The 144,179-nt window shown below is 46.9% G+C and overlaps 3 protein-coding genes across 4 annotated transcripts in view; 2 read left to right on the top strand and 1 right to left on the bottom strand.

Moving 5' to 3' along the window:
- HNF4A (hepatocyte nuclear factor 4 alpha) overlaps positions 1-26,472 on the top strand; it is a 133,924-nt gene extending 107,452 nt beyond the window's left edge. For both annotated transcript variants that reach the window (XM_040331853.1, XM_040331852.1), the window contains exons 3-10: positions 2,929-3,023; positions 6,252-6,358; positions 7,249-7,404; positions 12,175-12,262; positions 18,247-18,399; positions 19,794-20,030; positions 21,031-21,156; positions 25,477-26,472. In XM_040331853.1, the coding sequence (XP_040187787.1) occupies positions 2,929-3,023; positions 6,252-6,358; positions 7,249-7,404; positions 12,175-12,262; positions 18,247-18,399; positions 19,794-20,030; positions 21,031-21,156; positions 25,477-25,619 (1,105 nt within the window). In that variant the 3' untranslated portion in view covers positions 25,620-26,472. The remainder of the gene's footprint in view (positions 1-2,928; positions 3,024-6,251; positions 6,359-7,248; positions 7,405-12,174; positions 12,263-18,246; positions 18,400-19,793; positions 20,031-21,030; positions 21,157-25,476) is intronic.
- Positions 26,473-52,413: 25,941 nt separating this feature from the next.
- Positions 52,414-73,767, top strand: TTPAL (alpha tocopherol transfer protein like). Its single transcript, XM_040330131.1, has 5 exons — positions 52,414-52,590; positions 66,890-67,339; positions 68,039-68,232; positions 70,664-70,774; positions 73,310-73,767. Exons 2-5 carry the CDS (start codon positions 66,904-66,906, stop codon positions 73,583-73,585), a joined length of 1,017 nt encoding a protein of 338 aa, XP_040186065.1. The 5' UTR covers positions 52,414-52,590; positions 66,890-66,903; the 3' UTR covers positions 73,586-73,767.
- A 17,465-nt stretch (positions 73,768-91,232) lies between these two features.
- On the bottom strand, positions 91,233-120,280 carry SERINC3 (serine incorporator 3). Its single transcript, XM_040331181.1, has 10 exons — positions 120,146-120,280; positions 111,963-112,124; positions 105,834-106,027; positions 103,317-103,396; positions 101,865-102,002; positions 100,987-101,156; positions 96,790-96,880; positions 94,612-94,792; positions 93,944-94,168; positions 91,233-91,977 (listed from the first exon to the last, which is right to left on the bottom strand). Exons 1-10 carry the CDS (start codon positions 120,182-120,184, stop codon positions 91,839-91,841), a joined length of 1,419 nt encoding a protein of 472 aa, XP_040187115.1. The 5' UTR covers positions 120,185-120,280; the 3' UTR covers positions 91,233-91,838.
- Between the last annotated feature and the right edge of the window lie 23,899 nt (positions 120,281-144,179).

Here is a 144,179-nt window from a genome sequence, read left to right as displayed (position 1 = left end):
GTATTAGTTTTATGCCAGATGTAACAGGATGCACACCTTCCAAAAAGTAAAATTTTATATTTGCCTAAAAGTCTTGGGGATACTCAAGATGTTTTTTGGTAAATGTGAGATGAGCTTTTGTGTTCTTTTTGGTCAGCAGTGGCTTTGGCCTTGGAATTCTCCCATGGATGCCATTTTTTCCCCAGTCTCTTTCTTATTGTTGAATCATGAACACTGATCTTACCTGAGGCCTGTTGTTCTGGGTTCTTTTATGACCATCTGGGTAAGTCATCGACGTCATGCTCTTGGAGTAATTTTTGTAGGCCGGCCACTCCTGGGAAGGTTCACCACTGTTCCAAGTTATCTCCATTTGTGGATAATGTCTCCCCCTGTGGTTCACTGGAGTTCCAAAGCCTGAAGCCTCGTACACACGACCGATGAACTCGACGGGCGAAACACATCGTTTTCCTCGTCGAGTTGCTTGTTAGGCTGTCGAGGAACTCGACAAGGAAAGTTTCTCCATTCCCTTCGGGGAAAAAGAAGACGTGCTCTCTTTTTGGCTCGACGGGATCCTCGACAGTTTCTTTGTCGAAAAATGTATACACGACCGGTTTCCTCAGCAAGAAAAAAAAAAAATCCCAGCAAGTTTCTTGCTGGTTTTTGCCGAGAAACTCGGTCGTGTGTACAAGGCCTTAGAAATGGCTTTGAAACCCTTCCTAGGCCAATACATGTACATTACTCCTGTCATGCGAATTGGATGCGGAGAAATCCACATCCAATGGATTTCTGCACAGATATGGAAGAAATACACAAAATACACTGAGATCCAACCAGAATACACAGGACTCTTCTGTTTAGACAATATTTCCTTATCCTGGATTTCAGCTTTAACTGCAGTAGAAAAAAAAATGAGTTGGGAACCAGGCAGTGCTGTCTAATAGAGATCAATGTTTAGATGAGAAAACGAGTGGAACGAAATGATGTAGTTATCGATGTGTCTTCACTTCCACATTGAATCCTCACTTTGTTCCCATAATGATGAGGATCATGGATGTGTTTTCAAAGTAATCTGAGAGCACGTTGGCCTTTTTCATTCCAAAGGAAAATAAAAAAACAGTTCTCAAAGCGTGCTCTAGCACCTTGCTGATTGACAGTTGATTCCAATTCTTATTACCAATCCAAACAAGTAGCTCTATCCCCCCTTCACACTTTCACACTTTCACTGTGACTCACATAGAATAATGAAGGGTTTGGAGGTTTTTTCCATCATGGCGTTTCTAGTAAACACTAAATATGTCTTATTGGGTTACTCACAGTTCTCTTGTCCATAGCTTAGAGAAGTCACTACTACACTAATTCAGGTTCTGTCTATTTCTAAAAACCTTGGACTCCTAAGAACTCGGGAGTCCAGCTGTTTACTCATCAGCAGAATCTCCACTGCTGGCTATTGTATTCAGGCAGCCCTGACACCCGTGGTTGTCCAAATACATCAGTGCTACTGAACATTGAGTTCATCTCATCTGATAATTTTCTTCTCAATTTTTAAATCAACTTTTTTCAAGCTGTCTAGTACTTGTCGGGCCACCTTTGGCTTGAATTTTGGCCAATTCAGCAGGAATTGGCTGAAATGTGACCCATCTTTGGGTAGCTTAAGCTAATCGAAGCTGTATTGCTATTGCTTATTAGACATGTGCATCCGTTTTCATCCAAATGCATTTTCATCCAAATTTCGGGGATGTTCGCGTTTGTTCTAACAAACGATAACGAATGCACAGAATCCAAAATCCGAAAGATCTGACATAAAAAATGCTTTATTTTCGTTTTGTTGCAACAACAGTTCGATATAGATAGAAGATTCAACATAACGGTGACAATAGCAATCTGTGTCTATCGAACCTGCGGTTGAATGTGCCTAACCTAACTCTATTAGTCCAAGATTATTCGACATAGAGAGAAACGATTTGACGTGAAGATTCGACATAGAGAGAAAAGATTCGACATAGAGAGGAAAGATTCGACATAGAGAGGAAAGATTCGAAATTATAGAGATATGAAGATTCGACGAAGCAGCTAAAAACATACGATCTCCGCGAGCGGACATTTATGGTCAAATGCTCGGCCCATAGGCTATAGAAGAATTCTAATGTTGGTTGACTAGTAATAATAATAAAAATAATTATTACTAGTCTAACAACATTAGAACTCTAGCTTGTGGGCGGAGCGGAGCATTCGACCGGAAATGTACAATTGCGGCATCATACAGTTTTGCTGCTTCGTCGAATCTTTTCAGATTTTCGGATGAATGCATTTTTTAACGAAGCAAAATAAATAAAAATGAATTTTGAGAGTAACTAAATAAATGTATTTTTTGGAAGAAAACGAAATTCCGAAACAAAATATTTCAGTGTGCACATGTGCTTAGGCTGCATATCCCCGACGACGTCCTTTGATGACGAAACGGTATTATGCTATGGGGTCTTCCTTTATTTCTCATTCCATGAGAGTCTGAATCATCTACTCACCTCTTGGAGCGAGTGTATTTTGGAATTGCCACTTCATCATATATGCCTGGAGTCAGTCTATTTGGGAAGACTATAAACATCCCAGTGCCTAATCAGACCGCTGTAACGACGGTCATACATATGTGGTAAGGAGACTACATCTCACGATTTGGGTGTCCTTTTGGTGGAAGAAGATTTTTCATTTTATTTCATTTCACCTCATCTTGAAGCATATCACTATTTATGGACTTCTTTCTATTCACTTTAATTTGATGTGGATCACAGTATATGGATTTCATTATTCATAACTTGGAACTTCTATGTCACAGTTGTTTGCTTTTCACCAATTTTATTTCACAAATTTTTTGGTTATATCATTGTTCACTTAGCGCTGTACCTTGTTTTTATTTAAATGTACGCTCACCTCATTCTGTGCTTATCATTTCAGGTTCAGTAGACAGTGCGTGGTCGATAAAGACAAAAGGAATCAGTGTCGTTACTGCAGATTAAAGAAATGTTTTCGGGCTGGTATGAAGAAAGAAGGTGAGGTGCCATTCCTGAAACACCATCCCGATCATTTTGTTTCTATTTAAAATTGAACTGTAACCTCATAGTCATAATGCTGTAAAGAAGCGAAGTGAGGGTCATCTTTCTCATGAAGGTCCCAATGTAAAATACAATATGGCCTCTAAAATAGTATTCACAATGAGGATAGTGTAAGTAATCGTACCATCATCCAAGAAGTTTAGAAATATAGAAAATCTAAAGTTTGGTCCCCAACACCAAAATTCATAAAAAAGAGAACGGGAGCAATTGGACTATCTCGGTACAGGTAGAAAACATAAATTCAGATGTGAGAAGACATATATAGGAAAATATATATAGATTTTTTTTTTTTTTTACAAAAACAATAAGAAACAACACATAATCATATAAAATTAAAATTAAAAGCATTGTGACAAACCATACATATCATCGGTATAATGGTCCCCAAGGGGAGAATATCACAGTGGGATTGTAGGTCACGAAAAGCATCTTGACTAGTTTTGCGTCTATTGATGCTTCATCAGGAGAAAATCTGTAATTTGATTAGCAGATAATCAGTATTAGTACAGTCGAAGGTCCCAATGTAGTTTTAAAGAATGGCCTTTACTTTTTACTTTAGTCCTACTTAGATTTGTCCACTATTAACCAGATAATTTTAGTTTGGTAGTCATCTGACATCAGAGTTTGGGTTAGAATCTATCATGCTTGCCATGGATGGTATGCTCCAGATTTCAGGCTAGCAATAATTGAGCTGTCTATGAATCCCTAAGGCTGGCCATACATTCTACAATTTTCTTATTCACTTTCATTTAGATTTGCCTTTAACTATGTAGTGCAAGGGCTGCATACATGTCAAAGTGTTTAGGACCTCCATATTATATGGTTTTGGTAAAGAAAATTGTATAATGTATACAATTCTCAGGGTGATACCAAGTGCCTATGGCAGTCAGAAAAACTTGCTATGTCCCTTTAGATCCAACCTTAAATCTCCACTCATGGCACTGGATACTTTTTATGTGTCTATATGGACGTTTACGGTTGACGTTGCTGACATTGATTGCTTTTATCAGGTCATTTTTGGCCATCAGTGGCTAGGCACTGCAGGAGAGATGAGCCGTCAGGACGCTCAGTAAAGAACCATAAAAATGTGTGGTGCCTTATCACTTGCTAAGAAATATCATATGATTGTGTTCAAACTATCTACAAGAGGGTTTCAGATTGGTTGCTTTGGGCCATAATGTGCACAGACTGTTGTGTTGGTAGTCACATTCTGACCCTGGATTTTTTTCCCAGATTAAAGATGATTGGAGGTCACCCAGCTTCTTCCTCCTGGTGACCTTGGATGTCCGGTTCACTTCACAGAGCAGTAATCCTGTCTGTGAGCCTGGTGACCTAGGGGTCATCATGTCTTCCTTTCTGGTGGAAGCCATTATTATACTGTGTGACATGTAGTGTTCTAAACTCACTACCACATCTTAAATCCCAATCTTTGTAAAAGGTTTGGACACTTTGGTACCATAGTGGAATATAAAAGTCCGCTCTACATGGGATTGTCACAATACATAATACATTCTCCATAAACAGCCAGGATACCTGATTGCCATGTTATATGTGCTGGTATAACAAGACAGAAAAAAGGGAGCATGTTGGCTCAATATTTTTGTTTAAGTGTTACTTCAGCCCAAACTTTTATTCACTTTTGGATAAAGCGTGAAAGTTTAGAATTTCTGGCAGGTGTCATTTGCTGTCTCTAAGGCAATGAACAGGAAATCCGGTAAAGGAATGTCCTCAACAGTTATGCCACGTACAGACGATCGGAAATTCCGCCAACAAAACCGTGGATTTTTTTCCGACGGATGTTGGCTCAAACTTGTCTTGAATACACGCGTCGCACAAATGTTGTCTGAAAATTTAAACGCCAAGAATGCTGTGTCGTACAACGGCACTATTAAAGGGAAGTTCAATACCAGTCGTGTTGGTAGAAGTTTGGTGAGAGACGATTCCCACTTTTCAGCTTCGTGCTTTTCAGTTCGTTACAGCGTGACGAATGTGCTATCTCTATTATGAAAGCTAGTTTTACCAGACCAAGCACTTCCTTCTCATACTAGATTCAGAGCATGCGTGGAATTTTGTGTGTCGGAATTGTCCATACACGATTGGAATTTCCAACAACAAAACTTGTTGTCGGAAAATTTGAGAACCAGCTCTCAAATTTTTGTTGTCGGAATTTCCGACAGCAAATGTCCAATGGAGCCTACACACAGTTGGACAACAAGCTCCCATCGAACATTTGTTGTCGGAAATTCCATCCGTGTGTACGCATAACAATACTTTCACCATGAGCAAAAGGGAAAATCTCCAATAGGGACACACAAGAAATGGTTTTGTGTCCTGGTTGGAGAATTACCCTTACTTGGTATCATGTTGAAACTTTTGTTACTTGGGCAGTCAGATGACACTTCCCCAATGAAGCCCCAAATAGCAGTAACATTTTTACCAATTATCTAACCTTTCTTCTTTTGGCTGAAGATAAACTTTAAAGCCTCGTACACACGACGGGCGAAACACATCGTTTTCCTCATCGAGTTCCTTGTTGGGATGTCGAGGAACTCGACAAGCCAATTTTCTCCACTCCCGTCAAGGAAATAGAGAACATGCTCTCTTTTTGGCTCGTCGAGTTTCTCGACAGTTTCCTCGACGAAAATATACACATGATTGGTTTCCTCGGCAAAAAAATATCTCCCAGCAAGTTTCTTGCTGCTTTTTGCCGAGAAACTCGGTCGTGTGTACGAGGCCTAACGTCCTAGTATGGTGGGGACACTGTACTGTAGGCTGCAGGTCTCTGTCTTGGCAATGGCTCTAGGTGGCAGCTCCTTATCTCCTATAGGTTCAAAACTGTTACTTGACAAAGCCAAAAAAGTGGATCGGGTGACAATCATCTCATATCTATAGAAGGGTATAAGCTATATAGCCCAAATCTGTTGTATTTGGAACATGTGAAATCTTTATAATAATTTTTAAGTGCAGCAATCCCTGGACCTTTTCTTTATATATGGCCTTTGGAAAGGCTTGATTGCTTGCACTAAGAAGTATACCGTGGGCTGTCTACCACACATGAGAAATCTCATATCTATAGGTACTTTTGGACAAGTATTGGGTGCTGAAACCTTATGAATCAGACCTGGTGTTCCAGTGTCCTAATTAACCACTGTGTTTCCATTTTAGCTGTACAAAATGAACGAGATCGGATAAGCACGCGGAGGTCAAGTTACGAAGACAGTAGCCTGCCATCAATTAATGTATTAATCCAAGCAGAAGTCCTATCACAACAGGTGAGTCATATCTCTATAATAACAATAATAATAATAATATATCTGCAGCCCCAATAGAATGACGGGGCCTTCAAGTGGCCTACCAAACCCACTAGCTTTACCGTATGTATGAAGGTGAAGGAAGGACGCTAAGAAATACGTTTTCATGGTTATTATTAGTAAATGAGTTAAATATATTGCTGCTGCATGATGGTGATCAACAACCCAGCAAGCAATCTTGCAAACTTAGTAAATCTGGCCGTAAGTCTAATGCTTTGTAGACCTCTGCAGACCTTGTGATGTAGGTCATGGCTTATTGATTAGGAATGGTTGTTGTTTTAAGGCTGTTTGTTTAAGAGTTTACCAGTGAGTACACAGACCAAGCAGAGCCAGCTCCTAACATACATGAGGACATTCCCTCATCTTTTGGTTTTCATTGAAAAACTCTGGATGGCTGGGCTAAAGCTCTTATGTCTCGTACACACGACCGAGAAACTCGACGGGCGAAACACATCGTTTTGCTCGTCGAGTTCCTTGTTAGGCTGTCGAGGATCTCGGCGAGCCAAATTTCCCCATTCCCGTCAAGGAAAAAGAAGACATGCTCTCTTTTTGGCTCGACGAGATCCTCGACAGTTTCCTCGTCAAATAGTGTACACACGACCGGTTTCCTCGGCAAAAAAAAAATACCAGCAAGTTTCTTGCTGGTTTTTGCCGAGAAACTCGGTCGTGTGTATGAGGCCTTAGGGATCTCTTCCTTACTAGAATTTTCACACATCTGCCGATAATTAGGCCATATTGTATATAGTTTAAGGCAGATACATTTCCACCAACAGACAGGCTGAACACGACTGAATAGACTATTCCTGGTTCTTCTATGATTGCAGATAAGTACATTGGACTTTCTCTTGTAGATAACCTCATCAGTCACCATGCTGAACACAGACATTCGAGGAAAGAAGATAGCCTGCATAACAGACGTCTGCGAATCCATGAAGCAGCAGCTTCTGGTCCTTGTAGAATGGGCCAAGTACATCCCGGCCTTCTGTGAACTTCCCCTAGACGATCAGGTGGGTATGTGACTTTAGGATGTTAGTGGTCAATCCTTCATAAATGGTTCTACATTGTCAGCTGTATCTGTTCTGTTCACAATAAAAGAAAAAAAAAGTGCAAGAATAAATGTGGTACTACCACGCTTCATTAAAACCTTCATTGTTGGAAGAATATATTCTACTATCTGCCTCTTCTACAATTTCCCTTACCGGCATTTGTCAGCCACTTGAGAACAGGTGCTCTTTACTGGTCATATGACCTTCCTTATGATCACTGTGCTGTCCTATCATGCAATTCATGTAGTTGAGCAATTTTGTGTAATCCAGAGTTGTAATGAACTATTATCCACCCCACGCATCTATCCTGCTATGGATGGACATTGGAGGACTGGATTACAAACTGTAATATCACTACTTCCTCTGTACTCACAGGTCCAGGTGAAATAGAAAACCCATTGCTGATCTATGTGGCCCATTTCTGCTTAGAACTTTGGTGGGGTCCTCATATGACCATTTGGCCAAACAGGTCAAATCTGTTAAAGACTCTTTAGAGGTTCCCACCACCAAAATCTCTAGAGCAGGCATGTCCAAAGTCCGGCCCGCGGGCCAATCACGGCCCACCATTCCAGTTTAATACGACCCCCCTGGTGATTTGAATATATATCGTATTTATCGGCGCTGCCTTGGAGGGGGCGGGACGTGTACCGCCAGATTACATACAGGAGAATCTTCCGTTTACTTGGTGGCATCTGTAATAGGAAGTCCCGTGTCCTGGGCTGCCATTGGATGACTGTTCAGTCTATCATAGAAGGCGGCACCTTGAATTAAAGATGCCACAGAGTAAACGGGAGATTCTACTGTATGTAATCTGCTGGCGCTCGTCCCGCCACACCCCCCTCCCTTTCCCCTCCAAGGCTGCAGATGGGCATCGATCAGGCTGCATTCGTGGTAATGGTGAGGTTGTGTTCGTGGCAATGGTGAGGCTGCATTTGTGGCAATGGTGAGGCTGCATTCGTGGCAATAGTGAGGCTGCAGATGGGTACTGATTAGGCTGCATTGATGGGGAGTGACCCTTATTTTGCTTCACAGGTCTTTATTTCAAATGTAATTTTTTTCCTGAAACTTCCCTCCTTGAAGTGAAGGTGCGTGTTATACGCCGATAAATACTGTATAGCCAAATATCACGCCCAAGCTCATCCTTAGACCCCTTTCACACTGAGGAGTTTTTCAGGCGGTACAGCGCTAAAAATAGCGCTGCTATACCGCCTGAAAAACTCCTTCACGGCCTACTCAATGTGAAAGCCCGAGGGCTTTCACACTGAGGCGATGCGCTGGCGGGAGAGAAAAAAATCTTTGGAGCGGTGAGAGGAGCTGCGTGTATACCGCTCCTTCACCGCTCCTTCCCATTGAAAACAATGGGAAACCGCGGCAATACCGCCCGCAATGCGCCTCTATAGAGGCGCATTGCGGGCGGTATTAACCCTTTATCGGCCGCTAGCGGGGGTTAATACCGCAGCGCTAGCGGCCGAATCCCACGGAAAACCCGACGGTATATCGCTGCTATTTTTAGCAGCACTATACCGCCACCGCGGCTCCCGCCCAGTCTGAAAGGGGCCTTAGTCCTGAGCGGCGCTCGGGAAATCGTGGGGGGGGGGGGGGCACAAAAGAGATGGTTAGAGATATATCTCTCATTCTATAAGATCTCCTAGATCTCTATCTCGTTGGACAAACACACTTAGACCACATTTTATTGGTCCAAAGAATGTCAGGCAAAATGGTCGGCCCTCACGCAAGTGCACTTCATGAAATCTGGCCCTTTTTTAAAAAAGTTTGGACACCCCTGCTCTAGAGTTATACCATGCTGCTGAGTAGTACACTCTGCTGAACTCCAGCCACAATGGAAATATCAGTATTGAGTGGTCTGATCCCTTAATCCCACTCCTCAGATACCTTTTGTGTGCTGTGATGCAATCTGTGATTGCAAAAACAGATAACTAAGGTAAATTCATTACTTCAAAGAGCATGTCTACTCTGAAAACTTTCATGTATATCAGATAGTCAATGGTGGGTGCCAATAGCTAGGGAGATTCACACGTAGTGGTGACACTAATTATTAAACGCTGTCCTTCACAGGCTCTCAGCCGACCGCTGACAGAGCCACTCGTTAACCTCTGTGTCTTCAGTCACCTTTGATGTCTAACTGGGGATAGTGACAATGCTTAACTGAGTTAAGAACCAAGTCATCCCAGCATGTCAATTGTATCTAGTCTTTTATATTTTAACTTACCCAGCTTCTTTCTGAGGTGGGTTTTGTATCTGCTGAGGAACCTACGTAGAGTTTCTTATGAGCCCATTTGTACACTATTGTGTTTAACGCGTGCATTGAGACGCACTAAAACACGTGTGTTGTTCCCTATAATATAGTGTCTGTTACCGCCTCAGCGCATTTTTAAAAATAAAAGATGTCCGATATTTTTTCTATGTTTTAGTGCATTGGGTGGTCTTTAGAAGTCAATGGAGAGAAGTCAACGCATATAACATATTTTTATTGCGTTGGCAACAAGCCTTGGTCAATGGCTGTCACCCTATCCACTCCAAGTTCTAAATTCAAAATTGAAAACACCCATCAATGTTGGTCAAAACACATATTAACACACAAAGGAAATGTATGAAATGCACCTGCCTAAAAAAATGCAGCTCTACGCACACACGTAGATCTTAATAGGCTCTCAATATCAAAATATCAAAGTTGATGCATCTTTTTTTCATAAAATATATTTTTTCATGGTTTGTTGATGTCACTTCCTGTCTACATACACTCCACCAGTGACTACATGGCATTTCTCAGAGCAGGTTTCCTGAAGGTGACAACAGGGAACAATACGTGGATAATTTGCGCTGAAACAGCCACTTGTAGTTTCCTATTAAAAGACTGTGTGGCAGAGTGACAATGCAGGAGCACAATTGGTACACGGGGACAGAGGGTTGTCACCAGTGGCGGCTGGTGCTCAAATTTTTTTTTTGGGGGGGGCGCAAACAAACAAAAAAATAAAAACATCAATTGCAGCCTCACTGTGCCCATCAATTTGCCGCCAATGTGCCCATCAATTGCTGCCACTGTGCCCATCAAACGCAGCCACTGTGCCATAAAATTGTCGCCACTGTGCCATGCCATCAAACGCAGCCACTAAGCCATGCCATCAAACACAGCCACTGTGCCCATCAATTGTCGCCACTGTGCCATGCCATCAAACGCAGTCACTGTGCCATCAATTGTTGCCACTGTGCCCATCAATTGTCACCACTGTGCCATGCCATCAATTGTCGCCGCTGTGCCATGCCATTGTCTTCACTGTGCCCATCAATTGTCGCCACTGTGCCATGCCAAATCACAGCCACTGTGCCATCAATTGTCACCACTGTGATATGCCAAATGCAGCCACTGTGCCATGCCATTGTTGCCACTGTGCCCATCAATTGTCGCCACTATGCCATCAATTGTCGCCACTGTGCTATGCCAAACGCAGCCACTGTGCCATGCCGTTGTCGCCACTGTGCCCATCAATTGTCGCCACTGTGCCATGGCATTGTAGCCACTGTGCCCATCAATTGTCGCCACCGTGCCATGCCATTATCGCCACGGTGCCCATCAATTGTCGCCACAGTGCCAGGCCATTGTCGCTACTGTGCCATGCCATTGTCGCCACTGTCCCCATCAATTGTCGCCACTGTTCCATGCCAAACGCAGCCACTGTGCCATCAATTGTCGCCACTGTGCCCAGCAATTGCCGCCAGATTGCCGTCCCCCCTTACCTTTCTCGGCCAGCCATCCTCGGATCGATTCCTCAAAGTAGTTCCGCCCTCGATGTCACTTCAGCCAATCAGGTTACCGGTAACCAGAATCTGTGAACCTGATTGGCTGAGACATGGAAAACAAACTGTTGGGGCCCACACACGATCGGTTTGTCCGATGAAAACAGTCTATCGGTCTGTTTTCATCGGACAAACCGACCGTGTGTACAGGGCTTTAGGAGTTTTAGACACAAATCTGTGAAGAATGCAGGGTTGGAATTTTTCAGCTGTACTGTAACCTGTTATATGTTAACAAGGCTATGGTGTTAATTTACTAAAACTGGAGAGTGCAAAATGTGGTGCAACTGTGCATGGTATTTAACCAGCTTCTAACTTCAGCTTGTTCAATTAAGCTTTGACAAAAAAAAAACTGGAAGGTGATTGGTTTGCATGCAGAGCTGCACCAGATTTCGCCCTCTCCAGTTTTACCAAATCAACCCCTATGAGTTTTTGATCAAGATCAACACTATAGCCTTGCCTCAAAGCTTAAAGGAATTACAAATCCATTATTAAAGGGGTTGTAAAGATTTGTTTTTTTATTTTCTAAATAGGTTCCTTTAAGCTAGTGCATTGTTGGTTCACTTACTTTTTCCTTCGATTTCCCATCTAAATGTTTTTTTCTTTGTCTGAATTTCTCACTTCCTGTTTCTCTTCAGTAAGCTTGCCCCCATCATCTTACGTGCTGTTCTGGCTGGGGGTTAGTCAGCCAGAACAGCTTACTGTGGAAGAACAGGAGGTGAGAAATTCAGACAAAAAAAAAAGAAATTTAGAAGGGAAATGGAAGGAAAAGTTAAGTGAACCAACAATGCACTAGCTTAAAGGAACCTATTTAGAAAATAAAAAAACAACCTCTGCTTTAGATCTCCCCAACTGATTGCCTCATCCCATAAGATGACTCAAAGGATCATCCTACTTCACATCTTTTTTTCTTCCTAGGTGGCGCTGTTACGTGCACATGCTGGAGAGCACTTACTACTGGGAGTTGCCAAGAGGTCAATGATCTACAAAGATATTTTACTCCTAGGTGAGCAAAACAGATAGTCATATTTCCAGAAGAAGTCTAATTCTGTATATGGCAGGGCTTAGAATGTATGTATCGGTATGTTTCCCTCTCCCTCTGTAGGGTCAGGTCACCATAATACAGGTTGCATTTTCATTAACCTACATCAGGGGTCTCCAAACTTTCTAAGCAAAGGGCCAGTTTAATGACAATTTTTTTTTTTGGGGCCGGACTGTTGTCAGTAGAAGCAAGAAATGCCCCATCATTGGTTATAATGGGAGAAATAGTGCCTTATTGATGCTATTAGTGCTATTAGTCATTGGTGTAAGTAGAAGGGATAGTGCCCCATTGTTGCTGTCAGTGAAAATAATGGTGTCCCATCATTGGTGTTGGTAGAAGGGATAGTGCCCCATTGCTGCTGTCAGTGAGAAGAATGGTGTCCCATCATTGGTGTAAGTAGAAGGGATAGTGCCCCATTGTTGCTGTCAGTGAGAAGAATGGTGTCCCATCATTGGTGTAAGTAGAAGGGATAGTGCCCCATTGCTGCTGTCAGTGAGAAGAATGGTGTCCCATCATTGGTGTAAGTAGAAGGGATAGTGCCCTATTGTTGCTGTCAGTGAGTGGAATGGTTTCCCATCATTGGTGTTAGTAGGAGGAGAAGTGCCCCAATGGCCGGATAAAGGCAAGCAAAGCACCACATCTAGCCCCTGGGCTGAGGTTTGGAAACCCCTAACCTACAACATCTCCTAATTTGTTCAATCAAATGATAATTTCTAAGAAGAGTTTTATAACATAGATCAGATGAATTTATTGCACCCATGTTGAGATATTTTGTATGTAAAAATCAGTTAATGATTCTGCATGACTTTCCCTTTGTTACTTCTTATGCGAAGAACAGAGGACGGGAACATTCCAGGCAGGAGGCAATGTTTCATGAAGATTGGAGGTGTCCAGTACTGGGGAAATAGTCCACATAAATAATGACCCAAATTATTAGGCGATAAATATAATAAACAAACTTTTATTACTTACACAGCCTACTTTAATGATACTTGTTAGTTGTTACTGTCACACATTCTCTTCTTTGTGTCTCCCCAATCCCCTTCTCTTCATCCCTTCTTTTCATGTTTTCTTCATCTCTCTCCTCATTGTCCTTCTCTTCCTCTCTTCTTCTTTCCCTCAGTTTTCCATCTTTCACCCCCTTGTTTTCTCTCCCATCTCCTTCTCTTCCTCTCTTTTTTTTCTTTTTCTTCAATCGTTTACCCTCTTCTTCTCTCTTCACAATTCCTCCAATCTTCTTGTCTCTCTCTCTCTCTTTCCTTCTCTCTTCTTCTTTTGCTCTCTCCACCTTTCAACCCCTTCTAGTCTCTCCCCTTTTCATGTCTCTCTTTTACTCTCTTTCTTTTTTTCCTTTTTCACTCTCTTCCATCATATACACCATTCATCTCTCTTCCCTTTACCCCCTCATCTTCTCTCTTTCCTTCTCTTCCTATTTTTTTCTTTGCTCCCCCCCCCCCCCCTTGTTTCACACCCTTTTTTTCTCTCCCCTCTTCTTGTTTCTCTTTCCTTCTTTTCCCCTCTTCTTCTTTCACTGACTTTTCCATTTTTCACCTCTTCATCTCTTTCCCCCCATCCTCTTTTTTTGTCTATCTCTACTTTTCTTCTTCCCTTCTTCTTTTGCTCCCTTTTTTTATCTTTCACCGTCTCCATCTCTCCCCCCTCTTCTCCATTCTTCTTGTTTCTTGCTCCTTCTCTTCTGCCTTCTTCTTCAACTCTCTATTTCTTTTTTGCCCCTTCATCTTTCTCCCCTCTTCCTCCTTTCTTCTTGTCTTTCTCTCCTTCTCTTTCTCTCTTCTTCTTCTGCTCTCTCCCCCTTCTTTCACACCCTTTTCTCCCCCCCCCCCTTCTTCTCTCTCTCATTTATTTCCTCTCTTCTTTTTCTTCTTCTTTTGCTCCCTTTTCCAACCCCCCCCCCCCCTTTCATCTCTCTCTCTCCCTCTTCCTCCTCTCTTTTTATCTCTCTCTCCTTTTCTTCTGGCTTCTTTTCTTCACTCTCCTTTCCGTCTTTCTCTCCCTTTATCTCTCACCCCTCTTCTCCATTCTTCTTGTTTCTTGCTCCTTCTCCTTTGCCTTCTTCTTCAACTCTCTATTTCTTTTTTGCCGCTTCATCTCTCTCTCCTCTTCTCTATTCTTCTTGTTTCTTGCTCCTTCTCTTCTACCTTCTTCTTCAACTCTCTATTTTTTTTACCCCCCCCCCCATCTCTCTCCCCTCTTCCTCCTTTCTTCTTGTTTCTCTCCTTCTCTTCCTCTCTACTTCCACACACCCCCCTTCTTTCACACCCTTTTTCTCTTTCCCCTTTTTCTCTCTCTCTCTCATTTATTTCCCTTCTTCTTCTTCTTCTTCTTCTTCTTCTTCTTCTTCTTCTTCTTCTCTTGTCTCCTCTCTCCCCCTTCATCCTCTCTTCTCCTCTCTCTGGCTTGTTCCTCCTCTCCTCTTGCTCTCTCCTTCTTCCTCTCTCTCTACTTCTTCCTCACTTCTCCTCTCTCTCACTCTCTTTATCCTCTTCTCCTCCCTCGCTCTCTCTCCTTTCATCCTCTTCTCCTCTTTCTCTCATTCTTCCTCTCTTATGCCCTCTCCCCCTCTCTCTCTCTCCTTTTTCCTCTCTTCTTCTCTTTCTTTCTCTCCCTCCTCTCTTCTCCCCCCTCTCTCTCCCCCTTTCTCCTCTCTTCTCCTTCTTTCCTCTCTTCTCCTTTTTCTCTTTTTCTCTTCTTCTCCTTTCCTCTCTTCTTCTTTCACACCCTTCTCCTCTCTTCCTCCTCCCTTCTCCTCTCCCTTTTTTCCCTCGCCCTTGCCTCATCTCATTCCTCTTTCACCATTTCTCTTTGTGTGAAAAGAATACCTCCAGTCCTAGGACATTATTAGTGGTTAAAAATAACAGGAGATGAGTCGAGGAATAAATCCCCCTTCTTTTCTTCCTGTTCCCCTCTGTCTACCCCCCCCCCCTCCCCCATTGCTCTCTCTCTGCATCATAGAGAATCATTCCATGGGTATCAAGTCATCAGTCTCCAGGTTACTGTTTTGTCACAAATACCAGTCACCTGACATCATGTTTATGGCCTGTTGTTAAGATAATGTGTGATATCTTTATATGTTAAACATTAGTGACCCTCTCTGATAAGCATCCGCATTGAATAGAGCCAGACAGAGAGAGCACTTAAGACACACCTGCAAACAAACTCCTGTTTAATTTGGGATTGCTGTGAAGGATAGGAGCCCAGGGGAGGGGGTGCTTCCATTAAACACAGTTAAGGACCTTAAAGCAAAACAAAACTTCTTTCTGGGTTTGGACACACTAGAGAGGGGGTTCAGGCCTCTGTCAGGTTTTTATTGCTGTTCCCGTAGCCATTGAGAACATTTTCCTTTACTTCCTATGTGGTCAGCAAGACTGCAAGCAAAATCCCCCCTACCTGGGTCACAGACAATGATATTTTTAACGTATAACAGAGTGTGGATAAGTTAGAACCTAAATGATATCTATGTGACCACAGAAAACTGAAATACTTATCTCCAGAGACCTAACTATAGCCATAGCAGCTCAGGCATCTGCTATGGCAGGGGTGTCAAACTCCATTTAATCACGGGCCGCAACAGTATTATGGTTGCCCTCAAAGGGCCTGTTGTATCTGGGGAGCGCTATGTACAGAGTGCAGGGTTCAGGAGTGTGCTATGTACAGAGTTTAGGGGTGTGCTGTAAACAGAGTACAGAGTTGAGGGGTGTGCTATTTACAGTCTGCAACCCCAACCCCAGCAAAGTTTCCTTGCATCTGTCTCTCCTACCTGGCCTGGTTTGAGTACCTCCCTGTGTAGGCGGCTCTGCTGTTCTCTCTCTCAGATTCTGGAGGTCTGTCTCAACCACACACCCCGTTATGAGTGTGAAAGAGATTGTTTTAAAACAATATCTGATATAAAATCCTCAAGGAAAATAAGCAGTATTGTGACATACCCATACATACATATGCGTAATGCATATAAGAACAAATAAACAGTATAAGGAATATAGGAAAGAGAAAACATTTCAGTGATTCTAATAATAAAAAGAATTAGCCTAACTTAAAAATAGGAATTTTAGAATAATCCATCACAAGTGTGTGCAGGGATCTGTTAGTTACAGGAGCCGCAGAGAGCAAAGTTGTTCCTTGTAAACACAGAAGGCTTCTGTGTTTACAAGTGACAGTGAGGATCGGACAGTTAGAGCCGGAGGTGGCAGAACTCCATTCCGCCACATTCCGGCTGCAAATTCGGGTGCAAGGGCCACATGACCTTGCTTTGTGCACTGGTCCAAATCATTTGGTGGAGGGGGGATTATGATGTGGGGGTTGTTTTTCAGGGGTTGGGCTTTGCCCCTTAGTTCCAGTGAAGGGAACTCCTAAGGCATCAGGATACCAAGACATTTTGGACAATTTCATGCTCCCAACAGTTTGGGGACGGCCCCTTCCTGTTCCAGCATGACTGGACACCAGTGCACAAAGCAAGGTCCATAAAGACATGGATGAGCAAGTTTGGGGTGGAGGAACTTGACTGGTCTGCATAGAGTCCTGAGTAGAAAACCTTTGGGATGAATTAGAGTGGAGACTGCGAGCCAGGTCTTCTCATCCAACATTAGTGCCTGACCTCACAAATGCGCTTCTGGAAGAATGGTTAAACATTCCCATAGACACACTCCTAAACCTTGTGGACAGCCTTCCCAGAAGAGTTGAGGCTGTTATAGCTGCAAAGGGTGGGCCAACTCAATACTGAACCCTACGGACTAAGACTGGGATGCCATTAATGTTCATGTGCGCAGGGCCGTCTTTAATATGGTTTGGGCCCAGGGCAAACATTTTTTTTGGGCCCCCCTCCAGCTTATTTTGAGCCTGGCTGGTTCACATGTATGTTTTGGCGGTCCTCATTTGTGCAGGTACAGCAGCCCATTGATTTGAATTGCCCCTTTAATAAAAAATAAAATAAAAATATATTAAAAAAAAATATTTTTTTTATAAAAAATAAATTAAAAAAAGGGGGTTTTCCATCCGGGGCCCTGGGGACCTCTAAAAAAAAAAAAAAGTTGGCCCTTTAATAAAAAATAAAATAAAAATATATTAAAAAAAATATATATTTTTTTAATAAAAAAAAAAAAGGGGAGTTGCCATATGGGGCCCTATGGGCCTCCGGGCCCCTGGGGACCTTCGGACCCCTAAAAAAAAAAAAAAGGGGGGTTGCCATCCGGGCCCCTTACAGGTGTACTGCCTGTACCCCCCTGATGGCGGCCCTGGCTCCAGGCATAGGTGTGCGCAGCCTATTGCATTAGGGTGTGCACCCGAAAGCTTAAACACACATGCGCAGTAGAGCAGTTGACAGTGTCAGTAGCGATGAGATTGGTGTCAGTAGTTTTTTCTTTTTTTTATTTATTTGGGGATTTTTATTTTATTTTTTTATATTTTTTTTTTTTTACAATGTTAGGAGCCCCATTAAGGGGCTTTGGTGAAATAGCAGAGAAAGGGACTGAAGACAGAGATTCCCTAGTCCCTTTTTCTGTAACCTCAGCTGCCACAGGGGTAGGGGCGTTCAACAAGGGGAATCTGTGTTGCACAGGGTGATTAGGGTGTGCCTAGGCACATCCGTCACACCCTGTACGCACACCTTCCTCCAGCTGCCATAAACCCAACATGGCTTCCTCCTCTGTCAAAGGACGGGATCTGCGTTCAGACAGAGCTACTCATTGGCTGGTTATGCCATTGGACTACCAGGCCACCAGCATTTTCATAAGGAGCATTCAGGAATGCCAACCTTCACATTTATTTTCATCTCTTCTCCAGGTCTCAATCAGTTATCAAGTGGTCACTGTTGGACTGTTTCATGTCAAATTTTGGGGAAGTTGAAAGTGTGACAGCTAAAAGTTACATAATGTCAATTTATTGCTCTGGCTTACCTCTAAGAAGCTTAAAGGAAATGTATTTATTTTCTTTAGGAAATGACAGACTGATACCAAGGAACTGTCCAGAACTTGAAGTGGGGCGAGTGGCTGTGAGAATCCTGGATGAGTTGGTGTTTCCATTCCAGGAGCTGCAGATTGATGATAATGAATACGCCTGTCTAAAAGCAATCATCTTTTTTGATCCTGGTACGTAGCGAGAAAATTGCATTTGTTATTATTATGGCTACCACCTTTGTTCACGTGACCCGAAGGGGTGGGTCTTATTCCAAGTGGATGTGGCCCTCCAAATATGATCAGCCCACGATATGGGATGAACCAATGTGAACACTTTCAGACATATTTATGGAACAATCCAGACCCCCAGACTTATGTTCCCTTTGAGAATCAAGCATAGAGTCAATGGGGTAGATTCAGTAAGATATGCGCATTTTTTACGTAGGCGCAGGGCACCGTTTTTGTCCTACGCCCCCGCAAATTTTCTGCGCTACCCTCGATCAGTAGCTCCGTAAATTGCGAGGGCGCTCCGGCAAAATGCCCGGCGTAAGCGCGTGCAATTTAAATGATCCCGTAGGGGGCGGGAATCATTTAAATTAGGCGCGTTCCCGCGCCGAGCGTAGTGCGCATGCTCCGTCGGGAAACTTTCCCGGCGTGCATTGCGGTAAATGACGTCGCAAGGACGTCATTTGCTTCAAAGTGAACGTGAATGGCGTCCAGCGCCATTCACGATTCACTTACGCAAATGACGTAAATTTCAAATTTCGCAACGCGGGAACGACGGGTATACTTTAGCATTGGCTGCCCCTGCTATAGAAGGGGCAGCCTTACGCAAAAAAACGCCGTACGCAAACGACATAAACTGCGTACGCAGGGCTCGCGTAACGTTGTGAATTGGCGTTAGTATGCAATTTGCATACTATACGCTGACCACTACGGGAACGCCCCCTAGCGGCCATCGCAAGAATGCAGCCTAAGATATGCGGGCATAAGAGCCTTATGCCACGCATATATTAGGCTGCAGTCGGCGTAACGAGCTTTCTGAATACAGAACACTCGTTACGCCTGGGCAAGTGAGCAATTGCGCTGCGTAACTATGGTTACGCAGGCGCAATTGCTCTCTGAATCCGGGCCAATGGCAACAATACTATGGCTCCTGTCTTCCAGGGTGATATATCTGTTTTCAGTGCTGGTAGTTGGGAACCAGTGTGTTTAGGAGCTGGCCAATGGGTTACCCCACAACAATGTGCAACCCACCACTTGTCAGATAGTATATCAACAGTCAAAAGTATTTTTTTTGTTTCGTTTTGGAGGAAGAGAGACAAAATCTTTGAGGATTCGAAAAAAAAGTTACGGCGGCGTAGTGTATCTTAGATACGCTACGCCCGGCGGATATATGCGCCGATCTACGTGGATCTGCCCCAAAATCTTCAGCAATCTGGTTTAGGGTTGTAGTCAATCCTGGCCTTTTCTATAGAAGAACATGGTGTCGATGAAATTCTGGTGTAAATAAGAAAAGTTTTAGGAATTATATAGTAATAATAATAATAATAATAAAAATAATATTTTTTTTTCCTGTTATCAAGATGCCAAAGGATTGAGTGATCCTACGAAAATCAAGAGGATGAGGTATCAGGTTCAAGTGAGTTTGGAGGATTACATCAATGACCGACAGTATGACTCTCGAGGAAGGTTTGGAGAGCTGCTCCTCCTCCTGCCCACTCTGCAGAGCATCACCTGGCAGATGATCGAGCAAATCCAGTTCGTCAAACTGTTTGGAATGGCGAAGATTGACAACTTGCTGCAGGAGATGCTGCTGGGAGGTCAGTAGAGCGCCTAAATATCCATGTCCAACCGTTTTTGCATGTTGTTCCACATGGAAATATTAACCCGGAATTGTAAACCCTAACAATACATTTTTTTTCTTTCAATCTGTTAAAATTATCACTCTAAGCATTTTTGATAAGTTTAAAAAAAAGGCTGTTTAGCCTGCCACAAATTCAGCGAGCTCTTAACTTCTGCCTCTGCTGCACTGTGAATTAGTTACATTGCTCCCTGTTCTGCCTGTGAACTACAGAACACCTCTTTCAATTAGTGGCGGCCCGTAATGCAGGGTGCGTCTGGCCCCCTAATCTACATGCGGGGAGCCGGACGCATGGATTCCAATGTGGTCTTTCTTTTTTTTGAAGCATGTGATTACAGCCAGAGGCTCTAATAGGCTTCAAAAAAGGGTTGGCTTGGGGCGCAGAGCACTGCGCCCCAAACCCGCCCAATTGTGTGATAATAGCGAATGAATATTCACTATTATCACATTGATTCTCCTCCTAGACAAATAAGAAGCAGGTCCTAAGACCAGTTTCCCAATTGGCCAAAAAGAGAAGCGATCCTATTGGCCCAGGAGGGAGGAGGAGACACACGGCTGCCGTGGTGCAGAGGAGGAAACACAGGGGAAGCCGCTGCCCGTCACCCGGAGGGAAGCGATGCCTGTGCCATAGATGGGGTAAATGCGGGGCTGGTAACCGATCACCCGGGGGGGGTGGCTGTGGGTGCATTGTTTGCCCAACCCCCCCAAAAAAAATATACCACCAGCCGCCACTGCTTCCAATGTTATGGAGCTGGAGAGGTGTTTAGAAGTCTTGATACACACGGGTTTGTACCTTATGGTAGTTATCGATGACAATGCCAATTTTTCATGTCCTTATAGTTTATGGGTGTTATTCAGCTGCCACCCTTCCACCTCTAGCCTATATGACTCTGCTGTATGTGTACTATACTACAACCAGCACTGACAACCATTACCATCTCTATGTTCCTCTGTCACAGGATCAGCAAATGACGCCCCCCACTCTCATCATTCACTTCACCCCCACCTGGTCCAGGAACATTTGGCAACCAATGTCATAGTGGCCAACAACACGATACCAGCTCATCTACACAATGGACAGATGTGTAAGTAGACCATACTTCCCTTGTGGTTCCCACTTTACAGCCTAGTAGGATTAAAATATAAATGTCACCCAAGCTGGGTGCTTTTTAATATGTTTTTGACTTGGCTTGATGGCACCAGGCATTCTGCCCATTATGTGATCTCACTAGCTCAAAAATGACCATCTCCACCAAATGGTGCACGTTAAAGTAGAACTATATAGGTGGATTCAGAAAGACCGCCTTAACTTTGCGGCGGCGTAGTGTATCGTGTTTACACTACGCCGCCGTAAGTTAGCGAGGCAAGTACATGATTCACAAAGTACTTGCCTGCTAAGCTACGGCGGCGTAGCGTAAATCGGGCCGGCGTAAGCGCGCCTAATTCAAATTCGTCTGAGGGGGCGTGTTTTATGTTAATGAGGGGTGACCTGATGTGATTGACGTATTTTACGAACCGCGCATGCGCCGTCCGTGTACATATCCCAGTGTGCATTGCGGCAAAGTACGCCGCACGGTCCTATTGGTTTCGACGTGGACGTCGAATCGGCGTCGACGTGGCATCGCCGTCGACGGGCAGAGAGTCGCTGATTGCCACCATTTACTAGAAAAAAAAAAAACATGTCCCCGGATTTCATTTTAAAAATCTGGTCACGTTATCCTACAACCAAACAGGAAGTATGAGGAAATCCCTGCAAATTAAGGGAATTCCTATTCACGGACGACTTAGGCAAACAACGTAAAATTTTCAAATTTCGACGCGGGAACGACGGCCATACTTAACATTACTAGTCCAACTATTTGATGGAATAACTATACGCCTGAAAATGCCTTACGTAAACGGCGTATCTGTACTGCGTCGGCCGGGCGTACGTTCGTGAATCGGCGTATCTAGTGATTTACATATTCTACACCGACCGCAATGGAAGCGCCACCTAGCGGCCAGCCTAAAAATTACACTTTAAGATACGACGGTGTAAGACACTTACGCCGCTCGTATCTGAGCCTAATTTAAGCGTATCTGGTTACCAGAATACGCTTAAATTTGCGTCGGCGCACATTCAGACTTTACTGATTACTGATACGCCGGCCTAAGTCTTTCTGAATCCACCTAATAGGCTAGATTTTTTTTTTTTTTTTGGATAGAGCAAGGGGGGTTTATAACTCATGTCAGATTTTTTTCCTGCCATCTGTAACCCATTTTGGAGATTTCCCTTCACTTTCTATCCTACAATAGATTTGTGAGTAAATAGACGAGGAGAATCTTCTTAACAGGGGCAAAGAGAGCAATAGAAACTGGCAGGTGTTCTAATCCCTCTCCAAAACTGCCTTTAGTTATACTTTATGAAATATTATAGGCAATGCCATGAGCCATTTTGGCCTATTATATGCACAGGCTATGATATCTGCTTTACAGCTCAACAGAATGGTTAAGCTCGGCTACTCATTTTCTCTTTGAAAGCCTATGGAGCAGACATCAGCCCCTTGTAGTTACATTTCCTTCACTTAATTTCTCCACTGGATATGACCTAATATACACTGTATTACCAAAAGTATTGGGACACATGCATTTGTACGCACATGAACTTTAATGGCACCCCAGTCTTAGTCCGTAGGGTTCAATATGAAGTTGGCCCGCCCTTTGCAGCTATAACAGCTTCAACTCTTCTGGGAAGGCTGTCCACAAGGTTTAGGAGTGTGTCTATGGGAATGTTTGACCATTCTTCCAGAAGCACATTTGTGAGGTCAGGCACTGATAATGGGCAAGAAGGCCTGGCTCGCAGTCTGCGCTCTAATTCACCCCAAAGGTGTTCTATCGGATTGAGTTTAGGACTCTACAGGCCAGTCAAGTTCCTCCACCCCAAACTCGCTCATCCATGTCTTTATGGACCTTGCTTTGTGCACTGGTCCAAATCATTTAGTAGAGGGTGGGATTATTGTGTGGGGTTGTTTTTCAGGGGTTGGGCTTGGCCCCTTAGTTCCAGTAAAGGGAACTCATAAGGCATCACCATACCAAGACATTTTGGACAATTTAATGCGCCCAACTTTGTAGGAAAAAATGACTACGTACCAGTGCACAAAGCAGGGTCCATAAAGACATGGAAGAACGAGTTTGGGGTTGAGGAACTTGACTGGCCTGCACATAGTCCTGACCTCAACCTGATAGAACACCTTTGGGATGAATTTGAGCTAAGACTGTGAGCCAGTCCTTCTCATCCATGCATGACCTCACAAATGCTCCTCTGGAAGAATGGTCAAACATTCCCATAGACACACTCCTAAACCTTGTGGACAGCCTTCCCAGAAGAGTTGAAGCTGTTATAGCTGCAAAGGGTGGGCCAACTCAATATTGAACCCTATGGACTAAGATGGGGATGCCATTAAAATTCATGTGCGTGTAAAGGCAATACCCAATACTGTTGGTAATATAGGCCCGGATTCTTAAAGCGCTTACGCCGACGGATCTTTATATAGGCCGCGTAAGTGCACAGATGCGCCGTCGTATCTATGCGCCTGATTCCTAATGCAAGATACGCCTGAAATGTGGCTTCATCCGACCGACGTAAGTTTCCTACGCCGTCGGAGCCTGGGCACATATTTACGCTGGCTGCAAGGGGCGTTTCCATTGATTTACACGTCGAATATGCAAATGACCGAAATACGCCGATTCACGAACGTACTTGCGCCCGTCGCAGTAGTATATGCCGTTTACGTAAGGCGTACATCCGGCGTAAAGTTATTCCACCTATAGGAGGCGCATCCCATGCAAAAGTCTTCGACGACGGAACAGTTGTTGTATTTTAAGTCGTTTAGGTAGGACTACGTGAATAGGGCTGGGCGTAGGTTACGTTCAGTGATTCGACGTATCTTAGGCGTTAGGTCCGACGTGATTCTGAGCATGTGCACTGGCATGCGCCGTTCGTTCGGCCATTATTTTGCATGGGGTCACGGTTCATTTAAATGGATTACGCCCACTTCCTTCCTACTTTGAATTAGGCGGGCTTACGCCGGCCAATTTACGTTACGCCGGCGCAACGTTGGGAGCGAGTGCTTTGTGAATACTGGCCTAGATTTAGGTAGATTTGCGCCCTCTTACGGAGGCGCAGCGTACCGTTTTAACGCTACGCCTCCGTAAATCACGTGCGCTACGCTTCATTCACGAAGCAGAAGCTCCGTAATTTGCGCGGGCGCTCCGTAAAAATGTCCGGCGTAAGCGCGCGTAAATTAAATGATCCCGTATGGGGGGGTGGATCATTTAAATTAGGCGCGTTCCCGCGCCGAACGTAGTGCGCATGCTCCGTCGGGAAACTTTCCCGACGTGCATTGCGGTAAATGACGTCGCAAGGACGTCATTTGCTTCAACGTGAACGTAAATGGCGTCCAGCGCCATTCACGATTCACTTACGCAAACGACGTCATTTTTAAAAATCGCGACGCGGGAACGACAGGTATACTTAGCATTGGCTGCCCCTGTTAATAGCGGGAGCAGCCTTACGCAGAACCCGACGAAAGCAAACGACGTAAAATGCGTACGCAGGGCGCGCGTAGGGTTGTGAATCGGCGTGAGTATGCAATTTGCATACTCTACGCTGACCACTACGGGAACGCCACCTAGCGGCCATCGTAAGAATGCAGCCTACGATACGACGGCATAAGAGCCTTATGCCAGTCATATCTTAGGCTGCAGTCGGCGTAACGAGCTTTCTGAATACAGAAAAGTCGTTACGCCGGCGCAACTAAGCAATTGCGCTGCGTAACTATGGATACGCAGACGCAATTGCTTACTGAATCCACCCCACTGCTCTTGCCTCACTGATTTACGTCGGCGTAGCGCATATGAGATGCGCTGCGCCGGTATAAGGATGCGCCGCTCTACGTGAATCCGGGCCATAGTGTATATCAGGTCTTAGGGCTTATCCAGTGGAGAAATTAAGGAGATGCAACTACAAGGGACCTAAGCTGATGGCTGCTGCATAGGCTTTCACAGAGGAAAAGAGCAGCAAAGCATAACCATTCTGTTGAGCTGTAAAGCGGATATCGTAGCCTGTGTATATAATAGGACAAAATGGCTCATGGCATCGCCTATAATATTTCCTAAACATTCCCATAGACACTCCTAAACCTTGTGGACATCCTTCCCAGAAGAGTTGAAGCTGTTATAGCTGCAAAGGGTGGGCCAACTCAATATTGAACCCTACGGACTAAGACTGGGATGCCATTAAAGTTCATGTGCGTGTTGAAGGCAGGTGTCCCAATATTTTTGGTAATATAGTGTATTTCTACAGTATGAACAAATCACCTACCTGTCATGTTTCACAAATAATATTTTTCTTTTTTTTTTTACAGCTACACCAGAGACACCGCAGCCATCCCCACCTGCAGGCTCAGGAGCAGATCAATATAAGATAGTTCATGGTGCCATCTCTGCCCTATCCAAACAGCCCACCTCTATTCCACAGCCAACCATCACCAAACAAGAGAGCATGTGACTCACTGCCGGGGCATACTAGCACTAAAGGACTTACTGACTGCAAGGGATGCCCAAATTATGGAAAAAGGGCCTGCTTGCTTCCAAGCCCGAACCCTTCCCCCAAAGATAAAAGCCATTCTGCCTTATATAGGTGATATTTCTGGATATTTTGATGTTTTAGAACTTTTTTGCATTCACTTTTAGCCTCTAAAACTTTTATATGTGCCATTTAAGAGACTTATGTACATAGAATCGTATTCTGCCGTCACTGGTTGCCAGTAGGCTGAAGACTGGATGAACCCCAAAATGCCGACTGGATCTTCTAGCACTGTGAATTTTTGGAAGCATTAATCTGATTTTCGGAGTGTTGACGCTTCATGACGCTGCGGACGGAACCGTGTCTCAGTCTGGATATTTCAAGATTTGGGCCAAACTGTTGAATGGAGCTGTACACCAAATGCAGGACAACGCCATATCTCTCAGCTATACTTGTTTAAGAAGGATTCATCCGCTATGTGGACTGCCTAAGGGGTGGAGACCAAGTATGGCTTCTCTGAAAACCGCAAGGGGATTGGCAGAGCTGAACAACTGTCTTATGTTTAGAAGCTACGTTCAGAAAGAACTGTCCAAAGAAGTGAAGTGCAACATATAAGGTGGTCCTCCAAGTTGGGGCAGTCACAAGAGGCCCTAACAATTTTGGGGGTCAGTAAATGGGTGATGTGTTCCCCCCTTTCTGCGGGTGGCTATAGACTGATTCCTAGTGTGCCTAGTTCTTCTTCTATATCTAAAAAAGCCTTAACTACTGTGAAATTGTCTTCCCTGTCTAGTTATTTGTTTTAAAAATAATGTACTATAAAATGTTTTTTTTTTTTTACAATGTAACTTTTTTTTTGCTATAGTAAGTAAAGTAAAATATTCATGTTTGGATACACTGCATATCCACCAAATGGCTGCTGCATGTGTCAATCACGTGTTTAGTGTGCAATAAACAACCACCAGGTTCACATAGACGAAACGTGCATAGGGTGTGACACTGGTCCCTTCCCAAAAAAGAAGGGGCTCCTAGATAGAGACAAGATACCCAAGGTCCACATTGCCGACTCAGGTGGTGGCCCACCCTTACGGATCAGCAGGAGCCAAACCACCAAGTACTAGATCAGGGTTCTCAATCGATTTTTCCCTTATATATTATAATAACTTGTTACCAGGGCTTTTTTTCTCAGAACATAGGAACTCAACCACAAACCCCCAAAACCCCCCTCCTCACAGGGGTGCGCTATGTGCAGAGTTCTTGGGTGTGCTTGGTACATAGTACAGAGTTTAGCAGTGTGCTACGTGCAGAATTTCCGGGGTGTGCATGGTACATAGTACAGAGATTAGGGGGTGCGCTATGTGCAGAGTTCTGGGGTGTGCTTGGTACATAGTACAGAGTTTAGCGGTGTGCTACATGCAGAATTTCCGGGGTGTGCATGGTACATAGTACAGAGATTAGGGGTGCGCTATGTGCAGAGTTCTGGGGTGTGCTTGGTACATAGTACAGAGTTTAGGGGTGTTCTATGTGCAGAGGTCCGGGGTGCACTTATTACATAGTACAGAGTTTAGGGGTGCGCTATGTGCAAAGGGCCGGGGTGAGCTTGGTACATAGTACAGACCAGGGGCGGACTGATAACTCATGGAGCCCCCGGGCAATAGGAGATTATGGGGCCCCCAGGCAATAGATTATGGGGCAGAACAGTACACACACATACAGTATACATACACAGTATATACACACACAGTATACATACACATAGAAACTCACACACACACAAACTGAAAAGGTACTGGAGAGGTGGGGCAGCTATAATCTTGGGATTCTTTTAGAAACACAGCATGATGGGGCCCCCTAGTGGCATGGGGCCCTCGGGCAGTGCCCGAGTGCCCAAATGGTCAGTCCGCCCCTGGTACAGAGTTTAGGGGTGCGCTTGGTACATAGTACAGAGTTTAGGGGTGCGCTATGTGCAGAGGTCCGGGGTGCGCTTGGTACATAGTACAGAGTTTAGGGGTGCGCTATGTGCAGAGGTCCGGGGTGCGCTTGGTACATGGTACAGAGTTTGGGGGTGCGCTATGTGCAGAGTTGCAGGGTGCGCTTGGTACATAGTACAGAGTTTTTGGGTATGCTATGTGCAGAGGTCCGGGGTGCGCTTGGTACATAGTACAGAGTTTAGGGGTGCGCTAAGTGCAGAGTTCCAGGGTGCGCTTGGTACATAGTACAGAGTTTGGGGGTGCGCTATGTGCAGAGTTGCAGGGTGCGCTTGGTACATAGTACAGAGTTTTTGGGTATGCTATGTGCAGAGGTCCGGGGTGCACTTGGTACATAGTACAGAGTTTAGGGGTGCGCTAAGTGCAGAGTTCCAGGGTGCGCTTGGTACATAGTACAGAGTTTAGGGATGCACTACATGCAGGGTTCTGGGGTGTGCTATGTATGTAGTGAAGAGTTCAGGAATGTGCTACCTGAACCAGAGGTGGTGGAACTGAGTTCCACCAAGTTCCAGCTGAAAAAAAGCCCTGCATGTTACTCTACTGCCCCCCTTCCTCACTGAGCACCTTCCTAGATCTCAATCCCCGCTGTCAAATTGACCACTTAGCCATAGACCTATATTGTAGTTAACTGACATATTAATGTTGTTAAATTTGACCTGGGCATCCAAGCATGGTCGCATATGAGGTCGTCTACTTAAAGCAAAACTGTCACTGCCACTGTTCAACTGGAACCAAATTGGGAGACATTGGCACATTCTGATCTTCCCAGACCCTTTGGACACCAAACAATCAGCTGTCTACACCTAGCTCCCAGCCCTCGTTTCCCATTGATGTTTATAGCACAAAGTACCTACAACCTTGAGGTTAAAACTACACCCTACTAAAAAAACAATTATCATTAACTGTGAGCAAAACAGGTGATTGTTGGATAGGTACCAATTGGACCAACCCTCGTCTTTCCAGCTTGAACACCATAATGGCGAGCTTTCACCTTCTCATTGAAAGTAAAAATCTCCTTCAAGTCAATCTTCTAAGCAAATCCCACTGCCTGGTAATTCTTTCACAAATTGTTCACTGCCAAAACACGCCAAAATCCCTATTACTTCAACACACACTTTTATATTTTAGTTTGGAATATATATTGCGGTTTTACAAAGAGCAATGAACTGCCCTAACTCGTGACAGCCAACCAATACCAGTGGAACCTTGGATTGCGAGTAACGCGGCTAACAAGCGTTTTGCAATACGAGCACTGTATATAAAAAATCCGACAACTCGGCTTGCGAAACGAGCAGGATTCAAGCCAAAGCGTGTGCAGTACCGTGTTTGGCCTAAGGTGGGGGGGGGGGCGCCGGAGCAGAAGGGCACCGTTCAGAAATGCACGGGAAGGCCCGAGGACAGACCTCGGCAAACCTCGAGAACAGAGTCTTTTCTTACGGAGTCTTTTTGAGGTCAGCCGAGGTGTCCTCTGGCCTTTCCGTCCGTTTCCAAGGCTCTCCCCACCTCTGGCCGCGTGTGGTATTTCGCGCCTCATTGAAGTCAATGCGGAACAAATTATTTTTGTTTCCATTGACTTCAATAGGGAAACTCGCTTTGATATGCAAGTACTTTGCTTTACGAGCATTCTCCTGAAACGGATTACACTCGTAATCCGAGGTTCCACTTATTCTGTTCTACCACCACAGAGTAGCCAGACTTTGAAAGGTTGGTTGCTAGGACTTACCAAACAAATGTAACAATGTAGGACCTGGGAGACGCCTTTCGCAATACAGAAGGAACCAATGCTGGATACCACCAGGGCTGGACTGGGACAAAAAATTGGCCCTGGACTTCATCCAGAATGGCCCACTTTGACAAGTCTCTCCCATGGCGGCCGGACAACTCCCACTACCCCTCCGGCCACCCAAGCCCCCTCTCCCCCTTCACTAGCTGTTCTACTTTATTAGAGTAGAACGGCTGGTAATGGTACTCTTATAGGCAGTACCAGTGGGGAAGCTAGACATTTTTTCACCCGGGGCAAAGAATCAGTTCGGTGCCCCCCCCTTATGGGACAAGATTAGGCAGAAGTGAGAAAATCCCAGGCCCTAGCTGTTGAGTCAGCTGTCTGTCCCCTCCCCCATGCTCCCCTGTCGTCCCCCCTGCTACTCTGGTCCTCCTCCTGCTGTTTTGTTCCCCCCAGGTGAGCGTTGTGGGAAGGGAGAGACAGAGGAGCGGAGGGGGGTGGCGGTCCGCTGTCACTGAAGCCGGCCCACTGAGCCATCGGCCCACTGGGAAACTCCCTGTATGTAGTCCCAATGGATACACTGCCAGAACAACCGCTTGTGCCATTCCATGTATAGATATGTGATATTGTCACTAATTTATTTGTTCCTTTACAATTAATGCACTCACTAAATTATTTTTGTACATTTTGCCGATTGCTAAAAAATTTCCATTTTCTATGTCAGTCATGTTGTAATTTAGGATTTTTATCATCGTTCTTTTCGTGTTGTTATTTGATGCTTAATACTGTTTATTACAAGCCTCACGTATGGAAATGTCTTAAAGAAGAACTGCCCATGTTGCACGTAGCAGTAGATTTCATTCTCCTTTCTCATATTGCTGGTAACGTTTTATGATTGTGTTGCATCTGTGGGTACGAGAAGACAACAATGGCCTTGGGGGAATGGACCGATGGCGGAAATAGGACCATTTCAACCAATTACAGTTGTATCTCCAAGGCTGCTATTGGGGCTGTCGGAAGTACTCTGCCTGTAACACAAGCATGCATGTTCATCCATTGATTGTATGGAGAATGCCCAATCATGAGATGGATTGACCGCAATCTGAGATCTTAAGTCTATAGCTGGTCTTATGAAATAGAAAGTAGAACCTGTCCTTCAGATACGATATGAGGCCCTTTGTGTTCAGCTGTTTTGACCTCATTTTTGATATAATAGCCTTTTTATGCAAATAAAAATGTTTCCTGCCTATAGTTTGGTATAAATAAACAAAAAACTTTTTTTTTTCTATCTTCATGTCTCTTGTCTTTCGTTTGTACAGAACTTTAATGAGAATGTAGGTTCTATAGTTGCCACTATAAGGTTTTCTTATCATGCGTAGCTTTAACATGCTGTGGTCCTGATCATCTCTTACTATAGCAGGGATAGGTAAAGGCCCATACACACGACTTTCCGACAACAACGGTCCGACGGGCCAATGCTCCAGGCATAGTTACATAGTTAGTTACATAGTTAGTCAGGTTGAAAAAAGACACAAGTCCATCCAGTTCAACCACAAAAAATAAAAAAACAAAATAAAAAACACAGTAAAATCCTATACACCCAACTCCATGCCCACAGTTGATCCAGAGGAAGGCAAAAAAAACCAGCAGAGCATGATCCAATTTGCTACAGCAGGGGAAAAAATTCCTTCCTGATCCCCCAAGAGGCAATCGGATTTACCCTGGATCAACTTTACCTACAAATCTTAGTACTCAGTTATATTCTGTACATTTAGGAAAGAATCCAGGCCTTTCTTAAAGCAATCTACTGAGCTGGCCAGAACCACCTCTGGAGGGAGTCTGTTCTACATTTTCACAGCTCTTACTGTGAAAAAACCTTTCCGTAGGGAAAGGCAATGGTAGGGAGTGATAGGTGTCCCAGAAGCCACACATCACGTCAAAGCTTACTGTGTGATAGTGAATGGCAGTCTCTGCCTGGACCCCCTTCGGGCCACGTCCCCAATGTAGGGTGACCACGTGTCCCGGATTGCCAGGGACAGTGCCACATTTTGCAGGTCTGTCACGGGCACCTTCATTACAGGACAATACAGTGTCCCAGAATGAAACTGACACAGCCACCCCCCAAGCCAAACTAATGCCCCCAAAAAAGACTGCCACATCACCTCTTTAATCACTGACAGTACTTGTCCTGGCCGGGAATGCCTGGAGGAGCGCAGTCCCCGCCCCCTGCTTGTGATTGGAGAAATCATAAATCCCGCCTCTTGTGTCCAATCACTGTGCTGTGATTCGTTACAGCACAAGCTGATTTTTGGGAAGGGTGGTGTCCCTGAATGGTAGTTTGGAAATGTGGTCACCCTACCCCAACAGAAATCCCAATGAGTAAGCTCCGGTGGGCAGATTTTTGGGAAGGGTGGGCAGATTTTTAGGAAGGGTGGTGTCCCTGAATGGTAGTTTGGAAATGTGGTCACCCTACCCCAACGGAAATCCCAATGAGTAAGCTCCGGTGGGCAGAGTGAAACGTCAGGGGGGCATGGCCTGGCGGGGGGTCCAAGGTGAGACTGCTATTCATTATTACACAGCAGGATTTGACTTGACATGTGGCTTCTGGTCCACCTATCACACATGATGCTAAAAGTGTACCTAAATCCGAGAAAAAAGGTGTAATTTATTTCAACTTATCAGTCCTTAGTAGTGCATGCATTAGATTTCTTTCTCAGGCTTTTTTAAACTTTATTTGTACCTGGTGATCCAGTGATACACTTCCTGTCCTTGGGTGACAACACTTCCTCACCATACGGTATCTATAGATAGGCAGCGTTGCCACACAAATTTATGCTAGGACCTCTACGCATACTCTTACTCTAATGCCGCGTACACACGACCGTTTTTCGGGTTGGCGACCGTGTGTGGGCTCCAGAGCATTTTTCACGGTGTAAAAAATGGCCATTAAAAATTTAGAACATGCTCTAATTTTTCACAACATTTTTAACGTTGTCGTTTTTAACGTCGTAAAAAATGGTCGTGTGTGGGCTTTAACGACGTGAAAAAAACTTGCACGCTCAGAAGCAGGTTATGAGACGGGAGCGCTCGTAAAACTAGCGTTCGTAATGGAGTAAGCACATTCATCACGCTGTAACAGACTGAAAAGCGCGAATCGTCTTTTACTAACATGAAATCAGCAAAAGCAGCCCAAAGGGTGGCGCCATTCGAATGGAACTTCCTCTTTATAGTGCCGTCGTACGTGTTGTATGTCACCGCGCTTTGCTAGAGCATTTTTTTTTGATGATCGCGTGTAGGCAAGGCCGCTTTAATGATCAGGGGGTAAAAAAAACGTTGTGTTTTCTAGACAATTTAAAATGTAATTTTTTACAACCCGAAAAATGGTCGTGTGTATGCGGCATAAGGTCATCAAAAAATTTAAAAACATTTTGTAGTTCTGGTATGTATACCTTCAATACAGTTGGTGTAATTACTATAAGTCTATCCTAATGCCCCATACACACGATCAGACTTTTTCCATCGGAAATTCCGACCGTGTGTATGCCCCATCGGATTATTTCCATTGCAAATTCCAAGGAATTCTGTTGGAGTTTAGATAGAGAACATGTTCTCTTTTACTCCGTTGGAATTCCGATGTGATTTTGCTCGGACAAAGGTCCGACCGTGTGTACGGGGCTTAACACTTACGTTATTGCACACCAGCTGAAAACTCAGATTCGCAGTTGATTCTGTGAAACCAATAGGTTAGAAAGTTCAGGAGGACATACATGGTGGGTTGCACCAATGTAGTCATGATCATTAATGGTCAAGTAAGCAGGTAGGTGGTGAGACAATAGTAGAAAGTCTGCCAAATCTCATAATCGACATTAGGCTACCCATAGGCACTGAGACATGTCCTTAGAAGAACAGCTCGTCCTCTCTGGCACTGGGCTGTATTCTGTGCGGTCTGACATGATGCTTGACACTAGGTTACAATTGATAACAAGTCCTTCTAACATTTAGAGATGCTCATTATTACCTCGTAAAAGTTTCTCTAGATAGGCCTGGTGCCCCCTTATAGCCCAATCACCACAGTACAATGCAAGGCTCCATTTGGGTGTGAATTTGGAATATTTATGGCAACCCTTAGGCCAGGCTTAAAAATCTGTATAGACTTCCTTGTGTGATTTGTAAAAAATCACAATTCGTTTATCTTTACAACTGGTGTGAAATATCTGAACAGAGCATAGATTGCAGCAGTAAACAACCACTCGACATGCAATTGGCAATAAAACACAATAACGGGGTTGTTGGTAGGAAAAGTTGACTACGTGGCAATGCTGATACAGCAGAGATTGTGTGCCAGGGTGCGCAACGTCGTCAAGAATCAATGAAAAGCATAACGTTGTATTATCTTAACTGCATAGTAACCACTATACAAAAATTATCAATATTAGCTAGCCTGTACCTAGGGGGAAGTTAATAAGGTAGAACTCTAGCCAAACAGCTTAACACACATAAGTTCATAATACACCATTTACATCTCAAATTAGCCAAGCAGTGGCCAAGGTCTGGTGAATGACTTGGACTTTCTCAAACTTTTCACACAGAGGAGCCCTTGAAATAACTCTCCGGTCTCAGGGAACTCCTACTAAAAGTTACTATCTCCACAACTTATGATACAATAGTATGATGGTCAGTGGGAAGGATGCTCCTTACATTGGACCTTCCACTGTGGAACGTATTACCGACTAATATCCGAATGGAAATTGATCACCAGGCCTTCAGAAAAAACTCAAGACCCACCTATTCTGAAGGATAAATAGAAGAAATATTGGATGCCAAGTGGCTTGAGGCGATTCAGTTCGCATTTGTAGCGCAATACAAGTTATTCACTCACTCACTCATTTGTGGTCATTGGGAAGAATTACCTCCTTACAGATGGCTAAAAAGATCAATGGTGTAACTGGCAACTTATCTAAGAAGGAGAAACTGCTCATTGCTCAAGGAACCCCTAACAAAGCAACTTCTGAAGGAACCCCTAGTAAAGCAACTTCTGAAGGAACCCCTAGTAAAGCAACCTCTGAAGGAACCCCTAGTAAAGCAACCTCTGAAGGAACCCCTAGTAAAGCAACCTCTGAAGGAACCCCTAGTAAAGCAACCTCTGAAGGAACCCCTAGTGAAGCAACTTCTGAAGGAAACCCTAGTAAAGCAATCTCTGAAGGAATCCCTAGTAAAGCAATCTCTGAAGGAACCCCTAGTAAAGCAACCTCTGAAGGAACCCCTAGTAAAGCAACCTCTGAAGGAACCCCTAGTAAAGCAACCTCTGAAGGAACCCCTAGTAAAGCAACTTCTGAAGGAACCCCTAGTAAAGCAACCTCTGAAGGGACCCCTAGTAAAGCAACCTCTGAAGGAACCCCTAGTGAAGCAACTTCTGAAGGAACCCCTAGTAAAGCAATCTCTGAAGGAACCCCTAGTAAAGCAATCTCTGAAGGAACCCCTAGTAAAGCAACTTCTGAAGGAACCCCTAGTAAAGCAACCTCTGAAGGGACCCCTAGTAAAGCAACCTCTGAAGGAACCCCTAGTAAAGCAACCTCTGAAGGTACCCCTAGTAAAGCAACCACTGAAGGAACCCCTAGTAAAGCAACCTCTGAAGGAACCCTAGTTTAAAACCCTGACTTAGTCATTCCGGGCCAGAGGGAGGTGTACACATAGAATGATCTCGCTACTGCTGCCTACACTTTGTTTATGTCTACATTCTGGAAGCCGGAGAACCGAGCCAGGCCGGTATCATAATCTCCTTTAGATCCAATGACTTTGTAGTGCAAGGGCCTTGCTGGTTGGACACAATTTAGTAGAATAGTTTTTATTACAAATATTATATAGTTCTGGTAACTCTAAAGGAGGTTGTATAAAGGTTGTAAAGTCAGTTTTAACACATAGAGATGTACATATCAAACTTTTATAGTCATGGCACCCTTTAAAAGTAAAGTGGAAAATCTCTAGCCCCCCCCCCCCCCCCCCCCCCAGTCTAAAATGTAAAAAAGTAAATATTAGGCCTCGTACACACGATAGGTTAACCAGAGGATAACGGTCTGATGGACCGTTTTCATCGGTCCAAACCGATCGTGTGTGGGCCCCATAGGTTATTTAACCATAGATTAAAAAAAAGCAAACTTGCTTTAAAATTTAACCGATGGATTGGTAACCGATAAGTCAAAAACGATCGTTAGTAGGCACAACCATCGGTTACGAATCCACGCATGCTCAGAATCAAGTCGACGCATGCTTGGAAGCATTGAACTTCGTTTTTTTCAGCACGTCGTCGTGTTTTACGTTACCGCGTTCTGACACGATTGTTTTTTTAACCAATGGTGTGTAGGCACGACGGACCATCAGTCAGCTTTATCGGTTAACCTATGACAACTGTTATTCAGACCGTTCTCATCGGATGGACTGATCGTGTGTACGAGGCTTAACTGAGCCTGGGACCATGCACACAATGTTATGTTCCTAACCTTGCATGTTCAACATTAATGTTATTGTTTAATTTTTAAGCCACCCTTCACATCATAGGTTCCCCCATCACATCAGAGCCCCCTTTACATCAGAGGTTACCCCATCACATCAGAGCCCCCTTTACATCCGAGGTTCCCCATCACATCAGAGGACTTCCCATCACATCAGAGCCCCCTTTACATCAGAGGTTCCCCATCACATCAGAGGACTTCCCATCACATCAGAGCCACCCTTTACATCAGAGATTCCCCATCACATCAGAGCCCCCTTTACATCAGAGGTTCCCCATCACATCAGAGGACTTCCCATCACATCAGAGCCACCCTTTACATCAGAGGTTCCCCATCACATCAGAGATTCCCCATCACATCAGAGCCCCCCTTTACATCAGAGGTTTCCCCATCACATCAGAAGCACTTCTTCACAGCATAGGTTCTCCCATCACATCAGAGCCCCCCTTTACATCAGAGTCTCCATTAACATCTGAGTCCCCCCTCTCCCCATCACAACAGAGTTACCCCTATACATCAGAGGTGCCTATGCATGAGTCTCCCCATTACATCAGAGCCTCACCATCACATCAGTGTACCCAATCACCACAGAGTTCCCCCAACATATCAGATTTCCCCCCATCATTGGCTATGTGGTTAGCACTTCTGCCTAACAACACTAGGGTTGTTTGTTTGAATCCCAACCACAGCACTACGTGCCTGGAGTTTGTATGTTCTCCTCGTGCATGCATGCGTTTCCTCTGTGCGCACGTTAACCACTTAAAGCGGGAGTTCACCCATTTAAAAAAAAAAAAAAAATCTCCCCTTAGCTTCCTGCTCGTTCGGTCTAGGGGAATCGGCTATTTATATTAAAATATGAGCAGTACTTACCCGTTTTCGAGCTGCATCTTCTTCCGTCGCTTCCGGGTATGGGTCTTCGGGAGCGGGCGTTCCTTCTTGATTGACATTCTTCCGAGAGGCTTCCGACGGTCGCATCCATCGCGTCACTCGTAGCCGAAAGAAGCCGAACGTCGGTGCGGCTCTATACTGCGCCTGCGCACCGACGTTCGGCTTCTTTCGGAAAATCGTGACGCGATGGATGCGACCGTCGGAAGCCTCTCGGAAACCTGTCAATCAAGAAGGACCGCCCATTCCCGAAGCCCATACCCGGAAGCGACGGAGAGGATGCGTCTCGTAAACGGGTAAGTACTGCACATATTTTAAAATAAATAGCCGATTCCCCTAGTAATAACGAGCAGGAAGCGAAGGGGGAAAAGTGCCCTCTAAGGGTGAACCCCCGCTTTAAGCCCCGAACAAAAATGCAGGTAAAGGACCAGGCCCCTTTTTGCGATTCGGCACTGCGTCGCTTTAACTGACAATTGCGCGGTCGTGCGAAGTGGCTCCCAAACAAAATTGGCGTCCTTTTTTTCCCCACAAATAGAGCTTGCTTTTGGTGGTATTTGATCACCTCTGCGATTTTTATTTGTTGCGCTATAAACAAAAATAGAGCGACAGTTTTGAAAAAAATGCAATATTTTTTACTTTTTGCTATAATAAATATCCCCCAAAAATATATAAAAAAAAATTTTTTTTCCTCAGTTTAGGTCGGTGTAATCAGCTCTACTGTAGATTCATCTGGTAGAAATGTAACTATTAATGGCTGATGTTTGTGAAATCTCTTCCAGGAGGATTCTGGGTAAATTCAGCCCGTTTATTACACAAGTACAGGTTGTCCGCCAATGATTGCGCTGACTCAGGCAGATAAGTCAATAAGTGATCCTGCAACTCTCACAGCGGCGATGAAAATAGTTCTTTGCGGCACAAACATTAACATGACACGGTTAGATGTTAACGAGTGCGGGGTTAATCTGCTATCACCTGTGCTTTTCTGGGAACATCACACGTTGGTTGGGTGTCATCATTAGGAGATATTCTCACCTTTAAAGTGAAGCGTTGTTTAAAAGAAAGAAAAAAAACACTTTATGTAGTGCTAGGATATTAGGAATTTATATTGCAGTTTGTTGGATTATGCAGAGGGATGTAGGTGGGGTGACCACATTTCCAAACTGCCATTCAGGAGGGGGAAATGTAGTCTCGGGGGTTAATAGGGAATTAGGCAGCGGGTTCTTTGTCAGGTGAATGTGCCACTTGCCACCAGATGCAGTGCCGCCTACCACCAGATGCAGTGCCATTTGCCACCCATAGCCTGCCACCAGATGCAGTGCCATTTGCCACCCATAGTCTGCCACCAGATGCAGTGCCACTTGCCACCCATAGCCTGCCACCAGATGCAGTGCCATTTGCCACCCATAGCCTGCCACCAGATGCAGTGCCGCTTGCCACCCATAGCCTGCCACCAGATGCAGTGCCGCCTACCACCAGATGCAGTGCCATTTGCCACCCATAGCCTGCCACCATATGCAGTGCCATTTGCCACCCATAGCTTGCCACCAGATGCAGTGCCATTTGCCACCCATAGCCTGCCATCAGATGCAGTGCCATTTGCCTGCCACCAGATGCAGTGCCGCTTGCCACCCATAGCCTGCCACCAGATGCAGTCCTGCTTGCCACCCATAGCCTGCCACCAGATGCAGTGCCGCCTACCACCAGATGCAGTGCCATTTGCCACCCATAGCCTGCCACCAGATGCAGTGACATTTGCCACCCATAGCCTGCCATCAGATGCAGTGCCATTTGCCACCCATAGCCTGCCACCAGATGCAGTGCCATTTGCCCCCCATAGCCTGCCACCAGATGCAGTGACATTTGCCACCCATAGCCTGCCATCAGATGCAGTGCCATTTGCCACCCATAGCCTGCCACCAGATGCAGTACCGCCTACCACCAGATGCAGTGCCATTTGCCACCCATAGCCTGCCACCAGATGCAGTGCCATTTGCCACCCATAGCCTGCCACCAGATGCAGTGCCATTTGCCACCCATAGCTTGCCACCAGATGCAGTGCCATTTGCCACCCATAGCCTGCCACCAGATGCAGTGACATTTGCCACCCATAGCCTGCCACCAGATGCAGTGCCATTTGCCCCCCATAGCCTGCCACCAGATGCAGTGACATTTGCCACCCATAGCCTGCCATCAGATGCAGTGCCATTTGCCTGCCACCAGATGCAGTGCCGCTTGCCACCCATAGCCTGCCACCAGATGCAGTCCTGCTTGCCACCCATAGCCTGCCACCAGATGCAGTGCCGCCTACCACCAGATGCAGTGCCATTTGCCACCCATAGCCTGCCACCAGATGCAGTGACATTTGCCACCCATAGCCTGCCATCAGATGCAGTGCCATTTGCCACCCATAGCCTGCCACCAGATGCAGTGCCATTTGCCCCCCATAGCCTGCCACCAGATGCAGTGACATTTGCCACCCATAGCCTGCCATCAGATGCAGTGCCATTTGCCACCCATAGCCTGCCACCAGATGCAGTACCGCCTACCACCAGATGCAGTGCCATTTGCCACCCATAGCCTGCCACCAGATGCAGTGCCGCTTGCCACCCATAGCCTGCCACCAGATGCAGTGCCGCCTACCACCAGATGCAGTGCCATTTGCCACCCATAGCCTGCCACCATATGCAGTGCCATTTGCCACCCATAGCTTGCCACCAGATGCAGTGCCATTTGCCACCCATAGCCTGCCATCAGATGCAGTGCCATTTGCCTGCCACCAGATGCAGTGCCGCTTGCCACCCATAGCCTGCCACCAGATGCAGTCCTGCTTGCCACCCATAGCCTGCCACCAGATGCAGTGCCGCCTACCACCAGATGCAGTGCCATTTGCCACCCATAGCCTGCCACCAGATGCAGTGCCATTTGCCACCCATAGCCTGCCATCAGATGCAGTGCCATTTGCCACCCATAGCCTGCCACCAGATGCAGTGCCATTTGCCCCCCATAGCCTGCCACCAGATGCAGTGACATTTGCCACCCATAGCCTGCCATCAGATGCAGCGCCGTCTGCCACCCATAGCCTGCCACCAGATGCAGTACCGCCTACCACCAGATGCAGTGCCATTTGCCACCCATAGCCTGCCACCAGATGCAGTGTCATTTGCCACCCATAGCCTGCCACCAGATGCAGTGCCATTTGCCACCCATAGCTTGCCACCAGATGCAGTGCCATTTGCCACCCATAGCCTGCCACCAGATGCAGTGACATTTGCCACCCATAGCCTGCCACCAGATGCAGTGCCATTTGCCCCCCATAGCCTGCCACCAGATGCAGTGACATTTGCCACCCATAGCCTGCCATCAGATGCAGTGCCATTTGCCTGCCACCAGATGCAGTGCCGCTTGCCACCCATAGCCTGCCACCAGATGCAGTCCTGCTTGCCACCCATAGCCTGCCACCAGATGCAGTGCCGCCTACCACCAGATGCAGTGCCATTTGCCACCCATAGCCTGCCACCAGATGCAGTGACATTTGCCACCCATAGCCTGCCACCAGATGCAGTGCCATTTGCCACCCATAGCCTGCCACCAGATGCAGTACCATTTGCCCCCCATAGCCTGCCACCAGATGCAGTGACATTTGCCACCCATAGCCTGCCATCAGATGCAGTGCCATTTGCCACCCATAGCCTGCCACCAGATGCAGTACCGCCTACCACCAGATGCAGTGCCATTTGCCACCCATAGCCTGCCACCAGATGCAGTGCCATTTGCCACCCATAGCCTGCCACCAGATGCAGTGCCATTTGCCACCCATAGCTTGCCACCAGATGCAGTGCCATTTGCCACCCATAGCCTGCCACCAGATGCAGTGACATTTGCCACCCATAGCCTGCCACCAGATGCAGTGCCATTTGCCCCCCATAGCCTGCCACCAGATGCAGTGACATTTGCCACCCATAGCCTGCCATCAGATGCAGTGCCATTTGCCTGCCACCAGATGCAGTGCCGCTTGCCACCCATAGCCTGCCACCAGATGCAGTCCTGCTTGCCACCCATAGCCTGCCACCAGATGCAGTGCCGCCTACCACCAGATGCAGTGCCATTTGCCACCCATAGCCTGCCACCAGATGCAGTGCCATTTGCCACCCATAGCCTGCCACCAGATGCAGTGCCATTTGCCACCCATAGCCTGCCACCAGATGCAGTGCCATTTGCCCCCCATAGCCTGCCACCAGATGCAGTGACATTTGCCACCCATAGCCTGCCATCAGATGCAGTGCCATTTGCCACCCATAGCCTGCCACCAGATGCAGTACCGCCTACCACCAGATGCAGTGCCATTTGCCACCCATAGCCTGCCACCAGATGCAGTGCCGCTTGCCACCCATAGCCTGCCACCAGATGCAGTGCCGCCTACCACCAGATGCAGTGCCATTTGCCACCCATAGCCTGCCACCATATGCAGTGCCATTTGCCACCCATAGCTTGCCACCAGATGCAGTGCCATTTGCCACCCATAGCCTGCCATCAGATGCAGTGCCATTTGCCTGCCACCAGATGCAGTGCCGCTTGCCACCCATAGCCTGCCACCAGATGCAGTCCTGCTTGCCACCCATAGCCTGCCACCAGATGCAGTGCCGCCTACCACCAGATGCAGTGCCATTTGCCACCCATAGCCTGCCACCAGATGCAGTGACATTTGCCACCCATAGCCTGCCATCAGATGCAGTGCCATTTGCCACCCATAGCCTGCCACCAGATGCAGTGCCATTTGCCCCCCATAGCCTGCCACCAGATGCAGTGACATTTGCCACCCATAGCCTGCCATCAGATGCAGTGCCATTTGCCACCCATAGCCTGCCACCAGATGCAGTACCGCCTACCACCAGATGCAGTGCCATTTGCCACCCATAGCCTGCCACCAGATGCAGTGCCATTTGCCACCCATAGCCTGCCACCAGATGCAGTGCCATTTGCCACCCATAGCCTGCCACCAGATGCAGTGCCATTTGCCACCCATAGCCTGCCACCAGATGCAGTGACATTTGCCACCCATAGCCTGCCACCAGATGCAGTGCCATTTGCCCCCCATAGCCTGCCACCAGATGCAGTGCCATTTGCCACCCATAGCCTGCCATCAGATGCAGTGCCATTTGCCTGCCACCAGATGCAGTGCCGCTTGCCACCCATAGCCTGCCACCAGATGCAGTCCTGCTTGCCACCCATAGCCTGCCACCAGATGCAGTGCCGCCTACCACCAGATGCAGTGCCATTTGCCACCCATAGCCTGCCACCAGATGCAGTGACATTTGCCACCCATAGCCTGCCATCAGATGCAGTGCCATTTGCCACCCATAGCCTGCCACCAGATGCAGTGCCATTTGCCCCCCATAGCCTGCCACCAGATGCAGTGACATTTGCCACCCATAGCCTGCCATCAGATGCAGTGCCATTTGCCACCCATAGCCTGCCACCAGATGCAGTACCGCCTACCACCAGATGCAGTGCCATTTGCCACCCATAGCCTGCCACCAGATGCAGTGCCATTTGCCACCCATAGCCTGCCACCAGATGCAGTGCCTCTTGCCACCCATAGCCTGCCACCAGATGCAGTGCTGCTGTCACTCCCTCTGCATGAGCCACGTGCGTAGAAGGAAAGGAGTGGTGTCACTATCTGGAGAGTGAGGATCACACCAGTCCCTGCTTCTTTCTGCTTGCCGCTGGGTGCCGGAGAAGGAGGTGCCGAGGTGGGTGGGGGCAGCAGTGCTGCACTAGGCGCAGGCCTCGCTCCCGGTCTCACTGTCTGAGGCCCCTTTCACATTGGCGGACCGTTCGTCCGTTTTTTACAAGTCTGTTTACGGACTTGTAATGCATCCCTATGGGATCGCGGCCGTTAGCGGATGGAGCATCCGCTAACGTCCGCAACCACCCGCGTCCGCAAAGATCCGCTTTTGCGGACGGAAGAAAACCCTATTTTTCTTCCGTCCGGCGGAACGGATTGGATGAATACGGACAGACGGTCCGTATTCATCCGATTCCCCATAGGGAAGAGCGGAGGAAAGACCGGGCGGTCTCTGCACAGTGTGCGGGGACCGCCCTGTCTGCCGACAGCTCAGCGGGGATTACGGATGATCCCCGCTGAGCCGACGGACACACACACAGAGCGGACACAAAAACGGTCCGCTCCGTGTGAAAGAGGCCTGAGAGTAAATTGTCACTGGTTGCAAGATGCCAGGCAGCGCCGGCCCTAGCAACCAGTTCCGGAAATATCGTTACTAGTTAGTAGGGGGTGGCTGTGTCCTCTAATTCGTTCCAGGACACTGTATTGTCCCGGAATGAAGGTGCCCGGGACCCAGGACAGACATGTCAATTAAGGGACAGTCCCGGGCAATCCGGGACACATGGGCACCCTAGCACTACTATCCCTATATATTGGCTTTTGACATTTACAAATGCAGCAATTTAGATATTAGATGAAAGGTTTAGCACTGGGAAACACTTTTTGATAGATACAAATTGCATTTTATATACAACTATATAGATCAGACCAAAATGAGGGACAAATGAGGAGGAAGGAGGGACAGAGGGACATTGCACCAAATCAGGGACAGTCCCTCGAAATCAGGGACAGTCCCTCGAAATCATGGTTGGGAGCTATGGTTCAGGTCTTAAGCAAGGAAAAAGGGGAGCAGGGAGAATAGGGAAGGAAGGTGGCCTATTGAAAGAACCAGTCGCTTTGCACTAAATCAGAAAAGTAATTGGTTACCGGATCCAATAAATATATCTGTATATAGAATGAGAGAGAGAGAGGAGGGGATACGAGTGTTTATAGGAGATCAGTTACCTAAATGTGTTGGCTATAACAATGACAGATCATTGAGTTGGAGCACTGTTATTACAGAGATAATTGGACTACAGAAGATTGGTTGCACAGTGCCACCTAGTGGTGATAGAAATAGTAAAAAAAAAATCACAATGACAAATTAAAGTGCGCCTTTTGTACAGGGGGGGGCAACCTTTGAGAGGTGGAGATCTACCTGAACAACATGAAAGAGATCAAAGATCATCGGGGTTCGACACCCCTTTTTTTTAAAGAAATTAACTAGCATAGCCTAACTAAGAAGTAAGGACAATTTTGAACAAAAATATAACAAATGTCACCGTAAAAATATACTGTAAACTTAGCTCACCTAAAAGTCGACGGTGTCAGTCAGTAGAGTATAGCAGTGGACGGTGTCAGTGGAGCAGTGGACGGTGTCAGTAGAGCAGTGGATGGTGTCAATAGGGCAGTGGATGGTGTCAGTAGGGCAGTGGATGGTGTCAGTAGAGCAGTGGATGGTGTCAGTAGGGCAGTGGACAGTGTCAGTGGAGCAGTGGACAGTGTCAGTAGAGCAGTGGATGGTGTCAATAGGGCAGTGGATGGTGTCAGTAGGGCAGTGGATGGTGTCAGTAGGACAGAGGTTGGTGTTAGTAGGGCAGAGGACGGTGTCAGTAGAGCAGTGGATGCTGTCAGTAGAGCAGTGGACGGTGACAGTAGGGCAGTGGATGGTGTCAGTAGGGCAGTGGACGGTGTCAGTAGAGCAGTGGATGGTGTCAGTAGGGCAGTGGACGGTGTCAGTAGAGCAGTGGATGGTGTCAGTAGAGCAGTGGATGGTGTCAGTAGAGCAGTGGACGGTGTCAGTAGGGCAGTGGACGGTGTCAGTAGGGCAGTGGACGGTGTCAGTAGGGCAGTGGACGGTGTCAGTAAGGCAGTGGACGGTGTCAGTAGGGCAGTGGACGGTGTCAGTAGAGCAGTGGACGGTGTCAGTAGGGCAGTGGACGGTGTCAGTAGAGCAGTGGACGGTGTCAGTAGAGCAGTGGACGGTGTCAGTAGAACAGTGGATGGTGTCAGTAGAGCAGTGGACGGTGTCAGTAGAACAGTGGATGGTGTCAGTAGAGCAGTGGACGGTGTCAGTAGAACAGTGGATGTGTCAGTAGAACAGTGGACGGTGTCAGTAGGGCAGTGGACGATGTCAGTAGAGCAGTAGACGGTGTCAGTAGAACAGTGGACGGTGTTAGTAGAGGAGTGGACGGTGTCAGTAGAGCAGTGGACGGTGTTAGTAGGGCAGTGGACGGTGTCAGTAGGGCAGTGGACGGTGTCAGTAGAGCAGTGAACGGTGTCAGTAGAACAGTGGACGGTGTCAGTAGGGCAGTGAACGGTGTCAGTAGGGCAGTGGACGGTGTCAGTAGAGCAGTGGACGGTGTCAGTAGAGCAGTGGACGGTGTCAGTAGGGCAGTGGACAGTGTCAGTAGAGCAGTGGACGGTGTCAGTAGGGCAGTGGACAGTGTCAGTAGGGCAGTGGACGGTGTCAGTAGAGCAGTGGACGGTGTCAGTAGAACAGTGGACGGTGTCAGTAGGGCAGTGGACGGTGTCAGTAGGGCAGTGGACGGTGTCAGTAGAGCAGTGGACGGTGTCAGTAGGGCAGTGGACGGTGTCAGTAGAACAGTGGACGGTGTCAGTAGAACAGTGGACGGTGTCAGTAGGGCAGAGGACGGTGTCAGTAGGACAGTGGACGGTGTCAGTACAACAGTGGACGGTGTCAGTAGGGCAGTGGACGGTGTCAGTAGGGCAGTGGACAGTGTCAGTAGGGCAGTGAATGGTGTCAGTAGAGCAGTGGATGGTGTCAGTAGGGCAGTGGAAGGTGTCAGTCAGTGGAGCAGTGGACGGTGTCAGTAGGGCAGTGGACAGTGTCAGTAGAGCAGTGGACAGTGTCAGTAGGGCAGTGGACAGTGTCAGTAGGGCAGTGAATGGTGTCAGTAGAGCAGTGGACGGTGTCAGTAGAGCAGTGGACGGTGTCAGTAGGGCAGTGAATGGTGTCAGTAGGGCAGTGGACGGTGTCAGTAGGGCAGTGGACGGTGTCAGTAGAGCAGTGGACGGTGTCAGTAGGGCAGTGGACAGTGTCAGTAGAGCAGTGGACGGTGTCAGTAGAACAGTGGACGGTGTCAGTAGGGCAGTGGACGGTGTCAGTAGAACAGTGGACGGTGTCAGTAGGGCAGTGGACGGTGTCAGTAGAACAGTGGACGGTGTCAGTAGGGCAGTGGACGGTGTCAGTAGGACAGTGGACGGTGTCAGTAGAACAGTGGACGGTGTCAGTAGGGCAGTGGACGGTGTCAGTAGGGCAGTGGACAGTGTCAGTAGGGCAGTGAATGGTGTCAGTAGAGCAGTGGATGGTGTCAGTAGGGCAGTGGAAGGTGTCAGTCAGTGGAGCAGTGGACGGTGTCAGTAGGGCAGTGGACAGTGTCAGTAGAGCAGTGGACAGTGTCAGTAGGGCAGTGGACAGTGTCAGTAGGGCAGTAAATGGTGTCAGTAGAGCAGTGGACGGTGTCAGTAGGGCAGTGGACGGTGTCAGTAGGGCAGTGGACGGTGTCAGTAAAGCAGTGGACGGTATCAGTAGAACATTGGACGGTGTCAGTAGGGCAGTGGACGGTGTCAGTAGGGCAGTGGACGGTGTCAGTAGAGCAGTGGACGGTGTCAGTAGGGCAGTGGACGGTGTCAGTAGGGCAGTGGACGGTGTCAGTAGGGGAGTGGACGGTGTCAGTAGGGCAGTGGACGGTGTCAGTAGGGCAGTGGACGGTGTCAGTAGAGCAGTGGACGGTGTCAGTAGAGCAGTGGACGGTGTCAGTAGGGCAGTAGACGGTGTCAGTAGGGCAGTGGACGGTGTCAGTAGGGCAGTGGATGGTGTCAGTAGGGCAGTGGACGGTGTCAGTAGAGCAGTGGACGGTGTCAGTAGGGCAGTGGACGGTGTCAGTAGAGCAGTAGACGGTGTCAGTAGGGCAGTGGACGGTGTCAGTAGGGCAGTGGATGGTGTCAGTAGGGCAGTGGACGGTGTCAGTAGAGCAGTGGACGGTGTCAGTAGAGCAATGGATGGTGTCAGTAGAGCAGTGGACAGTGTCAGTAGGGCAGTGGACGGTGTCAGTAGAGCAGTGGACGGTGTCAGTAGAACAGTGGATGGTGTCAGTAGGGCAGTGGACGGTGTCAGTAGAGCAGTGGATGGTGTCAGTAGAGCAGTGGACAGTGTCAGTAGGGCAGTGGACGGTGTCAGTAGAACAGTGGATGGTGTCAGTAGAGCAGTGGACGGTGTCAGTAGAGCTGTGGACGGTGTCAGTAGAACAGTGGACGGTGTCAGTAGGGCAGTAGACGGTGTCAGTAGGGCAGTGGACGATGTCAGTGGAGCAGTGGATGGTGTCAGTAGAGCAGTGGATGGTGTCAGTAGAGCAGTGGATGATGTCAGTAGGGCAGTGGACGGTGTCAGTAGGGCAGTGGACGGTGTCAGTAGAGCAGTGGATGATGTCAGTAGAGCAGTGGACGGTGTCAGTAGGGCAGTGGATGGTGTCAGTAGAGCAGTGGACGGTGTCAGTAGGGCAGTGGACGGTGTCAGTAGGGCAGTGGACGGTGTCAGTAGAGCAGTGGACGGTGTCAGTAGGGCAGTGGACGGTGTCAGTAGAGCAGTGGATGATGTCAGTAGAGCAGTGGACGGTGTCAGTAGGGCAGTGGATGGTGTCAGTAGAGCAGTGGATGGTGTCAGTAGAGCAGTGGACGGTGTCAGTAGAACAGTGGATGTGTCAGTAGAACAGTGGACGGTGTCAGTAGGGCAGTGGACGATGTCAGTAGAGCAGTAGACGGTGTCAGTAGAACAGTGGACGGTGTTAGTAGAGGAGTGGACGGTGTCAGTAGAGCAGTGGACGGTGTTAGTAGGGCAGTGGACGGTGTCAGTAGGGCAGTGGACGGTGTCAGTAGAGCAGTGAACGGTGTCAGTAGAACAGTGGACGGTGTCAGTAGAGCAGTGGACGGTGTCAGTAGGGCAGTGGACGATGTCAGTAGAGCAGTAGACGGTGTCAGTAGAACAGTGGACGGTGTTAGTAGAGGAGTGGACGGTGTCAGTAGAGCAGTGGACGGTGTTAGTAGGGCAGTGGATGGTGTCAGTAGGGCAGTGGACGGTGTCAGTAGAGCAGTGAACGGTGTCAGTAGAACAGTGGACGGTGTCAGTAGGGCAGTGAACGGTGTCAGTAGGGCAGTGGACGGTGTCAGTAGAGCAGTGGACGGTGTCAGTAGAGCAGTGGACGGTGTCAGTAGGGCAGTGGACAGTGTCAGTAGAGCAGTGGACGGTGTCAGTAGGGCAGTGGACAGTGTCAGTAGGGCAGTGGACGGTGTCAGTAGAGCAGTGGACGGTGTCAGTAGAGCAGTGGACGGTGTCAGTAGGGCAGTGGACGGTGTCAGTAGAGCAGTGGACGGTGTCAGTAGAACAGTGGACGGTGTCAGTAGGGCAGTGGACGGTGTCAGTAGAGCAGTGGACGGTGTCAGTAGGGCAGTGAACGGTGTCAGTAGAGCAGTGGACGGTGTCAGTAGAACAGTGGACGGTGTCAGTAGGGCAGTGGACGGTGTCAGTAGGGCAGTGGACGGTGTCAGTAGAGCAGTGGACGGTGTCAGTAGAGCAGTGGACTGTGTCAGTAGGGCAGTGGACGGTGTCAGTAGAGCAGTGGACGGTGTCAGTAGAACAGTGGACGGTGTCAGTAGGGCAGTGGACGGTGTCAGTAGAGCAGTGGACGGTGTCAGTAGGGCAGTGAACGGTGTCAGTAGAGCAGTGGACGGTGTCAGTAGAACAGTGGACGGTGTCAGTAGGGCAATGGACGGTGTCAGTAGGGCAGTGGACGGTGTCAGTAGAGCAGTGGACGGTGTCAGTAGGGCAGTGGACGGTGTCAGTAGAACAGTGGACGGTGTCAGTAGAACAGTGGACGGTGTCAGTAGGGCAGAGGACGGTGTCAGTAGGACAGTGGACGGTGTCAGTACAACAGTGGACGGTGTCAGTAGGGCAGTGGACGGTGTCAGTAGGGCAGTGGACAGTGTCAGTAGGGCAGTGAATGGTGTCAGTAGAGCAGTGGATGGTGTCAGTAGGGCAGTGGAAGGTGTCAGTCAGTGGAGCAGTGGACGGTGTCAGTAGGGCAGTGGACAGTGTCAGTAGAGCAGTGGACAGTGTCAGTAGGGCAGTGGACAGTGTCAGTAGGGCAGTGAATGGTGTCAGTAGAGCAGTGGACGCTGTCAGTAGAGCAGTGGACGGTGTCAGTAGGGCAGTGAATGGTGTCAGTAGAGCAGTGGATGGTGTCAGTAGGGCAGTGGACGGTGTCAGTAGGGCAGTGGACAGTGTCAGTAGAGCAGTGGACGGTGTCAGTAGGGCAGTGGACAGTGTCAGTAGAGCAGTGGACGGTGTCAGTAGAACAGTGGACGGTGTCAGTAGGGCAGTGGACGGTGTCAGTAGAACAGTGGACGGTGTCAGTAGGGCAGTGGACGGTGTCAGTAGAACAGTGGACGGTGTCAGTAGGGCAGTGGACGGTGTCAGTAGGACAGTGGACGGTGTCAGTAGAACAGTGGACGGTGTCAGTAGGGCAGTGGACGGTGTCAGTAGGGCAGTGGACAGTGTCAGTAGGGCAGTGAATGGTGTCAGTAGAGCAGTGGATGGTGTCAGTAGGGCAGTGGAAGGTGTCAGTCAGTGGAGCAGTGGACGGTGTCAGTAGGGCAGTGGACAGTGTCAGTAGAGCAGTGGACGGTGTCAGTAGGGCAGTAGACGGTGTCAGTAGGGCAGTGGACGGTGTCAGTAGAGCAGTGGACGGTGTCAGTAGGGCAGTGGACGGTGTCAGTAGGGCAGTGGACGGTGTCAGTAAAGCAGTGGACGGTATCAGTAGAACATTGGACGGTGTCAGTAGGGCAGTGGACGGTGTCAGTAGGGCAGTGGACGGTGTCAGTAGAGCAGTGGACGGTGTCAGTAGGGCAGTGGACGGTGTCAGTAGGGCAGTGGACGGTGTCAGTAGGGGAGTGGACGGTGTCAGTAGGGCAGTGGACGGTGTCAGTAGGGCAGTGGACGGTGTCAGTAGAGCAGTGGACGGTGTCAGTAGGGCAGTAGACGGTGTCAGTAGGGCAGTGGACGGTGTCAGTAGGGCAGTGGATGGTGTCAGTAGGGCAGTGGACGGTGTCAGTAGAGCAGTGGACGGTGTCAGTAGGGCAGTGGACGGTGTCAGTAGAGCAGTAGACGGTGTCAGTAGGGCAGTGGACGGTGTCAGTAGGGCAGTGGATGGTGTCAGTAGGGCAGTGGACGGTGTCAGTAGAGCAGTGGACGGTGTCAGTAGAGCAATGGATGGTGTCAGTAGAGCAGTGGACAGTGTCAGTAGGGCAGTGGACGGTGTCAGTAGAGCAGTGGACGGTGTCAGTAGAACAGTGGATGGTGTCAGTAGGGCAGTGGACGGTGTCAGTAGAGCAGTGGATGGTGTCAGTAGAGCAGTGGACAGTGTCAGTAGGGCAGTGGACGGTGTCAGTAGAACAGTGGATGGTGTCAGTAGAGCAGTGGACGGTGTCAGTAGAGCTGTGGACGGTGTCAGTAGAACAGTGGACGGTGTCAGTAGGGCAGTAGACGGTGTCAGTAGGGCAGTGGACGATGTCAGTGGAGCAGTGGATGGTGTCAGTAGAGCAGTGGATGGTGTCAGTAGAGCAGTGGATGATGTCAGTAGGGCAGTGGACGGTGTCAGTAGGGCAGTGGACGGTGTCAGTAGAGCAGTAGACGGTGTCAGTAGGGCAGTGGATGGTGTCAGTAGAGCAGTGGACGGTGTCAGTAGGGCAGTGGACGGTGTCAGTAGGGCAGTGGACGGTGTCAGTAGAGCAGTGGACGGTGTCAGTAGGGCAGTGGACGGTGTCAGTAGGGCAGTGGACGGTGTCAGTAGAGCAGTGGATGGTGTCAGTAGGGCAGTGGACGGTGTCAGTAGGGCAGTGGACGGTGTCAGTAGAACAGTGGACGGTGTCAGTAGGGCAGTGGACGGTGTCAGTAGAGCAGTGGACGGTGTCAGTAGGGCAGTGGACGGTGTCAGTAGAACAGTGGACGGTGTCAGTAGGGCAGTGGACGGTGTCAGTAGAGCAGTGGACGGTGTCAGTAGGGCAGTGGACGGTGTCAGTAGGGGAGGGTGACAGTAGAGCAGTGGATGATGTCAGTCCTCCTTGGTCACAACTCCTCCCCTCCACTTTCCACCTCTCCCTGGTGTACATTTGTATTCAGCTCCCTTTACTCCGATACCCCTAACTAAAATTTAGTGGAGCCAATTGCCTTCAGAAGTCACCGAATTAGTAAATAAAGTCCACATGTGTGTAATTTTTTCTCACTATAAATACAGCTGTTCTGTGAAGCCCTCAGTGGTTTGTTAGAGAACCTTAATGGACAAACAGCATCATGAAGTTCAAACGAACGCATCAGACAGGTCAGGGACAACATATATAGTTCTTTTATAGGACACTCTGGGTGCTATGGCCAACGTATATGGGACAGGGCAATAGGTTGCTATGGGCAACATAAATAATTATTGTATAGGACACTCTGGTTGCTATGGGCAACATATTTAATTATTGTAGAGGGCACTCTGGTTGCTATGGACAGCGTATATGGGAGAGGGCATAGGGTTGCTATGGGCAACATATTTACTTCTTGTATAGGACACTCTGGTTGCTATGGACAACGTATATGGGACAGGGTACGAGGTTGCTATGGGCAACATGAGACAGGGCATGGATTTCTCTATGCAACATATATAGCCGGATTCAGAAAGACTTACGCAGACGTATCTTCTGATACGCCGCGTAAGTTCACGGATGCGCCTTCGTATCTCTGCGCCTGATTCTTGAAATAAGATACGCCTGAATTTCGGCTCTATCCGACCGACGTAAGTCTCCTACGCCGTCGTATCTTGGGCGCATATTTACGCTGGCCGCAAGGGGCACTTCCTTTGATTTACGCGTTGAATATGTAAATGAGCAAGATACGCCGATTCACGAACGTACTTACGCCTGTCGCAGTAAGCTACGCCGTTTACGTAAGGCGTACGTCCGGCGTAAAGCACCATATAGGAGACACATCCCAGGCAAAGGTATGGACGTCGGAACAGCCGTCGTATTTTACGTCGTTTACGTAAGTCGTACGTGAATGGGGCTGGGCGTAGGTTACGTTCACATCGTAGGCATTGAGCCGTCGTATCTTAGGGAGTATATGCAACGTGATTCCGAGCATGCACGCATGCGCCGTTCGTTCGGCCATTCATTTACTTGGGGTCACGCTTCATTTTAATGGATCATGCCCACTACCTTCCTACTTTGAATTAGGCGGGCTTACGCCGGACAATTTACGTTACGCCGGCGCAAGTTTGGGAGCGAGTGCTTTGTGAATACTGTTCTTGCCTCACTGATTTACGCTGGCGTAGCGCATATGAGATGTGCTACGCTGGTCTAAAGATGTGCCGCTCTACGTGAATCCGGCTAATACAGTTCTTACATAGGACACTCTGGTTTATATGGGTAATATATATGGGACATGGCACTGGGTTGCTATGGGCAACCTATATTGTTTTTTTATATAGGGAATCTCAGGCTGCTATGGGTACCATGTACAGTTGTCATATAAGGCCCTCAGGTTGCCATGGGTAACATATACAAATCTTATGTTGCAGTTCACCTTCCAGTGTCAGGAACCCCCATACTACTTTGTACATTAATAATATCACTTAGCAGAACTGGGTGGTGAGCAGAGCGCCCTCTGCTGGTAGCCGCCTCTAAGGCAGCCTGAGAACGTAAACAGGTGCGCGCACGTAGTAGGCGGGGGATAACGCGCGCCCCGCTCAGTGCACTTGCAGTGTACGCCGTCCAGGTGGGTGGTAGCCTGAGCCGCGCACACGTGACCTGTCAGATGGGCGTGCAGGTGAGAGTCTGTGCAGAGAGAGACAGGGGGGTGCTGGAGGGCTGACCTACACCGCCTGATGACACGGACTCCTCCCCCGTCCTGCAGGTAAATGGTGCCTTCCGCCTCTGTATTGGTGATACCACTCGGGGGTTATGGGGGGTGCAGGTACTTGGATGGTCTATGTGTGTGATCTATAGGGGAAATGTCATTATAATGGGCGGCCTATAGACAATGTATCGGTTTGTTCTATGGAAATGTCCTCTGTTTATGTCTCGTCCATGGACAGTGTGTGATCACTGTGCATATGTGTGATCTATGTACAATGTATCAGTTTGTTCTATGGGAATGTATGTTCCATGAACATTGCATGCATGATATGTGGACATTGCGTACACGCGTGTTTTGTGTGGGTGGTGTGTACACGTGTGCTGTGTGGACATTGTGTGTCTGTATATATTCTGTGGAAATTTCATTGCATGCATGATATGTGGACATTGCGTACACGCGTGTTGTGTGTGGGCGATGCGTACGCGCGTGTTGTGTGGGGGGTGCAAACACGCGGGTGGTGTATACACGCATGATGTGTGGACATTGTGTGTCTGTATATATTAGTTCTGTGGAAATGTCATTGCATGCATGATATGTGGACATTGCGTACACGCGTGTTTTGTGTGGGCAGTGCGTTCACGCGTGCTGTGTAGACATTACGTGTCTATTAGTTTTGTTCTGTGGAAATGTCATTGCATGCATGATATGAGGACATTGCGTACACGCGTTTTGTGCGAGCAGTGTTTACACGCATATTGTGTGGACATTTTGCGTATGTATATATTTTGTTCTGTGGAAATGCCATTGCATTATGTATGATGCATGATATGTGGACATTGCGCACACGCGTGTTGTGTGCGGGCAGTGCGTACACACGGGCGATGTGCACACGCGTGTTGTGCGCGCGGTGTTTACACGCAGGTTGTGCGAGCGGTGCGTACGCGCTTGTTGTGCAGACACTGGGGTAGATTCAGGTAGGGGAGCGCACTGCTACGGCGGCGCAGCGTACCGTTTTTGCGCTACGCCTCCGTAAATTACTGGAGCTACGCTTCATTCACGAAGCATTTGCTCCGTAATTTGCGGCGGCGTTTCGTAAAAGGGGCCGGCGTAAGCGCGCGTAATTTAAATGATCCCGTAGGGGGCGTGGATCATTTAAATTAGCCGCGTTCCCGCGCCGAACGTACTGCACATGCTTCGTTGGAAAATTTCCCGACATGCATTACGGTAAATGACGTCGCAAGGACGTCATTTGCTTCGGCATGAACGGCGTCCATCGCCATTCACGTTTCACTTACGCAAACTACGTAAATTTGGAAATTTGAGACGCGGGAACGACGTGTATACTTGCCATTGGCTGCGCCTCCTAATAGCAGGAGTAGCCTTACGACGAAAGCGGCGAACGCAAACGACGTAAAACACGACCGCAGGGCGCGCGTGCGTTTGTGAATCGGCAATTTGCATACTCTACGCTGACAACTACGGGAACGCCACCTAGCGGCCTGTGTCAGAATGCAGCCTAAAATACGACGGCATAAGAACCTTATGCCAGTCATATCTTAGGCTACAGTCGGCGTATCGAGCTTTCTGAATACAGAAAAGTCGATACGCCGGCGCTACTTAGCAATTACGCTGCGTATCTATGGATACGCAGCGTAATTGCTTCCTGAATCTACCCCCCTGCGTGTATGTATATATTAGTTTGTTCTGTGGAAATGTCATTGCATGCATATGTAGACGCTGCGTACACGCGTGTTGTGCGGACAAAAGTAAGTACACCCTCACATTTTTGTAAATATTTTTATATATATATATTTTTTTTTAGCAGACACCCTAGGGCAGGGCTCGACAAATCCCGGGCGCCAGGTCGCCATGGCGACTAGAAATGGGGCCCTGGCGACTTGGCTTGGAAGGGGGGACAAAAAAAAAATAAAAAAAAAAATTGTTTTTTTTTTTTTTTTTTTTTTTGAGCTGGGGCCATCTGGTGGTGAGCCGTTGGTATTACAAGTTAAGCATTACAAGTTAAACAGCAATTCTAATGTCATTTTTCACTATTTTCACTGCCATCTTCTTCCCTCTAATTAGAACCCCCAAACATTATATATATTTTTTATCCTAACACCCTAGAGAATAAAATGGCAAACGTTGCAATACTTTCTGTCATGCCGTATTTGCGCAGCGGTCTTACAAGCGCACTTTTTTGGTGAAAAAATTACACTTTTTTTAATTAAAAAATAAGACAATAGTAAAGTTATCCCCATTTTTTTTTTAATATTATGAAAGATAATGTTACGCCGAGTAAATTCATACCCAACATGTCACGCTTCAAAATTGCGTCCGCTCGTGGAATGCAGACAAACTTTTACACTTTACAATCTTCATAGGTGACGTTTAAAAAAAATCTACAGGTTGCATGTTTTGAGTTACAGAGGAGGTCTAGGGCTAGAATTATTGCTCTCGCTCTACCAATCGCGGCGATACCTCACATGTGTGGTTTGAACACCATTTACATATGCGGGCGCTGCTCACGTATGTGTTCGCTTTCTGCGCGCAAGCTCGTCGGGACGGGGCGCGTTTTCTGGCTCCTAACTTTTTTACCTGGCTCCTAGATTCCAAGCAAATTTGTCAACCCCTGCCCTAGGGAATAAAATGGCGGTCATCACAACTTTTTTTTTCTTGCACGGTATTTGCGGAATAATTTTTCAAACGCCTTTTTTTGGGGGAAAAAAAACCGGTTTCATGAATTAAAAAATAACAAAACAGTAAAGTTAGCCCAATTTTTTTGTATAATGTGAAAGATGATGTCACGCCAAGTAAATAGATACCCAACATGTTACGTTTTTTAAAATTGCGCACACATGGAATGGCGCCAAACTTTGATACTTAAAAATCTCCATAGGTGACACTTTAACGTTTTTTACAGGTTACTATTTTCGAGTTTCAGAGGAGGTCTAGGTGCTAGAATTGTTGCACACACTCTAACGCACGCAACGATACCTCACATGTGGGGTTTGAACAGCGTTTACATATGTGGGCGGGACCTGCATGCGTGTTTGCTTCTGCGCGCGAGATAACGGGGACAGGGGCGTTTTGAATTTTTTTTATTTTTGCACTTTTTTTTTTTTTATCACTTGTAATAGGAATCAGTGTGACAGGTCCTCTTTATGGAGAGATGTGTGGTCAATAAGACCCCACATCTCTCCTCCAGGCTTACAAGCATGAAATTGGTGAAAAAAAAATCACCGATCACATGCCGACAGCCACGATTGCGGCTTTGTTTACTTCCGGGTACCGGGCGTGACGTCATAACGTCGCGCCCAGGCCTCCGACGGTCATAGATGACTGGTGACCATCTGGTCACCAGTCATCTCTATGCTTTCCAGCAGCACCCACCGATTCGCTCTCCGGGCCCCCGATGGCACAGGAGAGCCCGGAGAAGCACCGGATGGCGGCGGGACGTCCCCTCCCGCTGCCTATAAGAACGATCAAGCGGCGGAATCGCCGCTTTGATCATTCTTATCGTGCACAGAATCGGCAGCTGAAGACGGCGATATCTGAATGATGCCTGTAGCTGCAGGAATCATTCAGATATCGCTGCACAAACCCGAGGACGTCCCAGGGACGTACTCGGTCGTCAAGAGGTTAAAAAAAAAAAAGCAGGGAAAATAATGCATTATGGCCACCAGATGGAGCTGAGGAGTAAACTTAATTCTCATGATACTCGCTGCCATCTGGTGGCCAAAATGTTTGTTTTTTTCTTTTTCAGGATGGGTTCACCCCCCCCCCCCCCCAGTGAATAACCCTCACTCGATCTGCAGAGAATGTATAGCCCAGGGTTTGACAAATTTGCTTGGAATCTAGGAGCCAGCTAAAAAAGTTAGGAGCCAGAAAACGCACCCCGTCCCGACGAGCTTGCGCGCAGAAGCAAACGCATACATGAGCAGCGCCCGCATATGTAAACGGTGTTCAAACCACACATGTGAGGTATCGCCGCGATTGGTAGAGCGAGAGCAATAATTCTAGCTCTGGACCTCCTCTGTAACTCAAAACATGCAACCTGTCGATTTTTTTAAACGTCGCCTATGAAGATTTTAAAGGGTAAAAGTTTGTTGGTATTCCACGAGTGGACGCAATTTTGAAGCGTGACATGTTGGGTATCAATTTACTCGGCGTAACATTATCTTTCATAATATTTAAAAAAATGGGGATAACTTTACCGTTGTCTTATTTTTTAATTTAAAAAAGTGTAATTTCTTCCCAAAAAAGTGCGCTTGTAAGACCGCTGCGCAAATACGGTGTGACAGAAAGTATTGCAACGATCGCCGTTTTATTCTCTAGGGTGTTGGGATAAAAAATATATATAATGTTTGGGGGTTCTAATTAGAGGGAAGAAGATGGCAGTGAAAATAGTGAAAAATGGCATTAGAATTGCTGTTTAACTTGTAATGCTTAACTCGTAATACCAACGGCCACCACCAGATGGCGCCAGCTTACACATCTGGTGGTAATAACTTGTAATACCAACGGCTCACCACCAGATGGTGCCAGCTCACACAAGGAAGAGCTGGGGACTTCACAAAAAAAAAAAAGCCGCCAGGACGCTATTTCTAGTCGCCATGGCGACCGGGATTTGTCGAGCCCTGGTATAGCCTGATTTTGCCCGTTTCCACAGAACATATTTACAAGCAGTTAGAATGGATGAACTGTAAATCAACCCCCCCCCCCCCCCCCAAGTGTAAATATATAGTGTGTATAACGTATATTGGAAGTCATAGAAGGATGAGATTCTACAAATGTACATATAGAAGGTTTCACTCTCCAGGATAAGGCAGATAAAATCTGCATTTTGTGTGGAGTGACCCTTTAAATGACGGCTGTGCTGGTGGATGTGGTTGAGTCGCCCCGTCATGTCTGCGGAGCGCCGGGTGAGTAATGGTCGTGCCGCGGTGACGGTTGAAATGACAGCGTTGCTATTTGCAGGAAGTGTTGTGTCAGGAAAGCCGTTGTAGGAAACCACGCCGCTGTCATCATCTGCGCTGTCTGCCGTCGCCTCCATTGTACCGCCTGTCACAATAAAAACCAATTGTCAGAAAACAACTCCTGGGATCCTACGAAGAAATGACACCCGACGGGCTTTAGAGTAGGAGGTAAACCCCAACTGGATGATGTTCAGTGTTCTTAAATGCTGCGTATCCTAAGAAATTGATTTTAAAAAGGAATTTCTTGTCTTTCCTACAAAATAGGGGACAGAATTATTTTTTTTTATTATTTTTTTTTACTAGTAATGGCGGCGATCTGCGATTTTTATTGGGACTGCGACATTACGGCGGACACTTTTGACACGTTTTTGGCACCATTCACATTTATACAGCGATCAGTGCTATAAATATGCACTAATTACTGTATAAATGTGACTGGCATTGAAGGGGTTAACACTAGGGGGTGAGGAAGGGGTTAAATGTGTACCCTGCATAGTGTTTCTAACTGTGGGGGAGGTGACTGACTGGGGGAGGTGACCGATCTGTGTCTCTATGTACAAGGGACACAGATCGGTCTCCTCTCTCCCTGACAGGACGTGGATCTGTGTGTTTACAAACACAGATCCACGTCCTTGTCTCTGTAACCGCCAATCGCGGGTGCCTAGCGGACATCGTGGCCGCCAGGCATGCGCATCGGCATCTCAGTGATGCGGCGGGCAAGCGCGCCCCCCAGTGGCCAAGAGGAGCGGAGGCCGTAAAAAGCCGGCCTCTTGGAGATTTAGAGCCACCCTGCGGCCGTACAAAGTCGTACGGCCGTCAGGAAGTGGTTAAGCCTCACACAATCGAATTTTCAGCGGACAAAGCATAGGACTTTTGTCTGAAGGGCGTTGGCCAGGAACTTGTCTTGCATACAAACAGCAAAGAATTGTCGGCCAACAAACATGACATACAATGTTTTTCAGCTCTTTAGCGCCACCCTTTGGACAACTTCTGCTAATGTTGTGTTATGGTGAGCGTTGCTTCTGAGCATGCGTGTTTGTACTTGGGAGTTTTGTCTGATGGACACATGATCAGATAATCCGACAACACACAATTGTTGGCGGGCAATATTGAAGCCTGGCTGTCCAACATTTGTCCGCGGAAAATCCGACATCACACATTTGTTGGCGGGCAATTTTAAAGCGTGCTATCCCACGTTTGTCCACGAAAAATCCAAAAACAATTGTCCAACGGAGCGTACAATTGGTCGGATTTTCTGTCAATTCCCGTCGGATAATCCGATCGTGTGTATGAGGCTTTAGTCTTTGTATTCAATGAAATTTGATTGGTTAATTTTAACGCCAGCAAACCCCCAATGGTTGCCCTCGTGTGTGTCATAGCGGTTGTGGGAGAGGGGGGTGTGACAGTAATGTGCTGAAATTCTTGAGCCCGGGTTCACACTGAAGCGGTGCCGGACACTTCATGGAATTCTCACAGGAATCGCATTGCATTACATGCGGCGTCTCTGGGGTGCGATTGAGCCATGGATTTGTATGGATCAAATCGCACCAAACTCATGCAGGACCCCTTTTTTTTTGTCCGCGCCACAATCTGATTGCATGAGTGACTGCGCACACTTATGCGGTGCGATTCTGCAAATTGCACTGGGTCTTGCAAACCGTTTTGTGGGGTGTCGTTAACATGCACCCCGCAATCAGTTTGCGTGAACAGATTGCGTTTTGGATGTGGTGTGAATTCACACCACCTCCAGTGTGAACGGAGAATAGCTCACTATTGCTCTACCTACACCCCCCCCCCCCAGCATTGCTACTGCAGGAAAGTATATTAGAGTCCTGTACCCCTTTCTGCGGACTCTTTAGCAAGGGTCTAAAACTGGTGGCCCTCCAGCTGTTGCGAAACTACAAGTCCCATAGTGCCTCTGCCTGTGGGAGTCGTGCTTGTAACTGTTAGCCTTGCAATGCCTCATGGGACTTGTAGTTTCGCAACAGCTGGAGGACCGCCAGTTTGAGACCCCTGCTTTTAAGGCCTTATGCACACAGGGCATTAAAAAAACAAAAAGCCAGCTGCAAAGCCAGTGCCGACACCAGGAAAAAACATCAGTAAAAACCCTTTTTTAGAAGTGTTTTGCGTTGGCGTTCAATGCGCATTTACCTGCATTTCTCTGTCCTTCTATTTTCCATTTTCGAGTCCAATTCTACTACTTAAAGCGGTAGTTCACCCCCCCCCCCCCCCCCCGACACATTTTACCATCGAGACAGGCATTGTAGCGCGAGCTACAGTATGCCTGTCCCGATTTTTTTTAACCCCGTACTCACCTTGTAGTCGTCCATCGTAGATTTCGGCTCCCGCGGGGAATGGGCGTGCCTATGGAGAGGGAGGATGATTGACGGCCGGCCCTGGCACGTCACTCTCCCCGAAGACAGCCGGAGTAGGTCTCGGCTCTTCACGGCGCCTGCGCACAGGCTATGCGCACGCGTCGTGAAGACCAAGCCTATTTCGGCTATTTCCGGAGAAGCGTGACGCGCCAGAGCCGGCCGTCAATCATCCTCCGTCTCCAGAGGCACGCCCATTCCCCGGTATCTTCGATGGACGACTACAAGGTGAGTATGGGGGGAAAAAATTCGGGACAGGCATACTGTTTTTTTTTTTCCCGTCGATAGGGTGAACCCCCGCTTTAAAAATGCTTGACACGGCTTAAAGCGGAGGTTCACCCGCACATGACACTTTTTCCCCTTAGATTCCTGCTCGTTTTGTCTAGGGGAATCGGCTAGTTGTTTTAAAATATGATCCGTACTTACCGTTTACGAGATGCATCTTCTCCGTCGCTTCCGGGTATGGGTCTTCGGGAGCGGGCGTTCCTTCTTGATTGACAGTCTTCCGAGAGGCTTCCGACGGTCGCATCCATCGCGTCACGATTTTCCGAAAGAAGCCGAATGTCGGTGCGCAGGCGCAGTATAGAGCCGCACCGACGTTCGGCTTCTTTCGGCTACGAGTGACGCGATGGATGCGACCGTCGGAAGCCTCTCGGAAGACTGTCAATCAAGAAGGAACGCCCGCTCCCGAAGACCCATACCCGGAAGCGACGGAAGAAGATGCATCTCGAAAACGGTAAGTACAGCTCATATTTTAATACAAATAGCCGATTCCCCTAGACAAAACGAGCATCCACCTTGGGCCTTGTACTCACGAGCAGACATGTCCGATGAAAACGGTCCGCAGACCGTTTTCATCGGACATGTCTGCCCGGAGACTTCTGTTCGATGGCTGTACACACCATCGAACAGAATTCCGCGCGTAAACAATACGCGGGGCGTGTCTGCGGTGCCGCCGCGACAATGACGCGGCGACGTGGGCGGGCCTGCCTTTTAAATGCTTCCACGCATGCGTCGAAGTCATTCGACGCATGCGAGGGATGGCGGGCGGCCGGACATGTACGGTAGGTCTGTATAGACGACCGTACATGTCGGGCGGACAGGTACACCTGTCCGATCCGCCCGAAAATGGTCTGCTCGGGCCTACACACGGCCAAACATGTCTGCTGAAACTGGTCCGCGGACCAGTTTCAGCAGACATGTTTGGTCGTGAGTACGGGGGCCTAAGGGGAAAACATAAAAAAAAACATAATTGGGTGAACTCCCGCTTTAAGGCCTCTTGCACACGATGCATCTACTTTTTTTTTTTTTTATGTATTTTCGTGCAAAGTCGTGCACATTTTCGCACATGCGCGGTAGCTAGTTCTCGCATTGACAATGTCAATGGACAAATCTGTGTGAATTTGCGCACAAATGCCACGTAAATTATTGACCAAAACTGTCGTTTTTTTTTTTTTTTTTTTTTTTTTAACTGAAGAATACACGGCGCTTGTTTACACACCTGTGTGCACAGGCACATTACAATTAATGGGTTGTATTTTAGTTCAGTAAAAAAAAAAAAAGCTGTACTGAGCTTTTTCAAGCTGCAGTGTACAAGAGGCCTTACACTGTATACAGCATTAACATGCGTTTTTTTTTGCCCCCTGTTCATGACGATTGCAGTGATATTGCATTTTCTTCTTTTTTTATCCTGCCCAAAACACACCGACACTGATACTAATTTATAAAAAAATATAATACTTCTGCCAAAAACAAATATTGCCAATTTGACCCTGCCTGACCTTGACCCAAACACCATCTCTGGCACTGACCTAGATTAAACCTTGATCTAGGTTTTTATTATTATTAATTTTATTTTATTTATTTATTTATTTATTTTATCAAAGGAAAACTGGCCCAAAATAGTAAAAAATAAATAAATACTATTATTTTTTTTACATTTTTAGCGGTGTATTTCTTGGTACTACCATAACCTACCACCAAAGAACAACCCAAATAAATTCTCCTGTATCACATATGTGTATGTTAGTTGTACACGTAGTACAGCCCAAAAACAATAGGGCGCATTTTTCTGCTTTATTTTATTTCTTATTTATCCTACCTAAAACACACTGATACTAAATAATAATAAATAAATTCTGGCAAAAACAAATATTGCCATTTGACCCTGCCTGACCCAAACACTGATGCCGCGTACACACGATCATTTTTCGGCATGTAGAAAAAACAACGTTTTTCCAACTTCATCATTAAAACGACGTTGCCCACACACCATTGTTTTAAAAAAATGCTCTAGCAAAGCGCGGTGACGTACAACACGTACGACGGCACTATAAAGGGGAAGTTCCATTCGGATGGCACCACCCTTGGGGCTGCTTTATCTGATTCCGTGTTAGTAAAAGACGATTCACGCTTTTCTGTCTGTTACAGCGTGATGAATGTGCTTACTCCATTATGAACGGTAGTTTTACCAGAACGAGCGCTCCCGTCTCATAACAAGCTTCTGAGCATGCGCGGGTTTTTAACGTCGTTTTAGCCCACACATGATCATTTTTTTACAATCCGAAAAACGACATAGTTTAAAAACGTCGTTAAAAAATGCAGCATGTCCGAAAAATTATGTGAAGCCCACACACGATCATTTTATGACATTTTTTAAAAACAACGTTTTTTTTCATGCCGAAAAATGATAGAGTGTACGCCGCATAAGACCCCTTTCACACTGAGGAGTTTTTCAGGTAGTTGATCGCTAAAAATAGCGCCTAAATACCGCCTGAAAAACTCCTGCCCTGTAGTTTCTGTGTGAAAGCCCGAGTGCTTTTACACTGTGGCAACGCGCTGGCGGGACCGCTCCAAAAGTCCTGCCAGCAGCATCTTTGGAGCGGTGAGAGGAGCGGTGTGTTTACCGCTCCTTCCCATTGAAAACGATGGGACACCGCGGCTATACGCCTCTGCAGAGGCGCATTTCCGCCAGTATTAACCCTTTTTCGGGGTTAAAACCGCACCGCTAGTGGCCGAAAACCACCACAATTCCATGTCAATTCCGATGGTATAGCGCCACTAAAAATAGCGGCGCTATACCGCCACCGCACCTCCCGCCCCAGTGTGAAAGAGGCCTAACTCTGGCACTGACCTTGATCAAACCCTTTTATTTTATCATTTAAAAAAAAATATATTATTATTAATAATATTATAAATGTTTAATTTATTATTCTGCAGGGAGAGAAACGTGTGTCTCTCTCTCCTCCATTCACAGAGAGAGACAACACAGGGGGTGGGCTTCACAGTGACCAATCACTATGATAGCCAATCAGAGGCTATCGCAGCAATCAGGTGACCCAGAGTCTCGCATCCCGGGTCCCAATCGTTAGTACGGGGCTCATGGTGAGACCTCGCTCTCTGTGCTGGAAGTGTGTCGTGCTGCGCGCTCCCAGCACAAGCTTGGAGAGATACGCAAATATGAGGCCCCAACGGAAAAAAAGCCTCGTCTAGCGGGGGCCGCATATTTGTGTTACGTCAGTATGAAGGGGTTAAACAAGTCGGAAAATCCAATAAAACCTTCTTGGAAGAACCAAGGATGGGCACCTACCTCCCCTACCCTCCTCCAGGGCATAGGCGTGCGCACAGGGTGTGCCAAATATACTGCGTTAAACCTGCACTAACGCACAGAAAAATACAGCATTAAACGGCACATAACACACTGAAATATACAACGTTAAAGCGGTTCTCCACCCTAAAGTGGAGTCCCGCTGATCGGAACCCCCCCCCCCTCCGGTGTCACATTTGACACCTTTCAGGGGGAGGGGGGTGCAGATACCTGTCTAAAGACAGGTATTTGCACCCACTTCCGGCCCGGCATTCACGGGCAAAAGACGGGCATTCCGTCACATCCCGTCACCCCCCTCGTTGTGTGCTGGGAACACTCGGCTCCCAGCACACAGCGGGAGCCAATCGGCGGGCGCGGCGCGACTCGCGCATGCGCCGTAGGGAACCGGGCAGTGAAGCTGCAGCGCTTCACTTCCTGGTTCCCTCAGCGTGGATGGCGGGGGGAGCAGCAGAGAGACGAGCGATCGCTCGTCCTCTGCTGCGATCGGCGCTGGACTCCAGGACAGGTAAGTGTCCTAATATTAAAAGTCAGCAGCTGCAGTATTTGTAGCTGCTGGCTTTTAATATTTTTTTCCCATGGCACATCCGCTTTAAATGTGCACTAACGCACAGAAATATGCTGCATTAAATGTGCAGTAACACACTGGAATATACTGCGTTAAACATGCAGTAATGCACAGAAATATACTGCGTTAAACCTGCACTAACGCACAGAAAAATACAGCATTAAACGGCACATAACACACTGAAATATACAACGTTAAATGTGCACTAACGCACAGAAATATGCTGCATTAAACGTGCAGTAACACACTGGAATATACTGCGTTAAACATGCAGTAATGCACAGAAATATACTGCGTTAAACCTGCACTAACGCACAGAAAAATACAGCATTAAACGGCACATAACACACTGAAATATACAACGTTAAACGTGCACTAACGCACAGAAATAAAGTAAATATATAATAAAAATAAAAAACTACTGACACTGTCCACTGCCCTACTGACACCATCAGTATACTGGTATATACACATGCAAATATGGGGTGCTTACCCTAATGCAATAGGCTGCGCACACCTATGCTCCAGGGTTTGTATTTATTACAGTTCAGGTTCTCTTTAGATTCAGTAGTTGGGTATACAGCCTCCTCCTCCTCACCACTGAAGCTCAGAGCTTCTTCATGCAGCCTGCCACCCACAGACCTCGCTCGTCGTCCTCTATAATTAAAGGCTCTATGCAGGTCGCTGTGACCTGTTTTCTTTTATTGGCTCCGCATTGCGTGACTCGATACAAGCTTCATCCCGCTCTTTGATGTTGGAACCGGTTGAATTTCTCAGCTCATGTTATTATGGGGTGTGTGGGGTGGATGCCTGGGAAGATTATTTGTTGGCCCTAGACAGTCAGATTTTGATCTGCTGGAGTAAGAAGTTTTACCAACACCCAGGATGATCCATTCAGATGTTCTCCTCCCATCCCTACAATGACTATGACATTACAGTCATGATATATTCTGTACTTGCTAAATATACTGCAGAAATCTCCCTCCACTGAGTCTGGCTGCAGCCATTTTAACTGTGGGCAGCTGAAGCTGCTGCCTGTTTTACTTCCTGGATTTACAGAGGCACATCTCCAGCTCTCATTGGCCCTCTTATGACTTGCCTCCCCCCCTCCCCTCTCTTCCTGGGAAACTCACCTGAGTGAGAGAGCTGTGCATGATGTCATACGCCTAGGCCAGACAAGAAAGAGGAAGTGGGCTGTATAGGGTATGTACTGGCAGAAAAAATAAACGTTTTACTATCCAAAGTTAAAGTGGTTGTACACCCTTTCTTAAAATGGCTGCAATTCAATACAAAATGGACAGTTGGGTGATTAAAATGACCAGTTCCAGCTTCCCTACACATCTCTCCTGCTTACTAGGTGTGTCTTTTATAGTGAGGATTTCTTTTTACTCCCTGTTGTGTCTGACTTTCCTTGCCAGTAAGTGAGGAGGTCTTCCCTGACCTCCTGTTCTGCCTGAAACCCATCATGTAGAGAGGAAGTAGGAAGGTCTTCCATGACCTCCTGTTCTGCCTGACCCCCATCATGTAGCAAGGAAGTGGGAAGGCCTTCCCTGACACCTATCATGTAGAGAGGAAGTAGGAAGGTCTTCCCTGACCTCCTGTTCTGCCTGACCCCCATCATGTAGAGAGGAAATGGGAAGGTCTTCCATGACCTCCTGTTCTGCCTGACCCCCATCATGTAGAGAGGAAATGGGAAGGTCTTTCATGACCTCCTGTTCTGCCTGACCCCCATCATGTAGAGAGGAAATGGGATGGTCTTCCATGACCTCTTGTTCTGCCTGACCCCCATCATGTAGAGAGGAAGTAGGAAGGCCTTCCTTGACCCCCATCATGTAGAGAGGAAGTAGGAGGGTCTTCCCTGACCTCCTATTCTGCCTGACCCCCATCATGTAGAGAGGAAGTAGGAAGGTCTTCCATGACCCCCATCATGTAGAGAGGAAGTAGGAAGGTCTTCCCTGACCTCCTGTTCTGCCTGACCCCCATCATGTAGCGAGGAAGTGGGAAGGCCTTCCCTGACACCCATCATGTAGAGAGGAAGTAGGAAGGTCTTCCCTGACCTCCTGTTCTGCCTGACACCCATTATGTAGAGAGGAAGTAGGAGGGTCTTCCCTGACCTCCTATTCTGCCTTAACCCCATCATGTAGAGAGGAAGTAGGGAAGGTCTTTCCTGACCTCCTATTTTGCCTGACCCCCATCATGTAGCGAGGAAGTGGGTAGGTCTTCCTGACCTCCTGTTCTGCCTGACTCCCATCATGTAGCGAGGAAGTGGGAAGGTCTTCCCTGACCTCCTGTTCTGCCTGACTCCCATCATGTAGCGAGGAAGTGGGAAGGTCTTCCCTGACCTCCTGTTCTGCCTGACCCCCATCATGTAGAGAGGAAGTAGGAAGGTCTTCCATGACCACCTGCTCTGCCTGACCCCCATCATGTAGAGAGGAAGTGGGAAGGCCTTCCCTGACCCCCATCATGTAGAGAGGAAGTGGGAAGGCCTTCCCTGACCCCCATCATGTAGAGAGGAAGTGGGAAGGCCTTCCCTGACCCCCATCATGTAGAAAGGAAGTAGGAAGGTCTTCCCTGACCTCCTGTTCTGCCTGACATCTTCCACCTATGTATGAAAGGAGAAGAAATCTCTAAAATGAGAACTTAGATGGCAATGAAAAGTTGACCTAGGATCCATTCCTTCCCTACTTAATTCTAAGCTTAAAAGTTTTTGTCTGCGTTTAGACTTGAAGGTAAACAACGTCTAGTGTGGATGAAGTTGAATAGATGTATCTGTAAGTGGTAAGCTTTATTTTTCTGTTCTTGTGGAAGTCTGACCAGCCCTTCTTGTCGTTGACAGCGGCCTCTTATTCAATGGCACAAGACAATGAGCCCTCACTAGGAAGTTCTTCTTTGTCCACTTCTTTGGAGGTTGACTCGACCCTCCAGGAGAACTACGTGTGCTCTCTGACTCCTGAACTCATCCAGAAGGCCAGGGAGGAGCTTCAGGAAAAGCCGGAATGGAGACTACGTGACGTCCAGGCTCTCCGGGACATGATATGGAAGGACTATCCAAACCTCAGGACCAGAGTGGATGATGCCTTCCTCCTCCGTTTCCTCAGGGCCCGCAAGTTTGACTATGATCGGGCCCTACAGCTCCTGGTCAACTACTATAGCTGCCGGAAAGGCTGGCCTGAGCTTTTTACGGACCTGAGACCATCTGTGGTAAAGCCGGTGCTGGATTCTGGCTTCCTTACCGTCCTGCCTCATAGCGACAAAGAGGGGAGGCGTGTTGTCTGCATTCGCCCGGGTGAGAGACATTATCACTATATGCATGTGTAGTCACTGGTTAGGAACCTATATATATATATATTTTTCTTATTATTTATTATTATTTATTTTTATTATTATTTATTATTATTATTATTATTTTTTTTTTTTTTTACAAAAAATAATATTTTGACCCTTTTTTTAAAAAAATAAAAAATGTATTTGGGTCATTTTTATTATTCCTATTACAAGGAATGTAAACATCCCTTGTAATAGAAATAAGGGATGACATGTCCTCTTAAATATGAGATCTGGGGTCAAAAAGATCTCATATTTACACTAAAATGCAATGCATAAAAAAAAAAAATCCCTTTAAGAACATTGGGCGGAAGTGACGTTTTGACGTTGCTTCCACCCTGCAATGATATGGCGATGGGTGGGGGCCCTCACTCGTCTCCATACCCAGGCAAAGAACAGACCCGATTGCCGCTGCCGACGGGGGGCTGCAAGTGTAAGAACTGATGTAGTCACCAAAGATTGATTTGATTTAGATTTTTTTTTTGTTCATTCATTTTTGCATTTTGTAAATAAAGAATTTTAAATATAAATTTTTAAAAGCATTGTTATTTTACAGCATTTCTTCACACCCGCCTACAACTTTTGCACAGTACTGTATACCATTCCATTTCCCTGCGCTTTACATTTCTTATCGCTCATTATTTAATTTTCTCGCCATCAGGCCGCTGGAACCCCCGGGACTATCCAATCACAGAAAACGTTCGTGCCATGTACCTGTCCCTGGAGAAACTGGTGGAGTCGGAAGAGACACAAGTGAACGGAATTGTCATCCTGGCTGATTACGGAGGGGTGGGCTTGTCTCAGGCTTCCCATTTTGGACCCTTTATAGCCAAAAAAGTGATTGGGATTCTGCAGGTATGAAAAGAAATTGGCTGGCGGTAATACTTTCTTTCTTTTCTTTCGATTAGAGTGCACTTTTTGTATTGGGACAATGCTATTGGGTGCAGTGTTTAATTTATTTTGGCAGCAAATTTCGATTTAGTTTTAGTCTTAGTCTTCGGACGAAAATGGCATTTTAGTTTTAGTCCCATTTTAGTCTTCTGCAATTGTTTGTCATATTTAGTGTACACATAACTAGATTCAGTAAGAGTTAGGCCGGTGTATCAGTAGATACGCCGACCTAACTCGGAATCTGCGCCGACCTATGTTTAAGTGTATGCTCAAACTGAGATACACTTAAACCTATCTAAGATACGATGGCTTGCGCCGTAGTATCTTAGGGTGAAATATTTTGGCTGGCCGCTAGGTGGCGCTTCCATTGCGGTCGGCGTAGAATATGTAAATCACTAGATACGCCTATTCACGAACGTACGCCCGGCCGACGCAGTACAGATACGCCATTTATGTAACGCATTATCAGGCCTAAAGTTACAAATAGCTGGAATAGTAATGTTAAGTATGGCCGTCGTTCCCGCGTCGAAATTCGAAAATGTTACGTCGTTTGCGTAAGTCGTCCGTGAATAGGGATTTACGTCATTTACGTCCACGTCGAAACCAATAGGCCCGTGCGGCGTACGTTGCCGCAATGAACACTGGGATATGTAGGCGGACGGCGCATGCGCCGTTCCAAAAAAAAACGTCAATCACGTCAGGTCAAACCAAATTAACATAAAACACGCCCCCTCAACCTATTTTGAATTAGGCGCCCTTACGCCCGCCCGCTTTAGGCTACGCCGCCGTAACTTAGCAGGCAAGTACTTTGTGAATCATGTACTTGCCTCGCTAACTTACGGCGGCGTAGTGTAAACACGATACACTACGCCGCCGCAAAGTTAGGACGCCCTTTCTGAATCTAGCTATAAATCATTATAGTACATTTTAGTCGTCTAAAATCGAATGAGTGTAATTAAATTGTAATGCATTAGCTAACATTTCTCCATGGGCGGACTGACCATTTGGGCACTCGGGCACTGCCCGAGGGCCCCATGCCACTAGGGGGCCCCATCAGGGTTGCCAGCCTCAGTAAAACCAGGGACAGTATGTAAAAATCTGTGTTTTAAAAAAAATCCCAAGATTGTAGTTGCCCAGCCTCTCTAGTACCCTTTCAGTGTGTGTATGTGTATTCTGTGTATATGTATACTGTGTGTCTGTGTATACTGTATATGTGTGTGTGTGTGTGTGTGTGTGTGTCTGTGTATGTGTATACTGTGTGTGGCCCCATAATCTCCTATTTCCCGGGGGGCCCCATGAGTTGTCAGTCCGCCCCTGCATTTCTCTATTTCTAAACTCATTATATACTGTTGGAGTCCAAAGATGAAGTATAGAATCCCCAGGAATATTCACTTGAAATCTAGCGATCAAATAGTGCACATGTTCAGTATGCTGACCACCAAAACATGCCCCACGCCAAGACAAATAATTGGCCTCCTACCAGAAGGCGAGACTCTGTATAGGTCTGACCTCGCTCTTGGGGAGTACCCCTCACTGTGGGTGTAGGAAGTATCTCCCAGCAGGAAAGTCCATACAGATAATCCATTGCCTTGAACACTCATTGCAGTATCCCTCGCCAAATGGCACTTCACCATTAAAGTACTCCCGATCATTCCAATACGGTATGGCAAGTAAAAAGAGAAGGAATAGATCCTCATTGCACAATGTCCGTTAAAAGCATTTATTTAATACATCTACTTACAATGCTAAAAACCACAAGCATTCATGTACAAAATCATCCGGAGTCCTGGCGTGCACGCTGACGTCACCGCTTCTTCCTCCGTCCGAGATACGTTTCGTCGCAAGAGACGTCGTCTCTGGGGTACCTCATCTTTGGACTTTCGCACAATATTTTTGATAAATATATGCATATTTTATTATCACTTCACATAATGTGATGTCACTTCCAAATGGCACTTCACTATTAAAGTACTCCCGACCATTCCAATAGGGTATGGTAAGTGAAAAGCAAAGGAAGGGATCCTCATTGCGCAATGTCTGTTTTAAAGCATTTAATTAAAGACATGTACTTATAGAGCTGAAAAACACACAAGTATTCATGTACAAAATTGTCCAGGGTGCTGATGGCACCACTTCTTCCTCCGCCCGACATACGTTTTGTCGTAAGACGTCGCCACTGGGGTACCTCATCTTTGGACTTTTGCATTGAATTTCTGATGAATATATGCATATTTTTTTTGTATCAGTTCACATAATGTGATGTCACTTCCTGTGACTGTTTTTTAAAGGGGACCTGTCGCAAAATCAAGTGCCTTCTGAAACTTGCAGGGCGGTTTCGTAAACAATAGAGGCATTTCTTTGTCGATCATCTGATCTTCTTCTGTCTTTCACTTAGGATGGGTTTCCGATCAGAATAAAAGCCGTCAATATCATCAACGAACCGAGAATATTCAAAGGGATTTTTGCGATATTGAGGCCGTTTTTGAAAGAGAAGATCGTGAAGCGGGTAAGCGCTCTCTGAATGTATCGCTATACGAGTTCTGACTTTGCTTTATATACAGCAGCAGATGGTTCCTACACAGATCCCGACAGTTCATATGGATTTAAGAAAGCCTGTAGTGAAATGTGCCATTGCTGGTCCCTCCTACTGGAATTTCTAGCTCCTTGGCTATCCTGGTGAACCAGTGGCTTCAGACATTTCATGGAGCAAGCATGCAGATCGAATATTCTGATTTGAATTCTGACTCTCCTGATGTACATACTTGTTCCAAGTCAGCTTTTTAAATGGCTGAAGCCAGTGACCTCCAAGCAACTATTTTTTTGTCTAGGGAGGTTGCTATAAATTAACAGGGAGCTGGCCCTGTTGCAAAACACCTCTGAGAGTCTCTGCCTATGATGAGAGGGGGTGTGTGCCTTTCCTCCAATCAGCAATGTTGGCTATCTTGGCTGTATGCCCAGACATCACACTCTGTATTAAACAGGAAGAGAAAAATTTCTTAACACAATCTGAACTTTCTGAACAGTATATAAATGTGAAGACAGCAGATATACATGTAAAACTTATGCAGGGAGATTTTTTCTCATCTCTGTGTATCATCTGAGGCTGTTCACTTCACTGGGTGTATGGAGGGTTTACATCCACTGTAAGGAACATTATTTTAAAGTTAGTCGACAATTTTGTACGCAGCTTTTCAGATTTGTAAACCTCTGTCCATCTTTGTTTCTGAGACACTCTGACTGGAGTTGAGATGCTCTTTTTATACCCAATCATGTCGCTGACCTTTTTGCCAGTTAACCTAATTAGTTGTTCTTCCAGCTCTTCCTTGTTAGTACCAAGTTGCCCGATTTCCAAATGCTCTTTTCTTAAAATTGTACCTTTTTTTTCCCCTCAGTTTACCTGCTTCCACCCACCGCATAGTAAAATAATCTACTGGTGGGAGCATGTCATATGAAGTCCTCCCATTCTCGCCGTGGGAGCGCGGCGATTGGTGGTGCGCTGTGTCCTTGGGACACAAGGCATCACTGATCACGGTAAAGAGCCTCTGACGTAAGCTCTTTATCATGTGATCAGTTGTGTCCAATCACAGCTGATCACTGCGTAAACAAAAAATGCCAGTTATCGGCATTCCTCTCCTCACGCTGACAGCGTTTGAGGAGAGGTGAGAAGGTAAGCGGCATTGCTCAGCAGGGACATCCGCACTGACAATCAGGGCACTGATCATCAGTGTCCTTATTAGTGCAGCTCCAACAGTGCCCATCAGTGATGTCTACCAGTGTCCATAAGTGCTGCCCATCAGTGAAGGAGAAAAATTACTTATTTACAAACTTTTATAACAGAAACTAAGCAAAACTTTTTTTTTTTTTGTAAATTTTCAATCCTTTTTTTTACCGTTTGTCTAGTAAAAAATAAAAAACCCAGTGGTAAAAAAAAAAAAAGAAATCTCTATAGGTCATACAATTTTATTTTTTTGGCAGTGTTGCATGACCGTGCAATTGTCATTCAAAGTGTGACATCGCTGAAAATTGGCCTGGACAGGAAGGGAGTGAAAGTGCCCGGTAGGCAAGTGGTTAAACATTTTGGCCCGGATTCACAAAGCACTTACGCCGACGTATCTCGAGATACGCCGCGTAAGTGTAACTATGCGCCGTCGTATCTGTGCGCCGTGCCCACAATCTGAGATACGCCTAAAAATAGGCTTCCTACGACCGACGTAACTTGCCTACGCCGTCGTATCATGCGCACATATTTACGCTGGGCACATTTTTGCTGCTCCCATTGATTTTCTATGCACATATGCAAATGAGGGAGATGCGTCGATTCACGAACGTACTTGCACCCGGCGCATAATATACGCAGTTTGCGTAAGTCGTAAAGTTATTCCTCATATAGGAGGCACAACTCATGCAAAGGTATGGACCAGGGAACACAAGCCGTCGTATCTTTTGTCGTTTACGTTGTACGTGAATATGACTAGGCGTAGGTTATGTTCACGTCGTAGGCAGTGATTCGACGTATCTTGGGCAGTTGTTTCGACGTGATTCTGAGCATGCGCACTGGGATGCGGCCACGGGACGGCGAATGCGCCGTTCATTTTAACTACTTCTATGGCGCTTGGCCCATCATTTGCATGGGGTCACGTCTCCTTACCATGGCTTACGCCCACTTCCACCTACGCTGGTTTACGCCAAGGAAATCCAGCGTATCTTTAAGAGCGAGTGCTTTGTGAATCCAGTGCTTGCCTCTGTGCGCTGCGTCGGTGTAGCGTATATTGGATATGCTACGCCTGCATAAATATGCGCCGATGTATGTAAATCCGGACCTATATATGGTTTCTATTGTGAATAAAATGTGGGGTTATGAGATTTTGCAAATCATTGCAATTCGGTTTTTATGTAGCAACTTTTTTGGCATTGGGTTTGTATAAAGGCAGATTTGGGTACTTTTCATGTTTGCTTCAAATGAATTTTCATTAATTTAAAGTTCTGTATATTTCGCTCGCATATTCTAAACCCAACTAATCTTGTCCCGTTTTCTGTTCAGTTTTTCCTGCACGGGTCGGACTTGAGCTCTCTCCACAGCAACGTGCCAAAGGCCATCTTGCCCGATGAATATGGAGGGACTGCGGGCAAACTGGATACCTCTTCCTGGAGTCAGATCCTCCTGGCGTCTGAAAATGACTTTGCACAAGGCTTCCACCTGGCCGATCTTAACCGCGACGGCTCCCTGCAAGGGCTTGTCATGAACGACACCGAGTCCGACTACCTGCAGTGTGAGGAGTCCAGTCGTGGGGTGAAATCTCAGCTCTATTGTTACTGAATAGTATTTTTCTGTGATGTAATTTGTGTCCTACAGGAGAGGCCTTGGTATTCACACCCTCTCCTGTATACTCGTATTACCTAATTTTACTTGGCTGCTGTATAACCATTCATTCATTGTGGTACACGCAGACCTCAGGGTAGTTATTTCATTTAATCCATCTATAAACAGTGCTGTTTTTAGTTACCTGTGAATGAGAAGTTTCCAACAAAACCTGCACACCTGCTGAATTCTGCACGCCCACACAGGCTGTCAGTGGGCGTGCTGGTATTGGCTGCCGGAGTGTTGGAGACGGGTAAAGGAAACCTTCACTGACGGCAACATTTAAGCTATTAGACCATGTTAACTTATGAGCAGGGGGATATTCACGACTAATCTATTGTATTCTCTGCTGATGAATTGCAACAATACATGGAAACTAAAGCTGTTGACCACTCCTAAAAGCCATGCATGTTTCCAGTGCTGGCCAGTCATATGGTCAGCCAAGAGGTCGATCCATAAAGGGATCGAATGTTAAATACACCAAGATCGGATATTCCAACAACGATTGTGTGATGGAAGGGTTTTGTTGGATAATCCAACCGTCTGTACGCTCCATCGGACAATTGTTGTCGGAATTTCTAACAACAAATGTTGGCTGTGCATGCTCTCAAATTGTCCGACAACAAATGTCCGTCCGGATTATCCGATTGTGTGTACACAAGTCAGTCGGACTAAAATCCAAAGTACAAACACGCATGCTCCAAACCAATGCTAACCATAAGACAAAATTAGCAGAAGTTGCCCAAAGGGTGGCGCTAAAGAGCAGAAAAGCCACATCGTTTAGTGTATGTTGGCTGCAAAAGTTCTGCTGTCTGTATGCAGAACAAGTTCACGGCCAACGCTCTTCGCACAAAATTCCACGGAAATACGATCATGTGTACGAGGCTTAAGAGTTGAGCCACATCTGCCAACTAGTCTAGGGATCTGACGTTAAATGCACCCAAGATTTGAGCCACATCTGCCAACCACTCTAGGGATCTCACGTTAAAGGAGAAGTATAGCCAAAGCTTTTTTGGCTATACTTCTCCTATGGATCACAGGAGCGCAGTTTGTTCTGCACTTCTGTAACCTGTTTTTAACCAGCAGCAGGCTCAAGTCCACTGTTGGCTGACGTCGCTGAGCCGGTCCAGGCCCTGAAAAGATCACGGCCATATGGTCTGGATCCACCCAGCAGGCTGGACCAGCACCTGGCTCAGCCCCATGCTCCAGTAAACGCAGGAGGAGGAAGAGCAGAGAGCCAGTGACTGGCAGTCGCAGCTCTCTGCTCAGAGCAGAGGGGAGAACTGAGTGATCAACAGTGTTTGATCGCTCAGTTCTCACTGCAGAGCCGGGAAGGGGACAGATGCAGTATTGGGTCGATGCTGCATCCACCTAGGTAAGTGTACAAAAAAGAAAATGCTAAAGTCCATACTTCTCTTTTAAATACACTCAAGAATTGAGTCACATCCGCCAGCTGCTCTAGGGATTGAAGGTTAAAGCGGTGTTCTGCCAAAAAGAAAAACACATTAAAAGCCAACAGCTACATATACTGCAGCTGCTGGCTTTTAATACATGGACGCTTGCCTGTCCTGGAGTCCAGCGATGTTGGCACCGGGTGCTCCGCTGCCATTGTGGGTACGGGAACCCGGCAGTGTAGCCTTTCGGCTTCACGCCTGAAACCCTACTGCTCATGCTCGAGGCCCCGCTTCTCTCTCCTATTGGCCCAGGGGTGGAGGAGGAGGGAGCCCCGCAGTGACAGCGTCAGGGGCTCCCGGAAGTGGAAAAGGATACCTGTCAGACAGGTATCCTGTTCCCCCCCCCCCCCTCCCCCCGAAAGGTACCAATTGTGGCACGGGAGGGGGGGGGACTAAGATAAGCAGAAGTTCCACTTTTGGGTGGAACTTCGCTTTAAGTACACCCAACATTTGAGCCACATCTGCCTCTCTATGGATCCAACGATAAATACACTCAAGATTTGAGCCACATCCACCAACCACTCTAGGAATCAAATGTTAAATGCACCCAAGATTTGAGCCACATCCACCAACCACTAGGAATCGAATGTTAAATGCACCCAAGATTTGAGCCACATCCACCAACCACTAGGAATCGAATGTTAAATGCACCCAAGATTTGAGCTACATCTACCAACTGCTCTTCACTATTGTTTTAATTCATCATTCCGAGAATAGAATAGATTAGACATGAGTTCACCCTGCTCTTAAAAAGGACGTTCACTTGTTGGTCAACACATTCCTTCCATTCAGCTGGGCGAATGTTCACCTAGTGCTGATGGGTATATGGTCTCACCTTTCAGGGTATAAATACTGAGGGAAGGGATGTTGGTGATCCCAAGCCACCGGGATAAGAAAATAGTCTGTAGGTTGACCATGGATGAGTTTTTTTTTTTTGGGGGGGGGGGGGGGGGGGAGTGGAGGTATAATTGCCACATACCTGAATTTTAATTGTAAATAAGTCGCCTACATTTATTAGAAATCTAAAAAAGGGTATTTAAAGCACTTTCCAACGTTTGTTAAAGTTTATTTTAATGTTTATTTAGCAAAACTGGACCAGTAAATGTATTTTCCAATATTTAGGTTACAATTTGTACTTGTTCATGGTGGCAATGTGTACTTTTTGTGTGTTTTTTTTTTTTTTAAATGCTCAGGTCAGATTGTGTTATTAAACTTCTCTGGCACAGCAGCATCGTCTTGTGTGAAGGTGACCATGTCTTGTTTGACGGTGACTATGTCTTGTTTTTATTCTTGTCTGGGGGCGTCTATTGGAAACGCACGCCCTGTGCCGCTTGTTGTTGTACGTGATTGTGAAGGGTTGCTGGGGCCTAGAGGTGCTCCAAGTTGGAAGATTTGGTAATGCATCACTAGCTCCATACTTGTCATAATAGGGAGTCAAAGGAAGACTGGAGCAGTTGTACATGAAAGCCAATCCGTTTTCTAGATGAAGCTAGTTACTACGCACAGCTGCTCCAAGTTTAGTAAATTTGCCCTGTGGGGCTTTGGCTGATCCTGTAGGATGTATTGCTTATATGGACCATCTGACATATAGATGCTGTGTGCGGACAACATATGCTGTTGTATTCAGTAATTGTGTGCAATCCTGATGAAGACTCGTTGTAGGCAGCCAATAGAGTTGTTTTGGTGGATTGAACACACAAACTGACTCGCTTTCCCCATCTACGCACTGGAGGTGGATGGAGGAGAATCTTCTCCGCTTAGCTATGATATGCTGACAGTGGAGAGACTTCCCTGCAGTCAGAACACACTGATCAGTGTTGTCTGCAACGCTGATCGAGTGCGGAAAATCCAGCAGGGAGGTTGTACAGAAGTCGGATGAATTCCGATCCATGTATGGCTAATTGTTGTATTGACTGTGTGCATTCCTGAAGAAGAACCACTGTCGTATTGACTGTGTGCATTCCTGAAGAAGAACCACTGTCGTATTGACTGTGCGCATTCCTGAAGAACCACTGTCGTATTGACTGTGCGCATTCCTGAAGAACCACTGTCGTATTGACTGTGCGCATTCCTGAAGAACCACTGTCGTATTGACTGTGCGCATTCCTGAAGAACCACCACTGTCGTATTGACTGTGCGCATTCCTGAAGAAGAACCACTGTCGTATTGACTGTGCGCATTCCTGAAGAAGAACCACTGTCGTATTGACTGTGCGCATTCCTGAAGAAGAACCACTGTCGTATTGACTGTGCGCATTCCTGAAGAAGAACCACTGTCGTATTGACTGTGCGCATTCCTGAAGAAGAACCACTGTCGTATTGACTGTGCGCATTCCTGAAGAAGAACCACTGTCGTATTGACTGTGCGCATTCCTGAAGAAGAACCACTGTCGTATTGACTGTGCGCATTCCTGAAGAAGAACCACTGTCGTATTGACTGTGCGCATTCCTGAAGAAGAACCACTGTCGTATTGACTGTGCGCATTCCTGAAGAAGAACCACTGTCGTATTGACTGTGCGCCTTCCTGAAGAAGAACCACTGTCGTATTGACTGTGCGCATTCCTGAAGAAGAACCACTGTCGTATTGACTGTGCGCATTCCTGAAGAACCACTGTCGTATTGACTGTGCGCATTCCTGAAGAAGAACCACTGTCGTATTGACTGTGCGCATTCCTGAAGAAGAACCACTGTCGTATTGACTGTGCGCCTTCCTGAAGAAGAACCACTGTCGTATTGACTGTGCGCATTCCTGAAGAAGAACCACTGTCGTATTGACTGTGCGCATTCCTGAAGAAGAACCACTGTCGTATTGACTGTGCGCATTCCTGAAGAAGAACCACTGTCGTATTGACTGTGCGCATTCCTGAAGAAGAACCACTGTCGTATTGACTGTGCGCATTCCTGAAGAAGAACCACTGTCGTATTGACTGTGCGCATTCCTGAAGAAGAACCACTGTCGTATTGACTGTGCGCATTCCTGAAGAAGAACCACTGTCGTATTGACTGTGCGCATTCCTGAAGAAGAACCACTGTCGTATTGACTGTGCGCATTCCTGAAGAAGAACCACTGTCGTATTGACTGTGCGCCTTCCTGAAGAAGAACCACTGTCGTATTGACTGTGCGCCTTCCTGAAGAAGAACCACTGTCGTATTGACTGTGCGCCTTCCTGAAGAAGAACCACTGTCGTATTGACTGTGCGCCTTCCTGAAGAACCACTGTCGTATTGACTGTGCGCCTTCCTGAAGAAGAACCACTGTCGTATTGACTGTGCGCATTCCTGAAGAAGAACCACTGTCGTATTGACTGTGCGCCTTCCTGAAGAAGAACCACTGTCGTATTGACTGTGCGCCTTCCTGAAGAAGAACCACTGTCGTATTGACTGTGCGCCTTCCTGAAGAAGAACCACTGTCGTATTGACTGTGCGCCTTCCTGAAGAAGAACCACTGTCGTATTGACTGTGCGCCTTCCTGAAGAAGAACCACTGTCGTATTGACTGTGCGCCTTCCTGAAGAAGAACCACTGTCGTATTGACTGTGCGCCTTCCTGAAGAAGAACCACTGTCGTATTGACTGTGCGCCTTCCTGAAGAAGACCCACTGTCGTATTGACTGTGCGCATTCCTGAAGAAGAACCACTGTCGTATTGACTGTGCGCATTCCTGAAGAAGAACCACTGTCGTATTGACTGTGCGCATTCCTGAAGAAGACCCACTGTCGTATTGACTGTGCGCATTCCTGAAGAAGACCCACTGTCGTATTGACTGTGCGCATTCCTGAAGAAGACCCACTGTCGTATTGACTGTGCGCATTCCTGAAGAAGAACCACTGTCGTATTGACTGTGCGCATGCCTGAAGAAGAACCACTGTCGTATTGACTGTGCGCATGCCTGAAGAAGAACCACTGTCGTATTGACTGTGCGCATGCCTGAAGAAGAACCACTGTCGTATTGACTGTGCGCATTCCTGAAGAAGAACCACTGTCGTATTGACTGTGCGCATTCCTGAAGAACCACTGTCGTATTGACTAGCTGTGTACAGTCCTGAAGACCCACTCGCCCCATCAGACAATTCCAGTTATTTTTTTTCTACTCCTAGACTTTTGTCACACGCAAACTTAAAGCCAGATAAGACTGGAATCAAAGTATTTGTAAGGCTTATTTTCCTTGAGATGCACCAAAGTATAAAAGGAAAAGCAATGAAAGAACTTTCCAAGGTGCGCAGTGAATCTGCCATTAGTGCAGTGACTCAAGATGGCCAACCAATGTAAGTTGATGGTGGATCAGTTATGAGATTTCTTGTTGGTTTCTTAGGGTCATTGCAGTTTGTATGCTTCCGGTTGTCTGAACACACTATTTAGAGGGTCTACTTAGCGTCTGAATATATATTGAGTTTGCTCTGAAGAGTCCATGGCTTTAGGGAATTCATAATTCACAGTTTCAAGAGTCTTGTTTGGATCTGTTTCCACTGTTTAAAGGCAAGCGGTCCCCTTAAGTTGGATGTTCCCATAATGGTATGTTTTTATTTTTTTTTACGTCACAGCTTCGAAGTAGCATGCCCCCTTTTTAATACTGGTCAGCTGGACTCAAACTTCCACAAATCTCCCCACCCCATGGAGAAGATTTCCTTTCCACACACTATGTTCTGTGTATTGGTTGACGGGCTAGTCTACCCACATTTGATCCTTTGAGTTTAAAGCTATTTTACATTTTCAAAAGTGCAACCTTGGTACGAAGAGGTTGAGACTAACCAATCAAATTCTGGCCAGTGGTGGCTACGAAGAGCTCTATACACTTGGGATGAACTTGGATGAATAGAAAGGATTTGGCAATATGACTGCAGTACCCTGTTGGGTGGGGTTGTGCCCACATACCATGGGATATACATGTTACAGAATGGCTGTGAAGCAATGTTTTCTATGATACTTCCACACTGAAAAAGGATTCTGCATGTACTATATACAGTACATAGCATTTCACATAGGCATTATGCAGTAAGGCCTCGTGCACACTGGGTGTTTAGCCAGGTGCAGGTGGAAGATGCAGGCACACTTTCCAACCACACTGCCACAGCCAGTCAAGCTCTGAGAGGCCAACTGACAGGGATGGACGATGCACCGAGCAGTACTTAGTGCAGTATGTGCCCAGAACATAGACTACGGTACTTGTGTTCCGGGCGTTTTGAACCTGGGTGCCTACTGCCTTAAAAGGAAGTACCCGCTTGGTGCATTGTCCTGTCCTGTTAGTTGTCCGCCTCTCTAGGTGTTTGACAGGCTGCTGGACATCACACCTTTACCTGCCACTAGCACCCAGAGCCTTGTGCATGGGTGCTAAGTACATGAGGCCTTTACTTTCAGGAAATAATGGTGTGGAAATTGAGGTCAGCAAGCTTCAGTTAGAATAAATTCAAATATGGCAACTTGTCACCTCTGAGCCACTTTTGCGGGCAGGTGCTTGTATAGTTGGCAAGTGGGAGGCCATGACGTGCAGTGGCCAGAGCTCTGCTTTCAGTTGAAAATTTAAACCAGAAGGTGCCAAAACCCTGTGACTTTTCTACTCAGCCATTGTATTGTGAATTTAAAACCTAATGGAGATTTATGCGCCGTTTCAGTCTGCTTTACATCCTACCAATTTACTAAAAGGTGCTTCCGGACAATGCCAAATGCCAACATTAGATATCTCTTCTATAAAACCAGGGCTCATTTTTGTGCCATGCTGCCAAAGCTCCTTGCACCAGGGTCAGGATAGAGATTTTATCTGGAATAAGGTGAACTAGATGGTGCAAATAAAAATAAAAAATCTAAAGGGTGTTATGAGCTCTATAAATAAATAGGAATTTCTCCCTCCTTCCCCCCCCCCCCCCCCCCCTCAGATCCACAGCCATGGCAGTATAGTGGAGTGGATGGGTGGCCAATAGGACCCATTTATTAAATAGCTGTTACGCATAACTGTGATGCATGTAAATATGTAGATGAGTCACATTAAGCTACTTGTAATACTGGTACAGTTTGATTTAAAGTGAACATGTCATCCATAATGGAGGTGTACCAATTATGTACACGCACAAAAAATAAAAATAAAAGGCAACGGCTAAGAAAGAAGCCTGTTCACTGTAATGAATTGGCTAAATATTCCATATGGATGAAAGTATCACTTTTAGTGGACATATCAGCCACTTTAAAAAAAAAAAAAGTCTTGCCTTTTCCATTAGCAGAAAGAAGGGTGGTTTTACGGCACTTTCCCTGTCCTCTGGAGCCATATCTTCCCCCCCCAGTGTAATGGCAGACTTTCATTGGTAAAAAGCATGTGTTGGACTAGAGCAGGGATATGCAATTAGCGGACCTCCAGCTGTTGCAAAACTACAAGTCCCATCATGCCTCTGCCTCTGGGTGTCATGCTTGTGGCTGTCAGAGTCTTGCTATGCCTCATGGGACTTGTAGTTCTGCAACAGCTGGAGGTCCGCTAATTGCATATCCCTGGACTAGAGGATGGTGGGTGGGAAATTGGACTACCAAACAGGAAAGTCACGCCCTTAGTAACAAAGTTGGGTCAAAATAGGACACCGGAGGGGTCGCTCTAGCTATGATATTGGCTTTCCAATTTACTGTAAAGGGTACCTGTCAGAGCCGAGGCTTCCATCCAGCTGTCCCTAGAAGCCCCTGTAAATAGTATGTGACAGATAGGACAAATCGTTGATGGTCTGTTTAAATGTTCTGGTCAAACAAGAGCTTTTGATGCCGGTGATTTCCTAGACTCGTTGAGGGGTTCATAGGCTGTGAAATGCTCTTCATAGCTCTTAGAGAAATCTTTGTCTGTATAGGTATATTTTGCTTAGTATATAGGAATATTTTTATAATTATAGGATAGCATTTGCTTTTTTTTTGTTTTTTGGTGTCGTACAAGGTTTTAATGCCACACAAACGAATCCCACTTCCTTTACAGTTTGCCTCTTCCCCCGACCGATTGGGGCCTGTGTGCAGATTTGAGATGAGGTGTGTATCCGAAAATCGAGGTAACTTTATGCCACGTTAGTCGGGTTATGTATTCCATTAAAATTAGATTCCGTTCAGGCGATCACCTGAAATCTTTCTTGTTTTTTTCTAAACAAAAGCTAAAATCGGGCTTCAAGGGGAGTTTCTACCCTGTATGGATGGCACCAGGGAACACATCCTGAACCCCAATCTGCACATAACATACCCATACAAATGTAATCTCTTGCTTCTATGAGAGTAACCAACTTGTTTTCAGCTCTTGGAATGATTATGCTGTTATAAGACCCCTTTCATACTGGGGCAGGCGTTGGCGGTAAAGCACCGCTAGCGGCCGAAGAAAAGGTCAATAGCGCCTGTGTTGCGGCGCTGCCCATTCATTTTAATGGGCAGGGCGTTTTGGAAGCGGTGTATACATCGTCCCAAAGGTGCTGCTGCTTCTGCAAGCGCACCGCCCCAGAGGAAAAGCACTTGGGTTTTCACACTGGGTGGCTTGAGAGGCACCTTATAGATGTTATGTTTAGCGCTAAAACGCCTGAAAAGTGCCCCAGTGAGAAAAGGGTCTAAGGCAGTGGTTCTCAACCTGTCTAGGGCCGTGACCCCTTGATAAAATTTCCCAAGTTGTGGGGACCCCTAACAGCAAAATTATTTTACTATCGTGGGTTGTCAGCACCCAAGGCAAGACAAGTAATTTGCGCCCCTAACCCACGGACATCTTGCGTTCTGATCAGCCAACTTAGGTTCTCTTGATCAAGGCCATCTGTTGATCTGAGAACTGTAGTAGGGACTTTTAATGGCAACTAGATAGTGTTACTCACGGTGTCTCCGACTTTGTGATTTCTCGTAGCAGTGACACTTATGCTGAAATCAGCAGATAGGGTCTCCTCCAGTCCCTCCCACTTCACATTCCTCACCAGTCAGCTGACCTCTAGTCCCTGCCCCCCAGCTATGCCCCGAAATAAATGGGTGGCTGTGAAGAGGCTGACTGGGTGGCTGCAGGCTTCAGGAACAGCCCAGGTTTTGGTGACCCCTGGCAAATCCTCATTTGACCCCCAGGTTGAGATCCACTGGTCTAAGGGGTAATTGCTAGTAAGTGGTTGAAACCCAGTTTTGGCTAGAATTTGGAAAAATTACAGTTACCGATTCCCTCCCCCCTCCCCGGTGTGTTACCCCCAAGCAAGCTATTTTATACTTCCTGTCCCTGTGACCCCCATACTGGGAGAGGGACAGGAAAGCACATTGTCAGACTTTTTTTTTAACACTTCCTTTCTCTAACATATTTTTTTTTTTCTGTGTCCCCTCTTCACAGAAATGTCACATCACTTTCTGATCACAAATGAAGGGCAAATCCTTCCAATAGGGACACAGACAGTAATAAGATGAAGCTGTAACGTTTCCTCACTCCATCCAAAACAAAATATTTTTTGGCAGCAGTGAGTCTTTGAATTGTTTAGTAGCAAGAGATTACATGGTTTCTTTAGTTTTAAAGTGGAACTAAACCCTCCTCTCCAGCCAAGGAAGCTGCCATCTTGGCCTCTGTGTTTTGATCTGCACATGTGGTCGGTTTTATTACCAGCCATTTGATGGAGTGACAGTTCAGTTGAGAGCACAAGCAACTATGACAGATCTCATTCACAGCAAGCCTTAAATGGAGCGGTGTTGGGAAACTGTTTAAATGGAGGGTTTAGTTCCGCTTTTACCCTGAACTTTCGGTTCAAACTGGACAGTTCTATTCTTTAACACATTATGTGAATGTTATTATTTTGTGACCAGTTACATGAAATACATTATTGTGTTGCTTCTGTGTCTCCTGGGTGATTGGTATTGTGTCTCCTGGGTGATTGGTACAGTAGGTAAAAAGGTACAATTGGCACACAGACTACTATGTAGCTGGTAACATAATTAAATCACTGCTGTGATTTGTTGTTTAACGGGCAGAACCCGCGATCATGGCTACATTCACACAGGAGTTCATGTGCAGATAGTTTGCTGCATTTAGAGTCAGATAAATGCCATCTCTGGATATAACATCTCTGCTGCGGCCGCATACAAATTGGCTGCAGTCTAGAGCTTGGAAACACTGACCTTGGACATTCACTGGCTGCATCCAGAGTTGGTATTCGCTTGAATGAGCCCTACGATTAAGCCCTGATGGGTGTGGCGGAATGCATCGGGTGGTTTTTGGGCGCCTGCACCCCTTACCTGAGGATCGCGAGAGCTCAGTCTCCGGCGAGCAGCATTCCAATTGTGGCATCTCGGTCGCTCAGATGAGCGATTACTTGCAAAAGGCAGCAGTGCCTGCCAAAGTACAAATCGTACATCTGAAGTGTGTAACAGCATTAACTACTGGCAAAAATCTGATTCTTGCCTGGGACCGCACGTGAACTCTGATGGGAATGTAGGGTAGTGATATTAGAATAAGCGGCTGCTAAATTTTCTCAATACAGCCAGTGAAATGTCTTGCCTCACTATAGGGGGGACTGTGATTGCATCATGTATGCAGAGTTTTAGGCACACTTCCTGCTGGGAACACAAAAGAAAAAATAGCATGTCCACCCCAGAAAGGGGAGTGGGGTACACCCACCCCTATGAAAGTCCTTTTATATATTCCTTCATGTATACATGGTAGCTTGTGTGCCTAAGAGAAAAGCGCAAACTGTTTTATTAAATGTTGTTCTGAAATGTTTATTTTTCTATCCTGGTTCATCCATTAACATTTTATAAAGAGGTGAGAACACATTTAAAATGTCGATTTGTATGCATGGGTCAATAAATCTCTATATATGTACTTTTGGTTCTCGATTTATTTATTATTATGTCTTAAAATGCTTTACTGTTAAAAAATCTGAATTTTAAGGCCGTCTGGATCATCACTTCTTTTCCTGTTGTCTACAGGACAAAAAATGTAGGTGATATAAAGATTTTGGGGGTACAGCACTAAGCAATCCTAATACAGACTCTTTCCAATAAAGAGCCCAACAAAACAGGAAAATTAGATGTCCACTTGCTGACCATAATAAATATGTGTATGTATATATGTACACACACACACACACACACACACACACACACACACACACGTTTACAAAGCAAACACGCGGCTAATTGGCCACTCGGACTGCTTTCAGGAGAGACCATTGCCGGCTGAAAATAAGTACCGGGGTTATAACCCCGGTATTTTTTATTTTTTTCTCCCTTCAGCCAACGATGGTCTCTCACGAAAGCGGTCCAAATGACAAATTTTAGTCCCCCTCCCACGCTTAGTTTCCCAGGCTAGCGGTAAAAACTATCTGACAGTTTGCACGGCTGGCCATAGAGGTGAACAGAGACCAGATCATCTCTTATTGCCTCTATGATCTTGGAGGATCAGAGCGACGGCATGACACCACTTCCATTCTAGGGCGGAAGTAAACAATTTTTTTTTTTCTTTTTAAAGCAAAAGATCCAACTTTTCTTTTTTTTTGATCTTTTACTTTAAAAGGTAGGAGAGATTTGGGGTCTTCGAGGCCAGATCTCTCCATAAAGAAGACATGTCATACCTTTTTTCTATTACAAGGCATGTTTACACTGCAAATAGAAAAATGCCAACGATTGCCTTTTTATTCTCTGCTAAAAAAAAATTTATAGATATCTGTATCCCTCAAAAATATCCACTCGCATTTTGCGGGGGGGGGGGGGGGGGGGGTTAGAGAATCAGAAGCACCGCCGGCAGCCTGGGGTTTGTCAGACTCGGAGCGATAGTAGGAAAGGAGAAGAGAGACGCTGCCGCCTGGTTGATCAGCGCGCAGGGAACAGCTTTAATTTCAATAGCTGTCTACCCTGCCACGCGCTATCATATACAGCCTCTTCCCGTGCACTTTGATAGACAGATCACCCGTCCAATCCTGGGACGGGTGATCTGTCTATCAAAGTGCCCGGACAAGGGGGAGGGGCTGTATAATCTCGGCGCGCGGCTGGGAACACAACTATTGAAATGAAAGCTGTTCCCTGCGCGCTGATCAACCAGCCTACGGGCCTACACAGTACACAGGTAGGCATTGGAGAGACCGAGCTGCATTGGGAACATGTGGCTGCACTGGCTAAATTGGGGACACAGATAAAGTTGTTTATTTTTATAACTTAATTCTGCATAAAACATTGTGTCATTTCATGAGATAATTTCTGAGGGTGGGATGCGGGGCAGTGTATGGGTTTGTGGGGCAATTGGTGGTGAGTAACCCTTGAGGCCTGGCTAGTAGCTCAGGACTTGAAATTTTGAGCCCTGTAATAATAATGTTTGGGGGTTCTAAGTAATTTTCTATGGCTGTGTGTGTTCCGTGTTCTCACATTCCAGGGCCCCAGCCTGGGGCGTAATTTAATGAATTTGAATTGATTGTCCCTTTGGGATAGCTAGGACAGATTGGAGCACCTAAAAAGTATACTTTGAGTATGATACTTACATCTAAATGTCAGAATAAAAGTGTACATACCTTGTGAGACATTGAATAAATGCTGTGCACAATAACTGCAACGAATGAAGGGTTAGTGCGATTTGGTTGCTTACGGACACAAACAGACTAAGACCCCCATATACACAATTTGATTTTCTTCAAATTTACCAAAACCATATAATATGAGGTCAAACCTTAAAGGTAAAAAAAAAAAAATTCCCCTAAATAGCTTCCTTTACCTTAGTGCAGTCCTCCTTCACTTACCTCATCCTTCCATTTTGCTTTTAAATGTCCTTATTTCTTCTGAGAAATCCTCACTTCCTGTTCTTCTGTCTGTAACTACACACAGTAATGCAAGGCTTTCTCCCTGGTGCGAAGTGTCGTGCTCGCCCCCTCCCTTGGGCTACGGGAGAGTCAGGACACTCTCTACATTGCAGATGGAGAAAGGAGCTGTGTGTTAGTGGGCGTCCTGACTCTCCTGTAGTCAAAGGGAGGGGGCGAGCACGACACTCCACACAATCTGACAACAATTGTCCGATGGAGCATAAGAACTGTTGGATTTTCTGACAACAGGCTGTCGCACAATTCCGTCGGATAATCTGAGCGTGTGTACGGGGGCTTTAGATCGCACAAACGAGAAGGTTTAGGCTGGAATTTGCAGGCGTGAACTAGATTGGCATGACCTGTCTAGCATTAAAAGAAGTTCACTACCAAAACCAAAGAGGCAAGGAAACAAAAAACACAGCAAACACGTTGTTTCTTTAGGGTATATTATATATTAAACAGTGTATACATTACAGTGCAAATCCAAGTGCTGAAGGTAGTCTCGTACTTACACATCGTATGGCCTGGGATATCCTTCAGCCTATCAGGTCACTGAGAAGTGGTGACATCACTCAAGCACGTGTCATCAGTTGTCAGAGCTGGCTTTCCCATAAGCACTAATTTTACTCCATATTACCAGAAAAGGCCTGATTGGTTGCTGTGGACAACTGATGACAGAGGCGATCTGCGGTGTCACCACCTTTTGGGTGAATAAGACAAATGTCACTTCAAGAATTACTAAACAACACAAAATGCCTGCCTGTAGAAAAATGTCGTCATGAAATCATCCTTTTTTGGAATTAGTTTTTCTTTTAAAAAATGTTATATACAGCAACCTCTGTGAGCCTGGTCGGGAGATTTTGCCTCCTGCCCTGGTCGGGAGATTTCGCCTCCTGCCCTGGTCGGGAGATTTCGCCTCCTGCCCTGGTCGGGAGATTTCGCCTCCTGCCCTGGTCGGGAGATTTCGCCTCCTGCCCTGGTCGGGAGATTTCGCCTCCTGCCCTGGTCGGGAGATTTCGCCTCCTGCCCTGGTCGGGAGGAAAGCTCCTCTTACCAGAACAGCTGTCCCCATTAGAAAAGCCTGCCCTTCTGTTCCTGTAAGAATTAGGATTAAGCAGCCTAGCCAGGCTTTATTTATTTGATTTTTGTTCAGCCAGCTGGTTGAGAGAAAAATAGGGAGTTGATTCACAGACACGCAGTGTGTGGATGGGGGATCCTCCTGCTAAGCCTTTGTATTCTGACAGCAGGGAAACCTCCCCCACCATCATAACACAGTGATCAGCACGGCAGGCTATAACCAGCGGTGAGAAATTGAACAGACTGGTTGTACAGAAATCTGCCCATGCATGGGTGGAAATTAGGCCGGTCCCTGCTGAACCAAGATCCATGGCCCTGTCTGTCCTCCTGACAGGGGTGCCCAGAGAGGGTGAATCTCCCCAGTGGGCACACCAATCAAAACATAACAGTTTCTAAAACTTTATTATCAATGGGGGGGTAAAAGAAAAACATTTTGCTATCGGTGTTTAGCCAATAGTCTGGATTTAGTCCTGTTCCCAGCATGGTACAAGTACTGGATACCATAACATACTTCTCCTAAATACTCTCAGTTCTGGAAATCAATTTGTTGGTCATTTAAGTGCCATATAACTGTGAAACAAAAACAAAGTGCTCCAAACTTCAGCCCTCAAGGGGCCAATAACAATGCCTATGGAGGTGGGCGAAGCACAAGTAGTGCCCTTTAAGGTCTACCATTGTGCTTACACTGTTCCATGGCTCATATGACTACACAGGGGAATTTAGTGCAGTGTTGGCTGAAAAGGATCAGAAGTTACAAATCCTCCACTTAAAATTAACCAGGCTCATGGAATAAGGCAGCGTATGTGCAATAACCTGTAGCAAACATTCCACAGCCACTAAAAGGTTCTGATTGGTTGCTACGGAATGATGCTGCTAGTTTTACAGTGATGGCAAACCTTGGCACCCCAGATGTTATGGAACTACATTTCCCATGATGCTCCTTTACACTGCAGAGGGCAAGAGCATCATGGGAGACATAGTTCCAAAACATTTGGGGTCTCAAGGTTCACCATCACTGGTATAGAAGCTCCGGATGGCTGTATATATGAAAGGCCTGTTCCATGTAGAGCCTTTAAGACTCAATTCTCATACTAAAAATTCCTACGGCTGGATGTGTGTGAATAGGTGGTGCAGCTGAGCCAATGCAATGATAGGCTGCCATTGGCTACAGTTATTTATGACAAAGTGCATCAAGCTACAATCCCTGCAAGTAAGCCGCTGACAGCCTGTCATTGGATGAGCTCAGCCGTCGCAGCTATTCACACATATGTCTACCAGCCGTAGGGATTGGCAGGTTCTGGAATTCGCAAATGGGGTCCTTGAATTACAATACAAGCCTTTTACAGCCAATACCAGGAATGTTATTAAAAGGTTTTATGCAGCCGGCTGCATCTCTTCTCTTTAATTACTGATATCGATAATGCAGGTTCTGTGGCTAATTGGCTTCAATCAGTTGCTTGGATGCAATCATCAGCAACAGAACCCAAATAATGAATGTGTCAGTAAATAAACTGCAGAGTTGGCAGCCCTTCTTGGCTGATTCTTCCTGCCAAGTTACTGTGAAAAACAGGTGCAAGTGCCCCCACAAAAGAGAATGCATATCTACATTGGGAAGTGATCGGCCTTCTTTACATGAGTCTCATCCTTAGTCCTCATTTATATCTATACAGATGCAGGCTGTCCTACTTAACAACAGTCTCTATGGGTCAATAGTCATGGCTTTGGTACTTACAGATGTGATTGTCAACCACCACAAAACAAGCAGGGCTCCTCTGCCAATTGCACTATATGAAGGGACAGCTTGCACCTGTTTCCATTGAAGACTTGGCTGAATCTGGATCCTGTATGACAAAACCCAGTAAGAAAGGTCAATGTATCTTCAGTTTGGAGCATGGGTGCCCAACCTGTGGCCCTCCAGCTGCTGCAAAACTACAAGTCCCATGATGCAATGCAAGGCTGACAGTTCCAAGCATAACTGCCAAAGGCAGAGACATGAAGGGACTTGTAGTTCGGGAACAGCTGGAGGGCCACACGTTGAGCTCCCATGGGTTAAGAGGCTGATGAGATGAATCCCCCCAACAGCTTACTACATCTCTCAGGGGGTTCTGACAAAGGAGAATCCTGCATGTGTGTTCCCAGCTCCTCCCAGTTATTGATATTACATTCAGAGGGATTCAAAGCTGGGAACTGCAAAGCATTCTCCTTCCATTGCCATTAATGGGAGATGTAAAGTAGCTGGTGGGTCCTTCAAACAAGCCACCATCCACCCCAAACTGAAAGATCCGTTTTGGATGGAATGGCCGCATTCCTTCAGAATACACAACCAATGCCCAACAAATACTGAACACAAGGAAAACCTGAGCAAAAAAAAAAAAAAATGTTCAAAAACAAACAAAAAACTATTTCTAATCCTTCCATAAATGTCATTACGAGACAAAAGTGCTTTTTTTTCAAAACTAGCATAGAGAAATAGAAAAATGTATCCAATATATTACTGAAAAGTCAAATAAAAATGTTCTTTGATACAATAGATCAGCTCAGCAGAAGCGCACATAAAGCAGCAATAAACATATGATAAAGCTTTGACAACAATTACAAATATTCATTACGAAAAAGGAATAAAAGATGGCTTATTTTTTTTCTTCTTGCCAATGGAATTATTGAAAGCAAACCCGTCATCAGGAAAGCCTTTTTTCCCTGTTGTAATCCTCCTAGGAGCCTTTATTTTCCTGTACAATTTCTTCATATGGGCCCCCCCAAAACCCAGTCACTCTGCAGGTCCAGTTATTTGAGGTCCCCTCCCTCCCTATACCCCCCCCCCCTGCCCCCCTCTCGCACTAAACCATTTTGCAATGCCTTGCTTCATCTAATAGATGTAATTTCTGCTGCATAGACTGAAACCTGTCAAACAGGATAATAATAATTTTAGGGGTTTTCCTTTATCCTTAAGAAGGTCAAATGTAAAAAAAAAAAAAAATTGTACATCTGCCTATCTATTGCAGACTGTCTCAGTTGATTGCCTGGAATTACAGGTGCCAAAAAACTGCCAGTCTGCCAACTTTGCATTACATAATTGTAGGTCTATTCTGCTTGATAAATGTCCCCCCTCTGTTTTTAGGGTGAAAGCCCCTCGCAGCAGATCAATTGGAAATAAAGGGATAAATGCAGATAGTGATTTTGTTTTTTAAGCAACATGTTACACCCAAATTTAGGGTGTAACATGTTGCTTGGCACCCAAAATCCATGACGGCAGGCAGGGGGTTCTTCACCCCCCCACAGCCGCTGTCACATCTAAAATCTGTGAATGAATAAACTACAAGTCCCATCCCCCCCCCCCCCCCCCCCCCATAGCGGCAGACAGACTTGTAGTTCTCAATGGAGTACTAGTGCGCTGACCAGAACATTCATTATCTATTGACACATTCTGCAGCTCAGGAGCTGAAGGCCCGTAGCAGACGGAGATGTAGGAAGAGCCTGACATTGTACCCATGATCGTGGGTGCAATATTTTGCAGGCTCCTGTGTTTAATAATAAGAAAAAAAAAACACTAAATTTTATTCTGCAAAAATGTGCATGTTTTTGCCCCCCCTTAAAGGAGAATTTTAGCCTTCAAACTGACAAATCACAAACTGCCTGAGCTGAGGACTCCTGTATGGAATGACAGTACAGGCTCCAGCTGCTTAGGATTATAGAAACAGAAAATGAGGTGTGCTGAAAAGACCCCCCGATTACTCACTCAGCATCCTCCTGGGGTTTTGGAGGACCCCCCCCATATTGCACAGAACTTTGACAAGAAAATAAAATCTATATCCAGGCACTTTCAGGTGATCTGTCGCAATATCATTGTCTAGGGATTAATATGGCTTTCTTGATGACGGGTGCACCCCGAGCAGACTTTGGAATCGGGGAATGTTGTTACCAAAGAGAAGGATCAGGAGACATCTAATTGAACTCTCTGTTGGGACAGATGGCGGGAGCGACCAGTGTCCAGGTGTACAGCAAGAGACACACCCAGCTGGAGGAAATCTTCACCCAAACAGCTGGCCACTTGCTTGTTATAGTATTCAAATCCGCATCCGGGCTACAGAAAAAAAATAAAAATAATACATTAAAATATATAAAAACACTGTGTGTGTATCTATGATGAAACAAAGGAACTTTTAGGCCTCATTCACGCAAGGTGTACTACAGCGTTTGTCCGTGTAGGGCTGCGTTTACCCACACCGAGATGTGATGTCAATCAGGATGCAGCAGCAGCTCCCAATCTGACCCGGTCTGCATTTAGGGATATGCACCCACACCAGCGTCCCAATTGACACCAATGGGACTGCCTGCACAGAACACCTGTGCTACCACATTCAGGTTAACACAGCATGCACAGGTTTACACTATATTATGCCCCTTATGAATGAGGCCTTAGACTGCATTCACTTTGTGCAATTTATTTTGTAATCATTATGAATACCCATAAACGCGATTATAAATTCACATTTTCATATGCTGCCATTGTTATCAATAGGCCCTTCAACACCCATCAAAAACTAGGGTTGTCAGCTCGCTTAGTGCTAGTTCACACTGACAGCTGGAATGAAATTGTGCGAGTTCAGCTGAAATCGCACAATTTAATTCTTGCATGTCAGTCCGACGATTTCAGAGACATCTGTGCGGTTTCCTGCACAGATGTCTATTAAAATCGCCAAAAGTCCAATTCAGACGGTTCCATTGCGGGCAATAGCCGGCGAATGGACATGCCAAATCTCATCAATTTAAGCCAAGGCTGGATTCACACATGTCCCTCTGCAGTTTGCAGTCCAGAGCATTTCTGTTCACCGGTTGCCTGAATTCGCACCTGAACCGGACCCAAAAACGCACAGGACCCTTTTCAAAACCGCCCTGTGGCCGCCCTGTAAATGTGTGAACCAGCTCCATTGACAGCCGGTCACTTTCACGTTATGCGAATTGGATGTGGTAAAAACAGCGGTTAATGATGGGATGTGGGGTTCCTGCACCTCTGGGCCCCTTTACATTACACAGCACTCTGGGCCCCTGTACATTACCCTGCACCTCTGGGCCCCTGTACATTACACAGCACCCTGCACCTCTGGGCCCCTGTACATTACACAGCACCCTGCACCTCTGGGCCCCTGTACATTACACAGCACCTCTGGGCCCCTGTACATTACACAGCACCCAGCACCTCTGGGCCCCTGTACATTACACAGCACCCTGCACCTCTGGGCCCCTGTACATTACACTGCACCTCTGGGCCCCTGTACATTACACAGCACCCTGCACCTCTGGGCCCCTGTACATTACACAGCACCCTGCACCTCTGGGCCCCTGTACATTACACAGCACCCTGCACCTCTGGGCCCCTTTACATTACACAGCACCCTGCACCTCTGGGCCCCTTTACATTACACAGCACCCTGCACCTCTGGGCCCCTTTACATTACACAGCACCCTGCATCACTGGGCCCCCTTACATTACACAGCAGTCTGCACCTCTGGGCCCCCTTACATTACACAGCAGTCTGCACCTCTGGGCCCCCTTACATTACACAGCAGTCTGCACCTCTGGGCCCCCTTACATTACACAGCAGTCTGCACCTCTGGGCCCCCTTACATTACACAGCACCCTGGGCCCCTTTACATTACACAGCACCTCTGGGCCCCTTTACATTACACAGCACCTCTGGGCCCCTTTACATTACACAGCACCCTGCACCTCTGGGCCCCTTTACATTACACAGCCCCCCACAGTTTGTTACACAGACACCCCCCTAACAGTTCTGGACCCCCTGCATGTTACACAGACCTCACATGTGGCCCACCGGACGTATGCCCTATGGCCAGTACTATATATCTCTCTCTCACTTTTTAAATTGAATTACTGAAATATATATTTTTTTTGATGAGATTCAAAATTTGAGATGCACCTGTATAATAAAAAAAAAGTAAAACGCCCAGCCTGCCTCTCTATCAACACAGCCCAGTGATTGGCCAGTAGCCCTGTTCCATAATGCACATACTGAAGAATCTCTCACCTGTACCAGTTAGTAAGGGTCATCATGACGTAAAGGGAAGCCAGGCACAGCATGAGATGGAAGAAGGAATAGCTGTACTGGACGCCATCCTTCTCATTATCCAACACGCGTCGCACTTGCCCGTCCTCGCCATCCGAGTCGGTTCCTACGGTGTCATCCAGCATGGGGGTGTCACTGCCAGATAAGGTGAGCTTGTTCACTTGGCTGTTGGTAGAGTTTCGGATGCTGCAAGAAAAGCGCGTACAGTCTGATAAGAACAAGCTGCAATACAATGAGCAACAACAAAACAACTATAATACTGCCACGTACATCAAATGACACATCGATTTGGAAAAAACGTTCTCTATTAAAGTGGAATGCTCGCCCTAAAATGTTAAGGTTATACGTTTTTCCCCCATTCCATAATTTCTTCTAGCCAGTAAATTCTCCCTGCACCTCAATGAAATTAGATTCAGTTTGTCGGAGCCTGCCTCTGTCTTAAAGGGGATTCCCCTCTCATTGGAAAGTTCTCTTCTCACTTCCTGTTGAGTATACAGGACGGGAAGTGAAGGGAAATCTACTAGTAGAAAATGTTTCTGTATATCCACATCTGGTTCAGATATCCTTTTCACTGATATTTTGCAGAAAAACACAGCATCTCCCTATGCTTCTGGCAAGCCAGCTCTCACCTGGAATACAGAAGGCACAGCACAAATAGTACCAGGCCAATGATGCTCTGAGTATCCCACCACTGCAATGACTTTATGGGCTCTGGTGTGGGGACTCCAGGGATGGTGCCATTCTGGGGACTCAGCGTAGGAGCTGTAATCTTGCTGAGGATGCTCATTAAGCTCGGGTTGCATGTACGATCTGAAAAAAACAAGTAAACTGTGGTTAAAGAACTTATGTTATTGCACTCAGGCAAGGGGAACAGACAGCAAGGGGGACTTTGGTTTAAAAGAAGCATTTAATATGCATGGCCTTAAGGCAGGGGTCTCCAAACTTTCTAAACAAAGGGCCAGTTTACGATCCTTCAAGGGGGCCGGACTGTGGCCAGAGGGAATAGAAAATGCTCCAACATCAGTGACCCATCATTGGTTGTATTTGGAGGAATAGTGCCCCATTGTTGGTATCAATTGGAATATAAGTGCCCAATTGAGTTGTGTTAGCAGGGAAAATAGTGTCCCATCATTAGAGTCAGTTAGTGGAATAGTGCCCCAAGGGCCAGATAAAGGCAAGCAAAGGCCACAACCACCCCACCGAGCTACAGTTTGGAGACCACAGAGACATCATCTCTTCAGATCAGCTTTTAGTTACATTCATATCAAAAGAGGTTACTGGTGGTGTTCTGTCAATTACTGCAGATCGTCGGACAATGCCTCTGACAATCTGCGCATGTGCAGTAGTAACATCAACACTGCACATATCATCGGAGGCATCATCCAATGATCTGCAGTAATCCACAAAACTGGCTGGAACTACTGCCAATCATCACTTGGGCACCCAGAAATGCCTTCCAAGTCCTGCCCTCCTAATACAGTAGTAGATTTCCAAGTCCTGCCCTCCTAATACAGTAGTAGATTAGCCTGTGGTGCAGACTCTGCAGTCATTGGTTGCTAGGGACACAGATTCTGCCTCGCTCTCTCTGAAAACTGAATGCGATTCTACCTCCGCGCTTTGCTGACAGTCAGAGGCATTATCTGCCAAACTCAATATTTGGGGGGGGGGGGGGGGGGGATCTGGGATGGGCCAGGGCGTCTTCTCCCGGCCAAACAGGAAGTGGGTCCTAAGTCTCCCTGGCCAATCGGGTCTTAGGACCTGCTTCCTGATTGGCCAGGAGGAGAATCAGGAAGACCATAGCGATATTGTCACACAACTGTGCCCCAAGCCCATCCTTTAAGCCAATAAGAGCCTTATATGCTTCCAAAAAAACATGCCCTATTGAAATCCATGCATCCAAACGCCCTGCATGTGGTTTAGGGACTGAGGGCATGGATTAGGACGGGCCGCCATTGCCTTCAACGATCTGTACATGCGCAGGGTTGACGTACAGTAACACCAACTGATCGACAGATCAGCTGGAGTGATGTCACTACTGTGCATGCGCAGATCGTCGGAGGCATCATTACTACAACATCTGCAGCAATAACACCAGAAGAAGCCAAAAAGAGTAGACTGCCCAGTTGCCCCCCTCTGTCAAAAAAAAGAAACCTTCCCTACAGTTTTTCACACCCCTGACCAATGGCGAGACCCCCTAAAGGGGTTGTAAACCTTCGTGTTTTTTTACCTTAATTCATCCTATGCATTAAGAAAAAACACATTGCAGTCACCCCCCCCCCCCCCATTTACTTTTCTGAGCCCTGAATTTCCGTGGGCGCCATCCCGCGTTGCTTTCCCCCAGCTCTACATTGGATAGCAGCGCAGCTGTCAATCACATCCAATGATGTGGGCCGAGTCATACAATTGTCGGCTATGTACGCCGATTGCAAGGCACAGGAGCACGCACGCAAGCTAACCTCCTTGGGAGAGCGCTTGGGGGGGGGGGGGGGGGGGGGGGTGTTGTAGCCACGAGAGCAATTCTCAACACTCATGAATTACTTCATTTTGGAAAGGAGGGGGTCAGGGAGCCACAGTAAATCAAAGTATAGAAAACTGCAAGTTGGGAATTTTATCTGACCAGTCTACTTAAAGAAACAAAACTTAAAAAGGTAAGCAATAACGCCGCAAACCAAAAACCATTTAAAGAAGTTGGTTCTAAAACGGAGATAAGTCAGCCCACCTACACACAGCCTCAGATCTTCCAAGCTGTGGGTACATACTGACATGCCAAACACACTAACCAGATTTTGTTCAATAGAAACACTTACCAGGTTCGTTGGATATGGCGGACCAGGTCAGGTAAACTGTGTACAGGCTAATCACAGAGGACTGAAGGAGCCCAGAGCGTGGTTGACCTTCCTGCAAAGCAAAGAGCGCACATTATTTCTAATATTTGAACACCAAGCTCACCCTACAACATGATCAGACCCCATTTTCCAGTTTTCCTTAAAGGAGAAGTTCACCTTTGGAACACGTTACTCGTTCCACCCGTATTTAGGGGTGTTCCAGCTCCTGCCTTCTCGCCTCCCCACACCTTCTGTCACAATATAAAAACAGAGCAGCTATGTGGAGCTCCGCCCAAATGGACACGCCGTTCATTCACAGAGTTCTGTGCGGCCGGGTTCACACAGGTCCGGCTACGGTTTGCAGTCTGGTTTCCTGTGCATTGTATTAATCAGTTCAGGCGCTATTCTGGCGCAAATTTTGCCCTGAATTCGCACCTGAACCGAACCCAAAAACACACAAGACCCATGTAAAATTTGCACCGCAGCCACCTCAGACATGTTTGAACTGGCTCCATTAAAAGTCGGCCACATTAACACAGGCCTTGACAAAATGCGGGCGCCAGGTCGCAATTGCGGCCAAAAAAACTGTGACCTGGGGAAGCTTAGGGCTGCAGAAGGCTGCAAAGCCGCGGCCTCAATTACCGGCCGGTGCTGGTAATTGAGGCCGCGGCTTTCACAGAAAGAAGCGGAGGTGTGCAGAAGGCCGCGGCCTGCAGAAGAATTCTAGGAGTGGCCATCTTGTGGTGGCTGTTGGCATTACAGGTTACATTACAAGTAGCAAAAAACAGCAGTTCTAATGTGTTTTTCACTGCCATGTCCTTCCCTCCAATTAGAACCCCCAAACATTATATATATTTTTTATTCTAAACACGCTAGAGAATAAAATGGAGGTCGTTGCAATACTTTCTGTCACACCGTATTTGCGCAGCAATCTTACAAGCGCACTTTTTTGGGGAAAAAAAAGACAACAGTAAAGTTAGCCCAATTTTTTTTTTATATTGTGAAAGATAATGTTATGCCGAGTAAATTGATACCCAACATGTCACGCTTCAAAATTGCATCCGCTTGTGGAATGGCGACAAACTTTTACCCTTTAAAATCTCCATAGGCGATGTTTAAAAAATTCTATAGGTTGCATGTTTTGAGTTACAGAGGAGTTCTAGGGCTAGAATTATTGCTCTCGCTCTAACGATCGCGCCAATACCCCACATGTGTGGTTTGAATATCGTTTACATATGCGGGCGCTACTCACGTATGTGTTTACTTCTGTACACGAGCTTGGCGGGACGGGGCGCGTTTTTTAGCTCCTTTTAGCTGGCTCCTAGATTCCAAGCAAATTTGTCAAACCCTGCACTAACAGGTTATGTGAATTGGATGCTGTGCAAAATGCATCCAATTCGCATATATGTCAAGCCAGCCTGCTGCAGCAGTCATCGGCTTGTAGTTCCTAATGAACCGTCAGGGTGCTGGTGAGCACTCTTATAGCCCATTGATTCTTCCTACCATTCAGTTACTGCCTGCCCATGTCAGAGGTACTGGCAGACAGTTCTGGCAATTTTTCCACAATCAGCAGATGCCTTACAGACTGCAGAGTAAAAAAAAAAAATGTGGGAGGAGTTTGCTGGCCTTGACCAATCAAACAGAGGCGTGCTTCAATAAAATGTGGTTTTATTGGTCTGAATTCCCCTGTTTTACTGAATATTGCTGGCTATTGGGCTCCCAGGAATGAGGTCACTTGCCAGTCTGGCTTCAGTCCCTGCGGGCTTTTGCCGTCTTGTCACGCCTGCCCCTCCTACAAGTTTGTTCCCCTCTCCCCCCCTTTTTTGCCCCCTTTACAGTTCAGAGGGTGCACTAGAGCCATGGTTGCTACATGCTTTCCAGTCATACTCTTCGGTTATGCTGGAAGTAAATGACCATATCCATCCTAGGGCCATGTGAATTAGCTTGCTCCCAAAGGAAATATTCTCTTTTGTACACTGTATGTTTTGTCTTGTGCATTTTGCATTTCCGAAGGTCATCTGTTTTTCCCACTGGTTTTCACTCTCTCAGACCCCTTTCACACTGGGGCGTTTTTCAGGCACTTTGGCGTAAAAAAAAAAAAAAAAAAGCCCGTAAAGCACCTGAAAGAAGCCTCATCTGCAATCCCAATGTGAAAGCCCGAGTGCTTTTAGAGCCCTTTCACACTGCCAGCGCCCGAAAAATGCTGGTAAAGCACCGCCAAGACCCGTTTCACATTGGGGCGCTTTTCAGGCGCTTTGGCGGTAAAAAAAAATCTCCCTCAATGGGAAGGGGGCTTTAGGAACGGTGTATTCAAATGCGCCTAAAGCGCTGCAAAAGGAGCTGCTTGCAAGGCTTTTTTTTGACGCCCTGCCAGCACAGCGCCACAGTATGAAAGCACTCGGGCTTTCACATTGGGATTGCAGATGCAGCTTCTTTCAGGCACTTTGCAGGTGTTTTTTTAACGCTAAAGCGCCTGAAAAAACGCCCCAGTGTGAAAGGGGTCTTAGAGCAAATAAAATTGAAATAAAATAAATGCATTTTATTTATTTTTTTATTAAAAGGGTGAACTGAGCCTTTAGAGCAGGGATCCGGATTTTACAAACCACAATCTGATGGCAAGTACAAACCATAGTGTACAAAAAACTACGACACATTGCTACAAATACCGTATTTATCGGCGTAAACCGCGCACTTTTTTGCCCTGAAAATCGGGGCAAAATCGTGGGTGCGCGATATACGCCGATACCCGCGCCGAGTTTGAATACTGCGCCTGCATATACCAAGCGCAGTACACTCGTGTATAGTCGGGCAGGCTCGGCTACTCTTGCGCTCACGTCCTGGACGTACAGGACGTGAGCGCGAGAATAGCCGAGCCTGCCCGACTATACACGAGTGTACTGCGCTCGGTATATGCGGCGCAGTATTCAAACTCGGCGCAGGAAAGCGGCGATCGAGGGGGGAGGACGCCGCAGAAGGACGCCGGACCCGACGAAGAGGACGCCCGAAGCCGCAGACGGACGCCGGACCCGACGAGGCCGCTGCGCAAGACACCAAAACCGTAAGTACTAAAATCTTTTTTACAGGAATGTCGGGTCCACTTTAGGGGTGCGCGCTATACGCCGGAGCGCGCAATACCCCGATAAATACGGTAGTATGCAGGATTCTGAGTATCTGATAAAGACTACCTGGCTTATTTGATACAAGAAGGAGCAACGTGCATGATATAATTAACCATAGCAGCGAACCCGTCAGTGAGTGGATTGCATTACACTGCTGCTTGGTTGCCATAAGTTACTATTACTTTTATAAAGGCAATCAGCTAATAGAGCCACCAGACATGCTGTGCATTATAGCATGCACACCATCGCCAGCTGATCGATCGCTGTACAAAGAAGCACTCCTTTCTGCATGTTAGAACATCCAATGTAATTTTCAAGCCTGTAGGCTGTTCAGAAAACATAAATAACATAGGTTAGATAGGTTTACCATGTGCACCACATACAGTACGGCCTCCTGAGCCACAAAGAAAGCAGCAGTCAGTGTTGCACTTCATAGCAGTAAATAACGCAGTACTGCAATCTGTATATTTATAGGATTTAAAGGGGTTGTAAAAGGTAAAAACATTTTTTTCCTAAATAGCTTCCTTTACCTTAGTGCAGTCCTCCTTCACTTACCTCATCCTTCCATTTTGCTTTTAAATGTCCTTATTTCTTCTGAGAAATCCTCACTTCCTGTTCTCCTGTCTGTAACTACACACAGTAATGCAAGGCTTTCTCCCTGGTGTGGAGTGTCGTGCTCGCTCCCCTCCCTTGGGCTACAGGAGAGTCAGGACGCCCACTAACACACAGCTCCTTTATCTGCAACGTAGAGAGTGTCCTGACTCTCCTGTAGCCCAAGGGAGGGGGCGAGCACAACACTCCACACCAGGGAGAAAGCCTTGCATTACTGTGTGGAGTTACAGACAGAAGAACAGGAAGTGAGGATTTCTCAGAAGAAATACATTTAAAAGCAAAATAGAAGGATGAGGTAAGTGAAGGAGGACTGCACTAAGGTAAAGGAAGCTATTTAAGAAAAAAAAAAAAAAAAAAAAAAAAAATTTGTACCTTTACAACCCCTTTAAGCGGTGATCACCTCTGCTCTACAGTTACACCCCCCCCCCCCAGCATCCGTGGACTGTACCTGCACTTTGGGGAGGATTGAGATGACAGATACAATAAAACACAGGATCAGGTTGAAACTAATGAAGCATTTGTTCTCGGTGCACCCCCCAGGCACAGTGTAGAATACAAAGAGGAGAGCGTAGAATGTTATTGATGCGGCGTACAGCAGGCCGGTGGATGACAGTAATACTAGAAGATACAAAGACAATGGAGGTTATCGGATATGCATGTAACATTTCAATTCACAAATGCTAGCATTCAGATTGTTATCATCAAAGTATTAAAACTAAACTCCGGGATCGGCGAATTCCCCCATTAAGACCCCCACACACACACACACTAAACAGTTATTACATTTGTGAAATTCCTTACCATTGAAGAGAAAAGTCCAATTTAAATTTTCAAGAAGTGCTCTCCAACGCAAAAAAAAATAAAAAATGCAGCATCTATTCTGCCAAAGAGGAGCCGTTAGAACAGCGATTACATCATATCCTCTCCTCTCTACACCAGAGGTTGGCAACCGGTGGCCCGTAGAGCCCTCTGATGTGGCCAGCGACCTGCTGCTCTGAAATGGTGGGTTGGCAAGCCCAGATCGCAGGTTGTCGACCCACCATACCACACCATCAGTGTTGTGAATGAAGCTGGTGGTAGAGGAAGAAAGCGGCTGCGGAGCAGAGCCCCATAAGCCGATGCTTCCTATACAGTGCCGGCTTTTGCCACAGGCGGAGTCTATGGCAAAGTTCAGCTAACCTGAAGGATAGCCACAGGTGCTCCTTATCTAAATGAAACCAACCCAAAACAGTGAACAAAAAAATAACACGTCAGACAAAAAAAAAAAAAAAAAATTACATCTTTGGCCGTCAGTGTGAACAGTAAAACATTTAGTACCATTCTTACCTGCATACCAACATCTGGAATTCCCCTCCTCCATGCGCTCCAACCAGGACTCATTCCAGGAATGTGCAAAATCAACAAGTAGCACCAGCTGGATGAGGATGAAGGAAAAGGCCCCTGCCGCTCCAAAGATAAACCAGGCTAGAATAAGGGAATAGGACACCACAAATTAAAGCTGAATGCTGGTTAAAAAATAAAGATTTTATATATATATATATATATATATATATATATATATATATATATATATATATATATATATATATATATATATATATATATATATATATATATATATATATATATATAAAAAGGAGAAACGGTGTATAAATGTAGCCTATAATACACCACTAATTCTGTCCCACAGGTCTCCAATAGTAAAAAAAACAATATAGAGATGTACCAAATATTCGTAAATACCATAAAAGAATATGACTAAGCAGCTGTGGAATATTATATGTACGCATGCACATGTGTTTAGGTAGCCCTGGAAGACGTCTTAATGACGAAATGCCTTGGGCGGAGCCTCATGCCGACGTCATCACGCTCCCAGGACTAGAAGACTAGACTTATTACATGTGTATTTATGCCAATGTGGGTTGTATTCGCTTAATTAAAAACGGTACAAGTTCTTACTACACTATGGAGAGGTGCTTTTCTTCTTTTAGATGAACACATGTTCACTGGGAGGGATAACTTCTCTTATGCGTTTACAGCTTAACTGCTATGTCTTTGCGTTATGTATATACTGCGATGAGGCAAGAGGAGGAAAGGGAGGCACTAAAAGGGTTGAACAACAACTAGGGATGCACCAATATATCGGCTGAAATTAGAGGTATCAAGTTTTGCCGATTGGATAAAAAGATGCCAATGGCCACCGAAAATGATTTTGCCGCGATTTTCATAGGTCATGCGACTCAAAGACCGCAATAAAAATGCGAACGGGTGTGTTTTTGCCATGTTTTCAATGCATTTCAAAGAAGAGATGCGTTACACCGCGGTGAAAAGGATGCATTTTTCTTAAGCTTTTCTTGCGCAAAAGAGCTTCAAAAAAACATTAAAAAGTCCAACTGAATACAATTATATATAGATTTTAAAAACTGTCCATTTCGGTCTCGGTTTCTAGGTTTCGGTTCAGAATTTTCATTTTGGTGCATCACTAATAAGAACATGAGGAGGCTCCAATGTGGTCAGAGGGCGCTCAACAAAGCGCAATATAAAGAAAGGTGGATAATAAATGATATCAGACCAGCGGTTCTGAACTCTGTCCTCAAGTACCCCCAACAGGCCATGTTTTGGGAATTTCTCTTAGATAAAACAGCTGTCTAAAATACTAAGCCATAAAGCACCTGTGCAAAATAAGAGGAAAACCTGCAAACATGGCCTGTTGGGGGTACTTGAGGACAGGGTTGGGGACCACTGCCATAGACAAGTAAGTAGGTAATATGTAATTACTTCTTGTAAAGGGTCCTTCTGGAATGTAGAACGCTCCCACCATTATACCGACAATGGCCAATACTTTGAAGAACCAGAACCTGTAATAAAATCAAGCCAATTAAAAATGTTATCAAAGTGACGGAAGAAAATAGCTGCCTTTTTACCAAGGGCAACCTAAAAGGTTGGCAGAAAGACAGGCAAAAGTTCAGATTACTATTCGGAAAAAAGAGCGACTTTATTTACTACGTGGTAGTGAGATGTTTGTAACTAAAAGGGGTTCCTTCGATCCCTCCGTCCCCCAAAAAATAAAAATAAAATTCAAGTCAGTAGCTACAAATACAGTAGATGCCGACTTATTACCTGTCCAGGGATCCAGTGCTGTCCTCACCCAGGCCAGTTCCTCACCGGTCTTCATGTCCCTGGTGCCACCATGCCAACTGTGGGATGCCAGCTGTGACTCCTCGTGGCTTCACACTGCAAATGGTCCCGCAGCCTTCTGGGACCTGTGATGTGTCCTAAGAAGCTGCGAGTAGAGGAAGAGGCGCAGAACTTCTGCTTGGATCGCCTAGGTCACATGTGTCAAACACAAGACCAAATCCGGTTTGCCAAGTCATGAGGCCCTTGTACCTCTCTTGCAGCTGCGGAACCCCCACTGCCACCCCCACTTTGTCTCAGCAGCAGAAAGCTCCTCTCCATTTTTGAATGTCTACAGAACCCCTCCATGTACAAGGTCCATAGTGAAGGGGAGATGGGAGGGTGTTCTGTAGACAGACTTTCTGTCCTAGTGTGACAATGCTGCTCTCTCATAGACACAGTACAGTGCTTGAGTATTGACAACTTAGGACAGGAAGTGTGTTTGAGGTATTATGAACACGTACAAGTCTAAAAGACAGAAAACTAATGCAGTCAATACATGTAAGGATTAGTAAAGTGGTAATAAACTACATCATGTTCTTAGGCTTTGATATGCATCAAGAAGCTTTTTATTAAAGAGTTTGTAAAGTCTCCAGATGAAAACCCTTTTTTGCTGCAGCGCCCCCCCCCCCCTTTACTTACCTGCCCCCGATCCCTTCCGGCGATGGGCACGAGCCCAGTGGCTTCATCATTGGACAGACCGACGCAGCGGGAGCCATTGGCTGCCACTGCTGTCAAATTCAGTGACACAGGAACAGGGCTGGGTCATTGTGCCTGTGTCAATGGATGTACGAGGGCCACATGACTTGGCCTGGCTGGTCTTTACACCAATCAATGGATGCAGGAGTGAGACTTGGGAGTGTGTCTGCACGGGTGACCCCAGGGAAAGCAGGTCTCCGTGGGGGCACCTGATGCAAAGAAGGAGCGCTGGCAGGGCACCCCAGAAGAGGAGGATCTGTGCAAAAACCTTGCACAGAGCAGGCAAGTATAGGAATGTGTGTGTATATATATATATATATATATATATATATATATATATATATATATATATATATATATATATATATATACACACACACACACACACACACACACGCACACACAAACCCTTACAACCCCTTTAACCATTTCCCGACCCGCGCATGTAGATATACGTCGGCGGACAGGCACATCAACGTACCTGTACGTAACTGTCTAGACGTGGGTCGTACCCGCTACATGCGGCGGTCGGGTCCCCTCGGGGAGCGATCCGGGACGACGGCGCAGCTATTCGTTTCTAGCCGCCCCCTCGCGATCGCTCCCTGGAGCTGAAGAACGGGGAGAGCCGTATGTAAACACGGCTTCCCCGTGCTTTACTATGGGGGCTGCATCGATCGAGTGATTCCTTTTATAGGGAGACTCGATCAATGACGTCAGACCTACAGCCACACCCCCCTACAGTTGTAAACACACACTAGGTGAACCCTAACTCCTACAGCGCCCCCTGTGGTTAACTCCCAAACTGCAACTGTCATTTTCACAATAAACAATGCAATTTAAATGCATTTTTTGCTGTGAAAATGACAATGGTCCCAAAAATGTGTCAAAATTGTCCGAAGTGTCCGCCATAATGTCGCAGTCACGAAAAAAAAAAAAAAAAAAAAAAAAAAAAAAAAAAATCGCTGATCGCCGCCATAAGTAGTAAAAAAAAAAAAAACTATCCCCTATTTTGTAAACGCTATAAATTTTGCGCAAACCAATCGATAAACGCTTATTGCGATTTTTTTTACCAAAAATAGGTAGAAGAATACGTATCGGCCTAAACTGAGGAAAAATTTTGTCGCTCTATTTTTGTTTATAGCGCAAAATATAAAAACCGCAGAGGTGATCAAATACCACCAAAGGAAAGCTCTATTTGTGGGGAAAAAAGGACACCAATTTTGTTTGGGAGCCACGTCGCACGACCGCGCAATTGTCGGTTAAAGCGACGCAGTGCCGAATTGTAAAAACCCCTTGGGTCATTTAGCAGCATATTGGTCCGGTCCTTAAGTGGTTAAGCAAGGGTGGCAGTATACCTACAGATCCAAGATCTGCAGCAAAGCCGCACAGGACATGTGTATGTGGTATGATAGATGCACTTACCCATTGTGTATGGCAGCCCGGGGGTCCTTGCTGGTCTTAACGCCAATCATGAGTAAGGCGAAGACTAGGAAGAACATGGTCATGGCAAAGCTGACGCGATACACGGCCTTATAACCGACCAGAACATCGCAGTCCACGTAGCCATTAACACTGGGAATGGTTGTGCCAAATCCTCCTTCACAGAAGCCTGGGATCTGCAGAGAAGAAGGAAATAAGATTAGATTACTCATTGGGCCTCAGCCAAGATTCTTCTACTGTGTGTTGTGGACAACAAACTAAACATTACACACCAGGGAGGAAAATGCGACAGGATCTCTGCAAGTCTGCTAGAGATATTGATTGGAAATTGGGTATTGATTAGTGTAGGTACTTGTGCAGCATTTTTTTTTTCCCCCCAAATAGTGTTCTCACTTGGCATCCTGTGAGTTTGTTGAGCATTGTGTAAGATGAGGCACAGCCCTCCACATTATAATCTCCTTGGGATAAACATAAGGAATATGAACACGTGATCCAAGGTATTAAGCCCAGGGCTAAGCGCCATTACACTCACACATGCAGCTTGTGACCAGCAGAAAAGCCCATTATGAATGGATACCACAAAGACAGACTAATACACGATCATTTTTCGGCATGAAAAAAAACTTTGTTTTTCAAAAACGTCATTTAAAATGATGGTGTGTGGGCTACACATCGTTTTTCAGGTTCTGAAAAACGTAAAAAAAAAAAAAAAAAAATTCGAACATGCTGCATTTTTTAACGTCGTTTTAAACAATGTCGTTTTTCGGGTTGTAAAAAATGATCGTAAAACAACGTAAAAAACCTGCGCATGCTCAGAAGCAAGTTATGAGACGGGAGCGCTTGTTCTGGTAAAACTAGCGTTCATAATAGAGTAAGCACATTCATCACGCTGTAACAGACAAAAAAGCGTGAATCGTCTTTAACCACTTCCAGACCTGCGCACGACGATGTACGTCCTATTTTTAAAGACTGATATCTCGGTAACGGCAGCAGCTGCTGCCACAATCGAGGTATCAATCTTTAGTGTGCACGGTCTGGAATCCGATAATGGCGGTCTCCGCGGCAGATTCACCGCGAGATCGCCATTATCGGTGGCGGGAGGAGGTAGCGGCGGAGGAGATCGCGACTGTTCGGCTGGTGAGCGGGGACGAGACTGAAGGAAAAATCTCCTTCGCCCGTCCCCATAGCTCGGCTGGGCGGAAGTGACGTCAAAACGTCAGTCCCGCCCAGCCTCTTAAAGAGACAAATTTTTTTTTTGGTCATTTGAAAAAATGACATTTTTTATTTTTTGCATTTAAGCCCAAATATGAGATCTGAGGTCTTTTTGACCCCAGATCTCATATTTAAGAGGACCTGTCATGCTTTTTTCTATTACAAGGGATGTTTACATTCCTTGTAATAGGAATAAAAGTGATCAAATTATTATTATTTTTTTTTTCAGTGTAAAAAATAATAAAATAAATAAAAATAAATAAGAAAACCCAAAAAAAAATTTTTTAAAGCGCCCCGTCCCGACGAGCTCACGCGCAGAAGCGAACGCATACGCGAGTAGCGCCCGCATATGAAAACGGTGTTCAAATCACACAAGTGAGGTATCGCCGCGATCGTTAGAGCGAGAGCAATAATTATAGCCCTAGAGCTACTCTGTAGCTCAAAAAATGCAATCTCTAGAATTTTTTAAACATCGCCTATCGAGATTTTTAAGGGTAAAAGTTTGACGCCATGCCACGAGCGGGCGCAATTTTTAAGCGTGACATGTTGGGCATCATTTTACTCGGCGTAACATTATCTTTCACAATATATAAAAAAATTGGGCCAAATTTATTGTCGTCTTATTTTTTAATTCAAAAAAGTGAATTTTTTCCAAAAAAAGTGCGCTTGCAAGACCGCTGCGCAAATACGGTGTGACAAAAAGTATTGGAATGACCACTATTTTATTCTCTAGGGTGTTAGAAAAAAATATATATATAATGTTTGGGGGTTTTAAGTAATTTTCTAGCAGAAAAAACTGTTTTAGTCTTGCAAACACCGAATCTGAAAAACACCTAAGGTCTGGAAGTGGTTAACTAACAAGGAATCAGCTAAAGCAGTTCAAAGGCGAATAGAATTTCCCCTTCAGAGTGCCGTCGTACGCGTTGCTCGTCACCGCGCTTTGCTAGATCATATTTTAAAAACGATGGTGTGTGGGCAACGTCGTTTTAATGATGAAGTTGGGAAAACGTCGTTTTTTTGGACATGCTGAAAAACGTTTTTTTTTCATGCTGAAAAAATCGTGTGTACGCGGCATTAGATCTAGAAATTCAGCGCTTCCGAGAACCACTGCAAGGAGGCGACATTCTAACAAAGTTTTTTTTATTAAAAACGGTATTTATAAAAAAGGTTATTGTGTGTGTTTATGTTAGGATTTATAAAAGGGAATCTGCATTTTGTATTTTATATTACATATATATAAAATCTCTATCAAAATGTACAACCATGCACGTTAATGACCAGGCCATTTTTTGCAGTTTGGCACTGCATCGCTTTAACCCACAATTGTGCGGTCGTGCGACGTGGTACCCAAACAAAATGTATTTTTCTTTTGGTGGTATTTGATCACCTCTGCGGTTTTTATTTTTTGCGCTATAAACAAAAAGGACAGACAATTTAAAAAATGTTTAATATTTTTATTACTTTTATGCTATAATAAATATTTTTGTTTCATCTCTGTATCACCCGAGACCAGTCGCTTCACTGGGTATATGTAACCACTTTAAATTAAAGCTACCCTATAACCTAGGTGGGCTACTGAAAGCTCTGCATAGTGAATTGTACACACAACGTGTTGCTATACATGGCAAAAATTCCAAAACCACTTCATCATCATCTTGTTATAAATATTCCAAATGTCATTGTAATGATGCAGCTGTATACGAGCTCAGCAATAATCATCAGCCTCAGTACATTCTAGTGCTGAAGAGTGACTGTGGAGAGGAATAAATATGAAACCTGGAAATTACCGACTGTATGATGACTACAGGAGGCCATGATAATGAATGAGGACAGCCGGAAATCCCATCTGCTTATAGTTTGCCTTTCCCCGAATTCCTCCTTTACCTCCCTCATTAAATATGCTAATGAAATGATTAACCACTTCCATACCAGGCACTTACGCACCTTCCCGCCCAAGCCAATTTTCAGCTTTCAGCACTGTCGCACTTTGAATGGCAATTGCGTGGTCATGCTACACTGTACCCAAACTAAATTGGCGTCCTTTTTCCCCACAAATAGAGCTTTCTTTTGGTGGTATTTGATCACCTCTGCGATTTTTTTTTTTGCGCAACAACTAAAAAAAGACTGAAAATTTGGAAAAAAATTAAATTATTTTTTTTATGTTAATTTTTTTGTAAATAAGTTTTCTCTTTCAATTACGGGCACTGATATGGCGGCACTAATGGGCACCGATGAGATGGCACTGATGGACATCGATGAGGTAGTACTGACGGGCACAGATGAGGTGGCACTGATTGGCGGCGCTGGTATGCGACACTGATGGGCACACATGGGCGGCACTGATGGGCACACATGGGCGGCACTGATGGGCACACATGGGCGGCACTGATGGGCACACATGGGCGGCACTGATGGGCACACATGGGCGGCACTGATGGGTGGCACAGATGGGCACTGATAGGTGGGCACTGGGCATGGATGGGCACTGTGGGGTGGCACTGATGGACACTGTGGGGTGGCACTGATGGACACTGTGGGGTGGCACTGATTTTGCCAGGTTGCCAGTCATTGCCCATTTGTGGGCACTGATTGGCATCTTTTTTTGAATGCTGTTTTTTTTTTGCAGGCTTTTTTTTTTTTTTTGCCCACCCTGGTGGTCCAGGGTGGGCATCCCTGGTGGTCCAGTGTGGCGATCCGAGGGGGGGCTGCGCTGATAAACAATCACGCAAACCCCCCCTGTCAGGAGAGCCGCCGATCTGTCAGACGCGAGTGAGGAAGAGCCATCAACGGCTCTTCCTGTTTACATCGTGATCAGCCGTGATTGGACACGGCTGATCACGTGGTAAAGAGTCTCCGCCGGAGGCTCTTTACCGAGATCAGAGATGCAGGGTGTCAGACTTGACACCCCACATCACCGATCGCCGCGATGCGCGCCCCCACGGGCGCGCGCGGCATGAAATCCTGCAGGACGTTCTGGAACGTCCTGTCAGGATTTCATAACCACTTCCCGGACGTAAATCGGCTATAGGCCGGGCGGGAAGTGGTTATATAAAGCAACAAGTGAATAACACACACAATTACAAAAACCTCAGCAGATTTCTAACATTGGGAAATGGATGGCTGAAAGTGCTGAACAGAATTGTGTGCAATGTCTAAGACCCATACACACCATTAGATTTTCTGCAGATTTTTGTCTTCAGATTTACCAAAACCATCTAATATGAGGTCAAACCTTAAGGCCGGGTACTCACGAGCAAACATGTATGGTGAAAGCGGTCCGTCGGACCGTTTTCACCATACATGTCTGCCAGAGGGCTTCTGTACGATGGTTGTACACACCATCGTACAGAAGTCCGCGCGTAAACAATACGCGGGGCGTGTCCGCGGTGTCGCCGCGTCGATGACGCGGTGTCGCCGCGACAATGACGCGGCGACGTGGGCGGCCCGCCTTTAAAATGCTTCCACGCATGCGTCGAAGTCATTCGACGCATGCGAGGGACGGCGGGCGCCTGGACATGTACGGTAGGTCTGTACTGACGACCGTACATGTCCGAGCGGGCAGAATTCCAGCGGGCTGTTTTAAAACAAGTCCAGGAATATTTGTCTGCTGGGAAAAGGCCCGGCGGGCAAATGTTTGCTGGAATTCGGCCCGCTCGCGCCCACACACGACCAAACATGTCTGCTGAAACTGGCCTGCGGGCCAGTTTCAGCAGACATGTTTGCTCGTGAGTATGGGGCCTAAGAGTTTCATTTTTTATGCAATCAGGCAGACCCTTGCACTACATGGTTTTGGTAAATCTGAAGACAAAAATCTGCAGAAAATCTAATAGTGTGCATGGGGCCTAAGACATTGCACACGATTCTGTTCAGCACTTTCAGCCATCCATTTCCCAATGTTAGAAATCTGCTGAGGTTTATGGAATTGTGTGCGATATTCACTTGTTGCTTTATATAATCATTTCATTAGCATACATCATACAATTTTATAATTCAATTTCCTTTAGATTTACAGTGGAACCTCGGATTACGAGCATAATCCGTTCCAGGAGAATGCTTGTAATCCAAAGCACTTGCATATCAAAGCGTGTTCCCCCATAGAAGTCAATGAAAACGAAGATAATTTGTTCCGCATTGACTTCTATGGCATGCAATACTGCATGTGGCCAGAGGTTGGGGGGGCGCCGGAGAGCCTCGGAAATACTCGGAAGACAGCTTGGCTGATCTTGGAAACCCTCAGAAAGACTTGGGAACGGAGTACCGTATTTATCGGCGTATACCGCGCACTTTTTTGCCCTGAAAAACAGGGCAAAATCGTGGGTGCGCGAAATACGCCGATACCCGTACTGTGTTTGAACCACTGCGACGACATATACCGAGCGCAGTACACTTGGGTATAGTCGGGCAGGCTCGTCTCCTCTTGCGGTCACGTCCTGTACGCGAGAGGAGCCGAGCCTGCCTGACTATACCCGAGTGTACTGCGCTCGGTATATGTCGGCGCAGTGGTTCGACCACAGCGTGGGAAGCGGGGAAGACACCACGAAGAAGGTCGCAGAAGGACGCCGGACCGGACGAGGCTGCCGATGGACGACGGGCAAGACACTGACGAGGAACATCCAAACAGTAAGTATTTTTTTTTTTTTACAGGAATTTTCCTTCAAGTTCGGGGGTGCGCGCTATACGCCGGGGCGTGTTATAGCAAGATAAATACGGTACTTTCAAGTGATTCCGAGTATTTCCGAGTACCTTCAACTATGAAGTGCAGGGCCTCTTTTTTTTTTTAAATGGGGACACAAAGCAGAAGGCATGACCAGGAATATTTCTGGTTCATCCAATCTGTAGGATTGAAGTAGAGTCTGGGTGACCACCATGTGTTCTATAATAAATGCGGTCCAAACCTACCTTTTTCAATCGGTCCGATATCCCGGGGGTGAGCATGAGGCAGGACAGGAAAGTGCCCAGCAACATGAGGAATGCATAGATGAGACGGGTCACCGTGGAATTACCGGAGCTGGGGCAGCATCGACACAAGATACACGTGGCACTGCTACACAGGCATGGAATCTGCAGGAGACAGAAAAGTCATTATGAAGCATCTGCACTTATGGAGGAAGAGCTATAAAAGGGGAGCTACCTAAAAAATAGGTTCTGCTAGTTATGGAACATGAGGGTTTGCATACAATTTCCACTGGTTACCCCAACAGTTCAATACAGACATAGCTATTAATGGAGACTGAATAGACATTGATATCTGCTAGTTGTGTGAATGACTCCGATTTTCTGCAGGACTATGAAGTGAAGGGAGGGGAGATTCCTTCATGGATGACAAAACAGCAGTGCCTGGGCCACCGGGTCCGTTCTAGGGGAAATAAATCTATGTCGGGCCGCGTGGCGCGCGTCTGCACTGCAAACCCGAAAGAGGCGATCACGTACCCGCCCCGCAGTTTATGTAGGTGGGGCGGTCCGCAACCAGTTAAAGTAGAACTATAGGCAAAACTTTATTTTGGACAGCAAGCGTTATAACCTCTCTGTCAAAAGAGCGTCCGTGCCGTTCTCTCGAAAAACCACCCCCCCCCCGTCCGTGCAGTTCTCTCTCCCCCCCCCCCCATCCCGTGCAGTTCTCTCTACCCCCCCCCCCCCCCGTCCATGGCGCTCTCCCCCCTCAATCTGTCAGGGGGGAGAGCGGAGGTAGGAGCCGCTAAGCCCAGCTCCTACCTTTTCCGAATGAACAGAGTCGGTGATCACCGACTCTATCCATTCATATAACTGAGCATCGTAACCTCCTGTGTTTACGATGCTTCAGTTTATGAATGGAGGAGCTTCTCTCCATTCATTTCAGCTGAGGCTGCTGAGAAAGGGACTGGGGAATCTGTGCCCTTAGTCCCTTTCTCTGTCTTAAAGGGGAGATGTCAGAGGTCTGTTAAGACCCCTGATATCCCTCCAAAGACCCCCAAAAGAGATGAGTTAAAAAAAAAAAAATTGCAAAAAATATTTAAAAAAATAAAAATAAAAATAAAAATAGAAACACACCCCCCACACACACACACACACACACATTGACAATCCCCCATCCCCTTAAAAGAAAAAAAAAACTGCCACTGTCACATGACATTAAAAAAAGTATTGGTAATCGGTATCGGCGAGTACTTGAAAAAAAGTATCGGTCTCAAAAAAGGTTTATCGGGACAACCCTAGGTTAGGCTGGGTTCACACTACGATTTTCCCGTCCGTCAGCCGCATACGATTTATATGAAAAAACGTATGCGGCTGAAACGGACGTAAACGTATGGAACCGCACATATGTGCGTTTTCCATTGACTTTAATGTTAAAAAAAAACGTATGCGTTTGCCATACGGTTTTAAAAACGGCCGCTAAACCGTGGTTGAACACGGTTTTGCGTACTGTTAAAAAACGTTTTGCCAGCAAATCGTACGCACCCGGATGCATCTGAGTGCATACGATTTGCAATGCATTGTCTATGTATGCGTTTTCCCGTACGGGCCCGTACGTTTTCAATACTGAAATCATATGCAGCTGACGGATGGGAAAATCGTAGTGTGAACCCAGCCTTAAAGTGATGAACAGCTAAAGCTCAGATTACACAACCAGCTGAATAACTGAAATTGAGTGACTCTCAGCCTCTCCTTTCTAAGAATGGCTCTATAGAGGAATTCAATTATAGAGAGTGAGTAATATCAGCCAATGCTGAACTCTTTAGAATAAAAACTTCCCCCTGCCTTTGGCACGGCTGTTCTTCCTGTCTAACCCGTGACGGTCACATGTCTCCATGTACGGTCACATGTCTCCATGTACGGCAGATAAGAAGAATCTGCTAAGTTCCAAGGCCAAAGATCTATCTGCTGGAGCCGGGATCGGGTCTGTCAATATAAAAGTCAGCAGGGACAGTTCTGAAGCAAGAGCGGCTTCTCTAGCAGGACTTGTACTTTCCATGTAGATCTGGTGTAATGGTGTCATAGGTGGCCTGTACACAACCTCACCCGATAGAACCATGTGATCAATCATCTCCCCGCTGACAGGAAGAGCATTTCAAAGCCTTTTGTAGAATGGAGAGGTGTTAGAAATCCCTTTAAGTTTCCTTTGCTGTCATAAAGAAAGAAAGAAGGAAGAAAGAAAGGAGAGAGAGAAAGGAGAGAGAGAAAGGAGAGAGAGAGAGAAAGGAGAGAGAGAGAGAAAGGAGAGAGAGAAAGAAAGGAGAGAGAGAGAGAAAGGAGAGAGAGAGAGAGAGAGAGAGAGAAAGGAGAGAGAGAGAAAGAGAGAGAGAGAGAGAGAGAGAGAGAGAAAGGAGAGAGAGAGAGAAAGGAGAGAGAGAGAGAGAGAGAGAGAGAGAGAGAGAGAGAGAGAGAAAGGAGAGAGAGAGAGAGAAAGGAGAGAGAGAGAGAGAGAGAGAAAGGAGAGAGAGAGAGAGAGAGAGAGAGAGAGAGAAAGGAGAGAGAGAGAGAGAAAGGAGAGAGAGAGAGAGAGAGAGAGAAAGGAGAGAGAGAGAGAGAGAGAGAGAAAGGAGAGAGAGAGAGAGAGAGAGAGAGAGAAAGGAGAGAGAGAGAGAGAGAGAGAGAAAGGAGAGAAAGGAGAGAGAGAGAGAGAGAGAAAGGAGAGAGAGAGAGAGAGAGAGAAAGGAGAGAGAGAGAGAGAGAGAAAGGAGAGAGAGAGAGAGAGAGAAAGAGAGAGAGAGAGAAAGAGAGAGAAAGAGAGAGAGAGAGAAAGGAGAGAGAGAGAAAGGAGAGAGAGAAAGGAGAGAGAGAAAGGAGAGAGAGAGAGAGAGAAAGGAGAGAGAGAGAGAGAAAGGAGAGAGAGAGAGAGAAAGGAGAGAGAGAGAGAGAAAGGAGAGAGAGAGAGAAAGGAGAGAGAGAGAGAAAGGAGAGAGAGAGAGAAAGGAGAGAGAGAGAGAAAGGAGAGAGAGAGAGAAAGGAGAGAGAGAGAGAAAGGAGAGAGAGAGAGAAAGGAGAGAGAGAGAGAAAGGAGAGAGAGAGAGAGAGAGAAAGGAGAGAGAAAGAAAGGAGAGAGAGAGAAAGGAGAAAGAAAGAAAGAGAAAGGAGAAAGAAAGAAAAAAAAAAAAAGAAAAAAAGAAAGAAAAAAAAAAAGAAAGAAAGAAAGAGAAAGAAAGAAAGAAAGAAAGAAAGAAAGAAAGAAAGAAAGAAAGAAAGAGAAAGAAAGAAAGAAAGAAAGAGAAAGAAAAAGAAAAAGAAAAAGAAAAAGAAAAAGAGAAAGAGAAAGAGAAAGAAAGAAAGAAAGAAAGAAAGAAAGAAAGAAAGAAAGAAAGAAAGAAAGAAAATCACCAGAGAAGGAAAAGAGGGGAAATCTTCCAATGGCAATGGACACCACACACAAATGTATGCATATATTTCAAAATGGATTCAATTCATTATTTTCCTTAAAATTCTACAAACAGTACCCCATAATGACAATAAGTATCACAGCCTTTGCTCAATACTTTGGTGAAGCCCATTTGCCACCAATTACAGCCTCAAGTCTTTCTGAATATGATGCTACAAGCTTGGCACTCCTATTTTTGGGGAAGTTTCTCCCATTCTTCTTTGCAGGACCTCTCAAGCTCCATCGGGTTGGATGGGGAGCGTCGGTGCACAGCCATTTTCAGATCTCCAATAAAGACACTTGTTTTGGGGACAAGAGGTGATTTCCTCTGACTTCCTGTTGTGTCTCTGTTACAGGAAGTGAAAAAAAAAAATACCCAATGGGACGTAAACAGTAAAATGACTGGCAGGGTTTTTAGCCCTTCACTACTATATCTGAAACAAGAGAAGGAGTACATACAAGTTTCTATTCCCTGCTATACATTGAACACAAAGCAGAGGAATCAGGATCTCAGTTTTCAGATCTTCCATCAGAAAAGACCCGTCATGTTTATGACAAGGAAGACTTTTATCCTGACGAGTTCTATTTATCAAGGGAACTTCCAGTTTTACCGGCTTAGAAATGTGGTATGTACTGGTATGTGTGTGCTGCTGTATGACCGTGCTGGGGGAGTGGAGGTGAGCTATGGAGTCTGACAACCGAGGAGATCAGAGATCGGGGAGAAATGGGAATTCAGCAACAGATATCACCTTCATAGTGACAGCCAACCCCACCCCACCAAACCATACCCTACCCTACCCCACCATACCAGGAGCACATAGGACTAGGCTGGCCCTCCACACCACAATGACTCTACAATCACCCAGAGACCCGGGTATAGCAGAATGGGATATATTCCTGCTGGTGGATGGGCATGACCGACAGCTTCTCTGGGCACCAATACGACCGAGCGGTCCCCATCCTACATACCGATCTCACTGAGCGGTCCCCTCATCCTACGTACCGATCCCACTGAGCGGTCCCCCCATCCTACGTACCGATCTCACTGAGCGGTCCCCCCATCCTACGTACCGATCTCACTGAGCGGTCCCCCCATCCTACGTACCGATCCCACTGAGCGGCCCCCCCATCCTACGTACCGATCCCACTGAGCGGCCCCCCCCATCCTACGTACCGATCCCACTGAGCGGTCCCCTCATCCTACGTACCGATCTCACTGAGCGGTCCCCTCATCCTACGTACCGATCCCACTGAGCGGCCCCCTCATCCTACGTACCGATCCCACTGAGCGGCCCCCCATCCTACGTACCGATCCCACTGATCGGCCCCCTCATCCTACGTACCGATCCCACTGAGCGGCCCCCCCCATCCTACATACCGATCTCACTGAGCGGCCCCCCCATCCTACGTACCGATCCCACTGAGCGCTCCCCCCATCCTACGTACCGATCTCACTGAGCGGTCCCCTCATCCTACGTACCGATCCCACTGAGCGGCCCCCCCATCCTACGTACCGATCCCACTGAGCGGCCCCCCCCATCCTACGTACCGATCCCACTGAGCGGCCCCCCCCATCCTACATACCGATCTCACTGAGCGGCCCCCCCATCCTACGTACCGATCCCACTGAGCGCTCCCCCCATCCTACGTACCGATCTCACTGAGCGGTCCCCTCATCCTACGTACCGATCTCACTGAGCGGTCCCCTCATCCTACGTACCGATCCCACTGAGCGGCCCCCCCATCCTACGTACCGATCCCACTGAGCGGTCCCCTCATCCTACGTACCGATCTCACTGAGCGGTCCCCCCATCCTACGTACCGATCCCACTGAGCGGTCCCCCCATCCTACGTACCGATCCCACTGAGCGCTCCCCTCATCCTACGTACCGATCCCACTGAGCGGTCCCCTCATCCTACGTACCGATCCCACTGAGCGGTCCCCCCATCCTACGTACCGATCCCACTGAGCGGTCCCCCCATCCTACGTACCGATCCCACTGACTGGCAGGGTTTTTAGCCCTTCACTACTATATCTGAAACAAGAGAAGGAGTACATACAAGTTTCTATTCCCTGCTATACATTGAACACAAAGCAGAGGAATCAGGATCTCAGTTTTCAGATCTTCCATCAGAAAAGACCCGTCATGTTTATGACAAGGAAGACTTTTATCCTGACGAGTTCTATTTATCAAGGGAACTTCCAGTTTTACCGGCTTAGAAATGTGGTATGTACTGGTATGTGTGTGCTGCTGTATGACCGTGCTGGGGGAGTGGAGGTGAGCTATGGAGTCTGACAACCGAGGAGATCAGAGATCGGGGAGAAATGGGAATTCAGCAACAGATATCACCTTCATAGTGACAGCCAACCCCACCCCACCAAACCATACCCTACCCTACCCCACCATACCAGGAGCACATAGGACTAGGCTGGCCCTCCACACCACAATGACTCTACAATCACCCAGAGACCCGGGTATAGCAGAATGGGATATATTCCTGCTGGTGGATGGGCATGACCGACAGCTTCTCTGGGCACCAATACGACCGAGCGGTCCCCATCCTACATACCGATCTCACTGAGCGGTCCCCTCATCCTACGTACCGATCCCACTGAGCGGTCCCCCCATCCTACGTACCGATCTCACTGAGCGGTCCCCCCATCCTACGTACCGATCTCACTGAGCGGCCCCCCCATCCTACGTACCGATCCCACTGAGCGGCCCCCCCATCCTACGTACCGATCCCACTGAGCGGCCCCCCCATCCTACGTACCGATCCCACTGAGCGGTCCCCTCATCCTACGTACCGATCTCACTGAGCGGTCCCCTCATCCTACGTACCGATCCCACTGAGCGGCCCCCTCATCCTACGTACCGATCCCACTGAGCGGCCCCCCATCCTACGTACCGATCCCACTGATCGGCCCCCTCATCCTACGTACCGATCCCACTGAGCGGCCCCCCCCATCCTACATACCGATCTCACTGAGCGGCCCCCCCATCCTACGTACCGATCCCACTGAGCGCTCCCCCCATCCTACGTACCGATCTCACTGAGCGGTCCCCTCATCCTACGTACCGATCCCACTGAGCGGCCCCCCCATCCTACGTACCGATCCCACTGAGCGGCCCCCCCATCCTACGTACCGATCCCACTGAGCGGCCCCCCCCCATCCTACATACCGATCTCACTGAGCGGCCCCCCCCATCCTACGTACCGATCCCACTGAGCGCTCCCCCCATCCTACGTACCGATCTCACTGAGCGGTCCCCTCATCCTACGTACCGATCTCACTGAGCGGTCCCCTCATCCTACGTACCGATCCCACTGAGCGGCCCCCCCCATCCTACGTACCGATCCCACTGAGCGGTCCCCTCATCCTACGTACCGATCTCACTGAGCGGTCCCCCCATCCTACGTACCGATCCCACTGAGCGGTCCCCCCATCCTACGTACCGATCCCACTGAGCGCTCCCCTCATCCTACGTACCGATCCCACTGAGCGGTCCCCTCATCCTACGTACCGATCCCACTGAGCGGTCCCCTCATCCTACGTACCGATCCCACTGAGCGGTCCCCCCATCCTACGTACCGATCCCACTGAGCGGTCCCCCCATCCTACGTACCGATCCCACTGAGCGGTCCCCCCATCCTACGTACCGATCCCACTGATCGGCCCCCTCATCCTACGTACCGATCCCACTGAGCGGCCCCCTCATCCTACGTACCGATCCCACTGAGCGGTCCCCCCATCCTACGTACCGATCTCACTGAGCGGCCCCCCCCATCCTACGTACCGATCTCACTGAGCGGTCCCCCCATCCTACGTACCGATCCCACTGATCGGCCCCCTCATCCTACGTACCAATCTCACTGAGCGGTCCCCTCATCCTACGTACCGATCTCACTGAGCGGTCCCCCCATCCTACGTACCGATCCCACTGAGCGGTCCCCCCTCATCCTACGTACCGATCCCACTGAGCGGTCCCCCCTCATCCTACGTACCGATCCCACTGAGCGGCCCCCTCATCCTACGTACCGATCCCACTGAGCGGCCCCCCCATCCTACGTACCGATCCCACTGAGCGGTCCCCCCATCCTACATACCAATCTCACTGAGCGGTCCCCTCATCCTACGTACCGATCCCACTGAGCGGTCCCCCCATCCTACGTACCGATCCCACTGAGCGGTCCCCCCCATCCTACATACCGATCCCACTGAGCGGTCCCCCCATCCTACGTACCGATCCCACTGAGCGGCCCCCTCATCCTACGTACCGATCCCACTGAGCGGCCCCCCCATCCTACATACCGATCCCACTGAGCGGTCCCCCCATCCTACGTACCGATCCCACTGAGCGGTCCCCCCATCCTACGTACCGATCCCACTGAGCGGCCCCCCCCATCCTACGTACCGATCCCACTGAGCGGCCCCCCCATCCTACGTACCGATCCCACTGAGCGGCCCCCCCCATCCTACATACCGATCTCACTGAGCGGTCCCCTCATCCTACATACCGATCCCACTGAGCGGTCCCCCCTCATCCTACGTACCGATCCCACTGAGCGGTCCTCATCTTACATACAATGACAGGGCACCAGACATAACTAATACATTCCCCACCTAGACACTGGCATGTACCCCACGACCAGACGTGACTAATCAATATCCAATTCAGACTCTGAGATGACAGCCAGGTCCCCCCACAACCAGACATGACTAATAGATCCCCCATAAACCAGGTCTTACCCAGCTGGCGACAGAGCAGAGGCCCAGCACGCCCCCCATGTTTGTCTCGGTCGGCTCTGTTTACAGTCAGACAACAATAGTCCTCCTTCTCTTCCTGTCTCTCTGCAGACACTGACGTCGCCCTGCGTCCTTACGTCACTCCCCTCTGCAGCTCGGACCCCACCCATCGTCTCCAGGAGAAGGCACAGTTCGCGCAGGCGTAGCAGGAGAAGCCGGTCCGCATTCCTGGGGCGCGCGACCTGTGGGGCTGCGCATGCGTATGTGATGTTTCCTCCTTGCTGGCTGTGTAGGTTGTGATTGGTGAGCAGTGCTGTGTACACAATGTAGTCAGGGCTTCTCTGTGTCGCCACATGTCTTATTATTATTATTATTATTATTGGAGGTAATGTGTAATACATATCATCAGTGTGTCCAATCCCAGAGCTCACAGATCGCCTCCTTACATGAGGAGGCTGCATTTTTTTTTTTAAAAAATCATTTTTTTTTTACTTTCCTTCCCCCTGGTGATCCTGCCAGTGACTCACTTCCTGTCCCAGGGTGACAACACTCACTCAGTGTACCGTAGGGGAATCAGCGTTGTCACCACTTCAAGACCCCTCCCCTCTTCATGTTGTGTAGTCCTGATCACATGGCTGGAGAGGGCACAGCGCTGGATTCCTGGCAGGATCAGATAGAATACCACACCCCCTGTGATCCGGGGCAGGGCCATTTTAATAGCATCATGGGCCCCCCCTGGGCAAAGTAATACACTGGGGCCCCTATCTGTCTGCCCCAATTTTTACGCACCTACTCCCAAGAAATAAAGTATAAATCTTTGATGGAATTAAACATATATTTATTAGTACTTTAACCACTTAAGACCCAGACCAAAATGCAGCTAAAGGACCTTGCCCCTTTTTGTGATTTGGCTACAGTGTTGCATGACCACCCAATTGTCATTCAAAGTGTAACAGCGCTGAAAGCTGAAAATTGTCCTGGGCAGGAAGGGGGTGAAAGTGCCCGGTATTGAAGTGGTTAAAGTGACGCAGTGCCGTATTGCAATAGATGGCCTGAACACGAAGGGGGGGGGGGGGTAAATCTTCCGGGGCTGAAGGGGTTAAAGTGGAAATAAACCCTTCTATCATTTTCAGCAAACAACGTCAAATATTCAAAATTCGACGCGGGAACGACGTCCATACTTAACATAGGATACTCCTCATATAGCAGCGGTAACTTCACGCCAGAAAAAGCCTAACGTAAACAACGTAAAAAAATGCGCCGGGCGGACATACGTTTTTGAATCAACGTATCTACATCATTTGCATATTCCTCGCGTAAATATACGAAAGCGCCACCTAGCGGCCAGCGTAAATATGCAGCCTAAGATACGACAGTGTAAGAGACTTACGCCGGTCGGATCTTAGGAAAATCTATGCGTAACTGATTCTCTGAATCAGTCGCATAGTTACGACCCCGCAACTCAGAGATACGACGGCGTATCAGGAGATACGCCGTCGTAACTCGTTTCTGAATCCGGGCCACTGTGGTCTCTCTCTCTCTCTCTCTCTCTCTCTCTGTCAAATTCGGAGCCTTAAGACCACAAAGAAACTTTCCACCCCAGTCTGGTGAACAACAGTCACATGAGTGCAATGTCAGTTGTGTCTTAACAGTGCTTACTTGTAATACCTAAAAACCTCCACTAGATGTCCTCAGCTGATTACACTGCATGGCAGTACTGAGCAGAAGCAGCTGTGGAAGAGCCCCTAATGCACAACCCATGATAATTCAATGAGTTCCCAGGAAAATGTGTCGGCTTTTTCCTTTATTTTCACCTGGTAATCTGCCTAGTAACACACTTCGGGCCAGATCCACGTAGATAGGCGTAACTTTAAATGGGCGTAGCGTAGTAACGCTACGCCGCCGCAACTTTGAGAGGCAAGTGCTGTATTCACAAAGCACTTGCCTCTAAAGTTACGGTGGCGTAGCGTAAATCTGCCGGCGTAAGCGCGCCTAAATCAAATGAGGAACAGGAGGGCGTGTTTTATGTAAACTAATCATGACCCCGCGACCCGTTCCGAAAGTCCGTGACCGCAGGACTCGTGGACCCGATTGCCGCTGGAGTCTCGCGATCGGTCCCCGGAGCTGAAGAACGGGGAGAGCTGTGTGTAAACACAGCTTCCCCGTTCTTCACTGTGGCGGCGTTACACAATCGATGACATCACACCTACAGCCACACCCCCTACAGTTGTAAACACACCCCTTCAGCGCCCCCTTGTGGTTAACTCCCAAACTGCAATTGTCATTTTCACAGTAAACAATGCATTTTTTGCTGTGAAAATGACAATGGTCCCAAAAATGTGTCAAAATTGTCCGAAGAGTCCGCCATAATGTCGCAGTCACGAAAACAATCGCTGATCGCCGCCATTAGTAGTAAAAAAAATTTTTTTTATGAAAATGCAATAAAACTATCCCCTATTTTGTAAACGCTATAAATTTTGCGCAAACCAATCGATAAACGCTTATTGCGATTTTTTTTACCAAAAATAGGTAGAAGAATACGTATCGGCCTAAACTGAGGAAAATTTTTTTTTTATATATCTTTTTGGGGGATATTTATTATAGCAAAAAGTAAAAAATATTGCATTTTTTTCAAAATTTTCGCTCTATTTTTGTTTATAGCGCAAAAAATAAAAACCGCAGAGGTGATCAAATACCACCAAAAGAAAGCTCTATTTGTGGGGAAAAAAGGACGCCAATTTTGTTTGGGAGCAAGTTAAAGCGACGCAGTGCCGAATCGCAAAAAGGGACAAGGTCCTTTACCTGCATTTTGGTCAGGGTCTTAAGTGGTTAAAGGAAGTTAAAAAAATAACAACATTTTCTGGCTGGATCACCAGGTAAAAAAAAAACTAAAGCAGCCATCACATGTAAGAATTGATGAGCTGCAATATAATAATTCGTATTTTTGGGTTTCTTAGCGCTTTGCACCACAATTATTGTGATCAGAAAGCCTAATTTGTTTTCCTTATTACTTGGGCACAGTATAAGGGCACATGTCTCTCTGAGGAGGGGGGGCGATGTGTTGGGCACAGTATAAGGGCCCATGTCTCTCTGAGGAGGGGGGCGATGTGTTGGGCACAGTATAAGGGCATATATCTCTCTGAGGAGGGGGGCGATGTGTTGGGCACAGTATAAGGGCCCATATCTCTCTGAGGAGGGGGGCGATGTGTTGGGCACAGTATAAGGGCATATATCTCTCTGAGGAGGGGGGGCGATGTGTTGGGCACAGTATAAGGGCATATATCTCTCTGAGGAGGGGGGCGATGTGTTGGGCACAGTATAAGGGCCCATATCTCTCTGAGGAGGGGGACGATGTGTTGGGCACAGTATAAGGGCATATATCTCTCTGAGGAGGGGGGGCGATGTGTTGGGCACAGTATAAGGGCATATATCTCTCTGAGGAGGGGGGCGATGTGTTGGGCACAGTATAAGGGCCCATATCTCTCTGAGGAGGGGGACGATGTGTTGGGCACAGTATAAGGGCCCATATCTCTCTGAGGAGGGGGACGATGTGTTGGGCACAGTATAAGGGCCCATATCTCTCTGAGGAGGGGGACGATGTGTTGGGCACAGTATAGGGGCCCATATCTCTCTGAGGAGGGGGACGATGTGTTGGGCACAGTATAAGGGCCCATATCTCTCTGAGGAGGGGGACGATGTGTTGGGCACAGTATAAGGGCACATATCTCTCTGAGGAGGGGGACGATGTGTTGGGCACAGTATAGGGGCCCATATCTCTCTGAGGAGGGGGGCGATGTGTTGGGCACAGTATAAGGGCCCATATCTCTCTGAGGAGGGGGACGATGTGTTGGGCACAGTATAGGAGCCCATATCTCTCTGAGGAGGGGGGCGATGTGTTGGGCACAGTATAAGGGCCCATATCTCTCTGAGGAGGGGGGCGATGTGTTGGGCACAGTATAAGGGCCCATATCTTTCTGAGGAGGGGGGCGATGTGTTGGGCACAGTATAAGGGCCCATATCTCTCTGAGGAGGGGGGCGATGTGTTGGGCACAGTATAAGGGCCCATATCTCTCTGAGGAGGGGGGCGATGTGTTGGGCACAGTATAAGGGCCCATATCTCTCTGAGGAGGGGGGCGATGTGTTGGGCACAGTATAAGGGCCCATATCTCTCTGAGGAGGGGGGCGATGTGTTGGGCAGAGTATAAGGGCCCATGTCTCTCTGAGGAGGGGGGCGATGTGTTGGGCACAGTATAAGGGCCCATATCTCTCTGAGGAGGGGGACGATGTGTTGGGCACAGTATAGGGGCCCATATCTCTCTGAGGAGGGGGGGCGATGTGTTGGGCACAGTATAAGGGCCCATATCTCTCTGAGGAGGGGGGCGATGTGTTGGGCACAGTATAAGGGCCCATATCTTTCTGAGGAGGGGGACGATGTGTTGGGCACAGTATAAGGGCCCATATCTCTCTGAGGAGGGGGGCGATGTGTTGGGCACAGTATAAGGGCCCATATCTCTCTGAGGAGGGGGGCGATGTGTTGGGCACAGTATAAGGGCCCATGTCTCTCTGAGGAGGGGGGCGATGTGTTGGGCACAGTATAAGGGCCCATATCTCTCTGAGGAGGGGGACGATGTGTTGGGCACAGTATAAGGGCCCATATCTCTCTGAGGAGGGGGGCGATGTGTTGGGCACAGTATAAGGGCCCATATCTCTCTGAGGAGGGGGGCGATGTGTTGGGCACAGTATAAGGGCCCATATCTTTCTGAGGAGGGGGGCGATGTGTTGGGCACAGTATAAGGGCCCATATCTCTCTGAGGAGGGGGGCGATGTGTTGGGCACAGTATAAGGGCCCATATCTCTCTGAGGAGGGGGGCGATGTGTTGGGCACAGTATAAGGGCCCATATCTTTCTGAGGAGGGGGGGCGATGTGTTGGGCACAGTATAAGGGCCCATATCTCTCTGAGGAGGGGGACGATGTGTTGGGCACAGTATAAGGGCCCATATCTCTCTGAGGAGGGGGGCGATGTGTTGGGACATTTCTGTAGATTGTATCGTCTGATGACAGTGATCACCAGCTGGGACTTGGCGTGTTTGGCTTCAAGCAGCTTCACTGTGACCATGGCTGTCATAATCCATCTGTTCTCAGACACATCTACACTGCATATTAATGGGCAGAGTACAGTACCGGCTCCCGTGGGTACCTGCGTGCATTTCTCACAGATAGTCTTCCACGCACAGGCGCAGGTGAATGCCAGGTGTGCTATTACCAGCCAAACCTCGCCAGCATGGATCTGCACCCTGCTACTGGAATGCACATCACATTGGGGAGTGGGCAACTGTCATCCGGGCATTGACAACTGTCAGCCAATCAGAAACCATTTTACAGGTGATAACACTAAATAGTCAAACGCAATCCGATTTCTTATTGGCTGTGTGTTTTCTCTCTCTGTGTCTCTAAGTAAACTCAACGACGTGTTCCATATTTGAACAGGGTGGGTTGCGTAGATCTTTAATTTAACAGTCCGGGAGTCTATAGGACATAATAGGATGCAGATGGGTTGTTGTCTCTCAATTAGGGCCGCCCTGGTCATTATCCCACTGGCCACCCACTGCGAGATTTTACTCTAATCGTTTTAATTAGAAGCAGCCAGTAAAAAAAATAGTTAAAGGGGCGCAGCTGTTTTAGTATTTTTTTTTACTGTTTTAACCCCTTAAGACCCGGACCTTTAGGCAGCTAAAGGACCCGGCCAGTTTTTGCGATTCGGCACTGCGTCGCTTTAACTCACAATTGCGCGACGTGGCTCCCAAACAAAATTGGCGTCCTTTTTTCCCTCACAAATAGAGCTTTCTTTTGGTGGTATTTGATCACCTCTGCGGTTTTTATTTTTTGCGCTATAAACAAAAATAGAGCGACAATTTTGAAAAAAAATCAATATTTTTAACTTTTTGCTATAATAAATATCCCCCAAAAATATATAAAAAAACATTTTTTTTCCTCAGTTTAGGCCGATACGTATTCTTCTACCTATTTTTGGTAAAAAAAAATCACAATAAGCGTTTATCGGTTGGTTTGCGCAACATCTATAGCGTTTACAAAATAGGGATAGTTTTTTTGCATTTTTATAATTACACTCGGCTTGGCTCGGTCTATGTCGGCTTCTCTCGCGGTCCTGCGGGCGGAGCCGCGCGTGGCAGAGCCTAGCCGAGTGCGCAGTACACTCGGCTCGGTCTATGTCGGCTTCTGTCGCGGTCCTGCGGGCGGAGCCGAGCGTGGCCGAGTGCGCAGTACACTCGGCTTGGCTCGGTCTATGTCGGCTTCTCTCGCGGTCCTGCGGGCGGAGCCGAGCCTAGCTGAGTGCGCAGTACACTCGGCTTGGCTCGGTCTATGTCGGCTTCTCTCGGGTTCTCTCGCGGTCCTGCGGGCGGAGCCGCGTGTGGCAGAGCCTAGCCGAGTGTGCAGTACACTCGGCTCGGTCTATGTCGGCTTCTCTCGCGGTCCTGCGGGCGGAGCCGCGTGTGGCAGAGCCTAGCCGAGTGCGCAGTACACTCGGCTCGGTCTATGTCGGCTTCTCTCGCGGTCCTGCGAGCGGAGCCGAGCGTGGCCAAGCCTAGCCGAGTGCGCAGTACACTCAGCTCGGTCATTGTCGGTGGCGCTCAGAGACAGCAGGGATCGGCGTATAACGCGCACCCACGATTTCCCCCTGATTTTAAGGGGAAAAAAGTGCGCGTTATACGCCCGTTAAATACGGTATATATATTCTTTCATCCCTTCTGAGAGATTAAATTCGTCCCATTTTTGCCATATTACTGGCTATTGACTATTTATGTATCGTTCTTCTCTTATCTGTTTTTCTATTTTTTTTCTACTCGCCATAATGTTATATTTTCCCAAACCACTGTAGAGGAGACCAATTGAGAAGATTTCGTTTTGGCCCATTCTCTCACAGAACAAATGTACCAACAATTTTTCTGGACATATAGCAATGAAACTTTTTTTTTTTTTTTATAAATACACCCCTTGATGATATATAGCCTTCTACCGATAAGAACTTGTTTTATGATATGAATATAAATTCTTTATAAGGTTAGATATTCAATTTTTATTGCACCAGATTTATTGTGCACACACAATTTGTATTTTGATTTATATGACTTTTTATATGCTGTCATGTTTCTCGGCCCTTTACAACATTCATGCTCAATATTTTATTCATATAAAAAAAAAAGGATTGTACAAAGTCCAGGAGAGCTCCTCCACGCAGGGAGGACAAAACACACAGAATCATTACATCATGAAAACAAGTGATGTGCATACAAAAGTAAGTACACCCCTCACATTTCTATTTTTTATTCTATCTTTTCATGTGACAACACTGAAGAAATGACACTTTGCTACAATGTAAAGTAGTGAGTGTACAGCTTGTATAACAGTGTAAATTTGCTGTCCCCTCAAAATAACTCAACACACAGCCATTAATGACTAAACCGCTGGCAACAAAAGTGAGTACACCCCTAAGTGAAAATGTCCAAATTGGACCCAAATTGTCAATATTTTGTGTGGCCACCATTATTTTCCAGCACTGCCTTAACCCTCTTGGGCATGGAGTTCACCAGAACTTGCCACTGGAGTCCTCTTCCCCTCCTCCATGATGACATCACAGAGCTAGTGGATGTTAGAGACCTTGCTCTCCTCCACCTTCTGTTTAAGGATACCCCACAGATGCTCAATAGGGTTTAGGTCTGGAGACATGCTTGGCTAGTCCATCACCTTTACCCTCAGCTTCTTTAGCAAGGCAGTGGTTGTCTTGGAGGTGTGTATTTTGGGTTGTTATGTTGGAATACTACCCTGCAGCCCAGTCCCTGAAGTATGTCACAGTACATGTTGGCATTCATGGTTCCCTCAATGACCATGACACTCCCACCACCATGCTTGACTGTAGGCAGGACACACTTGTCTTTGTACTCCTAACTGGGTTGCCGTCACACACGCTTGACACCATCGGAACCAAATACGTTTATCTTGGTCTCATCAGACCACAGGACATGGTTCTTCCAGTAATCCATGTCCTTAGTCTGCTTGTCTTCAGCAAACTGTTTGTAGATTTTTTTGTGAATCATCTTTAGAAGAGGCTTCCTTCTGGGACAACAGCAATGCAGACTAATTTGATGCAGTGTGCGGCGTATGGTCTGAGCACTGACAGGCTGATCCCTCCACTCCTTCAACCTCTGCAACAATGCTGGCAGCACTCTTACGTCTATTTCCTAAAGACAACCTCTGGATATGACGCTGAGGCTGAGCACGTGACCTCAACTACTTTGGTGGACCAATGCGAGGCCTGTTCTCAGTGGAACCTGTCCTGTTAAACCGCTGTATGGTTTTGGCCACCGTGCTGCCGCTCAGTTTCAGGGTTTTGGTAATCTTCTTATAGCCTAGGCCAACTTTATGTAGAGCAACAATTATTTTTTTCAGATCCTCAGAGAGTTCTTTGCCATGCCAGGTTTAGAACTAGTAGTGATTGAAATATACTGTTCTTCTCCATGCTCAGACTGATTGAAAGCAACCTTGCTGCTCCTACATCCAATCACAGGCTGGGGGCGGGAAGGTGACCTAGCTGTATCTCTTACCTGCAGTAGAGAGAGGTCAGGTCACCGTCTCTGCTGCCTGCCCATGCTCTGTAGATCACGCTGACCATTTTTATTGAGTCAGTCCCCTAAATGAAGCTTATTATCACATTTCCAGTAATACAAGAAGCTGTGGAAGATGAATAATCACTTTTTATCTCAGCCAGCTCTCACAGAGAAAGGTGCCTTGTCTGATGACAATGACAGCTGTGTGCAGGCCCGGGAATTCCAGCATTCGATCCTCCTGCTAAATAAGAACAATCGGCCCATAAAGAAATGGAAATACACACCACTAAGTGTTCTTTGGCTCTCTGCAGGAGACGGGCAGATCCTGGCGTTGTGCCGTCACCTGGGTTTACCTTGGTCTGTATTGGTGACATAAGATGCATCCAGCTAGGGTACAGATAATAGTCCCAGCGGGGTATGACACGCACGGGTCACTAAGCCGCTGGGGGAGACCTGATGACCCAGCGGGAGCCATTGCTGCTTAGTGAGGCTGAAATAAATTGTCATCTTTACAGAGACCGTCCCTGCGTCCCCCCCCCCCCCCCCCCCCACACACACACACACGCACATGCACACTGCCATTATCAGTTCAAGAGGATCTTTTAGGGATTTAAATTTTCTACATAAATGTATCACAATATACAATTTAAGAAAATGCAACCTTTTATCATTTAAAAATCCATTCTTGATCTTGTCAGTGACTATGCATAGATGATTAGCCAGATTCACAAAGAGTTACGCCGGCGTATCAGTAGATACGCTGACGTAACTCGGAATCTGCGCCGTTGTAAGTTTAAGTGTATTCTCAAACTGAGATACACTTAAACCTAGCTAAGATACAACGGTCTGCGCCGTCGTATCTTAGGGTGCAATTTTTCCGCTGGCCGCTAGGTGGCGCTTCCGTTGAGTTCGGCGTAGAATATGTAAATGACTAGATACGCCGATTCACGAACATACGTGCGCCCGTCGCAGTAAAGATACGCCGTTTACGTAAGGCGTTTTCCGGCGTAAAGTTATTCCAACAAATAGCTGGTCTAGCCAATGTTAAGTATGGCCGTCGTTCCCGCGTCGAAATTTGAAAAATTTACGTTGTTGCGTAAGTCGTCCTTGCGGCATACTTTGGAGCAATGCACACTGGGATATGTACACGGACGGCGCATGCGCCGTTCGTAAAAAACGTCAATCACGTCGGGTCACCAAACATTTCCTTAAATCATGCCCCCCCATCCTCATTTGAATTAGGCGCGCTTACGCCGGCCCCATTTACGCTACGCCGCCGTAACTTAGGAGGCAAGTGCTTTGTGAATACAGTACTTGCCTCTCTGACTTAAGGCGGCGTAGCGTAAATACGATACGCTACGCCGCCTTAAAGATGCGGCGCCCTACCTGAATCTAGCTAGATGTCATCACCAGTCTACTGCAGCCAGGAGGAGGCATTTACAAGCCCTTTAATTGCAATACATCTGATGACTCTTCATAACATTCTTGAGTATTTGCAAATTGCCATCATATAAAAACTGAGCAGCAGACATTGTGAAAATGAATATTTGTGTCTCAAAACTTTTGAACACGGCTGTACAATAACCACAGTAGAAGATATGTTTCGTTTTTTTTCCATCCAGCCTATAAAATATGAACGAGTGTGGCCACTGGCCAGATTTAGGGATAGAAATAGAGGGCTAGATTCACATAGCCCGCCCTAACTAATCGTGTTTACACTACGCCGCCGTAAGTTAGCTAGGCAAGTACATGATTCACAAAGTACTTGCCTGCTAAGTTACAGCGGCGTAGCCTAAAGCGAGCGGGCGTAAGGCGCCTAATTCAAAATAGGCTGAGGGGGCGTGTTCAATGTTAATTTGTGTTGACCTGACGTGATTGACGTTTTTTTTGGAACGGCGCATGCGCCGTCCGCCTACATATCCCAGTGTGCATCGCGGCAAAGTACGCCGCACGGGCCTATTGGTTTCGACGTGGACGTAAATGACGTAAATCACGGACGACTTATGCAAACAACGTAATATTTTCAAATTTCGATGCGGGAACGACGGCCATACTTAACATTGGCTACGCCACCTAGGGGGCATGTTTATCTTTAGGCGGCCTATCTCTTACGGAAACGGCGTATCTTTACTGCAACGGGCGGACGTACGTTCGTGAATAGGCGTATCTAGTGATTTACATATTCTACGCCAACCGCAATGGAAACGCCACCAAGCGGTCAGCCTAAATATTGCACCCTAAGATAGGACGGCGCAAGCCGTCGTATCTTAGATAGGTTTAAGTGTATCTCTGTTTGAGAATACACTTAAACACAGGTCGGCGCAGATTCCGAGTTAGGTCGGCGTATCTACTGATACACCGGCCTAACTCTTACTGAATCTGGCCCAGACTCTACAATACTTTCCTGGGCTCTGCTTGCGCTGAAAATTGAACCCAAGTGCCGCACGGCGACACTGCAAACTGCCGCACCACTGGATTTAAAAATAATTCAATCTCAGACTCGGGATCCAGGTCGACAAAGTCATTTTATTTATACTGACAGGGTCCCTTTTAAAACCCTTGAGTGACCTGACATTTGATTTTCTGTGGAGGGGGGTAGATTTGTTTACAATAAAATCTGCGTCAACCACGAAGGTCCAGGATGTAGAAGGCTGCCCAACGTCTGCATCCTGTCTGTGAGTGCCCAGACAATGTACACAGATCAGCCCCATACTGCTTCCTCTGCCTGTCTAGAATATGCAGGCGATGCCCTTTGCCTTCTTCCCTCAGACGTGGCTCTGACGCTCTAGTTTTTTTGGAATCTGCTTCTAAATAGCTTCCAGACTGCTATTATACTGGAAAAGGCCGGGGGTGTCAATGCACGGCCCTGGGATTCCCACGACAGATGGGAGCAGAGATGATGATGATCTTTATCCTCTCCTTCAAGTGTTGGGAGCCTATAGAGTGCATGGATCAGACTATTGCTCTATACTAGTGGTTCTCAACTGGGGGTCGAATGATGATTTGCCAGGGGTCACCCAATCCTGGGCTGTTCCTGAAGCCCACACCACTCTCCCAGCCTTTTTGCGGTCACCCAGCAGGGCTATCCCTGAAGCCTGTGGCAGCCCAGCTGTGGTGTTCCTGGAGCCTGTGGCAGCCCAGCTGTGGTGTTCCTGGAGCCTCTTCGCAGGTGCCTATTCAGTTCACAGCATGGCTGGGGGGCAAAGACTAGAGGTCAGGTGACTGGTGAGGAATGTGAAGTGGGAGGGGCTGGAGGAGACCCTATCTCCTGATTTCGGCATTGGTGTCACTGCTACGAGACACCACAAAGTCGAAGACACAGTGAGTAACATTACCTGTGATTATAGTTGCCATTAAAAGGACTCAGGTAGCGCTAAATGTCCGTGGGTTAGGGGCGCAAATTACTTGTCTTGCCTCGGGTGCTGACAAATTTTACTGTTAGGGGTCCCCACAACTTGGGAAATTTTATTAAGGGGTCACAGCACTAGAAGGTTGAGAACCACTGTTCTATACAAAGGGGCATTGTGCTAAAAGAGTAGTGGAGGCATGGAAAGGAGTTCAGAGGATGTTAGATCAGGAAAGGAATTTAAAGCCCGATCATTTTTTAATAAAAAAAAAAAGAGAAAAAACACCGGACAGCCATTCCTTTTGGACTCCTCTGCTCTGTGTTAAATGTCTTCTAGGGTCACTCAACCAACTTACTGTGTTCAGGGTTTTATGGACACACCCTTTGGGGTGGGGTCACCATAGCGGTCTGCACTCACAGGCAGGGGAGGCAGGTGAGGCAGAGCCATTAACTTTTAAAAAAAAGAGCATTGAGGGTCGTAGCTCAGCGACTTAAGGTCACAGAGACCCCAATTTGGGGCTCCTACAACCTATGGTTCCGGAGACTAGGGTGACCACGTGTCCCGGATTGCCCAGGACAGTCCCGCATTTTGCAGGTCTGTCCCGGGCACATTCATTCCAGGACATTACAGTGTCCCGGAATGAAACTGACACAGCCACCCCTTGGGCCAATCTGATACCCCCAAAAAAGGCCGCCACATCACCGCTTTACTCCATGACAGTACTTGTCCTGGCCGTGAATGCCTGGAGGAGCACAATCCCCGCCCCCTGCTTGTGATTGGAGAAATCATAAAGCCCGCTGTAACGGCTACCCAAGTAGTGTGAGGGTCTCAGCCGTTGGAGACGTCCTTTTCCCTGGCAACGCCCTTCCAAGAAACGAGACGGGCTACGTTTGAAGGGTCAAGCAGACTGACTTTATTTGCCACATTTTTCCTCCTTATATCTGGTTACAACTGTACAGAAACAAATGACACTCCCCCCCCCCCCAGGGGGGACTTCAATACACACACTTTGAAACAATGACACTCCCTTGAGCCAATCAGCCGCTAGCCGTTTTGGCTCCTTAACTTGATCAGACAATAGAATTCAATTAACCTTTAAAACAATTATCACTCACACATAATCCCATCAGCATACACCTCACAGGGGGGCTGTTACCTCCACAAAAGAGAGAGTTCATTATCTATGCGAAGGGAACGATAGCATTCAGCAGTGAAAGACCATTGTCCAATTAACCCTTTGAGCTCAGAATACAATGTGGTACATCCAATTGTGACAAGCCATGCAGTTCCTTGTAGTCCTTCCTGCATGAAGATTATAACTGTCCCGGCAGCATAGTCCATGATCCGTTACACCCGCCTCTTGTGTCCAATCACTGTGCTGTGATTCGTTACAGCACAAGCTGATTTTTGGGAAGGGAGTGTGTCCATGAATGGTAGTTTTGAAATGTGGTCACCCTACCGGAGACACAGGGGTTCCTTGCAAAGCCTATCAGAAAATACATACAGAGAGGACAGTTAAATGCAAGCTGGTACCAGGGGTGGCCCGTCCATTAGGGGTGCCCGGGGCGCGCCCCCCCTATCCTCAATACCCCCTATATGCATAATGGAACCGCCCCCCTATTCATGTGTCTGGCCCCTTTCGAGTCACCGGGCATATGAATTACAGCGGGCAGGTTTTTTTTTTTTTTTTTAACTAGTTAACCCCCGAGCCTGTTTTTCAGATTCGGTGTTTACGAAACGAAAACATTTTTTTTTGCTATAAAATTACTTAAAACCTCCAAACATTATATATATATTTTTTTCTAACACCCTAGAGAATAAAATGGCAGTCATTGCAATACTTTTTGTCACACCGTATTTGCGCAGCAGTCTTACAAGCGCACTTTTTTTGGAAAAAATTAACTTTTTTTAATTAAAAAATAAGACAACAATAAATTTGGCCCAATTTTTTTACATATTGTGAAAGATAATGTTACGCCGAGTAAAATGATACCCAACATGTCACACTTAAAAATTGCGCCTGCTCGTGGCACGGCGTGAAACTTTTACCCTTAAAAATCTCGATAGGCGACGTTTAAAAAATTCTACAGGTTGCATTTTTTGAGCTACAGAGTAGGTCTAGGGCTAGAATTATTGCTCTCGCTCTAACGATCGCGGCGATACCTCACTTGTGTGGTTTGAACACCGTTTTCATATGCGGGCGCTACTCGCGTATGCGTTCGCTTCTGCGCGCGAGCTCGTTGGGACGGGGCGCTTTAAAAAAAAAAAACGTGAATATAAAAAAATAAAGATGACCTGATTTTTATAAATAGTTTTTGTATAACGTGAAAGATGAAGTTGCGCCGAGTAAATAGATACCTAACACTTTAATATTGCGCACACTCATGTAATGGCGCCAAACTTCAGTAGGTAAAAATCTCCATAGGGGACGCTTACATTTATGTTTAGCGTTACAGAGGAGGTCTAGCGCTAAAATTGTTACGGCGTAAGTAACCTGTGAGTATCACCCCGGGCCTCACCAGCCACTCACCTCACCCAAAATGAACAAAGGAAACAAAATATAAAATAAACAAATTCTGAATGAAAAATTGTAACATAGCAAATATATCCGAAACAAAGCATATCTTTCCGTTCTGCACATGTCTAGTGTGTATTTAGATGGATGGGTAGGTAGGTGAGCATGTAGATAAATTGGTGGGTAAGTTGGTAGGTAGATAGGGTGGGTGCAGATAAAGGGTGGGTGCAGATAAAGGGTGGGTAAGTAGATGGGTTGATGGGTGATGTGTGATAATGGGGGGTAGGTAGATGTGTGATGATAAGGAGGTAGGTAGATATGTGATGATGGGGGGAGGAGAGGTAGGTAGATATGTGATGATGGGGGAGGGGAGGTAGGTAGATATGTAATGGGAGGAGAGGTAGGTAGGTAGATATTTAATGGGGGAGGGGAGGTAGATAGATATGTAATGGGGGAGGGGAGGTAGGTAGATATGTGATGATGGGGGGAGGAGAGGTAGGTAGATATGTAATGGGGGAGGGAAGGTAGGTAGATATGTGATGATGGGGAAGGTAGGTAGATATGTGATGATGGGGGGAGGGGAGGAGGTAGGTAGGTGTATATATGATGATGATCGGTGAATGGGGGGGAGGGGAGGAGGTAAGTAGGTGTATATGTGATAGGGGGAGGGGAGGAGGTAGGTGTATATATGATGATGATCGGTGATGGAGGAGGTAGGTAGGTGATGATGATGATCGGTGATGGGGGGAGGGGAGGAGGTCGGTAGGTGATGATGATCGGTGATGGGGGGAGGGGTCGGATTGGTCCTCTCGCTCTCCGGTAGTAGTGTACTCCGGTCTCTATGGTGACGCGGTGGGGGAGGAGTCAGACATCAGCCGGGACGGAGCCGGGAGAGAAGGTGATCGGGGTGTACGGAGGAGGAGGAGGTGAGATTATCATAGTAATATATATATTTCTATCACATACCTGTGTATAGAGATCGGTATTCAATGCTCCCCATGTCAGGGATGTATTATGGGGGGTGTACGGATCGGGGGGGTGATCGGTGTACGGAGGAGGAGGTGATGAGGAAACCATTACCTGTTTTATATATATGCAGCTCTGTGATCGGTAATATGTCTGTAGATCAGTGAAGTATGGGGGGGGGGGGGGGGATCATTCAATAGATGTATGGGGGGGGGGTCATTCAATAGATGTATGGGGGGGAGGGGGATCATTCAATATATGTATGGGGGGGGGGGGTCATTCAATATATGTATGGGGGGAGGGGGATCATTCAATATATGTATGGGGGGGGGGGTCATTCAATAGATGTATGGGGGGGGGGGTCATTCAATAGATGTATGGGGGGGGGGGGCATTCAATAGATGTATGGGGGGGGGGGGTCATTCAATAGATGTATGGGGGGGGGGGGGGGGGATCATTCAATATATGTATGGGGGGGGGGGGTCATTCAATAGATGTATAGGGGGGGAGGGGGATCATTCAATATATGTATGGGGGGGGGGGTCATTCAGTGATGTTTGGGGGGGGGGGAGTCATTTAGTGATGTATGTGGGGGGAGCATTCAGTAGATATATGGTTGGGGGGGGGAGTCATTCAGTAGGTATATGGTGGTGGGGGGGGTTCATTCCTTAGATGTATTGGGGGGGGTAATTCAGTGAAGTATGCTGGGGGGGGGGGGTCATTCAGTGGGGGGGGGCGAGGAGTAAATGGTGAAGAGGAAATCTATCCTGGATTGTGATGTCTCCTCTGATAATATGTAATGATGATGTATGTACAGGATATTGGTATTTAAAGGATTTAAATCACCCCCCCCCCCCCCGATATCCTAGTCCTGTCTGTATATTACCTGTGTGCAGGGGGGGGGGGGGTATAAGGGATGTGATCACACATATCATATCATAGGAGAGATGTACACAGAGGGGTCTCTTCCCAGTATGTATGTCTGGGATGATTGTCAGGTGAAAGGGATTGGTGTACAGATGAGATGATGGGAAGATGATATCATACACCTGATCTGTCCAATCACCTGGTACAATCGTTGTGTAATCGGAGGGACGGGGGTCACCTGTGATCTGTACAATCGTTGTGTAATCGGAGGGATGGGGGGGGTCACCTGTGATCTGTACAATCGTTGTGTAATCGGAGGGATGGGGGGGTCACCTGTGATCTGTACAATCGTTGTGTAATCGGAGGGACGGGGGTCACCTGTGATCTGTACAATCGTTGTGTAATCGGAGGGACGGGGGTCACCTGTGATCTGTACAATCGTTGTGTAATCGGAGGGATGGGGGGGTCACCTGTGATCTGTACAATCGTTGTGTAATCGGAGGGATGGGGGGGTCACCTGTGATCTGTACAATCGTTGTGTAATCGGAGGGATGGGGGGGGTCACCTGTGATCTGTACAATCGTTGTGTAATCGGAGGGACGGGGGTCACCTGTGATCTGTACAATCGTTGTGTAATCGGAGGGACGGGGGGTCACCTGTGATCTGTACAATCGTTGTGTAATCGGAGGGACGGGGGGTCACCTGTGATCTGTACAATCGTTGTGTAATCGGAGGGACGGGGGTCACCTGTGATCTGTACAATCGTTGTGTAATCGGAGGGACGGGGGTCACCTGTGATCTGTACAATCGTTGTGTAATCGGAGGGACGGGGGTCACCTGTGATCTGTACAATCGTTGTGTAATCGGAGGGACGGGGGTCACCTGTGATCTGTACAATCGTTGTGTAATCGGAGGGACGGGGGTCACCTGTGATCTGTACAATCGTTGTGTAATCGGAGGGACGGGGGTCACCTGTGATCTGTACAATCGTTGTGTAATCGGAGGGACGGGGGTCACCTGTGATCTGTACAATCGTTGTGTAATCGGAGGGACGGGGGTCACCTGTGATCTGTACAATCGTTGTGTAATCGGAGGGACGGGGGTCACCTGTGATCTGTAAATTGCATGAGTGGTCACACTACACTAATGTGAATAGGCCTTGCCTGAGTCTGGGTTCACATCTATGTGTTTTTCAGGCATGCTTTATGGAGTGTTTTTGCATGCAGTTTTCATGCGTTTTATGTCCCCCCCCCCCCCCATATAAAAACACTATATATAGCTGAATGCTAAGGAGTGGGCCAGGAGGCCAGCCCCCACATCCTAAATAACCAATGAGTCATCATCAGCTGTCAGTGGGTTTCCCCACTGACAGCTGAATGTAATAATAATAAAATAAAAAAAAGAATTGACGGATCCATACCAGGCCCCACGCCGCTTTATTTCACAAATTATTTTGGTGGCAATTCTCCCCCCCCCCCCCCCCCCCCCCCCCCCCCCCCCCCCCCCCCCCCCCTTCTTTTTATTTTTATTTAGCTGTCAGCGGGGAACCCTGCTGACAGCTGATGACTCATTGGTTGTTAAGGACGTGGCGGCTGGCTTCCTGGCCCGCTCCTTAGCAACCAGCTATATACAGTTGGGTAAAACCTTGTGAGCGGCCAAAACGAAAGAAATGAAGAACTAAAACTAAAAACGGCTCCCCGTACTTCCCCACAATGTGATAATTCCACAATATGTATATACGCTGTGCTGCGCTATGTTGTTAAGGACGTTGCGGCCGGCTTCCTGGCCCGCTCCTTAGCAACCAGCTACCGTATTTATCGGCGTATAGCGCGCACCCCTAAATTGGACCCGCATTCCTGTGGAAAAAAGATTTTAGTACTTACAGTTTAGGTGTCTTGCGTGGCGTCCATCGGCGGCCTCGTCGGGTCCGGCGTCCGTCTGCGGCTTCGGTGGTGTCCTCCTCGTCGGGTCCGGCGTCTTTCTGCGGTGTCCTCCCCGCTCGATCTCCGCTTCCCGCGCTGAATTTGAACTACTGCGCCGGCATATACCGAGCGCAGTACACTCGTATATAGTCGGGCAGGCTCGTCTCCTCTCGCGGTCAAGTCCTGTACGTCCAGGACGTGACTGCGAGAGGAGCCAAGCCTGCCCGACTATACACGAGTGTACTGCGCTCGGTATATGCCGGCGCAGTAGTTCAAACTCGGCGCGGGTATCGGCGTGTATCGCGCACCCATGATTTTGCCCTGAATTTCAGGGCAAAAAAGTGCGCGGTATACGCCGATAAATATGGTATATACAGTGGTTTTAAAGGAGGGGAAAAAACACAAAACGCATCAAAAAATGCAACACTTGCGTTTCTGGTGCGACTCCACTGAAGTCTATTATACACAAAACGCACTCTGCTGGCGGAATAAAAAAACAGTCCCCAACCCTTTTCAAAAATGCACTGGCTGAAAAACGCATCGATGGAAACGGACTTTGGTGCATTTTTGCAAAAATCGCATAGGTGTGGCCGTAGGGTCACAGCTGGGGGGCAACACAGGCAGTTCTCATTTCAGAGCGTTGGGTAGAGACGGTGTAAAGATCAATAGTTGCTCCATGTTGGGCGCAATGCTGGCTGCGGGTCCTTGTATGCGTCTTCATGCGACGTGTAATGAAGTCGCTCCAGGCTCACACAATGGCGCTCTGTGCACTTAAGCATGGAATGAATTCTCCGGAGACTTGTTCATCTCCGTGTCCAAACAATCATCTCCCGTACAGCCAGTGTGTAAGAATTCCGCATGGAATGTGTGTAGCGGATCACGAGACGCGGGAGAAGTGTCGCCACTTAACAGACCGTAAACTTCACACAATGACCATCTCTTTTATACGCTGGAAAACTTGGCGTGCGATTCCCGCCATGGACATCCTCAGAAGTCACACCGCTTTATTTCGGGAAATGCCTCCTTTATGGAACATAGTTGTGTTTTTTTTTAAATGTATAGCTGGGCCTAAAAAAGCGTTAGTTCACGCGTTCCAGCGAATGCGTCGCTAATCTGGGCAATTCAAAGAAGAATCGCAGGCATCCGGGTGTTCTGTATATTTCCCATAGACTACCCTGGACCAATGTGATTCTGTAGATTCTATGGCCCAGATTCTCAAAGGGCTTACGACGGCGCAACGCCATGTACGCCGTCGTAAGTCCTAATCTGGGCCGTCGTATCTATGCGACTGATTCTTAGAATCAGTTACGCATAGATAACCATTAGATCCGACAGACGTAAGGCTCTTACGCCGTCGGATCTTAAATGCAATTTTTTTTTTGGCCGCTAGGTGTCGTTTCCTCCGTCGAGTATGCAAATTAGCTAGATACGCAAATTCCCGAACGTAAGCGCGGCCGACGCAGTAAAGTTACGACGTTTATGTTAGGCTTGTCCCGGCGTAAAGTTGCCCCTGGGTATATGAGGCGCAATCAATGTTAAGTATGGCCGTCGTTCCCGCGTCGAAATTTATAAATTTACGTTGTTTGCGTAAGTCGTCATTGAATGGGGCTGGACGCCATTTACGTTCACATCGAAACCAATGACGTAATTTGGAGCAATGCACCCTGGGATATTTTACGGACGGCGCATGCGCAGTATGTTCGGCGCGGGAACGCACTTAATTTAAATGCTACACGCCCCCCTACCCGCCTAATTTGAATTAGGCGGGCTTGCGCCGGGTGATTTACGCTACGCTGCCGCAACTTTACATGCAAGTGCTTTGTGAATAAAGCACTTGCATGAAAAACTTGCGGCGGCGTAACGTAAATGAGATACGTTACGCCCGCCCAAATTTACTCCATTCTACGAAAATCTGGGCCAGTATGTCTGACCCATGACCCTGGAGGCTGGAAATCTCTGTAGTAGACACCACTGTTCCAGCGACCTCCACCTGTTTCCTGATCCAATCCCGAGTGGTCGGCCTGATGCCCAACACAGGAGGTCGCTCGCTCAGGACAGGCACCATTCAGAGAAAGCTTGGTGGTATCTGAATGAATGCAAAGTATTCTCTGGATAAGGAGGAGAGGTAGGGTGGTTACTTTTTAATAATTAGTAAATCCAGAGGTATAGGGAGCTGGAAATCTAGGTACATCTAGTCATTAAAGCGGAGTTCCACCCAAAAATGGAAATTACGCTTTTCGGATTCCCCCCCCCCCCCGCCTCCGGTGCCACATTTGGGGGGAGGGGGGGCAGATACTTGTGTAATACAGATATTTTCTCCCACTTCCGGGCATAGATCACCACAGCGATCTACACCATGTCTGGCTTCTATTCACCCCCCCGCTGTCCAAGAAGACAGCAGGGACCAGTGGGCTCACGCAGCGCGACTCGCACGTGTGCAGTAGGGAACCAGGAAGTGAAACCGCAAGGCTTCACTTCCAGATTCCCTTATCGAAGATGGCAGAGCCTCCACCCGAGAGCCGAGGGACAGATCGGCTTCGGGTGAGGACATCGCGAGTGCCCTGGACAGGTAAGTGTCCATATATTAAAAGTCAGCAGCTGCAGTATTTGTAGCTGCTGAATTTTATTTATTAAAAAAAAATTTCGGCGGAACTCCGCTTTGAGAGCTCATGGAGGTCAGTGAAAAAAAACGCTGCTTTCAGATCTGTATAGCGTTTTTTTTTTTTTTTAACAGATTTGAATACAGCTCTAACATAACCAATGTGTCCAAGCACATGGCAGTGCAAAGTTCTGAAATTTACAGAAAATGTCATACATGATAAAGGATTCCCAGAGTGTTATGGGCTAAAATAAAACTATAGGCAAAACCTTGTTTTTGTTTTGTTTTTTTTTCCTCATTTTGGACGGAATAAGGGAGGGTTAAAACCGCTGTTAAAGTGGTTGTAAACCCTTACAGACCATTTTAACCTACAGGTAAGCCTAGATTAAGACTTACCTGTAGGTGCCACAAATATCTAATTTGCTGAAAAGACTGCACCGATGTCTACGGCGCATGTGCAACGTAGACAACAGCGCAGGCGCACTGAGCGTGCCGTTAGTGCGCTGGAGCCACGATACCCGGAAGTCACTCGGGTGTCATGGCGGCGGAGGAGAGGAACAAGAGTCGTTTCGATCCCAGGTAAGTAATTCATAGCATACTAGCTCATTATGCCTTTCTCTTGCAGGGTGGTTTTTTTTTTTGTATTAGAGAGTTTATGTCCTCCTTTAAGTGTTTCGGTTTTTTTTTTGCATTTTGTTGTCCTATCAGGGAGATTTCTCTTCGCTTCCTGTCCCATAGCCAAAACAGGAAGTTAGAGGAAATTCCTTCAACATGAGGAAGTCCCTGGTTGTTCCCAGAACAAGTTTCCCTGTTGGAAGATTTCCTCTCTATTCCTGTTCTGGCGACAACCCAAAATTTGGGATTTTCTATCACTTTCTGTTATAATAGTTACCAGGTCAAATAGGGTGAATCTCCCTAATGGGGACACAGATAGCAATACAATCCTGACAGATGTTCTAATCCCTATCCACTCCATCCAAAGCAAAAAAAAAGTTTTGCCTTTAGCTACATTTTTAAAGAGAATGTACAGTAGTTATCACCTCTTTTAGGCAGTCTCTCTAACTGACTCATTTAGCTGGGTGTACATTGCAGCTTGAGCTATTGAGGTTTGTTATCTGGTCAATGCATTGTAAAGAGGCAATGGGGGAAAAAGCAGAGGGATCCACTGTCTAGTCAATAATACTGTGTGTGTGTGTGTGTGTGTATTTATATAAGCTATATTGTATAGAAATAATTTTATCACATAAGTTATGTACATTGGGAGGAAAGGAAGGATGGGGGGGGGGGTGCTAACGAGGGCTATTGGATGACACTGCTGTTCTTTCTCCTCATTATGTCTATTCTTCAGAAGTCACTAATAATAATAATGTTGGTTTGCTTGGCGTGCCATTTGACGTGTTGGCAAGGAGTAGGAATAAAGAGCTGGAAGTACAGTTCAGACGTGACAATACCTCTATTAAGCGGAGTGAAGGAAGGAGGAAGCGGGGTAATTTATTTTGAGCGCGGGGAACCCCTATGGCGGCACATTCATTGGCATCGTACAGAACAATGGAGGCTTTCTGCTCCTCGCACAGAACAGAGATGAAGGTTTCGGCACAGCTATTGCTGTATTTCTCTGTATAGTTATTTCTGATAACCATGTATAGGAGAAGAGGCTCCTGCACTGCTGTGGGGAAGAGTGCTGCCTTATTTCTTAAAGGAAAATGCTAATGTTTTCATTGATTTATTTTTTCTGGGTTTAATACTTTTAAAGCAGTGATATCATGACTTCAAGGTGCAAGGTCCTAAAGCAGTGATATCATGACTTCAGGGTACAAGGTCCTAAAGCGGTGATATCATGACTTCAGGGTGCAAGGTCCTAAAGTGGTGATATCATGACTTCAGGGTGCAAGGTCCTAAAGTGGTGATATCATGACTTCAGGGTACAAGGTCGTAAAGCGGTGATATCATGACTTCAGGGTGCAAGGTCCTAAAGCAGTGATATCATGACTTCAGGGTACAAGGTCGTAAAGCGGTGATATCATGACTTCAGGGTGCAAGGTCCTAAAGCAGTGATATCATGACTTCAGGGTGCAAGGTCCTAAAGCAGTGATATCATGACTTCAGGGTACAAGGACTTAAAATAATCTCGTGACTTTAGGACCTAAAGCAGTGACGTCAAGACACAAAGACGTAAGCAGTGTTGTCATAACTTCAGGGTGCAAGGTCCTAAAGCAGTGATGTCAATGTCATAACTTCATGACTTCAGGACACAAGGACGTAAAGCAGTGATGTTGTGACTTCAGGACACAAGGACGTAAAGCAGTGATGTTGTGACTTCAGGACACAAGGACGTAAAGCAGTGATGTCATGACTTCAGGACAGAAGGATGTAAACCAGTGATGTCATGACTTCAGGACACAAGGACATAAACCAGTGATGTCATGACTTCAGGACACAAGGACATAAACCAGTGATGTCATGACTTTAGGACACAAGGACGTAAACAAGTGATGTCATGACTTTGGGACACAAGGACATAAAGCAGTGATGTCATGACTTCGGGACACAAGGACTTACAGCAGTGATATTATTACCTCAGGACACAAGGACTTGAAGCAGCAGAGTCCAGACATAACACTACAAGGACTTACAGCAGTGACATTATTACCTCAGGACACAAGGACTTACAGCAGTGATATTATTACCTCAGGACACAAGGACTTGAAGCAGCAGAGTCCAGACATAAGAATACAAGGACTTATAGCGGTGGCATTATTACCTCAGGACACAAGGACTTATAGCAGTGACATTATTACCTCAGGACACAAGGACTTTATAGCAGTGACATTATTACTTCAGGACACAAGGATTTGAAGCAGCAGAGTCCAGACCTAAGAATACAAGTACTTATAGCGGTGGCATTATTACCTCAGGACACAAGGACTTACAGCAGCAGAGTTCAGACATAGGACTACAAGGACTTACAGCAGTGACATTATTACCTCAGGACACAAGGACTAGAAGCAGCAGAGTCCAGACATAGGACTACAAGGACTTACAGCAGTGACATTATTACCTCAGGACACAAGGACTAGAAGCAGCAGAGTCCAGACATAAGACTACAAGGACTTATAGCAGTGACATTATTACCTCAGGACTCAAGGACTCAAAGTAGTGGCATCATGATTTCGGTACTGACCATCTGCAGGGAGAA

The sequence above is a fragment of the Rana temporaria genome, chromosome 12 (assembly GCF_905171775.1).
Source record: "Rana temporaria chromosome 12, aRanTem1.1, whole genome shotgun sequence".
Lineage (NCBI taxonomy): Eukaryota > Metazoa > Chordata > Amphibia > Anura > Ranidae > Rana > Rana temporaria.
This window is presented reverse-complemented; position numbering and strand designations above follow the sequence as displayed.

Excerpts from the sequence above, each read along its gene's own strand:
- TTPAL (XM_040330131.1), top strand. The coding sequence starts at position 66,904 with ATGGCACAAGACAATGAGCCCTCACTAGGAAGTTCTTCTTTGTCCACT. Across the intron at positions 67,340-68,038 it reads TGTTGTCTGCATTCGCCCGG|GCCGCTGGAACCCCCGGGAC; the intron begins GTGAGAGACATT and ends TCTCGCCATCAG. Across the intron at positions 68,233-70,663 it reads AAGTGATTGGGATTCTGCAG|GATGGGTTTCCGATCAGAAT; the intron begins GTATGAAAAGAA and ends TCTTTCACTTAG.
- SERINC3 (XM_040331181.1), bottom strand. The coding sequence starts at position 120,184 with ATGGGGGGCGTGCTGGGCCTCTGCTCTGTCGCCAGCTGG. Across the intron at positions 112,125-120,145 it reads TCTGCTCTGTCGCCAGCTGG|ATTCCATGCCTGTGTAGCAG; the intron begins GTAAGACCTGGT and ends TGTCTCCTGCAG. Across the intron at positions 106,028-111,962 it reads TATCGGACCGATTGAAAAAG|ATCCCAGGCTTCTGTGAAGG; the intron begins GTAGGTTTGGAC and ends TCTTCTCTGCAG.